Below are 144,179 nucleotides of genomic sequence, written 5' to 3'. Positions count from 1 at the left end.
GAACACAAGCAGGGGGAGTGGGAGAGGGAGAAGCAGGCTTCCCGCTGAGCAGGGAGCCCGACACAGGGCTTGATCCAGGACCCTGAGATCATGACCTGAGCTAAAGGCAGACGCTTAACGACTGAGCCACCCAGGTGCCCCTACCTATGATTTTCTTAATAACATTTCCTTAGCTTACTTTATTGTAAGAATACAGTACACAATACATATAACATATGAAATAATATGTGGATTGACTGTGTTATGTAAGGCTTTCAGTCAATAGTAAGCTATTAGTAAGTTGGTTTTTTTGTTTTGTTTTCATTAAAAACAAACAAACAAACAAAAAAACCCACCCAGTGTGGAGCCCAGCACAGGATTTGAACTCATGACCCTGAGATCAAGACCTGAGCTGAGATCAAGAGTCGGATATTCAACTGACTGAGCTACCCAGGTGCCCCATTATTAGTAAAGTTTTTAGTGAGTCAGCTTATACATGGAGTTTTGACTGTTCAGGGGTTGGTGCAACTGGCTGCCCCCACTCCCCCCCCCCGCCGTTCATTGGTTAACTGCATATAATTTTTATTCTTCCATCACTCCTTTCTAGTAAATACTGAAGAGTAATAGCATACAACCTTCAAAATAATGATTTGGAAACACAACTTTGTTTATAATGCACGTTTATTGAGTGGCTGAATGCATTGTCTTTAGCTTCTTTATTTTTCTTTATCAACAAAAGTTTATTAGTGACATTTAATCATATTCTAGGCAGAGTACTAGAGATAAAAAGATAAACCACAGTTCCTGTCACGGAGGAGTTGACAGTATGTATCAAGCTAATACAAAATAGCCACATAGCTTGCCAAGTAAAATAACAAAAGTGTGTATTTGTAAAGAGGCAGCACAGCAAAGAAAGGACCAACATGGATGTGAGAGATTGGAGAGGGTCTTGCAGAAGAGGAGGTCTTTCAGTTGGGTATTGAAGGAGGGGTATGAGTTCAACATGCAGATGGGAGGGGTGGGGCTGATGGAAAGGCACCTCTAGCAGAAGGAACAGTTTATATCACAGCAAAGAAGTGGAAGTTGGAAAACATTTAAAAGTCACTTTGGACTGGCCGGGGCATCTGCGGAAGCTGTGAACTGTGATGCTCACAAAAGGCAGGGACCCAGGCATAGAGGACTTTCCCCACCCTACATAGGAGTCTGCAGAAAAGGCAGAAACTCTGAAGGCTATTAACTGAAATCTGTATATTAGAAGAAATGGATATTGGATTTAAGAATGCTGACACTGGAGGGAAGTAGACTTATTAGGAGACTGTTCAGCGTTAAGGTAAAAATGATGAAAGCCTGAGGTGAGGCAGTCAACATGGGCAGGAGAAGACAAGATAGAAATAAAGATGTTTAAAAGAGAGAATTTAATAACTACTTGAGCCTTGGGAACTGCTGATGTTTAAAATGTGGGTGGAAGCAGATAATGAGAACAGGCATTTAGATAAGGCAGAAGAAACTGGCCAAGTAGCAAAAGTTGAACCAAGTAGAGGATGGCATTCCATAGTCCCTGAGTCTCAGTTTTGTACACAGGCAGAGCAATAACAAGTACTATTCATTCATTCATTCATTCACTCACTTGACACATACTTTTGGGTGTCTATTGTGTGTCAGGCTCTATCTAGGTGCTAAGGGTACAGGGATGAATAAGAAAGGTCACTCCTCACCTTCCTAGAACTTATAATCAAACAGAGGGGAGACAGATAATACAGAAGTAAACGCATAGATGAACAAGATAATTTGAAATACTTATAAATAATAAAAAGTTATGTGATGAGCGTGACTGAGGGGGTGACTATTATTTTTGACTAGGTGATCAGGGAAGGCCTTGCTGAGAATGATGATAAGGGCTCAGCCAAGAAAAGATCTGAGGCAGAGAGTTCCAGGCAAAGGATACAGCTAGAGCAAGACTCTGAAGGAGAGGTGAGCAAAGAGGAAAGAAGGAAGGCTGGCGAGGAAGTGGGTAGTGTGCTAAAGGGGGTGTGTAGAATGAGATGAGTTGGAGAAGAAGCTGAGGTTCCATCAAGTAAACCCTGTTGAACCCTGGTCCACAACTTGGACTTCATTCTAAGTGCAATGAGAAGCTGTTGAAAGATTTTAGATGTGAAAGTGACATGGCCTGATTTATGTTTCTAAAAGTTCACTCTGGCTGCTATGGACGAATGGATTATTGTGGAATCTGGGAGGCCATTTGAGCAGTAGATAAGAAATAATGGTGGCCTGGTCTTGGGGTTTGGCAGTACAGACAAATCAGATTGTGAATATATTTTAGAAATGGAGTTAATAGCATGTGCTGAAGGGTGATTTTGGTAGAGTACCACCAGGTGGATGATGATGCTCTTTCACTAAGATGGTGGAAGACTTGAGTGGGAGAGGTCAAGAGTTCTATTTTTTATCTGTTAAACTTGAGATGTTTATCAAGTAAGTAGCTGCATATATGAATTTGGAATTCAGGTGAAGATGTAAATTTGGGAGTCAGTAGATGTATTTAAAACCACAGGACAGATATTACTTTGGAAGGAGTGAGGCCACAAAAGAAATTAGAGCTCCAGGACTGAACCTGAGATAATTGGGTTTGAGCTGGGGAAAAGAATCCAACAAGGGAGACTGAGAAGGAGTTTTCTGTGACATAGGCAGAAAACCAGGATGGTGTGGTGTTGAAGCCGTGAGAATAAAGCTAACCACTGAGGGAGGAGTGATCACCTGGGAAAAATGCTGTGGAGATGTGGTACCAGATGAGGGCAGATTTAAACACCACTGGTGGGCGCCTGGGTGGCTCAGTTGGTTGAGTGACTGCCTTCAGCTCAGGTCATGATCCTGGAGTCCCGGGATCGAGTCCCGCGATCGAGTCCCGCATCGGGCTCCCTGCTCGGCAGGGAGTCTGCTTCTCCCTCTGACCCTCCCCCCTCTCATGCTCTCTCTCTCAAATACATAAATAAAATCTTAAAAAAAAAAAAACACCACTGGTGGCTTTGATCAAAGGCGATCCAGTGGAATGGACAGATGAGAAACTTGATTGGAGTGAATTGAGAGAAGGAAGGGTGGACACAGAGGTTGTGTCTTTCAAGACATTCTACGGTACAAGGAAAAAGAGAAAGAAATGTAATGTTGCTAATATTTACTGAGCACTATCCTGTGCTAGGCATTTCTCCGTATATTATTTATAATCTTCACAACAACTCTAGAAGGTAGGTATTTTAATTTTCATTGTTTACATAGTTACAGAAAAGATGAAAAGGATAAGAGATTTCCCTAAAGCCACATAATAGAGCTGGAATTCAAGCACAGGTCCATCTTGGAGCAAGTGCTCTCTTGTTCCATTCCTCCATATCACCCCCCAGAGTAGCAGATTACCCCATCAGTGTGATTTTCTAGAGCCTGAGAATTCCCTCTCCATTTCTGGCCAGAAATATTTTTCCTGAGGCTTAGAGTGTCCTTGAAATTTCACTAACAGGGATTAAAAAATCCATTCTTGGAAGTTTTTCAGATGTCTGTTATTAAAATGTCAATCACCAAGGGAAAGGTAACATCAAACAGTTTAATGTGGATTCCTAGTATTTTTTTTTTTAAAGATTTTATTTATTTTTTGAGAGAGAGAGAATGAGAGAGAGAGCACGAGAGGGAAGAGGGTCCGAGGGAGAAGCAGACTCCCTGCCGAGCAGGGAGCCCGATGCGGGCCTCGATCCCGGGACTCCAGGATCATGACCTGAGCCAAAGGCAGTCGCTCAACCAACTGAGCCACCCAGGCGCCTTGGATTCCTAGTATTTTAAGTGCCATCTATAAGCTCATGACATCCCAGTTTTTCTCTTTAAAAACTTTCCTGTGTTCATACTTCCACCTTGACATTTAAATGGCTTACAGGCATTTAATAATCAACATATCCCAAATGGTCCTCTTCACTTCCACAACCCCTCTTCCAATTTCCCAGTATGAGTAAGGAAACGGTGACAGCGTCCAGTCAGCTGTCTATTGCAGACACCTAGTAGTCATCTTCTACTTCTCTCTTTGCTTATCCCTCACACCACATCCATCAAGCTATGCTCGTTCTGCCTTTAAGAGAGACTTTACATCTGTCTGCCCTTCGCCATCTTCAGCATCTTACCTGCTACCCCAACTGAAGTGGATCCCTCTACTCCATCACCTCCCTGTCACTGTTGATTTTCTTCTGGCACTTAACCCATGTTATGATCATTTGGTTTAATATTTTTTATTTGTTTATTTTTTTATGTCTCCCTCTAGAATGTTAGTTCCATAAGGCAGGGACTTTATTTTGATTTACCCTTATATCACCAGTGTTTACCATGCTAAGCACAATGCTAGGTACATGGTAGATGCTCAACAAATATATTGGTACTTGAAAAAAGGAATAATGAATAGGTAATTTCCCTGTGGGTGACAGGGAACTCAAGGCAAAGAAACAGCCCCTGCCAACTGTGGCTGAAAAACAAACAAGACAGAATCCATGGTCATTAAAGTGAGGCTCTGCAGAGTTTTGGAGGCGCTGAGGTGACTGGGGCTGTCTCCCTTTCCTCCCCCTTCTCCGGGTTAGGTTGTCCGTTGCTATCCTGTGACGCGGCGGGAGAAAAACAACAGCTTACCGTTTGGTAGTTTACAAAGCACGTCAGCTGTGTTACTTAGGTCACCTGTGAGAGAGGGAATAGGTTTTACAGCTGGGGTGGTTGAAGGATAAGAGAATACGTTGTAGAGTTGGTAAGGGCTGAAGCCAGTAGTGGGCCTGCAGCCCTGACTCCAGGCCTACTTTGTATTCCACATGCCACACTTACAGTTTCTATCAAAAGGACATCACACCTAGTTTCGAAGTACAGCGATTGTGCAAGGTCAATGCCAAGTGATTTGCCCAAGTGTTAACCTTTCTGTTAAAAAGGAACATCTACTTTAGAATTGTTTTTTTTTAAGATTTTATTAATTTACTTGACAGAGAGAGAGAGAGCACAAGCAGGGGGAGCGGCAGGCAGAGGGAGAGGGAGAAGCAGGCTCCCCGCTGAGCAGGGAGCCCGGTGTGGGGGTCAATCCTAGGACCCTGGGATCATGACCTGAGCCAAAGGCAGATGCTTAACCATCTGAGCCACCCAGGTGTCCCCATCTACTTTAGAATTTTACCTAGACTTCATCTTGCTCATTTCTGAGAACCAGGAAAAACCCCTGAAAACTGTAATGATTTATCACTTACTGAGACTTTTACATATAATGATCTCACTCCTCCAAATGACCTGGGGAAATAGGTAGAACAGGTTCATTACCCTCATATTTGAGATAAGTTATCTGAGTCTTAGGAAGGAAAGGACTCAAGGTTACCTACTTATGGAACATTGATTAAAAGGTTCTTGCAGGAACCCTGCCTGTGTTTGATTCCTGGTCCAGCTATTTATTAGCTATGTAATCTTGGGCAAGTTCCGTAAGGCTCTGTGCCCAGTTTCCTCATTTATAAAATAGGGATAATAAGAACACGTACCTCATCAGGTTATTGTGAGAATCCTATGTGTTAATCCACGTAAAGCATTTTGTGTAATATTTGGCACAAGGTAAGTTCTCAATAAATGCTGGCTATTAAAAAGTGACTGAGCCAGCTCTGGGACCCAGCCTTCTGGCTCCGACTCTAGTGGTCTTCCTATCATTAAGTTAGACCCATTCTTAGAAAAGCAAGTTGAAATAACTTTCTTTTGAAATCCGCTTTTAGGGAGCATCTGAGGCCAAGGATGTCTTGTTTACGTTCTTACTTAACTCATAACTGGATTGCAGAGCCCAGATAAGAACTTAACATTGCTCCATCTTATGAAATCCCTGCATAGAATGTAGTTTTGGCAGAGAGTGTGCTGAAGATCACAGTATCAACATAAGAGTTACTCTTTTTCATTTTCATTTTTTTTTCCTCCGAAATTTCAGACCTGGAACAGATGTGGCCATGCCTTTTTGTTATTACACAGGCTTGGACTTATTATGTGTCTAAGGAGAAATCTTTCAACTTCAGATACTTAACCTGATATCAGAGGCTGCATTACTTACTACTTTTTCTGTCTTTTTAGGACTGTATCATAGAATAAAAGGCTTGTATATTAGATTATATGTATATTTTGGCAGCATTTTTTTAAAAAGGTTTTATTTATTTATTTGACAGAGAGAGACGCAGCGAGAGAGGGAACACAAGCAGGGGGAGTGGGAGAGGGAGAAGCAGGCTTCCCACGGAGCAGGGAGCCCGATGCAGGGCTCGATCCCAGGACCCTGAGGTCATGATCTGAGTCGAAGGCAGACGCTCAACGACTGAGCCACCCAGGCGCCCCGGCAGCATTGTTTGTAATGTGAAATGAGACAACAACCAAAAGAGCTTGAAATCAACCTTACTGCCCATGAAGAGGGGAATGATTAAATGAAATTTTAAACACCCAGTTTACAGAATATTAGGCAATGAAAAAGACTGAGTTACAAGCTGGAGGAATACCTGTGACATACTGCTTAGTGAAAATAAATCCCATCTCAGGGGCGCCTGGGTGGCTCAGTCAGTTAAGCATCTGCCTTCAGCTCAGGTCATGATCTCAGGGTCCTGGGATCCAGTGTCCTGGGATGGAGCCTCCTGTCGGAATCCCTGCTCAGCGGGGCGTCTGCTTCTCCCTCTCTTCTGTCTCTCTCTCTGCTTCTCCCTCTGCGTCTCCCCCTGCTTGTGCTTCCTCTCTCTCTGTTAAATAAATAAAATCTTAAAAAAAAAGAAAAAAAAGAGAAATCCCATCTCAGATTATGTTCATAGCATGATCCTATTTTTATTTAAAAACCCTAAAATCAATGTAAATATATATCTTTCTATGAGTATGAGAGGCATGAAAATAGGGTGAGAAAATCTCCTGGAACAGGGCTAGGACTGGGAGGGATTGTTAGCATCTGCAAGAATGCAAGCTTCTTCAAAGTTACATCTTGACCTTAATAGGCACTGAGGAAGCATACATTGTTTATGAAATAAAAAGTCTTAATAGGAACAGATTTTTAAAAGTGTTTTTCTTTAGCCGTGGCCAATTTTTACGTTCACTCTCCCAAAGCCCATTGATTTTGAGGAAACATTGATAAGATGTCTCGAGGCCCCCAACGGTGAAGCTGTTTGTCCTGGTTAGTAATCAAACCTCTGACCTTGATCTCAACAGCACAGAGCTTCAACCGAACTAGCAGTACCCCCTGTTTACAACACAATCATAGCAAACACAGAATCAGCTTGCAAGTCATACAAACATACGCGGATAAGAGGATCATATACCGCCTCAATTAACCATGATTGAATAATGTTAGCCTTTTAGTTCACAAAAATTATCATACATGGATTTCACTAGAGTGTGAAGCTGGAACTCTAAAATCTGAACCTCAGATATAATAAATGTAATTGCTTTTTTCCCACTGATTTACCAGTTTTCTTTAAAATGTGTGTTTGATGTCATTTAAGCCATATCTGCTATTGTCACAACCGCTTATAGGTTTCAGATTAGTGAAGTCTTTGAAATGTGACTCTGCTCAGCAGAAAGGAATCCGTAGCACTTGGCATAAAGATTATAATCTTTGGCCTTCCTGTGGCAAGATTTACAACTGTGACCTTAGGCTTTATTTCTTTTGGAGTGTAGTCACTTTAAGTTACCAGTGATGATTGCTTTGAGTTACTAGGTCAGTGTGAATTGCCTAATATAATGTCAGATTCGTGCTTCTCAAGGGCTGGGCAGTATTAGGGACACGAAACAAAGTGAATTTTAATGTCTGCAGAAGGCAGTGCTCTGATATATGAGCCACCCCAGTAACAATGAATTTCCATGGGCAAGAGATTTTAACACCAGCTCCTAACCTCTTCCATACTATCCATCCTTTAGTTCATGAAATATTAGGAGTTCACTTTTCATTAGGTGACATGGTCTGAGACTACGCAGTTAAAGAGACGAAAAGAATTAAAAGCTAGCTCTACCTCAGGGCCAACCTTTTCCTAGAATGTTAAAAAGAGGAAGTTGTATCAAGGATGATGGAAAGCTGAAAACAATGCCCTCCGATTCTATGAACTCATCGCTACCTAGAAGTTGAACTGAAGCCTTCCTCATGTTGCAGTTTCAAAATGAATATTTTGTTTGTTTAAAATTCAGATCTCTATCCTAATGGCAAGCAGTGAAAGCAGTTTGAGAGTCTGGTTCTAACTAGTCAGACGTTGACCAGTTTTCAACAGGGGGAGATCACATAGGATATCTAAAAGCGGACCTTTCTTTGGTACGCTGCATTTAAAAACATTGTGGACACTAGATGGCACTCTAGGGTTGCTTTTCTAGTACGTTCCTCCAGGTCCAACGTCCTTCAACATTAATTCCCTCCTTTAAAAAGAGCAAACATGCTATTTAAACAAAGGTCCCTGTAGTTGCTCTGTAGTTCTGTTTTTATATTTATAGTCATGTAATCAATATGTTGGAAGAGTAATTAATTTTTAACCTCAATCCATGGGGAGATCAAATGTTAGTGGAGTTAATGGATAGAACAGGCTTCATTATTCTAAAGTAACACTAATGATAAGGCAGAGAAGAAAGCAGAGGGTTGTAAACAGTTGTGCCATCGAACACAATCATAAAGCAACAGTGCAGTGTGATCACAGGATCCTGACTTGTTGCCCCTCTCCTTCAGCACAGCTGTAGTTTCTGCTTTCGTCCACTAGACTGAACTGAAATATTCTCCTAACTGGGCTTTTAAAAATATTTCCTCTTCCAATCAGTGCTGTTGGAGTTATTACTCCAAATAATCGTTCGGATTGTGTTGCCCCTCTGTTTTGGAAAGCTTGTTGTCATTCCCCATTTCCTAGCACGTTCAAGGCCTTTTGTGATTTGAGTCCTCTACAGTCCTGGAGCACGTACGTAGGCTCCTTAACTCTGGGAGCGCCAAGCAATTCTCTATCCATGCCATTTTTTGCAGTGCTACGTGCCTGACTGTATGCTATGTTTTTACAAGACAGGGAGCAACCTAGTGCAGCTTCCATATGGCACCACATCCAGCGGCATGGAAGGTTCTGGATGGGCTTATATGACCCCCGCTGAGGGACCGGAAGCCAAAAAGGATAAAGAACTCACTCTCTTTTATCCTGATTATATCTTCCCATCACCCAACCCCATCCTTGAATTTCTGACCCTACTAACCATGGTCGTGAGAGAGTAAGAAAGGTATTATGTTGTAGGCAGGGGAGACTTGCAGCTGATTGTTCACTCAGGCTCATTATCAGTAGACACATGACTGTTTCTTCCCCAGGTATTACATTCAAATTAACTTCTCTTGTTCCTTTACCATTCTTGTACTTTCCTGACTTGCTTGCTGACCTGACTCTGTCCAGTGATGTATTCTCTTCTGTCTATCTGTCTGGGCCAGCTCATGTGCATCTTCTTTCACAAAACCTTCTTCAACCGTCTTCTAGCATAATGAATCTCTGTATATGCTGAATTCCCAAATTGCCTAATTTATATGTTTATTATAATAACCCACCACAGTTAGGATTTTTGTCCTTATTTTTCTTCTTTTCTAATACACGTGTAAATTATGGAAAGATTTGTAAATCTCTGTATTACCTACATTGCCTAACCAAGTGCCTCATCAAATAATTTCAGTCCATAAATGTTGAATTTACTGAAATTAGATAGGGTAAAACTTAATCAAGGGACCCAGGATGGATAGCTGTGTCAGGGACAGCTCATATTTTTTGGATTAATCATTAAAAAAAGAAGATTCTTGGGTGCTTGGGTGGCTCAGTCAGTTAAGCATCCAACTCTTGATTTTGGCTCAGGTCATGATCTCACGGTCCTGGGATTGAGCTCCATGTCGGGCTCCATGCTCAACTGGGTGTCTGCTTGAGGATTCTCTCTCTCCTCCTGCCTCTGCCACTTCCCTGGCTCATGCTCTCTCTCTCTCTCTCTAAAATGAATAAATAAATCTTTTCTTTTTAAAAAGGAGATTCTTAAATGTTTTATTCCATAAAAAAACACTAGTTGGTAGTGGTCTTATAGATGCCCGGTAAAAGAGATTATTAGTTGCCTATCCACATCCATTCTCCCCTTCCTTAAAAGAACCCTGGTGTTCAGTTGGGCATATCGGGGCCAAAAGTAAGGGAATACACTTCCCAGTCACCCCTTGCATCTAGGGGTAGCTGTAAGTCTACATTCTGGCCAAATATAGTAGTGGAAGAGTTCTGCAGGCCTCTTAGAAAGGTTCTAAAAGGATGTTGACTCAGCCTTTCCTCCTCCTTTCTATAATTCAGGAAGCCGTCTGGACCACAAAGGTGACCATGAGGATAGAAGCCATTCAATGGGATAGCAGGCAGAAAGATGGGAGCCTTGGTCCCTGATGACATCTTGTAGCCTCTACACCAGCCCCAATTGCCTGTCTTCCAGCTTGTTTTGTGTAAAAGAAGGAAACTGTTATCATTTAAGCCATAGTTGTTTTGGGGTTTTCTGAGCCCAGTCCTGATACACACACTCTAGATTAACTGTGGATGATTACTTTTTTTGTTTTCAGGAACTTGCTTGAAGTATAATAACGATCATAGTAAAAGCAGGAGTTAACGTGTTCAAAGTGAGCAGGCAAATGCAGGAAGCACATTTTTCTAATTTAAAATGAAAGAAGAGAGCGCCTGGGTGGCTCAGTCGTTAAGCGTCTGCCTTCGGCTCAGGTCGTGATCCCAGGGTCCTGGGATCGAGCCCCACATCGGGCTCCCTGCTCAGCGGGAAGCCTGCTTCTCCCTTTCCTACTCTCTCTGCTTGTATTCCCTCTCTCGCTGTGTTTCTGTCAAATGAATAAATAAAATCTTTAAAAAAAATAAAATAAAATGAAAGAAGACAAGCTTGGATGTAATTTGTGTTGATTTAGTATTATAAACTTTAGAACAATTAGAATGACATGGAATTCTTCAGAAGGATAGAGGAGACCTGTCATTGGGATTACTGTTTGTGATGCACAATGACTGCTTAGTGTATGATCTTTGCCTGCTTCTTATATCACTTGGGACCTAGATAAGTTGAGGTAAAAGAAGTGTTAGGTTTTAATTCCTTTGGGTACACAGTGGCTGACTTCTTTTTAGAATCAGAGGTTGACTATATTTGGATGGTGGGAGTGGGTAAACAGGAAGAGGGTTAGAAAAAAATGGAAGAAATGAACAATTGTTAGGTAGCTTTAACCAGTTAGTAGCAAAGCATACATAATTTTATTTAATTTTTCTATGTGATAACTTTGTATTTTATGATGAATTAAGTAACTTCTCAGTCTTACCCCCCTGCCTTCTAGACATGTAGTGCCCTGTGGTTCCTTGTCCTCCTCTCTAGCTTCTTTCCCAAATGATCTCATCTGGTTCCGTGGCTTTATAGAACCAAATGTTGATGGTTTGGTTCCTCCAACCTTCAGACTTACATTTTCAAATAAATAAATAAATAAAATATTAAAAAAAAAAAGACTTACATTTTCAAATGGCATTTCCAGTTCTTTGTCTAGGAGGCATCATAAGTTGAAATGCCTGGGTGGCTCGGTTGGTTGAGCGACTGCCTTCGGCTCAGGTCATGATCCTGGAGTCCCGAGATCGAGTCCCGCATCGGGTTCCCTGCTGGGCAGGGAGTCTGCTTCTCCCTCTGACCCTACCCCCTCTCAGGTGCTCTCTCTCTCTCATTCTTGCTCTCTCAAATAAATAAATAAATAAAATATTAAAAAAAAAAAAAGACTTACATTTTCAAATGGCATTTCCAGTTCTTGGTCTAGGAGGCATCCATCGTAAGTTGAAATGTCTAAGGTAGAATTCTTGATCTGACCTGTGACTCCCAGCTTTCTCACCACAGGTGGCAACACCAGCCATCTATTTGCAGAAGCCAAAAATCTAAGAGTCTAAGAGTTGCCTTTTTTTTCCTCTTTCTTTCTTTCTTTCTTTTTTCTTTTTCTTTCTTTCTTTCGTGTTTTCTTTGATGTAGTGTTCCATGATACATTGTTTGTGGATAACACCCAGTGCTCCATGCAGAATGTGCCCTCTTAATACCCATCACCAGGCTAACCCATCCTCCCAGCCCCTCCCCTCTAGAACCCTCAGTTTGTTTCTCAGAGTCCATCGTCTCTCATGGTTCGTCTCCCCGTCCGATTTCCCACCCTTCATTTTCCCTTCCTAGTATCTTTTTTTTTTTTTTTTTTTAACACATAATGTCTTATTTGTTTCAGAGGTACAGGTCTGTGATTCATCAGTCTTACACAATTGTGTAAGAGTTGCCTTTGATTGTTTCCTTCCCTCCAAATCCACATACAGTTCTTCAGCATGTTTCATTCATTTTGTCTTCAATGCATCTCAAGTCTGTTCACCTATCTCTACCTCGACTGCCTCCATCCTACTTGGAGCCCCCCATGATATCATGCCAAATGTTATTGAATAGTTGCCTTGCTTCTCTTGCTTTGTTATAATCTATTTTCACTCAGCAGCTAGACTGATCTTTAAGAAACCCTGTTTAGGGGATGCCTGGGTGGCTCAGTCACTTAAGCGTCCGCCTTCGGCTCAGGTCATGGTCTCAGGGTCCTGGGATCGAGTCCCGCATCAGGCTCCCTGCTCAGTGGGAGCCTGCTTCTCCTTCTCCCTGCTGCTTGTGCTCTCTCTCTCTCAAATACATAAATAAAATCTTTAAAAATAAATAAATAAAAAACGCTGTTTAACATCGTTCCGTAGCTGTCTACTGCTGTTAGAATAGAAATCTAACTTGTTGTTGCTTACATTTTCAACTTTGCCTCATACTACTCTTCTCCTCCCAGCTCAACAGATTACTGCCCTGTAGGTCTGTTTCCTGGGCCTTCAACAGACCCTTTCCTGCCTCCAGAAACAGCCTTTGCCCCTGGTGTTCTCACTGCCTCCGGGCAACGCACCAGCCCTCCACACTGCTGGCTCTTTCTCATCTTCCAGTCTCAGCGCACGTTTTGCTTCTTAGAGAGGTCTTCCTGATCACCCTATACCAAATAGCCATTTTAATCCTTAGCTTTTCTCCTATTTATTCCTTTCACAGCACTTAAAACAATTTGAAAATAACGTTTGTGTGTCTATCTATACACTCATCCATTATCCATCTATCTTTTTTCCCTTCCTTCGTTCCTTTGTTCCTTCCTTCCTTCCTCCCTCCTCCCCTCCCTTTCTCTCTCTTTCTTTTTTTTTTTTTTAAAGATTTTATTTATTTATTTATTTGACAGAGAGAGAGACAGCAAGAGAGGGAACACAAGCAGGGGGAGTGGGAGAGGGAGAAGCAGGCTTCCCGCTGAGCAGGGAGCCCGATGCAGGGCTCGATCCCAGGACCCTGGGATCACGACCTGTGCCAAAGGCAGACGCTTAACAACTGAGCCACACAGGCGCCCCTCTCTCTCCTTTCTCTCTCTCTCTCTTTCTTTCTTTTTCTCTGCTTTGGAATAAATGTCCCATGGCGGCAACAGTCTTGTCTGGTATATTCCCTGCTGTGTTTTCCTTCCTTAGAACAGTGCCTATCATGTCAAAGGCTCTCAAAAATATTTTAAATTGAATAAATGAAAATCCAGATTTTTCCCCTGGTAAGTGGTGAGTCGTGGCAGAGCTGGGATGGGAACCTGGCCCTTTGTTGCTTCAAACCCTTATTCTTTCATTACAAGACCTCCTTACCAGTCAATCAGTCCTGAGTTTTTCTCTGCTATTAAAACAAGGGCTGTTTTAGCTAAGTAAGCTGAAGAATTACAATAATGATTTGGTTAATTTGTGTAAAATCTAACCGATTTTAGCTGAACTCCACAGATGCTTTAATCATACATTTTTATTTGAATTATTTAAATAATTATTCCAACTCTCACTTTTCTTTGCTATCATTTGTTATTCTTTCTATGTATGAAAAACCATTTCCTTTTAAAAATAATGTTGTCCATACCCTTCTGAACTAGTTAATTTTCTTTCCAACATTTTCTTTTGGGCTATGTAGATATGACCTAACAGTAACTGCAATAATGCTGTTGTTTCAAAGGGTAGAGACCTTTTTTTTTTTTATAAAAAAATTGAATGTAAAAAAAAAAGCCCCCCTCATACAGTGTGAGAATGCCTGTTTTTCTTGGTAATATTTCATTTCCTTAGCAAGACTATTTTCTTCTGCTTTCCATTGTCAGCAGACGAAAAAGATACAATTAAATCAAGGAAACCTGGCGGGGCCGATTTTGGAAAATAAAATGAATTCAGTTTCTGATTTAAACAAAGAGCAATTTATTATGTTGGAAAAACACTGCTCTGATGACATTCAAACTCAACTTGTTTCATGTTAGCTCAGGACACCACTTCAGATCTGCATTTTTGTTTATCTTTGAGAAGGGGCAGTGATTTCACCCCCAAACTTTGAACGCCAAAGAGGACGTGGCGTTGTTTAAGGGTCAGCTAGCAATGAGCACCCAGAACTCCTGTGCTGACGCCCAGGGCCAGATTCGTGGCCTTCTCAGGCCTGAGCCCATTGATTCTAAGTATGGATCTCTGCAAACAGCTCCAGCAATTATGCTGGAGTAAAGGAAGTGTTGGAGTTGGTTAGAGGAAATTGTATACATTAGATGAATTCTAAGGAGATTTTTGAAATAAAAAAAATATTTTGATGAATCTAACAACCATAATAATGCCTCTGTTTGTGTAAAACCTTATTATATTATTTAAGACTTACAGCTAGCCCTGTGAGTATAATTATCCTCATACTTTATAGGGAAGAACAGTACAACTTAAAAAGATTAAGTGACACTGAGGGTCACACAAGCAGTAAAGTCAGACTGGAGTAGGGCCCCATTGTTCCTAACATCCAGGCTAGTACTACTTAAAAGGATGAGGAAGAATAGCAACTGTTTTCATAACTCTTACTTTCATATATTTCTGGATTATGCCAAACTTTGGACCTGTTTGGGGGTAACTTTATTCTAGCATCTTCCACATTGAATCTTCCTGGGGAGCAAGGCAGGTTATAAATGATGATGATGATAATAATAATAATAAAGCCAAGCTCTCCAGAAATAATTACTGCCACTTATGGAGAGTTATGCATGCATTGTTTCATTCAGTCCTCATGCAGTGTTATGAGGAAGTCACCACTTGCATTTCCATGTTCTCAGTGTGGAGACTGAGGGTTAGAAAGGTTGAGCAACTTGTCCAAAATCACGTCTCTGGTAAGTGGTGGAAATGATTCAAACCTATGGTGTCTGATCCCAAAGTATGTCCACCCAGCCTCTATGCTATAGAGCTATCCAGAACGAGAGGAAGAGATGGGCCCGCCAGGTCACTAGGCACTGAATTATGGCTGGATTAAGTCAGTAATATGATGTCAGCTGATTCAGGTTTCCACATGTGGCTCCTTATGTAACGGACAAAATTAGGCTGGGTGTGCTCCTGCCAAAAGGACAGTTGGAGTGATGCAAAATAACTTGCTACAGTAAACAACCCATCTCTGTGGTGTATGTTTGCCGCACGTTAAGTATGGTTCCAGTCAGTTAAAAGTTGTCTGTCAGCTGAAATTCTGAAAATAATCCTTCACAGAATGCTGCATATCAGGAATGGGTGATTTATTTTTATTACCTAAGTTTAAAGCCCTTTATAATTTCCAAGCTGGTTTGGTTGGAATATTGCAAAAGAGAACTAGAATTTTAGAAAAGTATAATATTTTGCTGATTTTTTTTCTTTTTTAGTATATCAATTCTGCTTTGTTACATGGAAATAAGCAAATCTGTTCCTTTAATTTTTATATGAAAAGACATAATTTCAATCTTCTATTCAAATGAAAGTTGAAAAAATATTTAAAGAATATCAGTTTGAAGGGACACCAAATTATAAATCAGCTTGGGTGGAGGCAGTGGTCCGAATGGTTTGGTTTAGCCCTGTTTATACAGCTTATATCTAGAACTCAAGCAAGGTGGAAATTTCTGGGAGAATATACAAGAAAGAGTTAACATTGCTTACCTTTAGGAAGTGAGGATGGAGGGTGTGAGAGAGTGGTCAGAGGATATTTCCTGTCCACTTTATATCTTCTTGTTTAAAATTTTTTTTTCATGAGGATATATACTAAAAATAAAACAAAACAAGACATGACAACGTAAAGAATTGATGCAGGGAACATCTAGGAATGGGCACAGGTTTTCAAGCTGGAAACGATGTAATCAGATATATAGTTTTGGCAGCTGGTTTGGGATTAAAAGGAATCGTCAATATGGAGAGGGCAGAATCAGGAGGTCAGTTGTTAGAATAATCCTGGAATAAGATGTTGTGTAACGACTTTCTAAGCCAAGCGTTATCTGGAGACAATAATCTAAAGCCCACGTGGAGGATCCACTTCTTCATATCACAGTATTTAAAACAAAATGATTCAAAGCAATCAGAATTTTAAATTTGATATGCCTGCACTAGAGGGGATTACATTTTCATTAACAGGTTAATTCTCTGTCAGTAAAACAATCCATGAGTCAACATATCCCCAGAGTAAAAGTGGGAGACAGATGTATAAAAGAAAAAATGATAAAAGGATGGGTATTTTTTTCCTGAATTGCAAATAAATAAAAAAGTAAGAGTAGCACATGGTACATTTTTGTGTGTAGCTTTCTTTCTTTTTTTCCCTGTGAATCAACCAGTCTTGATGGTGGCAGCCCTGATTTTTTACTTCTGTCATTTTAAGCATTCATTTACTAAACAAACAGCATTTCATTAAGCAAGACCAATTCCTGAGAGCATTACCTGAGCCCATTAGCTGCCAGACAGTCATTAATTCCTGTGGCATGTCCTGGGATGAGATCATTATTATCATTATTATTTTTATCAATTAAGTTCATTTTCAGAAAAAATCCCTATGTAGTCTTAACACGATATTTTCTTTCTGAAATATGTTTTTTTTAGTATCTCTGTGATAGTGACTTCTTGCTTTCCCCACGTATTTTCACAGACCCTTCGGCTACCACCGAAGATAATTTAAATTCCCTATGTTTAATTCTCTTAGTCCAACAAAAAATTGGAAACAGCTTGCAAGAGTATCCTGATAGGATATTTGGGTTTCTCTGTAATTTTTCTTTGTTGGGACTTCTGAAATAGTATCTGCTGATCATGTGACTGAATTCAGACATAGATGGCAGGATTTCACAAAGGCTCTGAATTTAGCATTTCTTGTTTACAAGAACTGTTGCCCCTGATAAAGATGATGTTTGCTTAGTACAGTTCTACAGAAGGTAAGGCCCAGCCTGACGATAATGGAAAAAACAGATGTTACCCAGAATGTAGGGGCACACGTCAGTGATGGCTTCAACGGGCAGAGAGCAGTCTGTCTATTACCACTTCTAATACTTTAAGAATTAGAGACGGAAAGAAAACTCATAAGACAACTGTGAAAATTATAAACAACCAAGAAAGGTAAATGAAATATGGTTCTTAAAAATTCCAGGCTTTCCAATAAAAGTAGGAACTGATATTATAGGTCCCGTGGACCATAATGGGGAACACAAATGGCTTGGGGAGTCAGGGAAAAACAGTTCTGACATGTTTGGATGCCAAAGATTTTTAAAGTTGATCTCTTTTGGCCTGGTAAGATTTTATGCATTTTTGTCGTTCCAACCCAGAGGTCCAAGGATTAGTGGATGTTTTTGCCAGCCTGGAGTTCATGTGGTGAAAAGAATGTACGCATGTGACAGTGAAAAAGTGAATGCATAAAGACAAAGGGCTTCTTTTCAAGAAAAGGATAACAATTAATTACCATTGTAGTCTGGATCCAGAGCTTCAAGATAATGTTCAATTAGAGCTAGTTTACTTAAATTAAACATTCTGTGTATGCATCCTAAATATGTCCAGTCCCATTTCAGAATTGCTTCTTTAATGCTAACTAGTTTTCAGAATGCTTCGCCAGGTAGCATTTCACTGCCCAAGAGAATAGGATGTGAGCCCTATTCCAAATTAGTCTGTAAGGGGAATTATCTCTTCAGTAAAAAAATAAAACATAAAATAATAATAATAATAATAACAATAAAAGTATTAGGAGCCATTTGAATGTTTGAATGCTAATTTTATATGGGACTAATTAACTAATTCATGTTACTTTTTTTAAAACCTATTCTTTTTATTGGTAAGAAGGGAAACACATTTATCAGAATAGCTCAGAAGCACGCAATGGAAAAAAGGAATGCTGAATCCTTGTTTCCAGCATTTGTTAAATATTTATTTTCCTTGAAGCCAACACAGTACTAGTCACATGACAGGATAGTAAGTTCTATTAATGATGGGCTTTTCATTACCATAGATATGCTTTTGCAATTTTCCTAGATTTCTGCTCCTGGGTCACATGGTAAGTCGATAGTAGTTATAAACCTCTCAGCATTGTGATCAATACCTTAGGCTGACGTAATCTAGACCTCGGGTGTAATTTACAACAAAGGACAGTTTAGGCAAGCCTCTGTTTTATTACTTTCAATTCACCAACTGATATATTTCACTGGTTTATGACTGAACTTATTTCCAATTTTTGATAGATAGGGAATTGAGATAGTCTTGAAGAAAAACGTCAAGTACTAAAAGGAAAAACATTTTATGGAATTAAAAGCAATAAGCATTTCCTACTTTGGGGCATAATGTCTGTGTATCTATCTCCTGAAATTGTCTAAATCGTGTAGTTACCTGTGTATGTCTAGTCATCCAGATGGATTACAATATTAATGAAGTATTCCTTATCTTCCAAACACACATCATATAACTAAAACAATACTGTACTTAGACCACTTTTTCCTGAATCTGAATAATCATTAACCATCCATTCGAGCAAAACAAAGAACAGTAATAATCTCTAGACATGAATACTGAGAATTGTGACTCCTGTCATTGTGCCTTTGTGAAACTTTCCCGTAATTTAGACAGATTGGGTTTTTTCTTTTCATATCTGTTGTATATTCTAGGTTCAAAGAAGGAAATTAGTCATTAGAGATGTGATTAAAGAAATAGTAGGGAGTTTAAGGAAAGAAGAAGGGGTAGAGGTATTCTTCAGGTGTCCGGCACTAAGAGGAAAGGTGCCACCATTTTGTCACTGTCTTGTCAGCCTTCTCAGCAGCCCCCCCAACACTGCCCCATCAATACTCAAGGATAAGGTGAAATCACAGCTCTGCATCTATTGTGTAAAGCAGGTATGAGGTGGATGGGGAAAGGATTTGAATTTAAACATCTATAAGGTCTCTCTTCAGGCTTAATTTCCCTTTTCAATCAACCACAGGTTACCTGGGCTCTTAATTGTCCAAGATTGAAGATAATAATATCACTATTAATGAGCAACTATGGTGTACTAGGTACCTCTCCATACTTTTTTTTTAGTCTTCAGACAACTTCGTGAAGTAAGTAGGATTAGCCTATTTGAGAGAGGTTCAGTGTTTTGCCCAAGGTAAGTCAGAGTTTGATTTATTTGCCTAGGAGGCTTCACTTTGGAATGTTAAAACTGTGATTTCATACTATATGACAAAGCTATAGTAATCAAAACAGTATGGTATTGGATAAAAACACATATCAGTCAATGGAACAGAATAGAGGGCTCAGAAATAAACCCATGCATACATGGTCAATTAATTTACAACATAGGAGCCAAGAATATACAATGGGGGAAAGGACAATTTTTTCAATAAATTGTGTTGAGAAAACTGAACAGCCGCATGTAAGAGAAGGAAACTGACTACCATCTTACACCATACACAAAAATTAACTCAAAATGAATTAAGAACTTGAACATAAGATCTGAAGCCATAAAACCCCTAAAAGAAAACATAGGCAGTAAACTCTTTGATATAGGTCTTAGCAATGATTTTTTGAGTCTGTTGCCAAAAGCAATGGCAACAAAAGCAAAAATAAATAAGTGGGCCTACATCAAACTAAAAAGCTTCTGAACAGGGGTGCCTGCATGGCTCAGTTAGTTGAGCGTCTGGTTCTTGACTTCGGCTCAGGTCATGATCTCAGGGCCTTGAGATTGAGCCCCATGTTGGGCTCTGTGCTAAGCATGGAGCCTGCTTGGGATTCTCTCTCTCTCCCCCTCCACCCCTCCCCAGCTTGTGCATGCATGTGCACACACACTCTTTCTCTCTTTCATAAATAAATAAATAATAAATAAATAAATATAAATAAGTAAATACATAAATAAAAATAAATAAAAAGCTTCTGCACAGCAAAGGAAGCGTCAACAAAACGAAAAGGCAAGCTATGGAAAGGGAGAAAATATTTGCAAATCATGTATCTGATAAGGGGTTAATAATAAAGAATTCAACCATTCAACAGCAAAAAAAAAAAAAAAGATTAAAAAATGGGCAGAGAATCGGAGTAGACATTTTTCCAAAGACACATAGATGGCCAACAAGACACACGAAAAATGCTCAACATCGCTAATAATCAGGGAAACACCAACCAAAACCATAATGAGATAATCACCTTACACGTTAGAATGGCTATTAACAAAAAGACAAAAAATAACAAGTGTTGATAAGGATATGGAGAAAAGGGAACCCTTGTGTATTGTTGGTGGGAATGTAAATTAGAAAACAATATGGAGGTTCTTCAAAAAATTAAAAATAGAACTACTATTTGATTCAGTAACTTTACTTTTGGGTATTTATCCAAAAGGGAAAAAAAAACCCCGGTAACTCAAAAAAGATATATGCACGTTCATTGCAGTATTACACACAAAAGCCAAGATATGGAAACCACTTAAGTGCCCACTGATGGATGAATGGGTAAAGAAAATGTGGTTTAGATATACGATGGACTATTATTCAGCCACAAAAAAGCAAATCTTGCTATTTGCCACAACATGGATGGACCTTGAGGGTATTATGCTAAGTGAAGTAAGTCAGACAGAGGACAAATACCATATGATCTCACTTATATGTGGAATCTCAAAAAATAAAAAAATCTCACAAAAACAAAAGAACAAAAAAACCAAGCTCAAAGATTTGGAGAACAAATTCATGGTAGCCAGAGGTGAGAGAGAGGATTGGGACAAACGGGTGAAGGAGGTCCAAAGATACAAACTTCCACTTATAAACCATGATGCTTCTTCAAGACAGTTTACAGATCTAAGAAATGCAGTTAAAATATGCACTAGTTGTGTAATTTTGTCTCTTCCATTAAATTCCTTGGGGTGGGAGGGACTAGATTCTTAAATCTCCATTACCTAGTACATGTGCTTGACATTTATAGCTGCTAAACAAACATTAATTGAATTAAATGAAATACTAATCAGTTTCTTTTATATAATGCTAACTTGTTTCTTGAACCAAATTGGGTAGGTTAATAATGTAAGACGTCTGCAAATATTTGAGGTTCTTTTATAGGTTGTATATTCCTTCCCCATATTTCTTTAAGGATGCAATCTGCTATGTAGGTCAGAAAGAGCAAAAATATAATTGATGCCTACATTGTGAAGTGAAAAATCCTGTAATTAAAATTCAGACCATTGGGGTGGCTCAGTCAGTTGGGTGTCTGACTCTTGATTTCAGCTCAGGTCTTGATCTCAGGGTTATAAATTCAAGCCCTGCGTTGGGCTCTACACTGGGCATGGAGCCTACTTAAAAAAAAAATTTCAGAGCATCAAGCAAAATTTTATAAAGGAAGATCCTTTTATCGCTCTCTTCCTAGAAAGGTCCTCTCCTCCCCCATGTCATTGTTCACCAAATATCATGCAAGCTACATAGGTAATAACTGCATCTGTGGTGGTTTAAAGTGATTAAGGATAGGAAAACTTGGTTTCAGTTCAGCAGTTATTTCAGAATCTACTAAGTGCCAGATACTAGGGATATAAAGATGACAGGTTCTTGCCCTTTGGGGCATGGAGTCTGATTGAAGTTCTTAGAGAGGTGCATTTCTTAGCTGGGAGTTTGGCTGTGTATAAGGAATGAATTCTCTCTCATAAAGGATCAGCCCCCATTGTATTTTGTAGGCACCAGTTTCATTTTTGGGTCTTTTTTGAAATCGGATTGCTCCAAAGTGCCGCATGATTTTTCTTTTTAAGATTTTATTTATTTGACAGAGAGAGACACAGCGAGAGAGGGAACACAAGCAGGGGGAGTGGGAGAGGGAGAAGCAGGCTTCCCGCCGAGCAGAGAGCCCGATGCGGGCTCGATCCCAGGACCCTGGGATCATGACCTGAGCTGTAGGCAGACGCTTAATGACTGAGCCACCCAGGCGCCCCGCTGCATGATTTTTAAATGACTGAAATATCACCTCTGAATTCCCTTACCATTCCAAGAATATTCACAGAGATAACCTGAAGGTATGTTCTCTAGTAGCTGGGGGCTCCTGAATGTTGGTAACCTTTGTAGATAGAGTAGTTTTAAGGGGCTAAGAAGGCCTCTCTCCTCCAACACCCAACTAGATATCTCTCTGCCAATTATGGGTTTTCAGCTTTATTGTTATAGCTTGTGGTCCAAGGCTGCAGCTTGTTGGAGAAGAGCATCATGCTAAAAGGAGGAGACCGGCGCTCTAGCAGTTGAAAGAGAAATGTGGGTAATTTGGCAACTCGGGGCAAACCACTCTTAGAGAATTCCTGAGATTCAAGGATGCAAATTCCTTTAGCTGCCCAGGAATTAACTAAGGTTCTCATATATGGATGGTCTTGATGCAGCCAGATGGAATCAATCTTAGGCTTCCTCTGTCATTATGTAAATGGAATAGGTAATCAAGCATGACTAGCAATAACCAACTCTCAGTAACAAGCTGATACATTATTTTAATTGTATGATTTATCAAAACAACAACTATTAACATACAAAGTACCATTCAGCTCAACTGCAGGTATAGGCAGTGACAAGTATCTAATTCTTAGAGGAACCACTTACTGTCACAATCTGTCCAGACACATTAACCTAAGGACATGTTTATAAATAGCAAACATGATTTTCACATTGCAGCTTTCTCAAGCATATTATATACAGGTGTGTAGTCTTCTTGATGGGTTGTTTCCACAAGCTCTTTCTGTTGTTGATGCATTCATCTCTGGATATTAGTAGAGATATTTGTTTCTGCAGAGTTTTTTTGGTTACCCATTTGCAATATTTGTGCATTAGTATCACTCTTTAGTCTTCTGAAACAACATTTAAATTGGAATATGTCTCTACCATACAATTCCTTGTGTCTTCTGGTAAATTCCACTATTGTCAAAGAGTGTAGGTTGTAATCACTCTCTTGCAACATCAGCCCAGCTCTACTATTGGGCTTCAGTGTAACACACCCTCTTTATAGCTTTGCTGTGTTAACCCTTGGCTTCAAGTCCTGGTGATGTAATGAGGGTGGGGTTTACTGGCAATCAGTACATTTCCTTATCACTATTTACAGCCATTGAGAACTATGCTTTTACTAATCCAAGTCTGACATACCTTTTCTGAAATGTTCACAGTGCAGTATTTTTGTGGCCTAACAAAAGTTTTCTTATATCATTAAAAATAAACATTTTTATAAAAATATAATACTTTAAATGTTTACATTGACAAAAACAGAGTATCCTGTGCCACATGCACTATACAGTAGTAAGCACAAAATCCCACAGAACAAAACATTACAAAAGTCCTGCCCAGAACAACTGTTCATCCAGGTGAAGTGGCCAGAACTCTCAGTTGCTTTTATTTCCCTGTAAAATATGTTTTGCTTCCCACAAAGCATGTTCTAATGAAAAACTGGACTCCCAGAAAGTTTTATTACCTCCAATTATTTGTGGGGTGGGAAGCTGCCACCTGAGAAAGAGGCTAATATTTCCAGTCCATCGATCCTTTCTTTGCCCTACATGAGCCATGATAGGAACCAATGAACCTTTTAGTCAGATGTATTCTGCTTTAACAACATGCTGAGTTACCTTTAAAAACACTTATCCCAAATCACTTGTTTTATTTTCAGAGTCGTCATAAAAAAACAAAACAAAACAAAAAGACAAACCATCTAAATGTCCACAATCATTAGAATAGTATCATTCTCAGTTGATTTCTAAATGACAACTAATTATTTCATTGTGACTAAGCTATTTTATGAGAACCTTCTTAATGTCATCTATGTACAATATGTAAATATACCTATTAATTTATAAACACATTTCATGTCCTGCCATTTTGAAATGTTCACTGCATTGTCTATGGATTTTTCTCCATGAAAAGGAATGTGATACAAAAATTTAAAAGGGAATGTTTGCCTAATGGGCAAATGACAACATCAGTAATAAAAAACTTTAGTGACCATACAGCACATGGAAGTTCTTTGAACCATTTTAAGTCTAAATGAATGGCTTGGTACTGGGGCCACATCTGTCCAGGACTTTACCATTTCTTCTGAATTTTCTGTGATCAAGAAGTCCTCAAAATTCATTGCCTCCGTTCCTCATATGAAATCATGTAGGATCCTGATTTTTAAAAATTTCAACCTAGAATTCAGGTTTTGGCCTGAATGCACAGGAGCATCATCACAGCTGTGGGGTTGCTGTTGGTCACTGGCCTATGGGACAAAGCTTCTGGCTCTGATGCTCTGTCTGCTGAGAAATTCCTTAGAATCCAGTCATTTTAAATAGCAATATAAAGTCCTATAATAGTGCAATCTTGGCAAAAGCAAAAAATATCTGGTGCCCTTTCAATGGCCAGGCAGTGAAAAAAAAATTGAATAAAACGTAGCCTGTTGTTTGGAAAGTTCTTTGATGTTTCTCAGAAGGGGGCTGGTGAGTTATCCATCCGTCATGTGTCCCCCTCGCCATCAATGTTATCTTGTGATGACAACAGAGAAGGGTATGGAGCAACACATTTGACATTCACATAAGTAGCGTTCACATGGACGTAGTGCTCCCCAATGAAAGTAGAGAATATTGCTGATATCCTGGAGACCAGTTCAGAAAAAGATGGGCGCAGTTCAGCTTTAGGGTGCCAGCATTTGAGCATCACTTCATATCTATTTCAAAAAGGAAGAAATGCTATGAGAGACATTATGAAGGCAAGCATTTTGGTAAAAGTAAAGAATATAGGAATGACAGAAGATTCTGTTGAAATTCCTACTTACAAGGGATCTGGGCAGTATTCGGGTTGTAGGAGCCTTCTGCCTTGCAACAAGTAAACTGTTATATCAAAGGTGTTGACGTCAGGGTAAGGTGGTGCTCCTCTTGTCATCAGTTCCCAGAGGAGGACACCAAAGGACCACTAGGCAAACAATGGAAGGGAGAATCCAGGTGAGGACTGTGACCGTATGAACATGAAAGGTGATCAGTAGGTCTTGATAACTAAATTTGGCTTGGCATATTCAATACTAATGCTCACTGGGGCAAAAATTTCCTTAAAGGCAATTAATAAGCTATACATTTTATGATTACACCAGAATTGGATAAAGTTTAGATTATAAATAAATGTAAAGTTTTTAAAAAGAATATCTGAAGTCCACATGATGATTAAGATGTCATCTACAGTTAGTACAGTATGGTTTCCAGGTTCTTATAGGGTCAAAGCATCAACATGTTTCTATCCTTCCCTTTTCTAACAGTTTCACTACAATTTTATATTATTCATAAAAGAAGATAAAGGAAGCTTTCCAAGATTTAAATTTGTTAGATTTCTGAATGAATGTAAATACTCTTTAAGAAATGTAACCATAAACAAAAAACCCAAAGAAACAAAAAAGAAATGTAACCACATCTCTCTGTTAATGTTAAAAGGCAAACTCTAAGTTAGTGTAAGTAGAAATCCATATTAAAAATCAGAAGTGATAAAACTGCTAGGCAAGAAGGTTCTCCATTGAAAACTAATTTCAATAAAATAAATGTAATTTAAAAATGTTAAAGTACAAGATTGATATAAAACAGCTGTATCAGTACTTTGTAGGAATACTGTAGGGACACAGAGAGGTTAAGTGACCTGCTAGAAATTCCCCCAATAAATCTGAATTCACATGGGGATAAACACTTAAGAGTTCTTGACTCTCAGGTCTTTCTTGGTCTACTAAACTGCACTAAATATGCAATTTCTTGATTTAAAGCTACTTGGAACACACTAGGTCATACATATTATCTCCCCCTGGACGTGTGCCAAGGTGAGATGACACAAAGAGAGTAATTCGGCTTGTGTGGGTCACCGCTGGCCAAAGACCCTGGAAATCAGCTCTTCCTTAGCAACACATCTAGGCCACTCACAGACTAAGAAGCATATGGGGGTTGAAATGAGGCCCTAGAAAAAAGGAGGTTTGGAGGGAAAGGAGAACACAGACCAGATAGGCAGAGCAGGAAAATAGAACATTGAGAAGCAACTGCATCTTGTAGCGTTCAGCCAGGAGAATAAAGCATGTCTTTCTGTACACTGCCACAGTCCGGAAGAAACTAGGTAGATACTGTAGTTGCTGATACAAATCTCCGTTAATGGTGCTTTCATTTGCCCAAGTGCAAGAGCCCTTTACCTAGGCCACTGACTGCCTTGATCTAGAGAAAACACTCTTTCCTACGTGGGAACTAGATAACTTTGCAGTCCCCTGCAGCCTCTCAAAATTGAAGTTTCCAAAGACTGAAAATCTTGAGTCACTTCTGACAACTTCACTGTGTTAGCCTTTAAGTTCCAGAATTTGCATTAAAGTTTAAATCAATTTAACAAGTATCTACTGACACTTGGTGCACAAGTAGGCTACTGTCCAAGTTACTGGATGGGCCTAAGGTTGATTTAACAGGATTAAGAGTATTACACAACAAACTGTCACACAGAACAGTAAGACAGAATAACTAATATAGAGCAATAATGGAAAAGAGGTACAAATGCTGTGAAAAGTCAAAGAGATAATAGTGGGGTCCTGAGAAAGGCTTCCGGAAGAAAGCAACAGTAAAGTAGATTTGGAAGAATGGGGAGCATTTGTTTTCCAGGTACACAGAATGTGAGGGCAGGAAGAGTATTCTGGATGGAGGGAACGGGCCCAGCGGTGAGAGTCCTTGTGTGTGTTTTTGAACCATATAAGAACAATAGGTCACTCTGCTTGATGTATGGAGTAGATGAAGCAGAGAAGGGATAGATAGGGTTGAAACGAGACCATGCTGTGGGGGTTTTTGAGTGTTGAAAGTGGGTGAAGCTGAAATGGATGAGATCTGCAGTTGAGCTCGAGGAGATGCACCTGTAAACACTACTCTTTAGACAAACAGGAGAAGCCCATTCACATAAGAAGACCAGCTGGGGGGGCTGGTTTCTGAACAAGAACAGGTGAGGGGTGCTACTGCATCTTGGCAACATGGAGTCCAATGAAACTGAACTGTCAAACTAGGGTATATATATCCCAAAGAGTATATATCATACAATAAGCCAGGAACAGTCCTTTAAAAAAAGATTATTTTATTTAATTCTTATAACAACCCTGTAATGTAACTGATTTTGTAGATGCTTTAAGGATGAGGAGAACAAAGTTTTGAGAGGCTGATTACTTGTCTGTGATTTGGTCTCCTAACCCACAGCCTAGGCTATAGGTTGGTCTGGAGGCAAATTCACAGAAATGGGGGCAGAGCTGGGGAAATTTCTGAGGGATTATAGGACTTGGGCAATGGCTAGGGATCAGAGGAGGGTTGGAGGACTCAGGGGATAGAAGCGGTGAGAGGGAGGCAGCTTCCAGGGAAAGCACAGTACTGCCTACTTTCCAAACTCCCCAGAATGGACTGGGACTGACAAGGCGGTGGGGAGAGGGGCAGTGAAGGAGGAGAATGAGGCCGACCTAGAAGAGAGAGGCTGGGGGCGAGGGCAGGGAGTAGGAAGGAGAGAAAGAAGGAAGAGGAGGAGAAAGAGGAAAAGAGGAAGGGAGGGAGGAAGGGAAGAGAAGGGGGGAGAAAGGAAGAAAGGGAGAGGCAGGTGCACATGCCTGTGCATCAGGAATGATGGAAAGAGGTCAGTTTTAGTTTCTAGACAGGAGAGCTGTGCCATTCACGTTTAGTGTGTGCATGGTCCAGCCCTTCTGAATACCTGAGCACCAGCAGTGAGCTCATCTGAGGAATCTCTGCCTAACTTTATCAAAGGTGAAGATCAAGGCAGTTATTAGACATGAGAGACCATTAAAAGCCAGAAAAAGTGATAGAAAGTGACACAGCTAAGGCGAGTAAGGAATGGAAACAGCCAGCTTTGAGCACTCAAGAGTAGGTAAATTGAGGGGTGCCTGGGTGGCTTAGTCGGTTAAGCATCTGCCTTTGGCTCGGGTCATGATCCTGGGGTCCTGGGATCCAGCCCTGCGTAGGGCTCCCTGCTCAGCGGGGAGTCTGCTTCTCCTTCTCCCTCTGCCTGCCACTCTGCCTATCTGTGCTGTCAAATTAATAAATAAAATATTAAAAAAAGAGTAGGTAAATTGAGATACAATACAATTTGCAAAACACCCACAACTGATTAAAAAATGGATAAATTCATAAAATTTTATCAGCTGGTAAAATGATAAAATTTTCAATAAAATTGAAAACTTCTGCTCTTTAAAAGATACCAGTAAAAAAATGAAGAGGCAAGCCACAGACTAGAAAAATATATTTGCAAAAACATGTATCTGATAACCTGTGCCTGTAATCCAAAATATGTAAGGAACTCTTAACTCAATAATAAAGAAATAAACTAACCAGTAACAACAACAACAAAAATCTAAAACTTAAAAAAAAATGGCGAAAGGACTTGAGCACACACTTCGCTAAAGGAGACAGAAGGATGGCAAATAAGCACATGAAAAGATGCTTAACATTATTAGTCATTTGGGAAATATGAATTGAAAAGAAAATGAGACACCACTACAGCCTACTAGAATGGCTAAAACTCCCAAACCAACAATGCCAAGTGCTGGTGAGGATGCCGGACAGCTACAACTCTTACATATTACTCTTAGGAATATAAAATGATACAGGCACTGTGGAAAACAGTTGACAGTTTCTCATAAAGTTAAATATACACTTATCTTAAAACCCAGTAATCCTAATTCTGGATATCTACCCAACAGAAATAAACCTTTACACACAAAACCTTTCAGCAAATGTTTAGCAATTGTAACTGTATAAGCATTGCTTAAAACTGGAAAGAACCCAAATATCCTTCAAATTGGGGAAGGGATAAACAAAATGTGGAACATCTGTACAATGGAATACCACTCAGAAGTAAAAAGGAATGAATTACTCTGCTATGAAAAACAGTATAAAAATTAAAAATAGAAACTACCAAAAAAAACCACTACCATATGATCCAGCAATCCTACTTCTGGGTATATATTCAAAGGAAATGAAATCAGCATCTTGAGATATTTTCACATGCATGCTCATAGCTACATTATTCACCATGGCCGAGATATGGAGGCAACTCTAATGCCCATCAACAGATGAATAAAGAAAATGTGGTTTATACATATAATGGAATATTATTTAACCTTAAAAAAATCCTGTCATATGCTACAACATCAATGGATCTTTTTTTTTTTAAGATTTTATTTATTTGACAGACAGAGCACAAGCAGAGGGGGAGAGAGGGAGAAGCAGGCTCCCTGCTGAGCAAGGAGCCCGATGTGGGACTCGGTCCCAGGACCCTGGGATCATGACCCGGGCGTAAGGCAGCTGCTTAACCAACTGAGCCACCCAGGCGTCCCACAACATCAGTGGATCTTGAGGACATTATGCTAAGTGAAATAAGCCAGTCACAAAAAGACAAACACTACATGACTCCACTTAATATGAGGTATCTAAAGTAGTCGAGCTCTTAGAAACAGATAGGCTGTCAGGAGAGGGAAATGGGGAGTTATTCAATGGGTATCGAGTTTCAGTTTTGCAAGATGAAGTTGTACAGATTAGTTGCACAACAATATGTATCTTGTTAGTTAACACTATGGCACCATACACTTAAAAATAGTTGAGATGGTCAGTTTTCTCTTACGGGTTTTTTGCCACAATAAAAAAAAAAGGGAGAACATCTAGATACATTGATACTACTAATACAACATGGATAACTCTCAAATGCATTATGCTAAGTGAAAGGAGACAGACTCAAAGGCTATTTACTGTAGGACTCCATTTATATGACACCTAGAAAAGGTAAAACTGTAGAGACACGAAAGAGACCGGTGCTTTCTAGGTCCTAGGATAGGCTAGGGGTTGACTACAAAGGGCACAAGGAAATTTTCCTCGCTTATGGAACTGTTCTATATCCTAGTTGTGGTGGTCATACAACTGTATGCATTCTTCAAAACTTGACCAAGTGTACGTTAAAAAGGGTAGAGTTGGTATACTGCATAATGGTGATGCCGTTAACAGAAATAAAGAAGTGAGGAATTGACAGTTGGCGGGAAAGACCTGGACTTTGAACATGGTAACTTTGTGATGCTGATGAAAACAATCCAGGAAGGGAATGGTTGAAATTGTTGAGGGAGGTTGATACATAAAGACCTCCCTCCACACCCCACCGAAAAATATCCTGAGTGACAGTTGCATGTAGGATGTGAGAGAAGGAAGAGAAGCCATCAAAAACTAAAGAGAACATAACCCAGAAGCAAGAGGAAAACCAGATGCTACAGTGTCTCAGAAACCAAAGGAGGAGGACATTTTGAGAAGGAAGGGGTGGGTGTTGGACAATGGTAAGTGCTGATGCAGGGTGAAAGAGCCTGCTGGTTGAACAACTGAGAAGTCACTACTGACATTGATTGAAGCACGTGTACTAAGTGCTACACACTGTATAAGACTGGGTATGAGAAACTGCAAACAGAGTGACACTTCTATCTTGTTTGAATGGGCTTCAAGAGAATTTCGGATTTTAGCTGAACTCTATCTGGGTATTTGTGAGAAAGTGGACCTTTCTATAAGCAGGCAAGTGTTTGCTTGTAGGTAGGTCTCTACATACAAGCTTATCACATGCTTTTGGAAATGTGCCATGTCAACATTCAAAAGATTGTGCTCTCTTGGAAATTAAACTTAATGCAAATTTACCCATGCAGTCAATAACCATTTGCCAAAGCAGCACTGCCTATGGATTACACATGTTCACCCTTTATGTAGTACAATACAGCATCTTTCAATGAGAGGGAGAGAGACATAGCACTTCGTGTCTACGGAAGCTTACGTAAATTTCCAGTCAAGTATTGGAGTGACAGTTGCTGTCTGAGAAGTGTTGGCCTCTGTGCTGTGTGTCCGTGTGTGGAGGTAGTAACATGTGTGAGGGTTTGTCTAAAAGCTCAGAATCCCAACTCTTGTCTTGAACATTCAAGATTTCATCAGGTTCTTTTTTTTTGTTTTGTTTTAAAAGCTCTGCTGAGATATAATTAATTTATCATAAAACTTGCTATTTTTTAGTGTGAGTCAACGATGTTTAGTGTATTTATTTGTGCAGCGATTGTCACAATTCAGTATTTATTTATTTATTTTAAAGATTTTTATTTATTTGACAGAGAGAGACAGCGAGAGCAGGAACACAAGCAGGGGGAGTGGGAGAGGGAGAAGCAGGCTTCCTGCTGAGCAGGGAGCCCGATGTGGGGCTCGATCCCAGGACCCTGGGATCATGACCTAAGCCGAAGGTAGACGCCCAATGACTGAGCCACCCAGGTGCCTCTATTCAGTTTTTTTTTTTTAAGATTTTTTTTTTAAAGATTTTATTTATTTATTTGACAGAGAGAGAGAGCACAAGCAGGGGGAGCAGCAGGTGGAGGGAGAAGCAGGCTCCCCACTGAGCAGGGAGCCCAGTGCAGGACTCGATCCCAGGACGCTGGGCTCATGACCTGAGCTGAAGGCAGCTGTTTAACCGACTGAGCCACCCAGATGTCCTAAAAGATTTATTTATTTATTTTAGAGAGCGAGTGAGCAAGAGAGTGAGCGAGAGAGAGCGCAAATGCACGCGCACACACACAGCAGGGGGAGGAGTAGAGGGAGAAGGAGAGAATTTCAAGCAGGCTCCCCGCTGAGCATGGAGCCTGAGGTGGGGATGGATCTCATGACCCTGAGGTCATGACCTGAGCTAAAACCAAGAGTTGGCTGCTTAACTGACTGAGCCACCAAGGCAGCCCCACAATTCAGTTTTTAGATCAATTCTAATATCCCAGAAAGTTCTCCATGTCTGTTTTAATCTTTGCTCCTGCCCTCAGTCCCAGGCAACCACTGATCTATTTTTTTGTCTCTGTAGTTTTGCCTTCTTTCTAGAAATTTCATATAAATTGAATCATTCGATATACAGTCTTTCTGAGTCTGTCTTCTTTTGCTGGACCTAATATTTCTGAGGATTATCCATGTTGTAGCAGGCATTAGCAAGTAGTTCCCTTATAGTGCTGAATGGTATTATTCCATAGTATAGAAATGACATGTTTTGCTTATCCATTCACCAGTTGATGGACATTGGGATTGCTCCTGGTTTTTTTCCTATTATGAATAATACTGCTGTGAACATTCATGTACAAGTCTTTGTGTGGGCACATGCTTCCATGTACTTATTGCTAGCTATTCATATATCTCTTTGGTAAAAGGTCTATTCAAATAAAATTGAGTTATTTTGTCTTACTGAGTTGTAAGAGTTGGTCTGGTTCTTAATGGCAGACTAACAGTCTGGATGGAATGTATGCTCTTTGAGGACAGGTAAGTTCTCCCTACCTTATGCCTTCGCCTGCCACCATCACTAACATCTTCCCAGCCTACCTCTTCAGCACTCATTTCTTTCATCTCTTTCAGGATCAAAATCACAGGTATTACACTCTATCATGTACTATTACATCCTCTTATTAATCTTATCCACCCCAAAGTCCCATCCCTCCACCATGTCCTGTAACACATTTATTAAAAACAAACTCCCAGTCACTCTCAGCTTAGTCTTTAATGTCTCCCCGCCTTCCTCAGAAACTGAAACTCTGCTTTCACTCGAAGACCACAGTGTCTTTGAAACCTGCTGACTCACAAGGAGGAGGGCAGATGACTGCTTGCTTCCCAATGCCATACTCAGATCCCTGTCCCGTGATCTCTCAATAGCTGCCAACCCTCTTTTTTTTTTTTTTTTAAAGATTTTATTTATTTACTTGAGAGAGAGAGAGAATGAGAGGTAGAAAGCATGAAGGGAAGAGGGTCAGAGGGAGAAGCAGACCCCCCGCCGAGCAGGGAGCCCGATGTGGGACTCGATCCCGGGACTCCAGGATCATGACCTGAGCCGAAGGCAGTCGCTCAACCAACTGAGCCACCCAGGCGCCCAACCCTTTCTCTTTTGAAGTCTATGCCCTCCATTAATATTATTTTTTGCCTACCTTGTTTCCTGATGTCGCCAGTTTACATTTTTTCCCTTTTCAGTTGTTACCTTCAAGGACTGAAAATTCATGTTTCTCTACCTCTACACATCACAGTCCTCTTGACTTACTACGTGCAAATAGAGTAGGAGTACTCTCTATCCCATTCAACACCCAGGCTCCTCAGCCCACTCTAGACCCCCAAATCATTCAAATCACTCAGCTTTCAAGACTGTTTTTGTGTACTGAGTAGCAGTGGACCCTGATGACCATACCCCATTTCTTTCTGAACCTTTCTCTTCCTCTTGCTCTTATGACAGCCTCTTCTCCAAGGTCTCCTACCTCTCTGCTCTTCTCCCTCATTTCCTATGTGTAGGTTCTCCTGAGTAATTGTTTTTGGACTCTAAAAAAATCTGTTTCTACCCTTGACCTCTGCTATGGACTGAACTGCGGACCCTCTACCCCTATTCATATGTTGAAACTCTAATTCCCAGTGTGATGGTTTTAGGAGGTGGGGCCTCTGGGAGGTAATTAATTTAGATAAAGGTGGAGCCCCCCCTGATGGCATTGGTACCCTCATGAGAGGAGACACCTGGGAGCTTACTCTTGCTCTTTCTCCTGTATGAGGACACAGTGCACGCCAGGAAGAGAGCTCTCGCCGGAACCCAACCATGCTGGCACCCTGATCTCACACTTGAAGCCTCTAGAACTGTGAGAAATAAATGTCTATTGTTTAAGCCACCCAGTCTGTGGTATTTTGTTATGGCAGCCCGAGTTGAATAAAATAACTAACGAGGTTGTACAAGCTGCAGATCCACATTTCCAAATGCCCGGTGGACCTTTCTGCCTGGATGACTTACTCCCAAGTCAAACTCCGTATGTTCAAGCCTCAACTGGCATTTTTCCTCCTCAACCAGCTTTTACTCCTTTGCTTCATGTATGTGTTACTGCACTAGCATATAATTTTGCTCATCTTTGACTTTTATCAATTTCTTGTTAAATATTGTTATTACCTCTGAGATGCCTTTCCTTCCATCTCTTTTCTGTTCTACAGTTTCTGTATTATTTCAAGTTCTACCTCAAACTTCATCTTCCTGCATCTACTCCTCTCACAACAGAATAAAGAATATTCTCTCTTACAGAATAAAGACTGTAGTGTTATCTGATTACACTTTAATGTTTCCACATGGCCAGAGAAGAAATTCCAGACTCCCTAGTTAGCTTTCCAAGAACCTCTATGATCTAGGATGAATATATTTTTCCCAGTTTATCCTCAGAACTTCCCTGTGTGCCTTCTATTTTTGCCACATCATCCACTGCTTCCTGTTTCCTTAGAACTTTAAAGATGCATATACTTTCCTGCCCCTTGGCCTCACCTGGATTGGTATTTATTTCACTGCCCATTCTATCCTCCTTTAAGGCCTATACCAAGCACCACCTCCTCCCCCAGGTGGAAGGGAAGTGAGGAATCTGGCTGCTCAGGTGAGTGTCTCTCCCACCCTCAGGACTCAGTGCACTTTTGAAGCTTGTTTGATGAAAGGATGAACTTTGTAGATAAAGAAGGACACATTTCTAGATTTTTTTTTTTTTTAAGGAGGTTGCACGCCCAACATGAGGCTTGAACTCACCACCCGACCCTGAGATTAAGAGTCACATGCTCTACCGACTGAGCCAGCCAGGCACCAAGAAGGGCATGTTTCTAGCTGGACGCAGGGATAATGCCCTCACTGCTAGGCCTGTCTCAGGTATAGCTTTCAGATTTCTTGAGGGGGAATTCAGCTGCCCTTTTGCGATGAGTGGCTGGACTAATCCCAGTCTACTCTGTGTGACAGCTATTCATGGATATGCCTTCTCTTCTCTGCTGAGCCAAAGTTCCTGGAGGACAGAGTTCAGGCCTGGTTCAGCTCTGGGATTTCCTAAGGACCTAGGATGGTGCCCTGCTAGACAAATGTTTTTTTTTTTTTTAAAGATTTTATTTATTTATTCATGAGAGACAGACGGGGAGAGAGAGAGAAGCAGAGGGAGAAGCATGCGGGACTCGATCCCAGGACGCTGGGATCATGACCTGAGCCGAAGGCAGACGCTTAACCCCATCTGAGCCATCCAGGCGCCCTAGACAAATGTTTTTGATAAACGAATGAATTTATGAAAACTATGGGTTAGACAATCAAGGTCATTTACACTTACGAAGTAACTGAAATTAGTGGTGTTGAAGGTTTCCTTTTTTGAAAAAATAAAATAGACATAAAACTACTAAGAATGTTGGGTATGAAAGTAAAAGAGGAGAAGGTCAGGGATGATCAGGACATTACCACATCTGACTTGGTGGTAAACTTCTGAGTTTGCAGACTTTCTAAAGCCATCCACTTCACGGGCAGCTTGGCACCTGTTTTGTTGTGTACACTATAGTATTCTTTATCATACATGTCTCTGGCAAGACCAAAATCAGCAACCTTGACAGTGAATTTCTCATCCAGCCTACGGAAAGGACAAAAATTATTACTGGTGGCTGAAACAGAATAATTTACAGTGATGCTAAATATCTACAGGTCAGAACAAGGACTTCATATCTGAAATCCATAACTTCTGCAGAGTGGGCTTCATCTGGCCTCTACTGATTAACGCTAAATTACAATGGAATTCTTGAATAAAAAAGCTCGCCATTTATATTACAAATTCAACAGGTCAACGAAAGAGATCAATGAATGATGTGGCATAAGAAAACCCCTTTTGCGTTAATGGTAATAAGGTTGGTTCCCTTCCTAGCTTTCCTTTGTTGCTAAATCAAGTATGCCAACTGACTACCCCAAGCAATCACAGATCTCTGTTTGTTATTTTACTAGTAATGCTCAGCTGTGTGGGGGAGATATGATAGAGGACTGTTATTCTACCTTTTCTTTTTCAGATGGGCCAGGTTATTACATAAAACTCATATATTCCATCACTGAGGTAACAGAGAAATAGGATACCGAGTAAAGCCTCTAACAAAACCAGCAAGGCTCAACAAAAACCAATTTCCGCTATCTGAGGCCATCCATCCTTTGTTTAAGCTGGCTTTTATGTTGTTACATTGACCCAAACCAAGGTAGGAAATTAATAGCACAGCTCTCTCATTCACACATACCATAAGTCATGCATCAGTGCTATGTGAGGAAAGCAGTGAATCCATTACAAACTGTTGACTGTTGAATTATACAGCTCAGGCAGCCAGACACAAATAAAGCTCTTTGTATATTCATTCCCCAATACCATTTTTGGTAGGGCTTCTGCAGGCTGACTTCAAATCCAGTCTTAGGAAGTTGCAATATGCTGGTATTTGTGTTACCAGTCCTCTCCTTTCAACTGTGAAATGCTGAAGATCAAATTCTCCCTCCCAAACACTAATGCAGTGTGAAACCACAACATTGGGGGCTACTGGTGGGAAGGGAAAAGAAAAGCAAAAGCACACAACAGCTGTTTAAGACCCCCTCTGGAGAATTCCTTTTAAATTCTCCATCTGATAAAGCCTGAAAGCCCTGCCTACCTCCCCAGTGCTTACATATCGATTTAAAACTGTGACAGAAATAAAGGACTTTTGCATAAGAAGAGAACACATCCTCACTCGGCTTCAACAGTGGGAAACGGATTCCTCTTTGTCACTTAATTTCGACTGTGGGCACACAGATTCTTATACTTACATACAGTTTCTTGCAGCCAAGTCTCTGTGGACAAACTTTTTGCTTGCAAGATATTTCATGCCTTTGGCTACTTGAAGACCAAAGCCAATAAGATCTTTTACAGTTGGGTTCTGCAATCAAAGAGAATTGAAAATGCATTAAGCTAAGCATCTAATGATCTAGCTATGATCTCAGAATTCTGAAATGTTTATAAGAATTATCTTGTTTCAAACAGTAACTTGTCCCTTGTTGATGACAGCAATCATTTATTAGGTATTTATTATTTGCAAAGCACCAGGCTAGATGCCTTTGTGAATTTTGGCTAATCCTCATACACTTCTGTAGGGTGGATTCCATTTTCCAGATGGGGAAATTCAAGTGTTTTAAAATTATTCTGGTATGGTGGGGCCAACAGATGGAAGACCACTGCCATTGAAAAGATAGCTAGTTACAATTCCCAAGGGGAGGGGGCACGCCCACACATGGAAGCACCAGGGTTGGTCTAGGAGGCAGAGGGAGCAAGAGGAAAACATAGGAAAGAGCTTGTTTTGTGGTTTCTGAGGCAGGAGTAAGCAGATTTAGGATTGGCTAGTTTGAATAATATCAGCAGGTTCTGGGGTGTAGGGATTATCTGCAGTCGTCTAGTACCTGGCCCTGAAGTGATTACAGCAGGTGGATAGTGTCTCAGAGTGTGAGAGTTCTTTAAAGGAGGTGATTGGGGTATGGGCTCTGGATTGGTTGGTTTGCTTATGAAAGAAGGAAGTTAAATTGTTTAGTATCTCTGGGAATTTGCTAGCTCTGGGAAGGGCAGGCCCTCCAAGGTCATCAAGGAACCAGAAGTCAGAGCATTAGAAATAACATGGTTAACCTAAAATTTGTATGGAACCACAAAAGACTCCGAATAGCCACAGCAATTTTGAAAAAGAAAAGCAAAGCTGGAGGCATCATGATTCTGGACTTCAAGCTATATTACAAAACTGTAGTCATCAAGACAGTATGGTACTAGCACAAAAACAGACACATAGATCAATGGAACAGAATAGAAAACTCAGAAATGGACCCAGAGCTATATGGTCCAACCAATCTTCGACAAAGCAGGAAAGAATACCCAATGGAAGAAAGACAGTCTCTTCAACAAATGGTGTTGGGAAAACTGGACAGCCACATGCAGAAGAATGAAACTGGACCACTTTCTTATACCATACACAAAAATAAATTCAAAATGGACCTAAATGTGAGACAGGAAACCATCAAAATCCTAGAGGAGAATATAGGCAGCAACCTCTTTGACTTTGGCTGTAGCAACTTCTTACTGATACATATCTGGAGGCAAGGGAAACAAAAGCAAAAATGAACTACTGGGACTTCATCAAGATAAAGAGCTTCTGCAGAGCAAAGGAAACAATCAACAAAACTAAAAGGCAACCAATGGAATGGGAGAAGATATTTGCAAGTGACAAATTGGATAAAGGGCTAGTATCCAAAATCTATAAAGAACTTACCAAACTCAATATCCCAAAAAGAAATAATCCAGTTAAGAAATGGGCAGAAGACATGAATAGACATTTTTTCCAGAGAAGACATACAAATGGCTAACAGACATATGAAAACATGCTCAACATCACTCATCATCAGGGAAATACAAATCAAAACTACAATGAGATCCCACTTCACAGCTGTTGGAACAGCTAAAATTAACAATAGTGGAAACAGATATTGGTGAGGATGTGAAAAAAAGGGAACCCTCTTACACTGTTGGTGGGAATGCAAACTGGTGCAGCCACTCTGGAAAACAGTATGGAGGTTCCTCAAAAAGTTAAAAATAGAACTACCCTAGGACCCAGCAATTGCAATACTAGGTATTTATCCAAAAGATACAAAAATACAGATTTGAAGGGGTACATGCACCCTGATGTTTACAGCAGCATTCTCAACAATAGCCAAATTATGGAAAGAGCCCAAACATCCATTGACTGATGAATGGATAAAGAAGTGGTATATATATATATACAGTGGAGTATTACTCAGCCTCAAAAGAATGAAATCTTGCCATTTGCATTATGTGGATGGAGCTAGAGTATGTTATGCTAAGTGAACTAAGTCAGAGAAAGATAAATACCATATGATTTTACTCATATGAGGAATTTAAGAAACAAAACAGATGACATTAGGGCAAAAAGCTGAAGCTGATGAGAAGTGACATATGTGGCTATGTTGGGGAAAGTGTTCCAGGCAGATGGAACAGCAAATGCACAGGTCCTGAGTTAGGAGAGTGGGTGGTAAGTTTGAAGAATACTAAGGGACTCATTTGTAATTAATTCTTCAGTGTTTGCCTTCTAGAGTTAAAACTCCATGTGGGCTGATCCTCATTCTGCCTCTGTGCTTTGCTGTTTCTGGCACATGGTAGGGGCTCAAAGATGATTAAATATACATATCAGAGGGATGGTAGATCAAGGCAGCTTGCAGGACAGGTAAGTATCATTGCCCCTGGGAAACCTTTCTAGTACCACTACCTTCCCACCAGGATAGGGGATCTTGAGTACAAGTGAATTAAATCAAGCTCTATATATCTGAATGGTGCAAAATTTTACATGTGCTTCTTTAACTAAATGCTTTTAAAAAGGTTCAAAACAGGAACTTTTGTAAGTCTGTCTGGCTGGCAGTTAGTTTACCAGTTAGTAAGCTTGGTAATATACTTACATGAGTCTCATTTCTAATGAAATTTCGAAGATCTCCATGTTTCATGTATGGTAGGACCACTAGCGGAGACCCCTCACTTCGAAGGCAGATTCCCAAGAGCGAGAGAACGTTTGGATGACTAAAATCTTTCATGATGATTCCCTCGGTCAGAAACTGGGAAACTTCTCCTATGTCAGTGATTCCTGAGAAATCCAGCAGTAGAGACATTAACGTCATTATGGACCAATAAACACTTTGTCAAGTTCAGATTGGGGGAGTTTTGGAATGTAAAACCACACGGGTGAATCTTGTCCTGATATCCCATCCTCATAGTGTTTTTTTATAATACATTTGAGTAAATGATGTTACCCTGTAATGTGCCTTCAAGTCACCCGCAAACTCTAGCAGTTAGTTTGTTTCATACGGAAAAAGGAGAGGGAAGCAGGCCAGTCCATTTCTGCAGTGACTGTCTAGGGCAGGGGTTGGCAAACTTCTATAAAGGGCCAGACAGTAAATATTTTTTGGTTTTGTGGGCCATATGGCCTCTGTTGCAAATACTCAACTCTGCCAATGAGTGCGAAAGCAGCCACAGATAATTATCAATGGAACAATCATTGGGCCAGAGTTTTCTGATCCCTGGAAGAGGAGGGTTTGAAGACCAACTGTTGTCATATGGTATCTAAGTAGACTTTTCTGGTATAACAGTTTCTAATCATGTCCAGATAGACATCCTGAGGGCCTGACACTAGTCAGCATTGATGAAAGGTTAATGACCTTTAATTTATTAATCTGACTGGTATCAGTGTCGGTGATGATATTTTTTTTTTACAATGCAATACATTCTGACACCTGGAAGTCCTCATGTGGATGGAATAGAGATTATGTGAATGGAATAGAGATTAATGCGCACCAGGGACAGATAAGGATTTCTTGCTGTTAGGATTGTTCTGAGTGCAATGAGCAGTGGTGCCATCTTGTGAGGCAGATTTACTGACAGTCATTCTTAATCCTTCACTGTTTGTATTTAGGTTTCATATAAACTGTCCCTTTAATTACATTGTGGTCAGACTTCCAACAAAATCAACCATATAGAACACTGCTCAGCATGGGGACTTATGTTAAAAAGGTTGAAATACTCTGGCAATAACTTATCTTAGAAGAAAACCTTTCACTTGTGCATTAATAGCTTATTAATTCTGATAAAAATTTGTAATATAGTCGGTTAACACTTTTCAGGCTACTGCAAATTATAAGCAGAAATTTAGCAATATGGGTAGAAAAGGCAAGCACACTGACTTGGCGTGTGAAAACTGTCAGCAAAGGTGGCGCCAGGAAAACTCTAGTATGACAAGTACATTGGGTTGCACAAGATTTATGTCTTAATTATGGCTCCAGGTCGTTAATAATCTTAGTTAATATCTGAAAGCATCCCCTGTTTCTTAAACAGAATATACATTCCATTTAACCAAGATTGCCTCAATAACATCTAAAATTAAAAAAAAAATTCTAGCATTGAAAGGGGGTAAGTATCACTTGTTCAGGAAGTTCATTTATGTAGAATACCTTATTCCCCCCAAAAATGCAGATAAATGAGATATTGCCGTACTTATGATTTTTCAGTTCCTGCTGGCATATTTTTCTCCTGTTTGTCTTATTTCATTTTTAAGTCTTTTTAATGAAAGTTGCGGTAAAAAAAATAATTACAGTAATTTCTTTGGGTAAAATGAGTCATTACTACTGTATGTGCCAACATGCCTCCAATAGTTTCCATAAATGTCACTTGCAAAACAAATATTATAAAGCCAAACACAGTTAAATGACACTTTGTTCATCCAAGAACATCATTTCTCCAAATTCTTATTTATGAAGGCTCTGAGAAATAATTTCTGAGGGAATATTTCAATAAGAATTTAGACCAAGCAAATTTTCAGGATTAGATCCCTAACTCCAGGAGTAGCTGATTTTCCCACAAGGGAAAGTATAAATCAACATTTTATTATGAACTATTTATTAGTTAGTAAACCATGAAAGGGTACTCCATTGTTAAATAAAATATCACTTACGATTCAAGGATTTCACAGCACAGTGAATTTTCTTGTCATCATTGTCCAACAAAGTCCCATGGTATACACACCCAAAATGTCCTACATGAAAGGGAATTTGGTTAGTGCTACATTACTTTTAATTAGGCAATTATCACTTGCAAAGCCCTTCATGATTTTTATTTCCTTCTTTTTCCTACATGGCAAAAAAAATGCATTGTTTTTTATACTACTGATTAATAGTACCACCGTGTGTGTCTGTAAAATATGTAGATGTAAGGTATTTCACCCTGAGATATAAGCAATATGATTATTTAATACATGGTAAAAAAATTTAGGTGATGTAACTGTTATTAAAGGCTAATATAGCAAAATATTAAACCACAGTGGACACTGAACACAGGAGTAACATCTGCCTCATAAAATAAATTTATTATTTTTGGGGCGCCTGGGTGGCTCAGTTGGTTAAGCATCCGACTCTTGGTTGCAGCTCAGGTCGTAATCTCAGGGTCATAAGACTGAGCACTGCACTGGGCTCTGTGCTGACTGCAGAATTTAAGATTCTCTCTCTCCCTCTGCCCCTCCCCACTGTGCACACTCGCATGCTCTTTCTCTGAATTAAATAAGTATTTAAAAAAAAGAAATTTATTATTTTTAAGGATCAGATAGTATCTTTTAAATGTGAAAATAAGGTTTTACCACATGAAGAAATGCAATAAAAGAAGCTCCCTCTATTCCAGTAAACTAAACTGAAATAAAAATGTTACCATTAGAAATAAGATCAGCATTATAGAATAAGGATTTCCCCCATTAGTCACCGGTTAATACGTAATCCAGGTTGGCAGAAACTGAAAGCCAACTGGCCAAATGAAGCAAATTCATTCTGAGTCATTCCATCTAGTTCTCTTTGGCTTTAGCCACATCACTTTCCAATGGGAGCCTTTCATCCAGTGGCAGTAATTTTCCCCAGAGGTGCCAAACGTCTGATAGCTGTGTAAGTCACTCATTAATTAATTCATCCATCCAGCCAAGATTCCCTGAGTTCCTAGTATGTGAATACTAGGGATTAATTTACCCTTTGGTAATGTAAAGATGAATAAAATAAAACTTATGCTCTTGAGGGCTCATTTTCTACTGGGAAAAACATATAAATAAATAATACTTAGTATTTACAGAATCATTAATGGTTACTACTTCCTAGGGGAATAATTGCCATTTTAGCACCTTTACTGATGAAAATTAAAAATTCTAATTTTTACGATATATAGAATTAGGACATAATTGGTGAGTCCACATTCTCTAAAACTGGCGCAATTTCTGGGATTTATAGGCTAGTAATAGAACTATGTATTACTCTGATGTAAAACAGGCTTGTTAACAGTGCAGCTACTATTCGAGAAGGGGAACGTGCTAAGGATTAAGATCTGGAATCTGTTATAGAAGAATGTGTGGGTGCTGTCACAGGAAAATGGGAAAGCCTTGTTTTCATATAAGGCACATTGTCCCATCAGCTTCTTCTGCATCATGCTGGCAGATGCCTGCTACCTTTTGCAGCACATATAGAATAAAAGGGATCAGAAGCCATTCAGTATCAACGGCAAAAGCTTTTTAGAAAAAAAGAGAAAAAAAGAGAAGAGCGCAGTTCATTTCCTGTCTTCTGCTTGCTTTCTTTTCCTGCTAAATATTTCCTCAACACTGTGTATGCAAGCTGTTATTGCTGCTCTGGCTGGCTTATTACAAATATTCATCCTCTTTGTATAAAGAAATTGGAGTGCATTGTAGAGATGATATATGTTGCTTCAGATCAGGGGAATGCTATAAATTCCATCTTTTGATGCTGTCCAGCAGTGTACAAACTGCTATAAACCAGGACTTCATAGAGTTAGTCACTGTTCTCAGGGTAAAGAAAGACTAGAGGAAGATATGAGTAAAAATACTGGAACTTAATGATTTTCATAAAGAAGTAAACTGCACCTTCCAAGAAACTAGAGTTGCCATTATGAAAAAGATGAAGAAAGAATGTGATTTATTTTTCTTATGTTTAGGAGATTATCAAATTGCCTCCCTGCACAGGGGCAAGTCCCCATGGATATGATTTGTAGGGCCCTATTTCTGCAGAACAGAAATCAAGTGGCTTGTTATCACTGCTCTGTCAGTTGCTTTCACCATTGTCTAAGCTCCTAATCTGCAAAGGCAGAAGATAAAATGCTTACTGGAAAATTGTATTTAACAAAAAGCTGAGTGGAAATACTTACCTCTTCCTATGACTTCATTGAAATGCACAATTAGGCTACTCGGCCCAATCACTACGTGCTGGACTGCCTGGACCAGCTCTGGATTTAGAGCACTGAGGTCAATGTGGACAGTATTTTGCAATAATGGACTGGATATATCAGAGTCCCCACTAGTGAGCATGGGGGACAGGTCCGTCAGAGGATACTGTACTTGTCTGCATGATCCATTCTGAGATGAGTTAGGAAACTGGTCTGCAAGATAAAGCAAAATTATTAGAGAACAAAGCGAAACCTCATTTAGTGGAGACTACAACAGGGCAAGAAATTAAATTAATAATGAAGTCTGGATTTTATAATAAGGAATGGTAGTTTTGTTGTTGAATGAGGCTAGAAAGAGCCTTTACAAAGGAATTGGTTTAATAAAAATGATAATTTGGGAAAAGATACTGGCTTACATATACAAGAGTTGGAACAAAATGTGTATAAATTTTCTTTTAAATAAATTAAGCATTAACTTTGAAACCTTGTTTACTCTCATTTCCTTAGACATTTCTCTTTTCATATATAGCAAAAAGCCATGCTTGAGGTTTATTTTTTAATATACTATATTCTTAAGACTGGGAAGCAGCAAAAGTAGTTTGCTTTTGAGAGACTAGTGTTTATTAATGGAACTAATTTGTATTGCTCAACATCTATATGGATTCCTGGCCAAGGAAAAGTATAGTATAGTGAAACTAGAAATATATAATGGTTAAAATTTCAGAATTGAAGGCTTTTAACATTACTGGTAAATTCTCCCCTGTGTGGTGATGATGGCAGATATAATGGGATCCCCCCATTCAGAGAAGGCTAGAATTGGGTTAGTGTGCCATACCCACTGCTTAATTGAGGGCACTTGGAAAGGGATCAGCATTCCTTCTAAGTTGATCTTTACAACCAAAGCTCTATTAGAGCCTCAGGCAAGGTTTTCTGCTTCAAGGTAAAGCTTTTTCATAAGAAATTGTGGGGCTGAAGATAAATTTCTTAGTGAGAAACAGGGCAGAGAAGCCACCAGGTGCTTTGCCCTTTCCACTGGGAATCCAAACATATCAAGGACAGGGCATCATATCTGCAACTGATGAAGATGAACTAGGCAGGGTGTTGAAGTATATTAGTATATAACATGGGGAGAGGCAAGAGGGTTTGGGAGGGTCCCTGTTGGCATTAAAAGATAATAGAGCTTGTTTGTAAATGACTAGGAAAGTCAGAACTTGAGAGGGGGCATAAAAAAAGTTGATGGTACTCTGACTGTTCCTAACCCTGTTTAAGCATTCTTAGTATTTTCCATAGTGTACAGTTTGGTTAATATCAACTTGGCTAAAGCAGTAAACCTCAACAGTTGTTCCTCAAAAGGTTTGGGGGCCACTTATAGTTACAGTAACTAACTGGAGATAGGACAGATACATCCTTAAAGGAAGGATGCAGAACCTCAGGTGAGTACCTGGAATGTTGGATGGGCGAGGGAAGAAAGAAGCTTAGCTGGGTGCTGAGGTTCTTTCAATCCCAGAGTCAGGCTCTTCAAAACTTCCCCAGGGGAAAGAAATGCAAATAAGCCTCTCTGAGCTCATTTCCTTCACCTTCACTTTCCAAACCTTTGCATCTGGAGATCAGAGTTCTGAATTCTCAGGGTGCAGAGACTGAGAGAAATCCTTGGTGAGATACAGGGAAAAAAGTCCTCTCTCATAGAAATTCTACTGGCCCGTAGGCTAAGTTCAAACACGTGCAAACCCGAATTTAAACCAATGATGTGAGATTCTGTTGTAATGCCACAGAGAACTCTGGGTCTGCATGAGACTGATGGGGAGGCTGTCTCCACCAGACATAGAGAGGAATGCTGTGTAGCTGCCTCTTCATTAGATGCTGGCCGCGCATTCCCTCATTCTCATCTCTCATGACCTTCTTTTGTCTATTTTACTTTTCCGTGTCTTGAAAGTTCAGCTTCAATGTAGGAAAGATGATGAAACTCAAGCTTCTCAGGAATGTTGAAAGAGGTTTGTTCAGTAACAAGGTTGAAGGATTAAATGAGCTTTTTTAAAAAAAAAATACTTGTGAATTATAATGATCTCAGATTAGAGCTATTAAGTGTGAATATAAAATACTAATAGATATAAATTTCAAAGCTATAAACTGGGTTTGATTTGTTCATGTTGTTAAGGGCATGTATTTTCAAAGGCAACGCAGTCATGCGGGCAAAGACAATATTTATGTGTATCTCTTCAGAACTAATGTAAGCTTCAAAAACTGAGAGGCAGTGAGGGTTGAAAAAGTTAAAATATGAAGTGCCTCATTGCTCTTGTACTTGTTTTGATGAGCAATTTCTAGTTTTCCAGTATCCCCAACCACTTGTGACTCATTTTATTTGTCCAATGGTAAATATTCAACAGGGAAGTGCCTGTACTTGACTCACGTCCTGGAACTTCTAAAGATAAAGAAGCAGATACAATACAGACATTTTGCTTTTACCAGGAGACTTGAAATAAAACAATGTGAAATTCTCTGGTTAACCTGACCAGTATTAGGCCTAGTGTTTTGCAAAGCAGAGGGTGTTAACCACTCCTTTTTAAATGGCATAACTGAAGGTTTTTATTGGATAAGACTCAGAATGTATTTAAGTCCTGGAATGTTGGTGGGTAAAAGGCTGTGTACTGACAGCTCACTGAGAATCCTTTAAGGGGATACTAAAGGTATAATTTTAATGCTTGAGGATTCACAGGTTAAAAAAAAAGTATCAGTGCCCACTTATATTTAAATAAATATAAGTTTTGTATCTTAAATCTTCCTGGGTTGTTAAAGAGAGCTTCACAACTCCTTAGCATTGAACTCAGATGATAAAGATCTTACCTTTGCTCAAATGGATTTTAAAATTAACATTTTTGTGAGAAGAAAACTTAAAGACTCTAAAGATCTAATGTAATATGTACATGAGTCCATTTAAAAATAAGAGCCATATAATTCTGTGTCAAATTAAATACTTCTTTGGCCAAAGAAGATGCAAATACTTTTTTATTTTTATAAAAATATAAAGGCAAAACCAAATATAAACAACAATGCTACAACCCACTGAGGTATATGTATAGGTATTTCTTAGAATGATAAATTGAAATATACCTTCTGGAAAAGTAGCTCGGTAGTCTACAGATTCATTTGAAACCATTTCTGTAGTTGGGCTTACACTTCGGGCACTTACAAGCCTATCCAAATGAGGAGTGTGTACTCTTGCATCATAGCGAACTAATTCACTGCCCAGATCTTAAAACAGAGAGAGAGAAAGAGCTCGTTAAAGACTTGGCTATCATGGGTCCCAGTAGACCTTGACCCAGTAACCAGAACTCATGGGTTTGTGCATTGCATATAAGACAACACACATGAATCGATGGCATTTTTAAACTGTAATGACTGTATACTTCAGGTAACTTCTCAAAGCAAATAGTAACAACAAAAAAAATGCACCTTTAATTTGCTTTCTCCTTTTCAGCCACAGGAAAAGCCCGAGTAATAATAAGACTATTAATGATATTGAGATAACACCAACAATCAATCCTGTGAAATTCTGATCTGGCTGAACAATTACTTTTCCAAGGACGGTTGAAGAAACTGCTTGCTTCCACTAAAAATGACAAATACAGAAAAGTGAGAAGTTAGCCATGACAAATACAAAATATACTACACAGGTTGAATCACTCTCCTTAGACCCAAAGTACCAGCTGGTTATTAATGTCCTAGTCCTAGAAGTGGCATAATTGTCTCCAGAGCAACAAGATATTCCTCAATTCTGTTTCAGTGTTCAAATAATTAGGGGCTACTGATCCCTAAAGTACTTTTGGTTTGTACTTGTAACTAGGTATTAGGGATAAAAAGATAAATAAAAACCAGTTTTTGGTCTTGAGGAGCTAAATTATAGAAAGGGAGACAAACACATAAATAAGTGATAACACAGTATGAAATATACCTTAGAAATATGAATAATCAGTAAGAAACAGAGACCACAGGACATTCACTCTATCTTGAAGGATTAGGTAGGGGGCAGAGAAGACTTCCCATAAAAGGTAAATAATCACATGGAATAATAAAGTTGCAAAATATTTTTATTTCAGTTTTGAGACATAGAAGAAATCTTTTGAGGATCCTTCTGGCTTTAACATGGTATGATTTTTAGGATTTATGGTCCTTCTGAATTTTAAACTCTGATATCATGATTCAGCCTTAAATTTTATAGTATTTTTGTACTTTCCCATTTCATAACTCTCCCCCCTTCCATTTTAAAACTTTTTAGAAGACTTCAGGAATCCTTTAAAATTCACTCATTCTTGGATAAACAAAATGTGGTATATCTATATGATGGAATATTACTCAGCCTTAAAAAGTAATAAAGTTCTGACACATACTAGAACCTGTATGAACCATGAAAACATGCTAAGTAAAACAAGCCAGACACACAAGGACAAATATTGTATTATTCCACTTATATGAAATATTTAGAATAGGCAAATTCATAAAGACAGAAAATAGATTAGAGGTTACTCAGGGCTGGAGAAGAGGAGGGAATATGACAGTATGGCTTAATGGTTCCAGAGTTTCTCTTTGGGGTGATGAAAAAGTTTTGGAATTAGTGGTGATGGTTGCACAATACCATGAATATAATTAATGCCACTGAATTGTACACTAAAAAATAGTTAAAATGGCAAATTTTATTTGTATTTTGCCATAATTTAAAAAAATTAATAAGGTAATACACCCAAAACCACTGAGCTGTACACTTTAAATGTGTGAGTTGTATGGTGCAACATGAAAGAAGTTATTATACAATAGTTTAATTCCTATTTTACCCTGTTCATGCATTTGAGGTCACTGTGGAGAGTGGCAGTACCAGGAGGCTCTGGCCTCCTGGTACAAAGAGGTGGGGGGAGGGTTTGGGGTGTGCCCTTATCCCTCCTGAGAGTTACAATAAATTTTGTCAAAAGTGGGGCATGCTGGAGAGGGAGTGTGCCTAGGAAGGACTTTTGAGATCTACCCTCTAAAGCTTGGGAAGGAGACAGTGCAACAAAAACTCACTAATTCTAAAATAACAACTAAGAATCGAGGCTGAGCTGATGAGCCAAAGCCAACACACAAATGAGCTTTAATGATTTATTTTAAGCCTGCAAGTGACATAATTATACTGGCATCTTTATTTACATCATGAGAGAAATGCAGGAATCCCACCTCTATATTTAGCTCGTTGTTCAATTTCAGCAGGTCATTGGGGACCTTGCATAAAACGGCTTCAGAATCCGAGTATATAGTCTCACAGCTCTTATTTCCAACTTTTAACACTTCACCTTTAACTGCTTCAGGGTCAATATCATTTCCCTGAAAGAAAAAAAGAGGTTGTTAACACTTCACAGTTTTGCAGGAATGCTAACAATTGTGAAAGAACATAAATATATTGCAAACATAGGCCATGTTGTTTGCCAAGACATATGATTTTATGATACTCATTTGCATGGGAATTTGGATAGTTGCAAGAGAGCATGATCATTTGGGGGCACTAATTAGGATTCACAGCATATAGCTTTTTATGATTTTTTTTTAAGATTTTATTTATAAGTAATGTCCACACCCAATGTGGGGCTCAAACTTACAACCCTGAGATCAAGAGTTGCATGCTCTACAGACTGAGCCAGCCAGGTGCCCTTATAGCTTTTCTATCAAACTGGATTTTAGAGCCAAGGAGAGATTTTTGTTCCACACCCTTCCATCCAATGACCTCTTACCCACAATCACCTTATTAATGTCTTTAGGGGGTATCAATGGTTGGCAAAAGGGAAATAACTTAGAGATTCAGTTGTTGCACTAACACTGCCTCATGCAGTGACACTGAACCTTGGCTCTACTTTTAGAATCACATTAAGAGAGCTTTACAGAATACTGATGCCTGGGTCCTATCTCCAGAGATTCTGAACTAACTGATCTATGTTAATATATTCCTTTTGTGTTTGAGTTGGGCAGTTTCTTTTCATCCTTCCTGCACAGCTGAATCTTACACATAAATAAATTCATTTTTACAGAAATTCCTGTGAGATGTTATATGACCCTCATTATGATTTCAGGGCATGATTACATTATTTTGAACACTTAGTTACATGAGGATTTAAAAAAAAATTTGCAACTTGACATATTTAGTTAACTGAATTTAAAAAATATCAACATTTTGTTGAAGAAACCAATAATTAGCCTTGGGAAAGAAGTGAAAATGTAGGCACAACTTCTCATATCAAGACTTAATAAGTACAGGGGGCGCCTGGGTGGCTCAGTCCTTAAGTGTCTGCCTTCGGCTCAGGTCATGATCCCAGGGTCCTGGGATCGAGCTCCGCATCCTGGGATCAAGCCCCGCATCGGGCTCCCTGCTCCACGGGAAGCCTGCTTCTCCCTCTCCTACTCCCCTTGCTTGTGTTCCCTCTCTGTGTCTCTCTCTGTCAAATAAATAAATAAAATCTTAAAAAAAAAAGACTTAATGAGCACAGTTATTTATTAAAAGATAAAAGGATAATATATAAAAACATATTACTATTTTACTTATGGACGAAGAGCAGCCAGTAATAACTATAGTACCGCCACCACTTTGTTTTATGTGATCTTTAGTACTTGGCAAACCACTTTTAAATACATTGTCTTACATGGATTTCAATAGATTGGTAGGTCAGAAATCACTCTGGGGAAAGAAGGTAGAAGAAAATACTTCTTTCGAACATGAATCTGGAGTCTAAGAAAAAAATGGATAGAGACAAACCCTATCCTTCTATTTTCTAGATAGTTCTAGAGGCAGTATGTGTATGCCATTGAACCAGGTCAGCCACACAGGGCAATTCAATGTAAAAGCACATAAATCTAACAGGTCACTTTGGGGCTTCAAATGACAACTTGTTGGTTAGGTCTGAGGAAGGGTAAGGCACGCACTCACATATTGGAGGGAATTCAGGGAATGACAAAGAAAAGAGATTAAAGAGCTGCAGGGCTTGATTTATGAGGGAATGACTAAAATGTGTCTTGCTTGCTTAGAGGATAACGAAGGCTGGGGGAAGGGATGAACATACTGCATTTGCACTTCCAATACTCCTTTTAGGCACAGGTCTCCTTGGATAGTGCATAAAGGCTTCTCTAAAACAAAAACAGACCACTCAGCTAACACTGAACCCCTTTTCATTTGTGCCTAGTAGGGAACATACAATAAATGATGACATATAAGTAATTACTATCAGCTTTGTATGTGTAATTGTTTTAATAAAAGTCTACTATCCAAGATGTCACAAAAGGGATACTGGCCATCCACTATTATATGTAGAGGGGTCCAAGTCAGAAAAAAATAAAAATAGATATAGGGTGCTTTTTGTCATTTAAAATAAACATATCTTGGGATGCCTGGGTGGCTCACTCCATTAAGCATCCGCCTTCGGCTCAGGTCATGATCCCAGGGTTCTGGGATCAAGTCCCACATTGGGCTCCTTGCTCAGCAAGGAGCCTGCTTCTCCCTCTGCCGGCCACTCTCCCTGCTTGTGCTCGCTAGCTCTCTCTGACAAATAAATAAATAATCTTAAAAAAAGAATAAACACATCTTTATGGAGTTGTGGGAAAAATGCATGTGTTTAGAACTTTTTTTAATTTACTTTTTATTATTTAATATTAACTATTATTAAATAGAAGAACATAACAATTGGCTCAGTTCTTCAGTCATTAAAATGGTAATATACTCTTTTAAATAAAGCAGCACAGAAAAAACTTTCTGGTCTTTAATCCCCTGCACACATAGAGCAATTTAGAATTATAATTATCTCATTTTGTCTTGTAAAGACAGCTCCCTCCTCCCCCCTGGGTTGGTATTATTGTCATTCCAGCTTTACACATTCAGAACTAAGGTTCAAGAAGGGACTAGGTCAGGAAGCAAATCAAATTCCATTTGATCTACTGTGTGTTAGACACAATTCTAGTTACTGAGAAGATAAAGATGAACAGAGGTTTTTCTTTTCACTATACTATTAAAATAAATATATTTTCTTTTTTTTTAAAATATTTTATTTATTTATTTGACAGAGAGATACACAGAGAGAGGGGAACACAAGCAGGGGGAGTGGGAGAGGGGGGAGTGGGAGAGGGAGAAGCAGGCTTCCCATAGAGCAGGAAGCCCGATGCGGGGCTCAATCCCAGGATCCTGGGATCATGACCTAAGCCGAAGGCAGATGCTTAATGACTGAGCCACCCAGGTGCCCCTATAAATATATTTCTAAAGTGAAAACTTATTACTCCTAATGTGTTATGTTAGGATGTCCCTTATTCCTTTCATCTCCAACTCTGGCCAGGTGTGACACAGTGTTTCTATCTAGGATTCAGACCTGGGGACCCATGTCTGAGCTGGTTACAGAACATAGTGGATGGTGGCAGTAGGTAGAATTTCAAAAATAGCATTATATATAGAGGGAGGGATCTTACAAGATTTCATATATTCAGGTGGCCACAAGATTGAGTCTGGGAAAGCCAGCTAGAGCAGTGAGGTGCAAGTTGGTAGAGGACCCAGAGAGGCAACAGTCCAGGGAGGTTGGCAAGCAGAAAGTCAGCAAGCTGGTGGTGATAGGATCAGGAGGGGGAGATTTACACTTCCTCCAGAATATAGGAGCCCCTCAGTTTAGAGAGTAGGCAAAAGAACCCTCACAGAAGCCTTCAAAACTGAGTTCCACAGGATGTTAATAGGCATTTGCAGAAATTTCCTGGTCATTTGGGAAAAGCTGCGTGAACTAAAATTAAAATGGTTTCTTCACTGCCTAGGTGGGGCACCGTGAAACTGCTGATCTTCCTGTCCCCTTTTCCTGGTTCAGCTGACTTCTCCAGACTGGACCTCTCAAGCATCTCTATGACCATATACATCAATTTGCTCCAAAATAACATAAATTCCCAGGTCAGTGTCAGGCAGTCTTTGTTCCAGCATTACATATTGTACTTCTCTACTTTCCATAAAATATGCCCATGCACAGAGAGTCACGTAATAAGATAATTAGGGAAAAGATAGGGTTTCTTTACAAATATATAAAAATCAATTCTGTTTAAAGAGTTTAGAGCTCTCTCATCTAAAGAACTGTATAGATATCTATATTCCATATGATAGAAAAGTTTCTCTATTATGAAAGGTATTTTGGTATACATTAAATGAAAGTTGATATGAAAAGCATTGTAATCTACTGTAAAGATGAAATTTGGAATCAAGAGACTTGAGTGTGAGATCTAGTTCTGCTATTTGCTCCCTAGGTAGCCCAAGACAAATCACCTAAGCTTTCTAAACCTATGTTTACTTATCTGTAAGTGGGGATAATCATTACTGGACCTCTAAACTGCACAGGTCTGAGTCTGAAATGAAATAATATATATCAAAGTACTATGTTAACTAATCTTCCACAAAAATGTGAGCTGCTGTTGACATAAACATGGTGCCCTGGTGTGTACTCCAAAGGAGATGTCTATTTTTGATGACCACTATCCACAATTGGTCCTGACTAACTTGGAACCTTGGCCATAAACTACCTCCCCCATCAATGGGATTTCTGGTTCATTCTGAGGAATGATTGATCCTTGGTCTCTCTTACATTCTCTTGATCAGAACTTGGCTGAACCTCTTGGTCATGGTATACTGCTGACTGAGGCAATTCTCACAACTAGGGCTGGAGACTATCACAATCTCTTTTTATTTTATTTTTATTTTAAAGATTTTATTTATTTGACAGAGAGAGAGAGAGAGACACAGTGAGAGAGGGAACACAAGCAGGGGGAGTGGGAGAGGGAGAAGCAGGCTTCCCGCAGAGCAGGGAGCCTGATGCAGGGCTTGATGTGGGGCTTGATCCCACGACCTGAGCTCATGGTCCTCATGACCTGAGCTGAAGGCAGATGCTCAACGACTGAGCCACCGAGGTGCCCCTCACAATCTCTTTTTAGCCAGGGAATTCCTGTATGCATGGCTGCTTGAGGACCATGAACTCCTCCTGGCAATAAGGAACAACTCTCTAAACACGTAATTCTCTCCATAGCTTTCACTGATGGAATACAAACCTACTTCACACTCATGTTTTGAACCGTAATTGGACAAGCACAACATGAAATAAACTGGCATCCTTTCTTTTGATAAAAACAGTCCACTGCATGTCTGGAAGAGGCCTTTTCTTTTTTTTCTTTTCTCATGCTTTGCTTTCCTTTGTTTCTGTCCCAAGAGAGGCAGAGGTTTTCATGTGATCCACTTTAGAAACCGATAAAGGGTTAAAGAGCTGTCCCACAATCTTTCCTTACACCTTAGATTTCCTCTTATATATAAAGCAAATGGACTATGGGAGATTGAATGATGATACCAAAATAATCCCTCTAAATCATCCCTATTCTCCCCAAACTGCCACTCTGTGAGATGACAGATGTTATACCCTTGTTAGAGAAAAGAGTCATTTTGTATGAAGAGAAAAAAAGAAAATGTTTTGTGTCTATTTCCAGAGACCCCTTGGGCCATGTTGGGAACAGCATCGAAAGGCTAAGGATGATGTCAAATCATGTTTTTCTAGGTCCAACAATTTTGTAGGACATTGAATAATGGGTATTTAATTTACAGAAAAAGTTTTCTCTTCTATATAAGACTGTGCTTGGAAGAGTAGATAAAGAACCATTTATTTCTAATCCTTCCATCAGAGATAGAGGAACAGAAAAATAGTTTGGGCATAAAAATATTTGCAAATATACCTTTGTTTTCATCAAGAAAAACCAAATGGAATCTTTCAAATGGCAAACACAGTAATTGTTGAAAGCAAAAGGTCACACTAGATTAGTTTTATTGAAAAAAAAAAGAAGTGATAAAAGCTCTTTCTCCTTTTCTAAAACTAATTAAAGAAGCAGATGAAAGAACTTTGCTGTGGTAAACATGCTGTTCACTGAAGCAGGCTCCCATTTAATTTCATGCTGGGCTTGCTTAATTATTGTACAAAACACAATTCGAGGTTAGTAAACTTATATGAGTATGAACGTGTGCATGAATTTGGCTGTAGATAAAATCTTGTTGAAAAAGCAAAAAAACTTCAGTAGAAATGTATTGTTACTTAGATGGAGATGATCTACAGGAACTTATATCTAAACAAGGACTATCCTATTACTTTGTATTTGTTCATATTGGCATCCAGGCTATCTTTCAGAGGAAAAATTCTGAATGTCTAAAACAACAATGGTGAAGGGTAAGTATTTTGCTGTTTCTAGTGACTGGGGCTACCGATAAAGTCTTGGTCATTTTGCCATTTTATTACCACTTGAGGTAAAGATGACTGAAGTGACATAAGAGAGTTGTATTCTAGTCCTTGTTTTGCCACTGTTCCATCACTTGTCAAACCACTTAACCTCTCTGCTTTTTATAGTGTTCTTTGTTTGCAACAGGCTGGGTTAGAAAAGATAATTTGTTATTCTCCAGTTGAATTACATTTAGAGGCTGCTATATTCCTATAGTAGAGGAAATCCAGCTCCATTTAGAAATCAGCTTAGAGATGACCATACTCAGATACAAAATTCCAAGTATTTCATGGAAGTACAAAACTACAACTGATGCATTTACTTTCATGGTTCTTACCTTTTATCTTATAATGAGCACATTTAGGTGTCCAGGGAAATGTATAACAGCAGCAAGATAATGCATTACAGGCAGCCTATTTAATAGATTGTGTCCCACATTTGCTACTTATTAATACACACACAGAAAGAATTTTTAAACGCTTCATTAAAAAGCAGTCCATGATTATACTTAACTTTTTGTCTTATGCCAAAAAGATTTGTTTTTTGGAGCTTAGATATTTGCTGATGTAGTATAAGATAATGACCCAGTACAACAATTCTATTCATACAGCTATGAAGTCAATTAAGTTCAAGTTGATGATTTCAGAGAGCATTTTTAAGCATTTCTTACCTTAATTTCCAGTACATTTTCATTGCCTATTGAGATCATCACTGGCTTTTCAAAAGGCTTAAACACGGGATTATGTACATAAATGAGATCAAAGTATTTGGAATGGATCCCATCTAACATGAAAAAGGCTTTGGTTTTCAGAGGGAGGTGCAGATTCAGCTGTTGCAGTGAAGGAGTTGTACAGCAGATTATCTCTGAGCTAGAGCGATGTTGACATGCCTATAGTAAGACACAGTTATCCACTTTAGACAGAAGATAGCTTGACAACATCAATAGCAACTTCCACAGTTCACTGTTTTAGACAATTAAAAATATATAATTTTTGAAAAAAATCTGCATTTAATTTACTGTTGTTGAAGAACACATTTCTGGTAACATGATAGATGCAAAATCATCCAAACAACACAATCTTTAAAGGAACACGGAGCTTCACTGGCCTGGAATAAGCTATACTGATCGAACTGAAGCTGGCTGTCCCTCCATCACTTTTATTTTCCTTAAGATGACAGGACAGTCAGCTGGAGGGACTGCCTCTTTGTTTATGAAATACCAATGGCAGAATGAGAGCTGGACTTTGTGTGGTTAGAAGTCCTTGATTCACATCATACCTTTAAAGTAAGTTGTGAGAATCCAAGCAAAGCCCTTAATAGGAGACTCTGTCCTCAATCCTGAATTAAGATTAAAATGTTATTCACAATGTGTGATACTGCATGGTAAGTGCTTTGCCAACTACCGAGCACCAGACTGATGACATTATAAGTAGCTATGTAGTCAGGTCATCTTATTAGTGTGTTTCAAGCTATCAATTTTTGAGTGCCAGGTTCTGTGCAAAATACTTTATAGGTTGGTCTCATTTCATCCTCACAACAGTCCTAAGAGATAGGTGCTGTGATTTTACCCACATTTTACAGATGAAGAAACTAAGCCTTTTGAGCTAATGTCATTAGACCAGGTCACACAGCTCTGAATGGCAGAGTAGGGAACATAAATCCTAGGCCATTGGCTTGAATTCACTGCCTTAACTCCCATACTCTATGGCTTCTTGCTCACTCTATACTCTATATCGGTAGATCTTTTCTTACGCTATTTTACAAAGGCTCTGCTATTATTATTTCATGTGCTTTTATCTCTCATTTCAAATCTTCCCCTTTGGAATTCTGATTTATGGAAGTTTGGAAAATGTGGTTTCCTCTTGATTGTGCTTAGACTAAACCAGCAACACAAAGTGGCACATTTGAGGTTAAATGGTTGCATTTTTTTCCCCCAAGGAAAAGACAAACAAGCAACAACATCCTTAGATTTCCTTTTCTTTGACAAGTAGAGTTGGAGATAAAACAATTACTTATGCCCACAATAGAAAAAGGACTCAGGATATACATAAAAAGCACAAGCAAAATTGGGTATTTGATATTTTCTTCTAAAAATAATTTAAAAACATTATCCTACATTTTAAAATGCATGTTGTAAGCAGATAAAGAAAAGAGATACACAGGTATAATATAAATAAGATATTAGTTTTATATCAAATTCATATTATAATCCCAAAAGCTATTTATTATCATCTTGAAAAATGGAAATGAACAGTTTTACTGCGAGTACAATAATTCTTTATTAACAATAAGAAATTTGAAAACTAGGGGCGCCTGGGAGGCTCAGTCATTAAGCGTCTGCCTTCGGCTCAGGTCATGATCCCAGGGTCCTGGGATCAAGCCCCGCATCGGGCTCCCTGCTCAGCGTGAAGCCTGCTTCTCCCTCTCCCACTCCCCCTGCTTGTGTTCCCTCTCTCGCTCTGTCTCTCTCTGTCAAACAAATAAAATCTTTAAAAAAAAAAAGAAATTTGAAAACTATACAATAAACTGCTGGCTTATGGGCCATAATGTGTGTTAACTAATATTAATTTTGTTAAGATGGCATATTTTTATTATTTTTTTAGTATTTTTATTTTAAAAGATTAGAGTTTGCTGGACTTAAAAGTTATCATGGCTGGAACAGTATATCTAAATCAGACCTGGCCAAGAATTTTTATTTGTTAAATAATAAATGGGTTCAATTAATCATGGTCAGCTTTAAATTCTATAAGCACCAAGTAACGTGGAAGGAACACACATTTCTTTATGAGGTAGTTCTCACAAACAATAGTCAAATAGAATTCTTCATTCTTGCCCAATTCTAATGATGCATACTTCTATTGTGATAATAAGTTTGTGGTAAAACAAGAGTTTACATTTCCAGATATGTAGAAATAAGATTTTTATCTTCTACCATTGTTTGAATCTTCCTTCGGTTATGGAACTCTTATGTCTCACATCTAGGAGGTTTTTAAATAAATGTTTGATTGCAAATGAATGAATAAAGCCAAAAGGCGTCTACATGTCATTATAATGCTGGTGAGAGAGAAGGAAATTTAGCTATTAATTTTAAAACCTAGGCTCAGCGGGAATTAGATAAACTAGTAATTCCTCAGATTTCTAAAGAGTCACATGCCAACACCAAAAAGGGTATTCTTATTTGGTTAATGAAAAATCGTTCTGTTTGGCTGTGGAGAAGTGATGCTCTTTAAATTAATAGCAGTGGTATTCTAACTTTATTTGTGGCCATGTGCGGGGATTGGTTTTAAAGCTCTCTACTTCATACGGTGACTCCCTGGAGTACAATCTCTCAGGAATATGATAAAAATCTAATAATACTCTTTAGAGGTGATGCAATGTGGCTGATTGAGAAGGTCAGGAAAAATCTCATTGGAGATGACCTTATTGTTTGGTGATTTGGCTTGACATTTTTAGCCCCAAATTGGTTTTTGTAATTAAAGAACACTGTGGCCTTAGTCTTCAAGAAATATTGGATGGAGAATCTAAAAGAAGTGCTGTAATTCAATCTGTCACCTGCCCAATCAAGACCCTGCTTCAGAGGGGGGGGCACTTAGAACTTTCATTTTTAGTTGAGTGCACAAGTCCAACTAGATTATGGTATTTTATATTAGAGAAAAACATCAACAAAAATATGAAATCCTTGTAAATAACTCCAACCTTCCTAAAGTCTAAGCTAAAACTGTCATTTCAATGTAATCTATATAAACAGTTAGATCAATCACTTTTAAGGAGGTCTTCATTTAATTTTGATTGACTTTGCAAATAAAAGAAGGGAAGGTGGAGAAACACCAAACATACACTCCAGGACATCAGTCTTCTAATGCTCTTTCTCATTACTTGATAACATGCTAACAAAGGGACAAGAAGAACAGTAACAACACCGTTCTTACACCGGGATGTAAGAACGTATGTGTGCCTGCCACTTAGAAAGACAAGGATGCTGTTGCAAGATTAGAGCAAAAGGGCAATGTTCTTTGGTGCATTAAAAAAAGGGAGAGAGGAATTCTATGGACTGAATGTTTGTGCCCCTCCCTAAATCACATGTTGTAACCCTAATCCTCAGCATGATGGTGGGAGATGGGGCCTTGGGAAGGTAATTAGGTTATGAGAGTGGAGTTCTTATGAAGGAGTTAGTGCCCTTAGAAGAAGAGATTCAAGGGGCGCCTGGGTGGCTCAGTCGGTTAAGCATCTGACTTTGGCTCAGCTCATCATCTCAGGGTCCTGGGATCGAGCCTCTGTTGGGCTTCCCACGTAGCAGGGATTGCCCTCCCCCTCTGCCCCTCCTTTTTCCTCCTTCTCCTCTCCCTGCTCATGCTCAGGCGCTCTCTCTCTCGCTCTCAAATGAATAAGTAAATAAATCTTTAACAAAAAAATAAGAGACACAAGAGAGCTTGCTTCCTCTTTCTCTTTCTGCCATGTGAGGATACAATGAGGGAAGGTGGTCTTCTGAAAACCAGAAACAGTACCCTCGCCAGACACCTGGATCTGCCGGCACCTTGATCTTACACTTCCCAGCCTTCAGAACTGCGAGAAATAAACATTTGTTGTTTAAGCCACCCAGTCCATGGTATTTTGTTATAGGATCCTGAACTAAGACAGGAATGATGTAGTTTCTATCTGTACCGACTATCTTTAAAAACACTGCCTCAAGTTGGTAATCATCTTTTGTGTCTAGCATTTTGTGTGTGTGTGTGTGTGTGTGTGCATTTTATAATGTTAGCCTGAGGCAAGATAATTTTAGTTATTGTATAAAATATACTATTTGATCTGTGCTGCAAAATTAAAAGCAAACCCCAAATGTCCTATGTACCCTGAAAGCCAGTGGTAAAGGCAGAGATGCAGAGTCTTAAGTACAACCATCTCTCAAAGGACTTACCACTGTAAAGTTCCTTCTCGCTTCCTGTACATTTATGACCATCCTCAGGACACTAACTGAATGCAGGTTTTTCCCAACAGCTGTTATTGTGCTCCCACCACTGGCAAAATAAAATAGAAAAACAGCAATATGGAGAGGTCCTTTTTCTACCAAGTATTTTAAGAAAGAACTTAAATTACATCACATGTAGTGACTGCAATTTATAGTCAAAGCCAAAGTCAAATGGAAGTTCAGTGGTAACTCTTCTTTGGAAACAACTTATTGAACTTGAAAATATGTTTTAAAATTCCTATTTTATAAGTTGAAGAAATGTATTTTTCTTTTTACTCACAAAAGAAGAAATATTTTTTTCTCTTTTAAAAAATAAATCCAAGTAAAATGAACTTAACTACTGTTAGAATTAATGGAAACAAGGCAGACTGAACTGGGCCCAATGAAATACTGATTCAAAGGGAGTCTGGTATAGGGAAAAGCTGTGTCTAAAGCAGGCAGAGCAAAAATACACTGAAGAATGGAGGGGAAAAAAGGTAATTCCACTTTTGGCCACTAAAGTTAGTACAGACTTAACGTGTACATAATGTAAGTGCATAAATACTACGGTGCCACATTAAACTGTTGCACCGAAATCCATTTACGGTGGCTCAGTCGTTAAGCGTCTGCCTTCGGCTCAGGTCATGATCCCAGGGTCCTGGGATCGAGCCCTGCATCGGGCTCCCTGCTCAGTGGGGAGCCTGCTTCTCCCTCTCCCACTCCCCTGCTTGGGTTCCCTCTCTCGCTGTGTCTCTCCCTGTAAAATAAATAAATAAAATCTTTAAAAAAAAAAAAGAAATCCATTTAAAATGTAACAGAGTAGGATAAAATGTTTCTTGGCATGAACCTAGCAATGATAAAGTCAAATTGTACTCAGAACCAGAATGTAGTTTTCACTCCTGAATTAGAAAGGCGGCCTTTAAAAGAAATGCAACAGCATTAAAGCTAGAGATAAAACTGCAATTCCTCTTGACTATTTGACAGACAAAGCATTCTTATGTTCATTATTTTCTTATACCCATCAGAAGCTTTTACTTACCTAATAAAAGATTTGGTTGGATGAATTGCATAGACAATGGGGTCTTCCTGGTAACTGAAGCTGTTCATCTCTCGGTTGGCTAAGTCAATTTTCAATTTAATAGGAAACTCAGTTGGAGTGGTTTGAGCTGGGGTATAACATTCAAGAATACTATCTGACACACTGAATAAAAAAATTAAGAAAATTGACCTTAGCTATTAGATACACATATTTTAGAATTATATGCATAAATCAAAAGTATATCACTCAGTGGCTCCTAAATGAGAATTTCCAGATGTGTTTAGAAAAAAGCGCTTTCTAATGTAGCCTATTTACATTTGACTGGATCCCAAACTTAGTCTTGTTGTAGACAAGCCATCTATGACTTCAAAACTTTTGGGATTTTAAGCAATTTTTAAAGTATCTTTTTGGTACTTGATTAAACTGAGCTCTTTCACCTCTAAGAATTAGAAACTTAACTTCCCTTAGACCCAATCTTCCCCATGTTTCTCACATCCTCAAGGTGATTTAGCCTAATAGTAAATCTTGATGGAAATGTTTAATTTATTGTCAATTACCGGATCTCACAGCTCACAGCATAGCCAGGATACTAGATGTAACATTAGAGAAGGTAGATGGGAAGATGAAACTTAAAAAGTGGAATTAGTAAACATAAGGGAAGGGTAGAAACATCAGCAAAAGGGTAGGTGGATACAGGAAGTTTTGTCAGGAAGGGAGTAAATAATATACGTCGTGATTTTCCTCCACACACACACACAAAGAACAATCGTTTCTCGATTTGTTAGATATAGATACTAATCCTACTTGACTGATGCAACAAAAAATAAATTTACAACACCTTTTTAAAGTACATGTTTTTCCACCAATTGAAATGTGTCTAGAATTCCCACTGTTTAGATACTTTCCAGTTAAAGTAAGCAAGGTGCCACCAGTCTTAGGACCATAACTTGGAGAAATACTTGTTATTATAGGATCCTGAATAGGAAATAAAAACAAAACAAAACAAAGTAACTTGTTAATTTTATGACTCTAAATAGATTAAGTAACAAATAGCCTAGTTCTTGAGAACAGTTCTTAGACTTACCACATAGGAAAATGTATTATATTGTGCTGTCCCTCGACCATTTGCAATAATTATGGATATATTGAAATGCTCATTCACTGCAGGACCAACTGTGCATTTCAGCCTGAAAAAAACCCAAAGTTTAATATGTTGCAAATCCAAAGGCATTTTCTGGTTTGGCTGTTTTATGTGAAGGAATATTAACTGTAAATTTTGAGCTAGCTACTCTGAATAGCAAGCAGAGTTTTGTGGTAAGCATTAGGGCTAAAAATCATATATGTCCATTTCTATACTATTACACTTCACATAGACAACACAGGAACTGTTAAACCTCATCAATATTGACCTCACTAATTGAAAAATTCATAATAATCTAAGTCTAAACCTCTAAAATTGTTAGCATAATGTTTGGCATACATAAGATAAAGAAATATTTCAACACCATATGAAACAATGGGCTAATTATAAATAAACCAAATCTCTTCATTAAAATATGTCAACAGGTACATTTCTGTGGTTACATGTGTCATGTGTTTATTAAATTACCTTAAAAATAGTGAAATTGTGACAGACTTTCCATAGAATTATTTTTGAATTAATAATCTTACAGTCCTGAAAAAGTATAAAGGTGATTTGTTTTGTTAAGCAACTTTTTAAAGAAGAGAATGAATTATGTTTTACTTTTACAGGCTTTAATATACAAAGCAATGAATAAGAACTTACAAGGGAGATTTCTAGAAAGAATTTGTTTTCCCATTAGCCTAAATAAGTACAACATTAATTGATGTTTTGGTCTCAGTAAATGAGTACATTTATACCTCTGTGTGATCCTGGAAGGAATTCTACAAGGTATAAAATAACCACTTGATAGAAGAGGTTCAACCATAAAACTTGAAATGTTTGGTTGTTATTACTACATGATAACAACATTTCTGGATTCTTCGTTCATTATGGGATTTACATTTGATAGAAGGTGCATGGAGAAAATGGTGGAACAAGCACACATCTTGGATCAGGAGAGTTGAGTCTGAAGGCCTGTTAAGCTCTTACTCTCTGGATTGCCTCTGCTAAACTACGCTCCACCTTTTTTTTTTTTTTTTAAGATTTATTTATTTATTTGTCATAGCAAGAGCATAAGCAGGGGGAGGGAGGTAGGTAGGTAGAGGGAGAAGGAGGCTCCCTGAAAGCAAGGAGCCCGATGTGGAACTCGATCCCAGGACCCTGGGATCATGACCTGAGCTGAAGGCAATGCTCAGCTGACTGAGCTACCCAGGCGTCCCTCTACACTCCACCTTTCTGAACTTCAGACACCCTCTTCGTAAAATCAGTATAGTATTGTTATCTCCTGAGATGAATGACTAAATGAGATACACTCCTTACATTATAATACCAATAAATATCAGCTGAATATAAATTTAAGTGCATCAAAAGAAAGAAAGAAAGAAAGAAAGAAAGAAAGAAAGAAAGAAAGAAAAAGAAAGAAACAAGGCTCAAAAATGTGACTGAGCTGCTTTACTACATTTCTGAGGTTTAGAAAGTGAATTTAGAAGAGAGTGTCTTTGTTGAGCTGTTTACTGATTTTTATAGAAAAAGCCATTGGAGACTCTATATTTGAACACTTTAAAGATGGAGCAAGTCCAACCAGTGCTGTTCTTTCAAATCTACCCAAAAATTTCTGAAGAAATGTTACAAAAATTGTTGAAAAACTCCCAGATGTTGGATTCTTCTTTTCTTTAACTAGGTAATGTCACCTTTTCCCTTTTTTAATCCTGATAAGTAAATAGGATTAAAAACAAAACAGTTCCACAAGGGATGTTAGAGGGCCAAGACTCTAATTCAAGACATGGACTTTTGGGACAGTCTTTACAAGCATTCATTCTAAAACACAACCGTTTTCCAACCATACCCCAGAAAAACATTTAAAGATCCTTACATATTTGTTGTGCTCTCACTCAAGGTCAAGGTGCAGCTCTCATTTCCAAGGAGAACTCTGGTTTTCTTTAAATCAAATTTATTATTCCTCCTGAACCCGAAGTCCCAGCCACATACAGTCAGCACTGTCCCTCCTTCCAAGGGTGCGCTAGTTGGGAAAACCTACAAGGACAACCGAGAACTTAAAAAAAAAAACAACCTCAAGACATTATTTTTTGTTTGCAAAACAAACACAATATGTATCCTCACTCTGGAATTTTTCTGTTCTGCCACTGTCTTAAAAAATGGAATTTTCACTGCAGGAAAAAGCGTCAAAATTTCACAGAAGGTGGAACAAATATTAAAACTATCTAAGATGTGCTGATGAAATAAGTTGTTTTCAGGAGATCCAGAGATGGGACAGAGAGCAGATTCAGCCTGGGTGGAAATGAGGGGCCTTCTAGGGCGACTCTGAAGTGAATTCATCTGGTAATCTTCTAGGGTGGAGTAGACAGTTTGTGTCCAGACTTTCACATTCTTGTAACTCTCATTATAACTCTTTCATGGGCCTCCAGATCAAACTCTGATCAAAAATCTTTCATGGGCCCTTGAAGTCAAGCATCAATATGTGCCTTGTTCTATGTATGAGCTGGGTGTTTGCTATAGCCTTGTGCTATGGTATTCCCCACCTAGAGAAGAAAGAAAGTCACACAGTAAAAATACCTTTTGGTATCCAGTGTTGCATTCAGCAGCTATCATAATACCAAACACATAGAAGGTATTCAACATATATCTACCATTCACTCATTCATTCATCATTCGTTATGAATCATCTACTATTTATTAGTAGATTAGTTAGTACCAAGCACTAACAAAGGAATAAATGAATCTATTTCTTTATACTTGTTAATTCATATTTATTACTGATTTGGGGTTTTTCTTTTTTTCTTTAAATATGGTCAACATTTGATATATACCAGCTGGTTAGCTGACACACCCAGCTTTTAAAAAATGATGTAATTTTAAATAAATACATAATTTTTATTAGAAATAGATATTACAAAAACTAGAAAGAGCCCCAAATGTGATCTGTATCGTAGCAATGTTTCTAATTATCTCTCTTGGCATTATTTTACATCTCATTTCTAGGGCTGATTTTTTTCTCCCCCATGTTCAGTGTTAAATAAATAGGTTCATTTTTCTATTGCAAGCTTACTTTTGGTGTGTTGAAAGTAAAATGTGAGTTCATTAATAAAATGTTGGCACCTGTGACTTAAGATAGCAGTAGGTGCTTATGAAGTCTACAAGACAACTGTTCTTAGGCTAAAACTATTAAAACAAAACAAATTTCCAAGTTAAAAATAAGCTTCTCCTCAGCAGCTCTGTCACAATTGAGAAAGGAAATGCTCTTTTGGGGGGGGGGGCATATTGTAAATTGTGCTGTAAAGTACAATGGTGGGAAAACATAGCACCACCATAGAGACAACTCAAAAACCAGTAAAGGCGTTTGCTAAAGGCCAGTTAGTAAAAGTCTAAAAGTGATTCTATTACAGTTTAGAAGGGCTTTTAGCAAAATTCACATTTGCAAACATTCCCCCATACATCCCAAGTAAACAATCGCAAACCAAAGTCTTAACTTACCCTTGCTACCAAATCCTTTTTTAAAGTCTTAGCTTAATGCTTTTATGATAGCTATTTTATCCATAAAATCCATTACACACTTGTGCCGTCCATGAAGACTTACCTTGTCCATGTCTAGGCAAATGAGAACTGCTTGAGAAAAAAATACCTGTTTATTTTTATGTTAGAAATCCAGTAGGAGAGGGCAAGTCATCTAACCCTCCCAGACTCTCTCCAGCCTGAGGCAGCCACACAGCTGCCTTTCCCTTGTTTCCCTTGTTTCAGAAGACAGCTGCCTAAGGCTGATGTTGGCCTGATCCTGCCGCCTAGGTCCCTCCCTTTCTATGTAAAAATTGAAGTCTGTCACTCTAATACATCATCACTTTCTACATATGGCAAATGGATTGGGTGATGATTTGAGAAAACACACAGAGTTGTTCAGTTGGTGTGCTGGCAACAGAAATGGAGATTATAAAACCTTTACTAGTCGGTTGGTCAAGATTCAAAAGTTCAGCTCAACTCAGCTTTCCTCCCTGGGCTGAGATACTAGAGCAGGGCATTGGAACATTTCCCTCTTAGCTTATGGGGTAATGTTCACTCTTCCAGGGGAAAGGGAAGGAAGTGGTTTTGGACAACACATCCTCGGATAGAACCAACAATGAGCTGGCAAACTCTGAGTTATCCTGAAGGGCAGGGAAACTCTGTGGGAAGGAAATCAGTGTCCGGCATAAAGCCACAGAAGCTAGGTCTCCCACCTGTCTGGACATGGGAGAAACAGCCACCAAACAACTAGCACCCTTTCACAGGTGAAAATGATTTAAACGATCACATTTTCAAAACCCACCAAGATAATACATGAGAGTGCTAAAACAACAATACGCCCCCCCTCCCCGCCCTGGAAAATTAGAATTTGCCTCTTCAGTAGTTAAAAAGTCACAAATATATTGGTGGTAGCCTGAGTGACACCCTCCCCCCCCCGCCCCTGCCCCATAAGATATCACTGTTGCTTCTTATCTGAGTCTTCCAATCAATTAATAAACCATTTTATTGTCTCACTGGGACTGAATTCAATCCTACAAGATATGACAATTTTATCTTAATAAATTCAGAATGCTTTGGAAAGTGCTCTTCCTTTTCTGAAGCATTTCTCATTGCTCTTTAAGTATGAGATCAGATAACATGTTTGAAACAAAATAATGGGCTTGCAATCCTGAAATCTCTCTTATGTGGAATTGCAAGGAATTTCAGCCACTGAACATCATGTACCTTGAAAAGCAGGTTAACTCACATTAACTGGAAAGTGAAACTATATGCTAGTTGGGTTTTGTGCCTACAGTGTTTAAGACAGATAAGAAATGAATAATCTGTCTTATTTTTTGCAGCAAGAATGCTAAATGTCATGGTCTAGTGCAGCATGAAATCTTCCTAACAACTATGAACCGAAAGGGATTTATGGACTCAGCTGCACTACTTTCCTCCTAACCATATAGCCCAAGCCTCACTGACTTGTGCACGATGCAATGCAACCTTTTAAGATCACCAACTACAGAAAGTTGGAGTTAGGGAAGGTGAGAGCAGAGGAAGAGAGATTCTCTGGTTCCAGAAAAACCTAAAATATTTAGTCATTAAAAAAAAACATTTTAATATGGTTTTCATGAGTAATAGAAGGAAGTACATTGGTCAAATTAAATGCTCCATCTGTATAGGCTCTCAATCTGCTCTCTATTTAAAACACCAGTTTGGCTGTTTTTGAAATGAAATTGTTGTGATTCAATTGCATGTATACACACATACATACACATACCCCACATATACTCTCCCCATATCTCTTTCATGGAATTGCTGAGTTCAGATTTCTAGTGTCTCAAATTGCCAAGGCTGTGTTTAAAAAAGTTGCACGTGGTTTTAAAAATATACTGAACCAAAAAAAAGGGTGCATAATACCACAGCATAGATTTAAGTTTGTTTTTTTACTATCTTCTAGTTTATTCCCTGGCTGATCAAACTAAGTCTTAATAACTGTGTTTCACCTAACAGAAAATGATTTGGTTTAAAATCCAGTCACCCTGCACAAATCTTGCCTCAAACCGTAACTAAGTGAAAACAGCCATGCGCTTGGGTGGGGGCGGTTCTTGTTCTGACTTGCATACTTTGTTTACTTGGGCTTGAACCAGGTGACCGAGACCTTTAACTTGAGTCTTTCACAAGAATCATTTACTAAAGTCCAACTGTTCTATATGTGAGCAGGGAAAATGCATACTGGGTCCTCACCAGGGAATTATTTTCAAGCAAACATGTATTTGGATTGAGACATTTAAAAAAATTGCCATGGAGATTTTCATAGAACCAAATATCTGCTTAACCAAAAATAAGGCAGCAGAGAGTTGGAGAGCGTGGCTATAACGCCATGACTGAGCTCATTGCTAGAAGCTAAGTTCTCTAATAGGAGGAGGCACTTTTCTCTCGTTCAGACCACATTTCCTTAGTGTCTAGAAGAGCGCTGCTATATGGTATGCAGTCAGTAAATATTTTTGGAATGAATTAAAGAATGAAATGGCTCACAGAGTATAGATGTTAGTATTAGTCATCAGTTGGACCTGTACTGTTCTTCCAGAAACTTTGAGAGAAGGCACGTACCCATCCGTGGGTGTTCATCGTCCACTTGCCTCCTACACTGGCCTGGGAAGTAACCTCTAGTCTTATGTGTGATGAGACAAAGTCACCACCTATACACCAGACAGGAAGAAATCTTCTGTTCTTTCTGCCCCATCATGGCTGACATCCCTAGCTTGCATGGTTCAGCTTAAGAGTCTGGGTTATGCCCTGAGCAGATCTCTGTGCATGGTGGAGGCTCATGTCTGGGCACCTGGTTGATTAAGTTGGTGGTGAGGAATCACTGAGTCAGACGGGTCAGGAGGGAAAAGGACCCAGGGTGAGGAAATGGGGAGCAATGCTGCTCACCAGCCACCACTCTTTTATGAACAAAGCACCAAGGGAGAGCAACTTGCTCAAGGAGAGAACTCGTTGGTGAGTGTAAAGCACATATTTCAGGTACAGGACTCGGGGTGATGCGCCCAAACGCCACCCTGAAGGAAAACCCTGGAGAAGGATGGTACTTTGGCTAATGTCTCACAGCTAAATGAATACATTGAATTTAGAATTTTTTCATTAATGGGATTATGTTTACCAAAAACACACGTGACAGCTGACAGATTCCTACCTCATAGATTGTAGGCAGACAGATCTCCTGAGTCCATGTTCCGGTGGGGCATTCCTCTAACTGCACACATTTATTGTGGCACCAGCCGCACTGCACAAAGGGAGGGGCGGACAGACACTGACTGCAGGACTGGAAATGTTCACAGCCTAAGCCATTCAGTGGGATCTTGGTGATCTGTGAAGAAAAGTGATGGAGAGAGCTTCCAGAGGGGTTTTTTTGTTTGTTTGTCCAGTGAAAACTAAATACACCAAAGATACATGTGAATGTAATTGTACAGAGTCTACCAGAGATAGCACCTATGTGTGAAAATTATGTAATAATGATTAAGTGATTTAAACAAAAAAGCCAAATGCCTTCCTTTCCTCTACTGTTGGTGCATATGTGATAAACATTACCATCACTGTCCAGGGAACACAAGGACTGTCATACAGCATTAGAGGTTTTCTTTAGTAGGGACATTTTGCTCTGTCTGAGACGATTTTAAAATAACATGAGAGTATAATTTAAGCTGCTGGAAAACACACTTGAACCCCTGGGAAATTCTAAGTAAGTTTACATATCATTTGGCATCAAGATGCACCTCCTTCTCTCAGAGAAGAGGGATTACCGGCTGGTGTCAGATTCCAATGTACATTTCAGGGCTTATCTGCCCATACTAGAGTTCTGCCCTTAGGTCCGTAATTCTCATTCTGCGTGTTTGTTTTTCTCATTGAGAAATAAAGGACAAAAGAAGTACACATAATGAAGAAGACCTCCCTTTGGTCCAGTCTTCCTGAATAAAAATTTAACTCGTTTCAGAAAATCTCTGGAATACTCAAGAAAAAAATCTGAGAGAGGAGAGGTGAATCCAGGACCAAGAGAGAAGTTAAAAAGGACCATATGATACATACTGTAAAAATCCACTCAGGAAAAACCTCCCCGTGGGAACAGGGCTTACCTTCTTCCCCGTGACAACCAGCGTGTAGCCATTTTGGTTTAATGGGTGCTCCACAATTGCTTCTGGAGACACAGGGTGGGAATCCAGGCGAAAATTCACATGAGGGGTTGACGATCCTGATCGAGAAACCACAACCTGAGAGACAAAACACAAATGAACTTAGTCCAACGAGCTCAGTTTAAATACAAGTGGAAAATGCGGATGATAATGCTAATAACAGATTAGGAGAGCTCATGGGTATTTGAAAAGGCCCAATTGTTTATCTCACTGTAAATCAATATACCATCTCCTAATCTCCTGTCTTGAAGGCAGTTCCTCTGAACCCCCAAGGCAGACTTTCGCATATGATCTTTTAATGGTGTATAGGGAAGGAGATCTTTTGGTCAATCAGCCAGCACATGCAGACAAATCCTCACAATTGTATTGGGAACTGGAGGAGCCAAAACTCTCCCCAGAACTGAAGAACTCACTTATGCTACAAGGATTTCAGATTATTTTTTTTAATTTATTCTCCCGCCCTGCCCCACTGGGCAGCTTTCCTTGACGTCATGGACTAGAGAGTGGACAGGGAGTCTGGAGGACCTGGATCCAGTTCCAGCTTTCTACTCTTAAGCCATATTTATAGATCTCCTGAGGTCAAAATAGGCCTTCAGGTACTTTAAAATAACGTGCTGTCGTTTTTATAAACCATTGTCCAATCAGATGTTATTTCTTGGATTATAAAGTTCTGCTCCTTGACCTGGTTTTATAATAAGGTCTGATGGCTTTAACAATGCCTTGGAAATGAGGTTTGATGACTTTTGTCATTCTTGCTTTCAGGTATTTCTAATTTGGGATGTTTCTCAGCTATATAATTTCCATCTTCTCTACTGCTAGAACCCACTAATAATGAAGTCCAGGGATAAAATCAGAATGACTGGGGTGCCTCAGTGGCTCAGCTGGTTAAGCATCTGCCTTTAGCTCAGGTCATGATCTCAGGGTCCAGGGATCAAGCCCTGCTCAGTGAGGTGCCTGCTTCTCCCTCTCCCTCTGTCTCTACCCCTCTCAAGTAAATAAATAAATCTTTTAAAAAATATTTGAAAAAGTCAGAATGACTATTAGAGATGAACACTAAGACTTTAGGAGAGTTTGGGAGTGTTCAGAAAGACTTTTATTCTTAAATAGGCCATAGATTTGTATCTATATGAGGTGCAGGAGGCTGAGGGCAGCCCTAGGCTTGAAACTGCCTTTGTGAAATTGTCCAACATCCCAAATACCCTTTTATGTTTCATTGAATGTGTGCTTATTTGCCATAGGTGTGAAATCATGGGACAAACATGGGGATCTGTGAGATTATGATTAGTTAATAACCATTCCCTCTACCTCAGCTTTTTCATCTGTAAAATGGGAATGAAAATTATAGGTGTAATTAAATGCTTAGTACTCTAACAAACTCACAACATAAAAATATTTTGGGGAACTAGTTGTAAATTTTTTCTTCAGCACAAGGAGTCAAGTAGCTTGAAAAAATTTAGGAAGATTCCCAAAGTCTCTAATTTGCTCCCAGACAGTGGGTTGTTGATAGAGAAACTAACTAAATTCACATACATCCATAAAAGCTAAATATCATGACATTTTGTTCTAACACTTGTTCTATCCCAAACACTCAGCACTTTCAAAACATCTCCATTAAGCAGAGTGGCTATATTTGCACAGAAGTTAAATGATGGATCAAAGGTCATTTTGTCAGGATGAGAAAGGATGGAAACTGTTGTTATTCCTAAATGTAGCGCCAAATAGTTATCTGTGACTTTTGTAGCCAAAGTAGAAAGAAGTTCAATTACCAGTCCTACCTCCCCTGCTGGGTGCGGGTTACAAGCAGAACATCAGGATATCAGACTTTTAACACCTCTATCCCAAATTACCCAGATGTCATATATCCAATTTTTCAATTTTGACTCATTTCAGGTGCTCACCACTTGTTTTTCCTATCCGCCCACCCCCATTTTTTTTTCATATTTCCCTAATTGTTGCCAATCACTTCCAACTACAAAGATGAAAACAAAAATCTCCTTCTCTCACACACAGGTCAAAACCAAAATCAAACCCCAGCCTCTCTTAATAACTGGACTCTGTTCTATGCCTCATTCTGTGCTTTCCACTTCACTGAAGATTATTCATCTCTCTGAACCTTCCTATGAATATTTGCATTTTCCCTCTCTCATATCTTCCAATCTATTCAGACCTGCTACATAACAAGATACGAGATCTCCTATCTTTTTGCTCTAATATCATTTTCCCATATTTATAAATAAGCAATCCCTTCCTAATTACTAGATCATCAACTTTGACTTCATCAAATATCTGAAGCCCATTCAAATGTTCATTTCCCAGAAAGGATTAACCTTTGTCTCTCTTTTCATAAAGAAGCTCTTTGCCTCTCTGGAACTTGGGTAGATTGATTTAATGTATTCCCTGTTCAGACTTTTTGTCTGGAGAGCACTATATATATATATGGGGACTGGGCCAGTCATTGTGCTAAAAGCTTTAAATGGTTTTTTTGTTTACTTCTCACAATAATCCTACAAGGTAGGTACTATTATTTTTCCATAAAGAAAATGCAACAGAGAATTTTAGCTAGAAAGTACAACAGTCAGGTTTCCAAGGAGCTTTATCTAATGCCAGAATCCGATTTGCTTGACTTCTTCTTAAACACTCAACTGCTACACTCTTGGGGCACCAGAGTAAATACCAATAAAAAGCTTCAACTCTGAGCTCTCAAGAGCCACTCATGAGTCAAAGCATTAAAACAAATTTCACAATATATTTGCCTTGCCAAATACTCCTTGTTTCAGTAATCTTGGCCGCACAAGTTAAGTGTGCCTAAGGAGAAAGACTCCACATCTAAATAGTTTTTGATGACACAGAGGAAATGTTACTAGTAGAGTCAGCGAGTTCTACTTTTGATCACAGAGCTAGGATGAGTGCAGTTTCATGTAGAAAATGGGATGAACCAGAGAAGACAGGAAGGCTGTAGGGAAAAGTGAGATACCTGGGGTTTTAAGCAGAGGCCAAAGCACAGATGAAAATACCTTTCTGTTGATCATTAGCCCTTTCTCTGCAGGGATACCTACTGCTATAAAATGCCAAGAATGCTTTTCTATCATTAATTCCCCACTTTATCTTATTGCTAGAATTCCAAATAATGGAGTAACCACTTTAACCCTCAAAATACCCCTGTAGCAATGTTTTTTAAGAAATTAGAAGTTTCTTTTTGTTGTCATGGAGATATTTCTAAGGACAGAACTGAATCTAGCATTTAAATTTAATTCTTAGGATAATTAGTATGAAATAGAAGACTGACAATTATCTTTGACTGTGTTGACAACTAATCTTTAATGTTTAGGTCTCAAAAAAAAAAAAAAAACCAACCAAAAAACCCTTTTTCTTTAATGCTCCTGAAAATATAAGACTAATATGTTTGGGTGTGAGGGAATAGAGGGGAATACAAATGTACTTGATTGTTGTGGCTATGATCTCAAATTATCTGGGAGAGGACATGAGGAAGAAATATATGTACAAATAAAATAAAACCTTTGTGGCTAGGCTCTAAAATCCATAAACCTAAACAAATTAATTTTGTGTGATATATCTTCAAATACATAAAGGCTAGATTCCCTCACCCCACAGAGATTTATTTTATTTTTATTTTTTATAGATTTTATTTATTTATTTGTCAGAGAGAGAGTGAGAGAGTGTACAAATAGGGGGAGCTGAAGGCAGAGGAAGAAACAGGCTCCCTGCTGAGCAAGGAGCCCGATGTGGGGACTCGATCCCAGGACCCTTGGGATCATGACCTGAGCTGAAGGCAGATGCTTAACCGACTGAGCCACCCAGGTGTCCCAAGATTTATTTTTGGTTAAACTGTTTTAAAATTTAATTTTCCTTAAGAATGATGAATACAGTTTAACATGAGATATTTGTATGTGGCTTTCTCTCCATTTTTTTTTTTTTTTGGTTTGTTTTTTTAAGTAGGCTCTACGCCCAGCATGGAGTCCAACATGGGGCCTGAATTCACGACCCTGGGATCAAGACCCAAGCCAAAATCAAGGGTCAGACATTTAACCAACTGAGCCACCCAGGGTGCCCCACTCTCCATTTTTTTAAAGTGCACAATTCAGTGGTTTTGGTATAGTCACAGATTTGTGCAACCATCACTACAACCATTTTGGAACATTGTCATTATCTCAAACAGAAACTCAGTACCCTTTAGCCACCACCTTCTCCATCTCCTCGTGCCCTCCTGTCCCTTGCAACCACTAATCTACATTCTGTCTTTATAGAGTTTCCTATTCCAGACATTTTATATGAATGAAATCCTACAATATGTGGTCTTTTGTGACTGGCCTCTTTCATTTAGCATAATGTTTTCAAGGTTCATCATGCTGGAACATGTATCAGTACTTTATTCCTTTTTATTGCTGAATAATGTTCCATTATATGGACATACCATATTTTATTTATCCATTCATCAGTTGATGGACATTTGGGTTATTTCCACTATTGTGGATACTGCTACTATGAACGTTCACATATAACTTTTTGTGAGAACATATATATTTTCATTTCTTGGGTATATATCTAGGAGTAGAATTGTTGGATCTTATGGTAACTGTATATTTAACCTTTTGAGGAACTGCCATACCATTTTCCATAGGTGTGCACAATTCTACATTCCCACCAACAATGTGTGAGGGTTTTAATTTCTCCACAACTTCACTGACATTGTTATTTCCCGTTTTCTTGATTATAGCCAACCCACTGTGTGTGAAGGGGTACTTCATTGTGATTTTGCTTTGTATTTCTTTGCCAAATATTTTCTTAAATTAAGGAAAAGGCAAGCTTACTTCTGGAGGTTCACAGTCTCCATCCATTCCTCCTGCCTGAGACTGAGTATCTGAGTATCACCTACTTAGCCTCCCAACCAGGGTTCTGAATATCCCCTTATAGTCAGACTGGGCTTTTATAAAACAAAGTCCTAGAGAGGTTGGAGGTGGGGAAGGGAAAAAAGATGGAACAAAAGTGGATTTTTACTAGGAGAATCCGTCAGAGTGGGAGTAGATTCCCTGGGCCCAATTGCTTTTTTGAAACCTACTGTTTTTGGCAGCAAATATACTAAAATTGAAGATCAAATAAATTTTCCTTTTGTAAGAACAGAACATATGCAGTTCTATTTCAAGGCAAATAGAACCGAGTGGAACCTTTGATATCATTTAGACTGACTTCTAGTTTAAAAATTAAGAAAAATAGAGGATTTCTGTTAAGGAAATTTGTAATGAAAGATGATGCAAATCACTGGAGTTTGAAACTCAATGAGAAAAAAATGTGAATTGAAAGAAAAGAAATGTGAGAGAAGGAGATGACACCATTAATAAATAGACCTGGTTATAACTGGGTGTGACCTTATGGATCTTGGGAGTGGGTCTGCTTTCCCTATAGTTCCCAATACAGAGACGGGCACATAGTAAGTCCTAAAGGCATATCTATTGCCTAAATATATGAATAGCCTGAAATAAGAAGCTCACTTAAGTCTTGATGAAGGGATAAGGTTTTTAAATGTTTCAGATATTTAGATAACCTGTAAGAGTTTGATCTTCACTTTCAAGATATGACTTCTAATGCTTCTTGCTTCTTGCCTATTGCAATAGACTGAATGTGTCCACCTAAAATTCATATGTTGAAATCTTAACCCCCAATGTGAAGGGCCTTTGGGAGTCAATTAGGTCATAAGGGTAGAGTCCTCATGAATGAAATCGTGCCCTTATAAAAGGGACCCCAGAGAGCTTTAGTTCCCTCTTCCCATCACGTGAGGACTTAGCAAGAACAGCCATCTACCAATCAGCTATCAGAGTCTCACCAGAAACCAGATCTGCTGGTTATCTTGATCTTGAACTTCCTACCTTCCTGAAGTGTGAGAAATAAATGTCTGCTGTTTAAGCCTCCCAGTCTATGGGAATTTGTTATAGTAGCCTGAATGGTTCAGACACCTGCTTTAGGTTTACTGTCCCCCTCGGTATGTGAGAGAAATTGGTGTTCGTGTAGAAAGAAATCAGATATGAAGAGTGGAGCTATTTATTTCAATCAGGGTAAATATCTAGTTTTCTGAAATGGAAAAAAAAAATGAGAAGAAACAGAAATTGCTGATTGGTGCTAACAGCTCAAGAAATAAAAGTGGTAAGACAAAGTACCAGGTGGCAAAAGTTGAATTAAATGAAGCTTTGCTCTGTTCTCTCCTTTGTTCTTTTTGGTAAATGGGCATGAGTGCTTCTATACCAACCTGATATTACAAAGGCCAGGTATACACAAAAACCAAAACAATTTTCCTTATTGCTGCAATACTGATGTGCATGTGTGTTTTAACTTTTTGAAATGATTGTGAGTCGAAATGAGTCAAAACCAGATTGAGACCTTTGTAAAAAAATATCAAGCATCTAAAATCCAAATAAACTAGTAAATTAAAAAAATTTAAATATCAATATTTTCAAATCAATACTCCAAATACAATAATTGTAGGATCTGCCAATTTATACACAGAGTATATCTGTTTTTGAATTTTAAAAGTGACAAAAGTTAAAAAAAAACTACTGATACATATACTTCATGTTTTTAAAATGTCTCTCTACTCTTTCAAAAAAGCACCCAAACAAGAAATCCCAGTTATTCCCTATTACCAACAAAACAAACAAAAGCTTAGCATTTTCCCATGGTTTCAAATATTTATGATGTTTTAATTTTCTATGCATATAATAGTGTATAAGATATATGTATTTCAAAAGCATGCATGAATTCATTTTAGGAGACTACATGGACTGGGGTTGATTTTTAGTTATAGATAGAGCTCTGAAATTATTATTTATAATGGTTTCTTTCTCAAACAAAACAAGTCTCAGAATTAATGAATATATTTTCTTCTATTTTTAAAACACTTTTTAAAAGATTTATTTATTTTAGAGAGAGAGTGCGGCGAGAGTGCGGCAAGAGTGCATGCATGAACATGAGCAGGGAGAGGGAAAGAATCTCAAGCAGACTCCCTGCTGAGTGTGGAACCCAACATGGGGCTCAATTATAGGACCCTGAGATCATGACCTGAGCCCAAATCAAGAGTCCGACACTTAACTGACTGAGCCACCCAGGTGCCCCAGATTTTCTTCCAAAGGAATATACCAAATTCACCATTCTTTAGGGATGTAACTAAATCAATGATGTACACATAAAAAAAGAAAGGCAGATGATATTTTTATCTGAGGATTTTATAAAGGAGAACAGTAAATTAGCAATCCCTAAAGAGAAATGTTTAAGTTCAAGCTTTGCCTGGGTCTCTGCTGGATGCTCACAGCATTGATGAATTGATAATCTGTGTCTACATTCTCTAAAATAGCAGTAATCCCAAAGGTAATGTATGCCACAGGCTTCCAACACAAAGATCTAACATACCATGATGGTGGCACCGGAACTGAAAGAATTTGAAGACAGGAGGTCAATAGATGAATTGATTCTTCTTACTGGAAGTAATTATCCTCAGGTTCACTGACTACTAACATAATCCTTTACGTAATGGTTGTAAGTAATGATCACAAGCAAAGGATACATTTTTAGGTGATCCCTATGTCCTTAACTTTCTTGCTTATGATCCAACTAGTCCAGTCAGGAGGCACAAGAGAACAGGGGTGATGAGTTGTAACAGCATCAAGGAATTGGGAAGATGGGAAAGGGGGTGGGAGAAGAGCAAGGATGATGTCAAAGAACCAAGTGACAGCTGTGACAGTGCCCCGGCAGTGGGCACTGTACGCAGACAAGGTAGCTGCCCAATGAGTGTTTGTGGAGCTGAACTTTGAAACAAGTCTTGAAAGTGCCTCCCCACCCCCAACCCACCCGATACACTCACTCTTCCTGGCCTGACAGTCATGCACAAATATTTTAATAGCAATGCCTTGCATCTACAGATTAAAGGCCTTATAAGAGAGCTGTAAAAAAAAAAAAAAAAAAAAAATATATATATATATATATATGTATCAAGCACTGTTTTTGCAAGTTGATTAGATGAGGAGCTCAGAAGGGGAGACGTGGGCAATCCCTGTGATTAGTCCTGTGATCTTCATGAGTAACCGTCTTCCCTCTCCCACGTAGCCCTGCACACAGCACTAATGTTCCCGAGCCTTGTTCTTTTCAACATCCCCTCCCCCTCTAAAATTTGTAAGAAGCCCTGTTCTCACTGTTTACTTTCACTATCTTGAATAGGACTTATCATATTATTTTACTTCAAAGATCCCAAGAGGGTGATCACACAAATAAAAACTGGTTTTGAAATCTGTATCTATGTTGATAAACTCTAATACATGTACACGTCAGTATATTTAGACGGAGTGGCACCTGTATAAGTTACACATATTTAAATGTTAGGAACATGTCAAACATGTCTTCTCTGCCATACATATAATATTGTTAGCTAAACAATATAATTCTTTCTAACCAAATAACCACTGTGAAATACCTGATTCCCTTTACACCCGACAGCTGGGGCTGAAGCTTGTATTCCCAGCCAGAGCTGGACATAAGCACAATAGGAAAGGCAGAAACAGCTGCAAACTCTTGAGAGAAAACATTTGCAAAGCAACTTTGACTTTAGGCTTCAGGGTAGGAAGGAAGTAAAAAATCATTTTTCTGTTCCTTTTCATGTATTGCAGCTGTCTTTGGAAAAAAATTATGTCCATTCCAGTTTATAACAGAAACTCCACAGTATTATTAAAACAGGAGTTGCAGGAACTTAGGCCTGGCCACAGATTTAGCACTTCACAGCAGTCAAAACATTTATAGAACTTGCTAGTACTGCTTGGCGAGCTTCAGCTAGAAGGTCTTTGCTGCACGCCTGACTCCTCCCCCAACATTATTTGCTGTAAACAAACTGGATTTCAGTGATGTTGACTGTTTGATCCTTCAAGTGCCTTGGGTTTATTTACATAAAATTTAAGGGAATGGAATTCTCTTGGACAAGTGTCAGAGAAATGGATCCTATGTGGGTCTCAAAAGCCCTTTGTCTGTATGTCTCTGTCTTTTGCTGTCTTGATATCAGGTACATGTTTTTATGTCCCATACTAAAATTTCAGGGGCGCCTGGGTGGCTCAGTGGTTAAGTGCCTTCAGCTCAGTTATGATCCTGGGGTCCTGGGATCAAGTCCCACATTAGGCTCCCTGCTTGGCAGGCAGTCTGTTCCTCCCTCTCCCTCTGCCCCTCCCCCGGCTTGTGCTCTCTCTCTCTCACTCACTCTCTCTCAAATAAGTAAATAAAATCTTTTTTTTTTAAATAAAATTTTAGGGCGCCTGGGTGGCTCAGTTGGTTAAGCGACTGCCTTCGGCTCGGGTCATGATCCTGGAGTCCCTGGATTGAGTCCCGCATCAGGCTTCCTGCTCGGCGGGGGGTCTGCTTCTCCCTCTGACCCTCCCCCCATCTCATGTGCTTTCTCTCTCATTCTCTCTCTCTCTCAAATAAATAAATAAAATCTTTAAAAAAAAAATAAAAATAAAATTTTAGTTCCTCAAAGGCAGGTTCTGTGTCACTGCTTCCTTTGCTTTACTTATTTGCCTAGTAGAGCAAGGTTAGTAAGTTCCCAATATATATCTGATGAATTAAGAACCATGTGGTTTAAAAAAAATCAGTGATATCAGCTCTTCACATAAAATAAGTATCTACTTATTTTCATCTTTAATGTTTTGGATGCACAGATAATGGGCATAATATAGCTTCTTTTATGTAAATGCTGGGAGACAAGAATAAAACACTTGTCACAGCGTTTCTGTTACAATGAGACTGATGCACGACATATCACTTAGGTGGTGGAATCTGTCACACAGCAGAATTTACTCAGGTATTAGAGCAATCTATCTAAAAATGGCATTTTATTACAACTTTAGAATCTGGAAATAGGCCAGGAACCTTTTGATGTAAAAGCATGTAAGACCCAAAGTGACTATAGAAAGCTTATTAATATGAAACGGGATGGATGAGGTAATAAACAATTTAGAAAAAAAGGAAAGCAAAAGTAAAGATGAAAAGTCAACATAGTGAACACATTAAGAATTCAACAGATGCCAGATTCTCTCATGCTCCTTCAAATTTTTTGGAATTCTATAGAATAGTATCAATGTCAATTAAAAACACATATTTAAAATAACACTACATATTTTACAAGGATAATAGATACGACCATATTTCAAATACTTCAGAGTGCTCATGTGTGTAGGCAGGGACTGGGCATCCAGTTTTCAGATTTTAAGGAGTTAAGGACAGAATGAAATGGTTTGAGGTGGGTAAATAAGAACACTGGGCTGGGAGAGAGGGAGGAGTGGGGAGAAAGTGTAATAATTTGAAGCAATGGGAGGAGGGGAGACCAAGTGTGGAAGCATTTAGATAACAGGATCTGTAGATTAGTTTTGAGCTTGGAAGGTTTTATTTACATGTTTTATGATTTGAAAAAAATCCCTCCATGCCCAACTATTTAAAGAAAAACATGATTTAAAATATGGCAATGACCAATATCCATACACTATAAAGACAGTGGTAATTTTAAAAAATATATTTTATAAAAGAATACAGATGGGCAAGTCAGAGGAAAACATCATTGTCCTCAACTGGTTTACTAGAAGTGACTGTCTGACTAGGACGTTAATTAGATCTGATGATTATGAAATAAGAATTAGAAGAAATTTCTAGTATTTGTAGAAAGTCAGCATTTCCATAGATGCCATGGTCATTGTGCATTAATCAAGAACCTACTGATGAACTCATGTTGAAAGCACTACCCAGTAACTATTAAAGCTGTCAAAGAGATTCAACACAAGAGCATTTTAATTTCTGGAAAGTGCTAATTCTTGTATCTAGGAAACACGATAACTGCGTCTGAAATGTGAATTTTTATTGTATGGAAATATGTTGCTATCTATTAAAAGCATTTCTTAATAAAATCTGGATTTTTTTCTCCCGAGTGTTTGAACTTCTTTGTGTCTGACCACATCATTTTGCAGAATCAGGAGAGCTGGAGTTACAATGGGATCTTGATGATAACGTCCTTTCCTAACTCCTGCCAATATTTCTCAATGATGTGAATGTTTCTTCTCATGGAGACCACAAGGTTCACACAATAGCCCTCCTTTGATCCATAGCTTCCCCTGAAATAGGAAAACATCGCCTGGAAGTGCTTCAATTGTTTCATTTTATTCCAATCATGTGAGAGAAATCATGAATGGAAAACAACAACAACAACAAACAAAATCCCAAACCATTCTGGGCAAGAAAATTAAAGCAACCACATTTAAACTGAAAGTTTCCAGAATTTAACAAAAACAGGCCATACGCTTCATAAAGAATGGACCAGGCTTCATTGTTTTGCTTTCAGTCTGTCTCTAGCTTTTACTGTGGTTTTCGCTTTATATTTGCAAATACCTTACTATAAAAACAAAACAAAACAAAAAACTAATTGCACCAAACCAGGTAAAACAGACAGAGCCACTCTTAGAAAGCATTTACCTGCATGAAGCGACCCTCTGACGTCCCAAGATTAGCAATGGTGAGGTCTCCTTTAATGAAGGTAGATATAGATGTTAAGAGGACTTGGTTGAATTGGCCCATGAATAAGTCAACACGCTGCAAAGCTGTAGTAAACTCTGTTCGATATTCATCACTGCGCACTTCACAGCCTGATGAATTTCTCAAAAGTGTCTGAAATAAAATATGGTCATAGAATGAATGTGAGTCCAGACGCGAACAGGCTGGTAAAAAAAACTTCTCGGGGTGTCTTTTCAGAACTCAGAGGAGAATGGAAAGGCTAACCATACAAAGAAACAGAGAGCCCCAGACAGGCAGAGATTATTCTAGTGACCTACATGGCTCTAGTACTGCTAGGTGCTCCACATGTATCTAGATGTTAGCTGGGGTAAACCTTCCTACCGCAGTTTGCGCTTTGGTTGAATATGTGCATACATAAAAATGGAACTCGGTGGTGCTGGTAAAGGAAAAACAAAACTATAAATGTCTCAGCCCTGGGCAAAAAGGTAATGCTTCTAGCAGGCAAGTCCAGTAAGATGGATTTCAACTGGAATAATAATAAATGTTAGAGTCATACATAATACATTAGATATTTGAAAATGTCTGTGCAGTGTGCAGTGAGGCGGTAGAGGGTGGTAGCTGATAGACAATTCACAGGGAGGCAGCAGAGCACAGATCCCAGACTCAAGTTCCTGCATCAAATCCTAGTCTCTCGTGCTTATTTACCTTACATAGTCCCCATAATCTCTATGTGTTTGTGAAATTCAGGTTATCCATTTCACAAGTAAAATCGAGAGAATTGTAGAGATGTGCCTACCTTGCAGAGCTGCTGTAAAGGTTAAATGAGCTAATTTATAGAAATCTCTTACCATAGAACTCAGCACCTAGGTAATACCACTGAAGTATTTGTCATCATTATGGTGAAAGGCTCAAAAAAACGTAAAAGCTGGGCACCAAATGCCACAGTTACCCACTTACAAAAAAGGCAATTACCACTCAATCAGGTATTTATCTTATAGATTCAGCTTCAGATTTTTTTAAAAATATTGTTCAGTAATATATGTCAGTTAAGCGCTGTGGATCCGTCCCTTCACCTTGACATCTCAGTGTCCTGGTTTTCCTTCTACTTCTCAGATTGCAACATTTAGTCCTCGTGCAGGACCATCTGTGCCTGGCTATCAGTGTCAGGGTTTCTTAAGGCTCCATCCTAGGGCTGCTCCTCTCCTCACTCTTCACACTTTCCCTAGGCAACCTTAGTCTGTCTTGTGATGTCTATTACTATTTAGTTGACACACACATTTGTACCTCCACCCTACCCTCTCCTGTGAGCTGACTGTGCATATATCAAATTGCCTGTAAAAAACACACTCAGATGTCTCCAAGACCTCAGGCTCAGCGTGACCAAAGCAGAAACCACAGTCTCCCCCCCATGCCTGAGCTGATGATACAACACACCCCAGTGAATGGCTCTACCATTTCTCTAGATGCACAGGTCATAAATCTAGGTGCCATCCCTGATACCTCCCCATGTACAGTCCATCACCAATTTTCATCAATTGCACTTTCTAAATATCTCCTGGATCCATCCAGTTTTCTCTGTCTCCATACTTTGACCCTCATCCAACCCACCCCTTCCCCCTTCCTGAACTACTACAATGGTTTCCAAGTAAGACCTGCCATATCTGATCTCATCCATTCTCTACACTGCAGACAGATTTTTTTCTAAAACACAAATCTCATCATGTCACTCTGTTTAAAACACTTAATGTCTTCCTATTGCTCTCAGGATAAAAGACAAAGATTTTTAACATGATCTGGTGAGCTCTGCGTCATCTGGATCCTATTGAACTTTCCAAATTCATCCTCATTGTGCTCTCCTTTGCACTCCAGTGAGCTGGTCTTCTCTCAGTTCTCCAAATATGCCACGTGTGTCCTCCCATTACAGGGCCTCTGCACATGTTCCTGGAGTGATCCTTCCACCTTCATTCACCTATTGACTGCTATGTCTCCTTCAGATCATAGTGTGTCGTCATTTCCTGAGGAAGCCTATTCTGATCTCAATATTTAGGTCAAATGCTTCTATTATCGACTGTCATAATACATTTTACCTATGTGTCATAGCACTCATAGCTGCAGCTACTATTTGCTTATGGATTACATGATTGATGCCCCTGCCATCAGAGACCATACTTGTTTACTGCTCTGTTGTTAGTAGTAGGTGAAATATCACCCATAGATCTTTAATAAATATTAACTGAGTGAATGAATAAGTAAGTGAATCAATTATGAGTAGATGGGGGATGAGTGTGGAGATATAAACTAATATTACTAAAGCTAGGGGCGCCTGGGTGGCTCAGTTGTTCAGCGTCTACCTTCAGTTCAGTTCATGATCCCGGGGTCCTGGGATCGAGCCCTGCATCGAGCCCCGCATCGGGCTCCCTGCTCAGCGGGAAGCCTGCTTCTCCCTCTCCTTCTCTCCCTGCTTGTGTTCCCTGTCTCGCTATGTCTCTCTCTGTCAAATAAATAAAATCTTAAAAAAAATAAATATTACTAAAGCTGTTTTTTTCTTTTTCCAGGAATAGGTGTAGTTAAGAGTTTATAAGAAACAAATAGAGTGCTTAGCTTCCGACTGTACTTATAAGACATCTGGGAACTGGTAAATTTGGGGGAGATAAGAGGGGGCAGGGGGACATAATAAGGAACTGTCTTCTAACTTGGAAGAAAAAGAGAAAAAGTTTATTTTTACATATTTTTGTATGTAGTTTCAAGTTAAGGAAAATGATTTGAAGATTAGGAATTCTATTATCATCCTATTGTATTTATAATAATCAGAAAGCTGTCATAGAATATTTCAGACTTAGTGTTGAACAACAAAGTGAAATAGAAAATTTACTTATCTTTATGTAAAACAGCCTTACTCCTTAATGTCAAAATTCTGTCACATGGAATACAGAGTTCTTACATCTATTGACTTTTATGATAAAAAATAATCTAAAATGCTGTTTTATATAGCAACAAATATTTCCTCATTATAAGTGGCAATAAATTAACAAACAAAGAGTCTCAGAGATGCTAAACCTGACTCTTGTAATTAATGAAATGTTCTGGTTCTAGACATTTATTTTGATATATTAATGAGTGCTATTTCACTATTTAATTAGAAGCTTTTCTTCACTGAAGTACTATGGATTGCTCTGAGGAGTAGCAGATAACTAAAACATACCAGCAATTCAATAGTAACCGATTAATTGGTAATTAAGTTTCCATTGGTGATCAATCATCCATTTTGCAGAGATAGCCACAATCACGGAAGCTGCTTAAAGGAGCAAAGACCAGTTTTAAATCAAAGATCATCTCAAGTATTCCATTTCAGAGGTGACTGCTCTTCAGGGTCAGCATTGTGGTTGTTTTGTTCCTTTTCTTGCTTGTTTTTACTTTTTTCTATATCTAGATGGCATTTTGGGAACTTAAAGCCTCAAATTTGACCTTGCAGAGATATGATGGATTCAATGGGACATAAAAACAATTTGCTGCATGTGGAGTAGTCATAGATCGTAAATTAGAAGCAGCTTTCTATCAACAAGAGGTCAGAAATGGTCTCATTCATCTTCTATCATCCTGCCCTGAAATGTGCTTAACACACAGTAGGCATTTAATAACAGCTTCCTTAAAAATTACTCTATCTACAAGGTACCCATCTGCCTACCCAGCTTGCTTCCTTGTCTGTTTTGCTGAACTAGGCTGGCAGGAGAATGGAGGTGAGATGGATCTCCAAGTGCCTGCAAACCTGCAAGAACTCCTGGATCTTTTTTAAATGGAGAGAAGGTAACAACCAAACTTCAGCCAGTATGTGCCTTCACATGTAAGGCATAAATGAAGAACTCTGTACCAAATCAATTAATATTTATGTATATTCATGCATATTTACAGTTTCAGACTTCTCCCTTAGGAAAGTGTAAGGTCTCTAAATGGTACCTCCTCAAGGATTGATTGGATTATATCTCTATTTCTCCCCAAAACAAATTCCTAAGTTTAAAATCATTGCACAATGCTGGAATAGGATCTACAGAACGCCTTCATCTTGAAAAGTTGTGCAATTTCGAGCTCAAAAAACAAACGTCATGTCAGGTCCAAGTGACATTCAAATTTTATAAGCCAGGGGATCCCAACCTTATTCTTCTTCATTTTCTCCGTAGCTGGAGCTCTGCAGGAGAGGGGTGGGGGCAATAGCTTCTAGTAGAAAGTACCATTCTAGTATTCAGTGCAGGAGAGAGGACTACTCCTTGTCTCTTCCTGCTGAGAATCTTGATAAACTCAGTGATTGGGGTCAGGGTGGCAGGAACTAGCTTACAGAGCTCCATGTTGTCTTTGAGCTTGAATAGTGTAATTTTAACCATCAGGGAGCCTTGGTTTAAGCTCTTGGCATTGCAGAGGTACAGCACTGTGTAAATATGACTAAATCTGAGCCTGATTTAGTATGTCCCTTAAAGATAATGAGCAAATATGTTTGATGCTCATTTGTGCAGGGAAGATGGGGTGGCTTCTCACCACTTTACACACAGTTCCCCGGTGCGGCGTTTGGAATGGGGTTGGGTCCAGATGGAAGAGCAACTACAGACCTGCTGCCAGGGGTCTCCTTGCCACTTGTGCTTCCCTCAAAGCCAGGAGGGCTTGTGCTTTGAGGTAAAACTGCACATAGCTGGTGGAGGGCAGTTCTCTGGTAAAATAGCTGCTTTGGGGCACCAAGGAAGGGTCTGCAAAGAAGGTTTCACCCCAGCACTAGTTGGGGAGTCAGACTTACACTCTCTTTTTGGTAACAAAAGGAGGAAGAAGGAAGAAAGGAAGGGAGGGAGGAAATCAATTTTTATCCTGCATCTACACTGTGCCAGGCACAGAGTTAGGCATTTTCACATGCAAGCAGACTCACAGCCCTGTAGGGTTTTCAGTTTTCAGGAGCAAGAGACTCAGAGCAGCTAAGGGTGCAGCCACAGTGGCTGATTCACACTGGAACTGGCATCAGAACTGGAATACTCATTACAATTTGGTTCCATCTGATTCTCAAGCTCATGAATTTCTTCTGCTACTGTTTACTATTCTGGGCAAAGCTCCAGGAATTGCACAATTACAATAATGGAAAGGGCCTTAGGGACCATCTTACCCCAGCCCCTCATTTTAAGTATGAGAAACTGAAAGTCAGGGAAATTTTAACTCTCAGAGAGTTGGAATCAGTCAACAAAAGTTACCAATTAGCATGTTAAAAACCCTACAACTCTTCAAAGTAGGAAATATAGATTCACCCACCCCTGATTCCTTTTCTGAGAGAAAAGCTGGAATTAATCACTGTTTTCTGGATAACAGTATAAAGATGACCACTAGCATTCTGGGCTGTTCTAATCAGCTTGGCTTTCAAATCTTCCTCTCTGTTGCCTACTTTGGTTTGTGAACATGACCATGTTTCTATCCAGGTAATTCTAAGATGTCAGTCATCACCAACTCCTCTCTCTTGAGCATTTCCCACATCCAACTAGTTAGTTGCTCAGTCCCTCTGAAATCTGGGTAGTGTCCTCCAGCCACGCCTGCACCCCTGCCCCAGGCTAGGTGTTTCCTCACTGGCCTGCCTGTCTCCCATCTCATCTGCCTTGAAGCAGTTACGAGCTGTCACTCTCTCCTTCAAAACCTTTAGTTGCTTCCCAAAGGCCTGTAGGAAAAGCTCAAATTCCTTACTATGACATCCAAACCTGCCTCAGTTTGTTTTTAAGTCTTTTTTCCATTAAGGTGAAAGATCAAGTGACCATCTAGGACACCGAATGAATCTGAGTGGCTATCCTGACACGGGACCCTTCCCAATCCTGGATTTGTGCATTTGCTTTGGCAGCTGATGCCCCTAGCTCCGGCTGCTCAGTGACACCCACTCCTCGGTCATGTAAACCTGAAGCCTGGCTCTGTTCTAAAGTCTCTCCTTACAAGGTCTGTTGAAGGACAGAAGTAATATGTTTTATTGGGTTGGGAGAGGGGAGATCGTGACAAAGAATAAGGTGGGTGGTATAAGGGTACAGGGAGATACCATATAGCTTGAGATATTTGAGTCAGGAGGGAAAAAGAAATAAGAAAAAAATTCACTCTATACAATATATTGTTCAGGCATATACACATGTATAGTGCAACTAAAGGCAAGGAAAAGACAAACAATTCACAATCATTGTTTACCCACTTTTCTGGGAGGGAGAGGGATATGACTGGGATGGGACATACAGGGGACTTGGAGGCTTTGGTAATATTCTCCTTTTTCAGCCTCACAGTAGAGGACTCAGCATTTGTTTTATTGCTCATAAACACACGCACACACCACATACACGCACACACCACATACACGCACACAGATTACATGATTCTTTTGTATATATGAATATATTATAACAAAAATAAATTTTAAAAGAAAACTGAACAAATGGGAAGTGAAAAAGTGGAAAGAGCCTGTTAAGAACTCTCCCCACCCCAATTTCTTGACATCCTAAGCAGGTCTGAAACATTCTCATGGCTTTTCTTAGCTCACAGGAGCTCACAGTAATAATGTTAAATATCATCTGCATAGTGGGTTATGCTTTTCCATGTACATTATCCCATCTGATCCTCTAAATAAGCCTGTGAATTGGATTTGTTATGATCATCGTATTTCTACAGATGAAGAAACTAAAGTTCAAAGAGTTGTCAGTAAATATCTGAGCTTGAATCCTAGTTGTTGATTTCAAATCCTATGTTCCTTATACTGTATTATACTCCTTACTTACAGGCTCCTACAGTATTTCTGAAACAAACCCACATTCCAGGGATGGTCTAAGGACATGGTGGAACCTGCTGTACAGGACTGGTTCTACTCAGCTGGGATTTGATGAGTCACATGACCTTGGGCAAATTGCTTGATCTCTCTGGATCTGAGTTTTATTTTACTTATATAACAAACATTTGTCTAGAGTGTTCACAATGTGGCAGACACTGTTCTAAGCACTTTACAAATATTAATTCACTGAATCTTCATACGAGTGCAAGGAGGAAACTGAGGCACTCTGTGGTCACATGACCACTAGCAGCAGTAGCAGGGCAAGGACTAAACCTAGGTTACATAGAACCAGGGTCTTCACCCCCCTCCCACCCCCCACCCAGGCTTGACTGTAAAGGAGTGAATTGACCTCAAAGTTCTCTTTCTGCTCTGCCATGCGGTGGGTCTGTGGATGGCTTTCCAGTGCTTCCCCTGGGCTTGGAATTACCAAACTGCCTTCAGCCTGCTGCTGGAACAAATGAATGCTCAGGATGTTTAAGATGCCGTGAGTAAACAGTCACTGTCCCCCCACCACTTCAGGCTACTCCAAAAGAGCCTAAACAGATTCTCGATATACATGCCTATTCTTTAAGAAGTTCTGGAAAGCATTTAATTGTTCAAGGTTTATCCTCTTCTAAAATAATTCTGTGGGGGCCCCAGGGTGGCTCAATTGGTTAAGCATCAGACTCTTGATTTCTGTGCAGGTTGTGATCTCAGGGTTGTGAGATAAAGCCCTGCCTGGAGCTCTGCACTCAGCGGGGAGTCTGCTTAAGATTCTCCTCTCCCATCTTGCATGTGCGTGGTCTCCCCCTCTCTAAGAAAAAAAAATGATAATAATAGTAATTATACGAAGTCCTCTCTGAGAATCAATGGTAAACACCCTGTTCTGCTTTTTAAAAAGCTTGTTACAAACTTGCTTCCTTAACTCAAGGGCTTATATACTGTCATAGGGCTAAATAATAGGAACTACTCTACAATTTGTAAGCCTTGAAACAATAATTTAGTCTTTCTTTACTTTTTCATGAGTACTTGCCAGATTTTTTTTTTTACCTCAGACATATACTTTTTTTTATAAAAAGAAAATTGAAGTGCTATATACCTCAATGTATTTGATTCAAACTGTTTTCCCTAATTAACATTATGATGCATGCAGTGAATATGTAATTACACTTAATTCAATATAATTAAGGATGTGATATATTTAAAATAGTGATTCCTTTAATTGATCTATAGGACAGATTTAGCTCATCTATAGATAATTTAAATAGGTCTTGCAAATAGATTTTTAAAAATGTACCATTTTGTAAAATCTTTGCCAGTTACTCATACCTTTTTCCTTCTTGCCCATGACTAAATTAACAGGAGCATTTTAATATAAACTTTATTCGTAATCACCCTTTCTACAAATTCTATTGACACATAATGGTTTTCTGGGGGATACAGATTTCAAAATAGATGTCCCTCTTTGCCTAGAACTTTTTATATAGCTGGCTAAAAATTCAACTGCTTTAATTTCAGGAATTCCACATAACCTACTCCCCTAAATTTCATTCATGTGCTCTCTTCTGTTTATTTAGTGAGACTGGGAGAGGTGCTGTAGAACTCACTGCAGGCAGGGGCACAGAGTTTTGAACATCAGTGTCTGGTTATGTTTCTTTCAGATATGTTTAACTTCTATCAGTCTGTACTCAGATGTCTAAGATGTCAACACTGAAGCCTGATTCTCTGTAAAATGCAGAAGAGTCAGCTCTCTGACAGAGCAGGCCCTTCTCTTTGGGGTCCTTACTGCAAGGCCAGACTGTTACGCTGGTGTGGTCGAATGCTAAGAATGTGACTATGTTGTTTTGTGCTCCAAAGACAACTCTACTTGGTGTTGTGCTCAGCTATCGTTTAAAAGAAAGATGCTTTTTCAATACTTCTGCTGTCACTGGCTCCCCTTGATGAAGTAATCCTGCCTCATGACTTCAATAGCCATGGAGTTCATTACAATCCAAGACCTCAAGCAAGGGAACAAAGCTGGGGAGCAGTTAAAGAAGAGCTGATCTGTCTCCAGGATGGGAGGAAGGGTATCATCTCTGGCCCTGATCAATTCAGACGGCCCTGAACATAATACAACCAGGCATCTGGCCAACCGGCTGCTGGCTCCACACTAGTGATTCATGAGGTGATGGATGCTGCCTCGTGGGGATGACCTAACTTCATACACCCAGCGGCATTCTCTCTTCTGAGGACCAGCCCTGTATCTGCAACTGCCTTTAGGCCAAGTTTGAATGTGCCATCGATGCCATTCAAACTCATTGCTTTTCTTTCCAAACTAATTCCCTTTTCTAGCTTCCTATTTCTGTATGGCATCAATAGTGACCCTCTCCCTTTAGGTCTCAGCCATCTTTGACTTTTCCTTTTCTTTTATTGTTTATATCCACCTATTGATTCTTATAAATGTTTCTATCAAGTTAAAGGAAATCAGATACTTGGCCTTCTACAAATTAATTTCCTTGATTCCAGAATCTCCTTGTTCAAGTCCACTTCTGTAACTTTTTAGTGTAAGTTCCCCAAACACCTTCTTAGTTGCATCTAGAGGTAACAATCCCAGCCTAGAGGAGAAGAGCATGGGCTCTGGAGCGGCTCTGCCCTTATTGGCTATGCAAACTTAGAGAGGATACTTAGATCTCCAAGCCTCACTTCTTCACTTGTAAAATGGGAAAATGCACATCTATCTAATAGAATTGTTTTGAGGTTTAAATAAAATGAATCCAGTGTCAGAGGCAGACACACAAAATAGCTAACTTTGTCCTGCAAAGGACAAAGAACATCACTGTAAGATACATTCCAAAAACATTGGTACAGGTGGTAAATGCTGTAAGATTAGGAAAACAGATCAGTGTGGGCTTAAAAAGCTAGAGAAGGCTCATGGCAGAGGCCAAAGTTGACACAGGTCTTGACAGAAATTGGATTAGTGAAGAGGGAAATACTTGGAGCAGGATGTATTTTATGCATATGTGTGTATGGATTTATATACACATGTGTACAAATGCATTTATATAAATGAAATAAAAATATATCCACCTTCTTCTCAAGGTCTTTGGGGCTCAAAAGACTCAGAATTCTATAATGATAGTGGTTCTGGAATTCTACGTGTTAAGATGTTTGCTTCTTTATCATCATTTCCTAAGGTGAATCAGATCTGAAACAGACCAAGTCCATGTGGTTTGGCTTTAGCAGCTTCATACCTCACCTCAGTCAGAGCCAGGAGTGACAGAGTGATTCATAAAGAAAGTTGCTCCAAGTGAAGCAAATTTTAATGCTTAGTGTATAGAATTTTTCTGCTTTCTTCAATTTAGTTAATAGAAAACAAATTTTAATGTACTTAACTCACTGAATTGTGAGAGCTACTCAAAAGACAGAGCACCAGTTACCGTGCACTAAGTAATACAACAGAAGCAATTCTTTCTTTAGGGTATAAGAGCCATGGTCTGTTTATGTGCTGAACAGTGTCACGCTCAATAGAAACCAGGCTGATGAATGTCTTAGTGGAGAGCCAGGAGAGATGAAAGATAGATGAAACCAGAGTTCTTCAAGTGGGCCCCAGTGTACTGGTTAAACCCATGACCGTACCCCGGCCTGCCTGCCATGCCTGTCATCACCTCTTGTCTCTCCTTTCCTCCTTACCATTTGCAGTGAGACTCTTAACTCATCTTCTTTCCTTGTTCCTGACCAGAACTGTGTATCAGAAACCTCAGTCTGGGGGCAACCCTCCTCATTGACCAAAGTCCCCAAGGCCCTTACCAAACTCTCTTCTATTCTTACTGCATCTACGTCAAGTCCAAGCTCATGCTCTGTCCCAAGAATGTATTTAGGACCAATGAAATGATGTCATTGTGGAGTGTAATCCTGTGGCACAGTAAGGGTGGTATTGAAAAAGACCTTCACTCTTGACTTCTTTTCCTTAACTCACACATTATTTTCAACTTGAAATCATGGACTGGTGGTTCGTAGTGAAAACAATCTATGGATTCAAAGAGTAACTTCATGGAGGGCGCCTCTACTGGTACCACTGCTTGGGCAATGTCCACCAGAAGGTGTGGCCTAAAGTGCTTCATCCAGACAATATCACCTACTCAGAGGGGAAGCTCTGCTGAAAGGTTCAAGAAAGACTTAAGGAGCAGAAAAGTTCCTCTACCTTTCTCCTTTTAATTGCTTTAATTATGTTTTCCCAATTTGGATTAAGTACGAAGCTCTGAAATTCCTGTCTCTTCACCCTACCTATCTTCATCTTTTCTTTTCCTCTCATTTTTCTCCTTCTTTGTTTTTTGATCCATCTTCATTCCAAACTAGTGGATGATGGAGTGTGTGTGTGTGTGTGTGTGTGTGTGTGTGTGTGTGTGTGTGTGTGTGTGTGTGTGTGTGTAAGGAAGGGGATGAAACATCCCAGAATTTCTTCAATGCTAATTTAACTTTTGGAAACTCCCCAATTCCATAAATTTGGGGGGAGAGAATGAAAAACTGTTTTATCTAAAAATTATTTTTATGAATCAGCATTTTTATTACATTATTTGAAATATAAGGCTTTGTCATAATTATGTGTCCATTTGATAAAACAGATATTCTATTCAAGATACTTTGTTAGGTCCTAGGATATGGAGATTGAAAAGTCACAGTCCATATTTTCAAGGGGCTAATGAGGAAACCAGTGAACACATTACCACAGAGTGTGGTAAAAGATATGGTAGAAATAAAGGGTGCTACTGGAGTACTCAAGAAAGGCAGCTTATCCAGAATGGAGGGTTAGGGGAAAACTAGAGAAGATTTCCTGGGGCAGGAAATGCCTGAGTAGAATTGTAAAGAATGGGGAAGTGTTAACCTGACAAAATGAGTGTTAAAGGGAATATGAGGCAGATGAAATAATATATGTTAAGGCAGGGTTGTGAGAGATATTGATGGATGCTGGGAACTAAAAGAATGATAGGTTGACATATAACTGATAAACTCACAGGTTGAGTCACATTGCACTTAATATCTAAAATATACAAGGAACTCATGCAACTCAATAGCAAAAAAAAGAAAAAAAATTAAAAAATGGGCAAAGAAAGTGAATAGACATTTCTCTAAAGAAAATATACAGATAGCCAACAGGAACATGAAAAGGTGCTTAACATCACTAATTAGGGAAATGCAAATCAAAACCACTATGAGATTTCACCTCACACCTGTCAGAATGCTATTATCAAAAAGACAAGAGAGAACAAATGCGGGTGAGGATGTTAAGGGAATCCTTGTACAGTATTGGTGGGAAGGTAAACTAGTACAGCCGGTAAACAGCATGGAGGTTCCTCAAGAAATTAAAAATAGAACTACCATATGATCCAGCAATCCCACTTCTGGGTATTTATCCAAAGGGAAAAAAGAGAAACAAACCATTATCAGTAAGAGATATCTGTACTTCCATGTCAATTGCAGCACTATTCGCAATAGCCAAGATATAAAAACAACCTAGTTATCTATCAGTGGATGACGGATCAAGGAGATGAGGTGTATATGTCTATTCAGACTTAAAAAAATAAAAAAAAAGGTATCCTGTCATTTGCCACAATATGGATGAACCCTGAGGGCATTATGTTAAGTGAAATAAACCAGACAGAGAAAGACAAATACTGCATGTTGTCACTTTTATGTGGAATTAAAAAAAAAAATGTTGTGCTCATAGAAAGAGATCGTAGAAAACTGGTTGCCAGGGGCTGGGGCAGTGGGGGGTGGGGTGGGAGTGGGCAGTAGAAACAGGGAGACATTGGTAAAAGGGTACAAACTTTCAGCTAAAAAAGTATGAGGATCTAATGTATAACATGGTGACCACAGTTGAATACACTATATTATATAAATGAAATTTGCAAAGGGAGTTTAGAATGATAGGCTGAGGGTAAGGTGGCACTGGTGTGCTTGAGCTATCTTGTACTGCTTACAGAGCCAACTGTGACTATTTCTCCCTAATTCTTGTTCAGTGACTAACTTGGTAGCTTGAAATTGGCTTGGTGGGGGTGTTTACACCACGGAAATTGGCAAGCACTACAGATCAGGGGCTCCTACTCCCCCTTCTCTGAGAATTAGACATTTGCCAGCACACTGGTGGGTTTGAAGACCAGGGAATAGCCAAGGCCAAGGTAGGAAACTTCTTGAATACATACTAAAGAGTGTGGATTTTACTCTCAAACCATTGGGGAGCACTCAAATTATTTTAAGGAACACAATAACATAAATGGGTTTGCTTTCAAAAAAGATTACTTATTCCAGCCGCAGTCTGGAGACAAATAGATTGGCTGGGGATGAGGATGGAGCCAGGGAGATTTACTTCATCTTACTGGCATCATTTTCAACGTACTAATAAAAGAAAATCTATCTGGAATGATAACATACAATTTTCTGTTTCTCCTTTGTGTATCTGAAGAAGGAGAGAAGCAGCAAAGATTTTGAAGCTTCATATTTACGATAAATGAGACTAGGTTTTATTCTGAAGAAGGAATAGAAGAAGCGGTCTGAATTAGATTGTGCTAATGGAAAAGGCTGAAATAGGCGGAAAGATTCTTTGGAAATACAAACTTCCTTGATTAAATAGGTGTTGTTAGTTGCACCCAAACCAGCAGCTAGAGAAGGTGCTTAGAAAGTCTTAAATAAGGCTGGTACACAGAATGAGAATGTCAACTTGGGTTAATGAATGAGAGAGGTTGTGTAAACTATTATTTAATCCCAGTTGAGGGTTTCCTGAGCCACTAGGGAACTGGGCTGAGGTTGATAGATGAAAATAAGGTTAGAAGGAAATAGAGCATTAAACAAACAATAGTTCAGTTTAACTTGTAATTTAGCCAGAGTTCAGAGTATAAAATAAAAGCCTTGCTAGCAGCAAGAAATAGAAAATGAAGCAATGATATCATTATTAAAGTAATTGTCCAACCATTCACTGGAACAGAGATTTTATTATATTTCTACAGTGAAAATATAAAATTTGACTATTTCTTAGCTGGTTTGTGAATTCCCAGCATATAGAGTATTAAATAAAGCAGTGGGAGTTATAACAGCTGGTTCTAAGGGCCTAGAGAATGTAGAAAAAGCTTTACTATTTAAAGCTCACAGAAATGCTGAATTAATATTTACTTATGAAAATTTAGATGTTTACTTTTCAAATATTTCATAATCCCTCTTTTTTTATGAGTTTGTCTCCATTCAATTGGATTGTTATCATGAGGGTCATAAGATACTCAATATCATATAGTTTATACCATAACTACCCTGGATTCTGAAAAATACGGATTTATTTTTTTTTAAAAAGAGCTTTCTTATTAGGTGTGGCAAAGTCCTGGTGTTTATTTTTTTGTGATCTGTAACTGTGCCACAAATGGTGAATTTCAAATTTTCAATAGTGCCACCATGCCACATACTCAGAATCACAAAAAGTATTGTTTGCCTAAAAATCTGAAATTAGTGCTTATGTTTTCTTAGCATTTGATTCTAAAAAAGTATCTAGATAGAAACATCATCACAACTTACCATAATATATATATATTTTCAAGCAGGCACATATTTTAGTCTTCTCTGCACATGTCGAAAACCTGACCTTACAATGTTAATACTATTGTTAAACAACTGCTTACATATTATTCATTATTTTGCAAATACTGACTACTATTCTTTTATTTATTTATTTATTTATTTGACAGAGCGCAAGTAGGCAGAGCAGTAGATAGAGGGAGAGGGAGAAGCAGGCTCCCCACTGAGCAGGGAGCTGGATGCAGGGCTCGATCCCAGGACCCTGGGATCATGACCTGAGCCGAAGGCAGAGGCTTAACCAACTGAGCCACCCAGGCTCCCCTTCTGACTACTATTCTTAATATTGGGCCAGTAACAGAATTGATCTTGTGTTTTTTCTGCCCAATTCTATTTGGAATCAATACCTTTGTTATGACCCTTCAAAAATCAGAGTGTTTAGTTGAGAATAAGGAACACTGCCCATTTTTTTCCGTATCAGCTCTAGATAAACCCAACATAGTTGGTATTTTCAAATTAGAGATATTTCTCAATTACTCTTACTAATACATTTACTGGTTCTTGTTTACCATGATATTGGAGCCACAAATAAGTTTACATTAATGAATTATCAGATATATAATAATGAATCATCAGATATATTCTATTATAAATTCCTCATATTTATTTATTTAATTCAGTTCCTTAAGTACCAGGATCACCTAATTTGACCTTAGATTCGCCTGTTACTGCACTTCCAAACATTTTCACAGTCTTGGACCTTCTCATATTGTGGATATATGAAGAAAAATAATCTCACCTTCCTATTATCTTTCCTAAGGTTTTGTATAACCTCCCCACGCCTCCAACCCCAGACACACACTGTACTCTTATAAACAATCTCTTACATTTAGGATTCTGGTTACTTTACTGGAAATAAATAGTCCTTTGCTATAATTATAGCCTTCAGGAAGGGGCAAGCGAATGACCTCTCTGACTTGCAGGCACAGGAACGAGCCCTGAGGATTAAATGCCTCCTATTCCCTCATCTTTTCCCATGGTAGACTCCACTTCTTTTTTGACCAAACAAAAGTGAACAAAGTGAGCAAGAAAAAGGTGAGTATTTCTTTCAATTCCTCACATGTACTTTGTGCACTTGCATTTCAAATCTTCATGGTTTGTGGGGATGGCAAAAACAGTGCCTTTTACGACCCACTCATAAAAATACACTTGTAGATTTTATCAAGGGCCTTTATCCAAACACTGCAGCAATTTAGATGGTCTCTATTTACTATGTAAATATAGAGGTTTCTTTTGGAGGACAACATTTTTTGTCAAATAAAATCAACCCTATTATCTGTGGTCTGCAAGGCATACACTTCGGTACAAAGAAGCAGGACAAACTGCCTGCCCGCTAAGACTTTAAACTTATTTAGATGTTTGCATGATTAAGTATATATAAATGAACATGATTAAAATGAAAGAGAAAGGCAAAATATCTGCAGCTAGGGATGCATTAGAACAACATAAAGGCAGCATTAACTAGAGGGCATGCCCCTGTACCTTCTTTCTTCAGTAGGCACCCATGACATCCTCGTGAGTCCCGGGAGCACTTGCCTCTCCCTTAGCCCTCTAGGCCACATGATTCACATGAGAAGGAAATAGTCTAAAATGAAGACAGCTGTGCAGAGGACGGTATATAGATGCAGAAAGAGAATATGATTTGGGCCCACCTCAGCATCACATTCCCTTGAATTCCATCAACTTTTATAATTTTGATAGTGTCAAAGGAGCTTATTTTGTGTGTTCCTGGAATTATGATTCACTTTGTCACAGGACTTACTGGTAACAGGACAATCCCTTCCATCCCCAGGAAATGCAGGTTCTTCTGATGCATAGGTTCCTAGTGTTGGCCACAGGAGAAAGGTGAGGGGGATAAGAAAGAAACAACTTGGACAGATACAAGACATCTCTGTGTAAAAGCTGATTAAAGTGATAGGCTAGGAGAGGCAGTAAGTGCTACCTACATTATGTGCTTAGCTTCTAGAAATCTACACATTATCTTCCTCATACTGAGAATTACTTAATGAAAAGTAACTTAATTCACTTAGAAATCAAAGAAAAGGCAAACTTTGAATACGTAAACAACTTTTTAAAAAACATAATGTTAAAAAAATTGAAATCTCCAGGACAGTTCTACCTCTTGTGATATGTTTTTCTAAGTGTAAAATAATATGCACTCATGTCCAGAATCCACTTTAAAAAAGCTGGCTAAATGCAGCACCATGTAGTTAAGTCCTAAAGTTTATTAAACAGGTAATAACTATTAGTTTATTAAATACTGGCTATGTAGTTGGCCATGTACATATGGACATGGCTTTTTCTAAAATTTTGGGCTTTATGTAAAAGTTAACTTTTAGCCTTATGTAAAAGTTAGCTGTCATCTCCTCGGGGTGGCCTTTTGTGACTATGCTATCAAATTAACATATTCCTCCTTATTTGCATTCACAGATGTTCCTTTCCCTTATACTATATTTCATAAACTATTATGATGTCTTTATTGGTGTGACTGAGTTTTTATTGTCATCTCTTCCCCTAGTGTGTTTGCTTCATAAAAACAAAAACCATGCCTATGTCATTCACCACTGTAATACCTGAAAGGTTAGGCACTCCTAGCCAAGAAATCTATGGAATTTCTTGTTGAATCTTGGTTGTATGAATAAATCCTTTCCTCTGTCTTTTGCTGAAAACAATGATCACAACTTTTTGGTCATTTTATGCACTAAATAAAATGATTAGGCTTCCAGAACTTGGCTTAAACTAATAAGATGAAAGAACAAGCGTGTAATGTAATTAGCTTAAAATAAATGGAAAATATTGCACGTTTTATTGTCAAGATAATTTTTAGGATATTCGTTTTTGCTATTGACTACCACTGCATTAGTGCTTGTATCTGCTTAGTGCATTAGCACTAAATACTATTGATTCACTCAGCTCACAGACCAATTTAATCTTTGCATTTGTCCCATTTGCTGAGCACCACCTCACCTATAGTTCAGTTAGTAGAGTGGCTGCTAGATGCAAGTGTTAATCAGATTTTAAATTTAAAATGTCATTAGAAAATTTAATATCATACAAATTTACACTTTTCTGGTATATGGTCATAAATTCTAGCAAATCATGAATAATCCATATATTTTGAGATGACAACTCAGCAAACTTAATTTTCATAAAATCAGCTTTAGAAAAGAGTGCTTTACAGATCAAAACTGACCTTAATTCACCCCTTTTACCTAGAGCATGATTTGAAATGTCACCTACCATTTTAATGTCCTCTGATTGATGAACATTTTGGTGATTTACCCAAATAAGACAACTGAGGTCAGACTGCAGTCTGAATCCACAATTTTTATTTTTTGTTTTATAGTTAAGGCATTTCCCCTTTTTGTGAGCATGAAGAATGGTGAAAATAGCCTTTATTTTATATCAGCATGCATTTATAAGACATTTTTATGTCTTCTTGTTGAAAAACTAGAGAATATTTTTGAAATACAGAAGGCAGACACACTTCACCTGCTCTAAGTTAGCCTAGGTCTAGGGTGAAGTGCAGTAAACCTCTTCCCCAAGGCTTTAAGATAGGAAGTGTTGAGCAGTGTTGACTGCTCAGCAAGTAATTCATATGCAAATGAACCAGCACGGAACATTTTAGTTAGAAAAAATACATAATAAGCAGACTGGAATGTATCCAGGATCTTAGAATCACTTACCACATTCACTATTATTAAAAACAAAACAAAACAAAACAAACAACAGCAACAACAAAACACCAAGGGAGTTTTAATAACTTCAAGAGTAGCTGAGCCCTTGGTTTCATTCCCGATAAATGAGCCCTTTTACAGCCCTCCCTTGGCGGCTGGAGATGTGACTTACAGCACATATCTGGGTACTGAGTCATTCTGGACTCCGTGTGCCCACTGACTCGGTATTTGTGCCAATCCATGAATAAGCAACAGCAGAAATTCCTCGTGGGTATTCTATCCAAATTCTAACAGATCCTCCTTTTTCTTATTAGAGGAGATAAGAATGCAGGATGGGATAACCATTGATAAGACAGAAGTCTGAAGTAAGGGTGTAACACCCAAAACCTGATACATTATTCTGAATAAAAAAATCCATTACTACTCAAGGAGGTTAATAGTCTTATCAAAATGCAGGATCCCATGTGCTTTCATTTGTTTCTAATCATGTAGTAGTATGACAATGAAAATATCATGTGTTAGAGCTGTCTTCAAAGTTCTGTTAACACCAGCTTTTCAAAAACCAACTTAAAAACATTTTTTTTTGCACGAACTCCTTATTGTTTGCTACATTAATTTTACCAAGTGAATCTCCATGTAGAAACCAACTACTTAAATGAGGAATTCTTAATCTCAGGAAACAAACTGAGGGTTGCTGGAGTGGTGAGGGGTGGGAGGGATGGGGTGGCTGGGTGATGGACATTGGGGAGAGTATGTGCTATGGTGAGCGCTGTGAATTGTGGAAGACTGTTGAATCACAGATCTGTACCTCTGAAACAAATAATACATGTTAAAAAAAAAAAGAAGATAGCAGGAGGAGAAGAATGAAGGGGGGGAAATCGGAGGGGGAGACGAACCATGAGAGACTATGGACTCTGAGAAACAAACTGAGGGTTCTAGAGGGGAGGGAGGTGGGAAGATGGGTTAGCCTGGTGATGGGTATTAAAGAGGGCACGTTCTGCATGGAGCACTGGGTGTTATACACAAACAATGAATCATGGAACACTACATCAAAAACTAATGATGTAATGTATGGTGATTAACATAACAATAAAAAATAAAAAAAGAAACCAACTATTTAAAATAAAATACAGATCATACCACTTGCTTCAAAAGACATTAAGAAGAATGAAGAATTAATTTAAAATGCATTCATCACATCATGAATCAGTGTAATCCACAGGTAAAGCCTACCTATATTTTTGGTGACAGTTTTAGCATTAACTGTATTTCTTTGCTGTTAGCTTACAAAAATGTCATGCCTTTAATTCTTTCCTGGGTGGACCTGTGAATAAGCTACCAAATGGTTTAAAGGTTAGCAGGAGGAAGACAGAGTAAAAGACACTAGTGGCTCATTTTGTAACACATTTTCAATACCCTCTGGGTGTGCCCAGCTATCTCAGAAGGCGTTACAAAATTCTGGAAAGAAAATAATTTTAAATTCTTATTTATTTATTATTTATTATGTTATGTTAATCACCATACATGACATCATTAGTTTTTGATGTAGTGTTCCATGATTCACTGTTTGCGTATAACAACACCCAGTGCTCCATTGATATGAGGAATTCTTAATCTCAGGAAACAAACTGAGGGTTGCTGGAGTGGTGGGGGGTGGGAGGGATGGGGTGGCTGGGTGATAAACCTTAAATTCTTTTTAATAAAATAATGCAGTATGCTAATTTTCATGGGTCGGTAGCATGTAATTCAAATAAGTAAGTTAGGGGTCAGAGACTCCCTGCGCCTGGGTGAGAATAAAGAAGAGTTTACAGCAAGGGAGGGATTAAGTGTCAAATTAACAAATTTCTACTTAGATTTTTTTTAAAAAAGTATATTGAATCCTTATACCTCGAGGGTTTTTTTCTTGTAAGATTTTGCTTTGGTAGCTATTATATTTGGCATAAGGCCAAGGTATCTAGTGTTTAGAATGAAGAATCCTCAATAACATTTTTCCTATAGGATAACATTCTCTTGTTTCGGAGCATGGGAAGTAAAAAAACCCTGAAGTCAGACTTCACATTTTTCATCCCTAATACAAAAATACTCTCTTGAGAGTGCTAGATTGTTTAAATAAGACATGCCAAACCAGTATAATTACATGGATGTTATTTGTAACACTGACTCCACATTCCCTGTTCAAATGGTGCGGTGTGTGGGAGATTAGAGATATATGGCCTATAAAGAGTTATAAATCTTTGTTTATATTATTAAATATTACGAGACATGCCCTGAGGATGACAGATCAATAATGGTCCTTGTGGTTTCCTGATGGAAGGCTGCAATTATTTTCTTCCATTACAACTTAAATGTAACCCAATTTTACTCATCTATCATCTTTATAATAGTAATAAAGAAACATCACTGTGTGTTTATTTTTCTGCCTATTCCTATTATTCCTTGTTTGCATCTTGTTTTGATTTTGTTTTCATTCAGAATTGTTCTAATCACTTTGCTTTTTTCCTCTGATGGCTCTGAGTGGTGACCCTTTAACTTTGGCACTCCTTGAAACGGAGATGGAAAATTACTACTTTAAGTTTCCTTTATTTTGGGAAGTGGTTGGCTACTCTTTGAATTTGAGTATAAATGATATCTAAAAACAAGGAAGCTTGGTACAAACAACCTGTGAGGTTGACTTTTTCTAAAACTGCATTATCTGTAATTTCTTGAATGCACAGTATAATTTAAGTTACAGAGGCACAATATCTTACAATGTTATGGGTAGTTAGAATGAAGGTTGGGGAAAGAACACCTTATACCTTCTGGCTTGACTAGGGTACAATTCTGTTTCAATTATCTTTCTCTCCAGCCCAAACCACCATCACTCCCCACCTCTCTCTCTCTCTTTTATTTTTTATTTTTTGAACTATTAAGTTTTAAGAAGGATTTACACAAATGAAGTATTATGGAGGTGGGTCACTCATAAGAGGTAGGGAGGTAAGTGAAAGACCTTCATGAGCAGTAGAATCAGAGTGTGCCCCTTCCAGAAAATTCAATAATTTAAATTTGTCTTTCTTCACATAAGTATTCCTTACAATAATAGTTGCTGTTTATTATGTGCCAAGGATTAAGTTAGGTTCTTTTGTAAACATTATTGCACTTGTTCTCCCAATGGCCCTGCATGGAGGGAAAATGCATTCAGAAAGTTTAAATAATGCTCTTGTGACCAGACAGGTATAAAATGTGTATACATCTGAACCCAGATCTCTTTGACTTCAGTCTTGTTCCTTTAGGCCATGCTGTCTCCCAAAGAGCTAAATTTATGATCATCTTATTGTGCTAGGAACTTTATATATATTATCCCCAAATTTTACAAAACCCTATGAAGTAGGTTTTGTTCTGTGCGTGTTACAAATGAGGAGACTGAGGCTCTAAAGGAGTCAAGTCATGCAGCAGAAATCACACAGCTGGTATGTAATGAGCTGCAACTTGCATCTAGGTGCGCCTGGCACCAAACTGCATGTTTCTCCCCTTCAACTGATCAATCATTTGTCATTAAGATGTTGGTGAAAATATTTTTTTACTACAACTCTACTTTTTTTTAAAATTCTTTCAAATGCTTACATATAGAGCAAAACTTTGATATTGGAATTGCAAGAAAAAGTGTAACGTATTAATTGTATTTTCTGGTTAGATGAGAGATATTTCAAGAACCCTTTTCCAAATTTCAACTCTGATTGAAAATCTCTCCAAAATGTATTAATCCACTTCTCTTAGTAAGTATAATTTAGGGTATAGGACCTTTACAGTTTAGGGATTAAAAAGTTTTTTAGTCAATATTGATCTCATTTGTAGGAAATTGGGTGAAGGTGTACTGATTCTATTTTTTTCCTAGAATAATTGTCATGTTAGTAAATACCTTATATGTATGATACTGTTGGAGAGTCCCATCAATGTGCTTAAAATGAACTGAATTTTAAAACTGTATATCTCCAAAGAGAAAGTGAGGGATATTTTTCTTCCCAAATTTGGGGATTTACAAAGTCTCCATATTATGGGATAGTTTCTCAACTATTTTATTTTGAATAGTAATGTGCTGTTTAGGGAATATGCATTAGACTAAAACAACTTTAATTAAATACCAGTTTAGGATGTTTACAGAAGTCAAATGATGAATGAGTAAAAAAAGGTGGTAAAGATATTTAAGACTAAAGATTTAGTAATTATTTGTGGGTATGTAATCTCATAATTCTAAGTGTTAGAAATCACTGTAAACATATCCTTTAGGAATCACTTTCAAAAGCAACACAGAAAATGGTTATATTGTGAAGATCAAGATTTTATTTTTATTGAACTGATACAATCAACTCTAATATTACACGAATGGGTATTGCGGCTTAGGATAATTTTCCAGAAACAACATCAAAAGCAGAATCAAAGAGTTCTGAAACACAAGTAACTTAGATATGAAGAAGATGTGCTCTGGAAACTATCAAATGACTCAAAAGAGATCATTTAATGTCATCAATATAAGAAGCAGTATATGAAGAGTCTGCATAGACGTGTTTCATAAAATGTGAGAGTGGGAAACGCAACCAAATATGTGATCTGAAATAAGCAAATCAGGCCTACATACTGGCTTGACCCCTAGAATTTAAAAGACGCTCTTTCTTGGTACTCTCTCTGTCTGATCCTGTGACAGAAACCCTCTTTGTACATGGCAGAAGCTCAGACAGGGCCAGAAAACCCCTGCCATGGCTTTGTTTACACACTGGGGCCAGGCAGAAGCCTCAGCAGAAAGTTACTGCTGTAGCTTTCTTTCTCTACAGAGCACACAACAGTCTCTCCATAAAGATCTGATGGATTAGAGATATTAATAACAAAACTACAATATATGTGTTTATTCACCAAACTTTATGCCAAAACAAAAGCTCAGTTCCAAGAAATTGTTAAAAGTGTCACCTGATATCTTGCCAAGTAAAGTTGCCAAGACAAAATGGAGTCGTCTTATTGCTTAGTCTTTCTAAACAGGTTTGATTTTGTAAATCATTCTGTTTTGTGTGAGTAATGGCTCTCTCGGTGCCTTCATTTCAAGATGAAGCTAGGAAATGATTGTATGCTGATGACTGGAACAATGTGAGGTCTTTTTGTGGACTGGTATATGAAAACTGAGAATGTGGGTAGTCTCATTCTCAGAAGAATTTTGATCTTTAGTAACCAGAGAAGATAAACAGGCAAATAAGTAGAAGAGGTTTGAAGGTATTTGTCTTTATGGAATTTGGCCAGTGCAAAAGTTGGCTTCCCTTGTAAGAAGACTATGTTGGCAAGCTCCATCTTGTTTTCCACAGGAATTTTTGCGATGGGAATGATAATGACTTCAGGTGCAGTTGGTGCATTTTGGGCATTTTTTCCTGGGTGATAAAACTGACCTGAATTTCACTGGATAATTCTGCCTGACTTTTTGTTTTCCTTGGAACACTAAAAGAGTGAAAGGGGTAGAAAAGTTCAAATGTATTTGACAATTTCTAGAATTGATAAGTACTTTTACATCAGAGGGTGGAAATGTACAAAATAAAATAATGAAATAGGATATCAATATACCCTCATAAGGTAAAGTCTCTTTTTAATTTTTAATAGAACATGATTTAAATAGCAAAGTCATGTGCTTTAGAAGCCCTGGAGGAACTCCTAACAGAATCTTTTTAAACTCGTGTTTCTGATGCAATTATTGGATAAAAAAAAGTGTTTTCTCTGGAATGCTATTAATGTTACATTTTCCCCCTAATTCCAGGTTTTGAAAGTCCTTTTGTTTCCTTTCATTCTTTTGTATTTTCTAGTGAAGAAAAGGGGCAGCCTCACAAGGAATTCTGTTGCTTCTTACAGAGTTTGCAACATGTATGACATGAGTGCAGGGAGAAATAAGTCTTAGTTGGGATTTATGCAAGTACATTATTTTTTATTCCTAAACTTTGGAGGGGGAAGGAGGGAAGTTATGTCTTTTTTTTTTTTTTTTAAAGATTTTATTTATTTATTGAGAGAGAGAGAATGAGAGATAGAGAGCACGAGAGGGAAGAGGGTCAGAGGGAGAAGCAGACTCCCTGCTGAGCAGGGATCCCGATGCGGGACTTGATCCCGGGACTCCAGGATCATGACCTGAGCCGAAGGCAGTCGCTTAACCAACTGAGCCACCCAGGCGCCCGGAAGATCTTTTTTTTTTTTTTTTTAAGATTATTTATTTATTTATTTATTTGAGAGAGAGAGAGAGAGAGAGAGAGAGAGAGAAAGAGTGAGAGAGCCCAAGAGGGGGTAGGGTCAGAGGGAGAAGCAGACTCCCTGCCCAGCAGGGAGCCGGATGCGGGACTTGATCCCGGGACTCCGGGATTATGACCTGAGCCGAAGGCAGTCACTTAACCAACTGAGCCACCCAGGCACCTAGAAGTTATGTCTTTAGTTCACTAAAACATGAATTCACTTTCTCAGAAGTATTTTTCTAGCTTTATAAAAAGTTATTTGGTGGGGTGCCTGGGTGGCTCAGTTGGTTAAGCATCCGACCCTTTTGATTTAAGCTCAGGTCATTATCTCAGGGTCATGAGACTGAGCCTCGTGTGGGCCTCCGCACTCAGAGGGGAGTCTGCTTGAGATTCTCTCTCTTCCTCTCCCTCTTCCCCTGCCCCTGCTCACATGAGTTCTCTCTCTCTTTCTCAAATAAATACATAAATAAAATCTTAAAAAAGTGTTATTTGGAGCTTCCATTTGGGGAAGTATCACAGATATTTCAGCAAAAGTGAACCAAAGGTTTCTGAATTCATATGTTCTTGGTACCTTTCAGCAAATTATATACTTTCTTTCATCAAGGATATGTTTAATGTCCTTCTGCTTACAATAACAGCCTTTATTACTGAGACTGAAAATTCCTAAAGTAGCGAGATGTGGTTTTCCAAAGTCAAACCATCTGGTTTGTTCATTGTTCATCCAATTATGACCACTAGTGGTTGTTATGTTAGGAGATATAGCCAGGTTCACATGCTCGAATGTGGGTCCAAACCAAGGGAGCCCAAGGCCACAATGTACTCCTGATTTGGTACTCTTCCTCTAGCACCAAGTGATCTGATGGCTAGTAGGATAAATCCTCTGGGTATAGCTGGTAGCTTTTACTATATCTAAAAGCAACAAAGAATGTCCCTAACATCTCCTGTGAAAATACCATCTCATGTAGGTATAAACAAGTATTGATCAAAATATTTGTATTTATAAATATCAAATACCAACCAGGTAAAAAGTACCTAACTAGAAGGTGGTAGACACATGTCTATTCAAGTAGAAAGTCCATGCAAGTTCCAAAGGAAGGGTTTGGGAACAAAAGTTTCCTCTCTAGTTTTCTAAGTTATTCAGAGAAGTGTATTAGCTCATTTAAAAATATTTTATTTACCAACATTTTATTTACCAACATTTATTTACCAACATTACCAAGAGATTTTTTTGTTTGTTTTTAATTTTCTTTATATAATGCCCAGAATATAAACGATTGATTTGTTTATCAGTGAATGAATGGGGCCTCATAAGGAAAAAGTCTTCAAAAGCCACAAATTAACTTGAGCTTCTCATTCTAAATGCTGTAAAGACTGCACTGGGATCTCAATAATTGTGTTTTATAGGAACTGCTGTTACATTAAGCTTTGTGTAAATCTGACCAGAACTATTTAAGCTTATATGAGAAATAAGTTTAATAATCTGAAGTGTTGACAAACATGTAAACCCAAACTGTAAAATACTTTTTCTTTTAGAACCACATTAACTTTTCCTCCAGCTATGATTTTATATTTAAATGAAGATTCAATATCTAAAGTTTCTTGGAAAGAATATACAAATACTTTGGATAAAGATCATTTACCAAGCACCAAAAAGCCCTTAATGTTCTTTTTCTAGACTGCTACTTATTCTGACTTATACCTCATAATTTATAAGGGGGAAATGTATATGACTTACCCTATTAAAGCAGTGTTCGTGGTTGGGTCCATAAAAATGTTGAAGACATCTCACATTGTTTTTGTTGACGATCTTGTTGAAGAATTCATTGACATATTTGATAGGGAATGCACAGACAGCAGAGCGATTCATTGGTTCAGCAGAATCTGGCTTGCTTTGTGCAAACACTCCATAGAGAATGTCATCATTCAGGTTAGCACCTATTTGCTTAGCAAGGTGGGCCCCAGGCTTACTGACATATGCAGCTTGGAGAATATTAAAAACTTCCTCCCTGGTGGATCTCTTTCTTCTTTTTTCCGTGAGAATACACTCCAGAGGCATTTCCATGTAGGAATGCAATCCAGAGTCTACAGAACAGAACCTGATTATTCTTGTGTGAAAAGTCTGAGCATCTAGAGTTTCTCGTTGGACTGTCAAAAAGTAAATAAAATGATTGCTTTCAAAGGCTTGGACATATTTAATAGGGTAGGAATCTCTGAACTCAGGTAGAACATCAATATAAGACTGGTCTGTCAAAAACTTGAAACCATCTTGCGTTTCCTTTAGCCTTCTCACTGATATCGAATGCAATGAATGATCTGGATGGTACGAGGAATTTATGGTATTGCCCACGAAGAAGTTGATGAACCGATCCTTTTCAGATATCAGGACTTTGGTTCCCAGGGCACTCACCACACAGTCAGGGCACTGGCCAGGCTCTTCGTCTGCCTGTGGGGAGTACATGCAATGAACTTCCGACTGTATGTCAGCAGTATTGCTGGGTGGAAGGACATGTCGCTGGCAGGTCCCTCTGTGGACACTGCCACAGCTAATGAGTTGGTCATCATAGTATGTGTCAATAAGTAGAGCCATGTTGATGTTATCTTCCCAAATGCCACCTGATAAATTGGCTTTGTTGCTGCAGTCCTGACATGGGAAACAATCTGGGTGTTCCAGCACGGGCCCAGTCTTGTACTCAGCAACCTTCTGAAGATCTTTGTCATTTAAAACATAAATATAGTTAACTGCGCCAAGGTAAATATGATGCTTGTGTAAAACAACATTCTGGATGGATGTTTCTGCAGTGAAGTTGGGAAGCTGATACTTCATGTTCACATTCATCTCAGACTTTACTAGTGCCTCTTTGCACTCCCCATAGCTCTTCTGCACCAAGGTAAATAGAAGCACAAGGATGCCAGGTGCAAACACAGCAGGGGCCTTCATGGTGAGAAGCTTATCTGCCAAAACACGTTCAAGGCGAGACCAGTTTAGTTGTCATTAGAAACAAGAAACTGAAAGAACCATACCAGTCAAACTATTAGAAACAAATCTTCCTAACTGGAATTTTTACATCAAGTAAAAACAAAAAACTCTAGCTGATTTCACATAAAGATGCATTGTGCAGATGGACATGACTCTACATAGTTTAATTTTGGAACTCAAGCCATGAACGAGTAATTTTAGAGAACCATTATGAGATGCAAACAACGTTCTGTATTAAAGACAATACAGCAACTAAGTTAGACTCATTTAGCAATGAAGTCAGAAACAGCAAATTTCTTTTCTAACCCCTTGCTGTTTTTTAATGTGGTTTAATATCTGCGGTAATGACTAGGTTGATATTTAAACTTTCTTAGTTAGTCAAGTAAAGGAACTGCGGTTCAGATTCATTTATTCTAGAAATCACAGCAGGCATTGTTTCCTTGGGAGCATGTAGAATTACTAGGCTAAATTTAGCTTCCTTTTGGAAGAAAACAATCATAAATTCTAGAAGCAATATGATCACATGCTGTTTATAGGATTTTGTGTGCAGAGGAAAAGGTATGGTTATAATTTGGCTATAGTTGATCTATTGTTTTGGATAGACAAATGCTTAACTTAATGTAAGATGACTGGAAACATAAAAAGAGCAATCTGAAAATATATAATATAAAATATAATGTTCAGGATTAAAGTCCTAGAATTATTTCTTAGGGAAAAACAACATATTGTTCATTAGCAAGCCAAAAGCTATTTAGTAAAGAAAACACATTATTTTAACATTCCATTGTATGCACATGGACAATATTTCTAACTAGTTATCATGAGTGCATTTGTTTTTCAGTTTCAAAAAACTTAAGGTACATGAGTTACAAACACTGTTAGTCTGTTAGTTCTACTTATAAAAGTTGTAGGCAGGGTGGTAGGTTAAAAAAGGAGAGGCCTTAGAAGGAATAGAAACCAAACGGCTATTACTTTTTTCCCTCCTTTTTTAGTGCATAATTCTGACAGGACAAAAGGAACCTTTAAAAAGTTACGAGGCATTATAACCATGCCAAAGACTAACCCGAGGTCTACAAAATCACAGCAGAATTCACGAACAACTAATATGTACACAACTCTGTGCTTGCACTATGGAAATGGGGTGTGGTACTTACCTTTCAGTGAACCTACACTGTGGTTGAGAGACAAAGCACATATGGAAATAACTATGGTACACAGCATTATAATACCCTGCATAGCACAAACCAAGAGCTAAAAGCATCAAGAGAGGGAGACATGGCTTATACTTAGAATTACTATGATAATAAGAAATAGGGACAAGTCTACTATGTTGTGAGGTCCAGGAATGAAGGACAATGTCTGTTTGGCTCATCACTCTTTCCCAAATATCTGATACAGAGCCTAGAACACAGTAGGTGTTAAATAAGTATATGTTGAATAAATAAGTGAATAAAAATTCAGGCAATAAGTTCAAAGTTACAGAAAAGGTAAGTGTAGTAGCCAGAATTTGAATCCAAATCTTTCTGACTCCAAAATCAAAGATAATTTTATTCTACCAAATTGATAGGAATTGCAGACATTATTTAAGAGGTAAAAGAACAGTCAAGGATTTTGAGCTGGAGAATCATATAATCAAGGTTTTCCTTTAAAGACTGATCTGGAGGCAAGGTGGCTGAGAGCAGGGTTTAGAACCTGGCAACAGGAAGACCAGGTGATAGGGTATTATTATATCCATAACCTTATTATCTATAAGGGCCAGAGTCAAGATGGTGTTCCCAAGAATAGAAAGGAAGGGATCAATGAAAGAATATTTGAATAAATATTGAATAAACAAAGATTTGACACCTAAATTGGTGGAGTACAAAAGAGAAGGCAAAGATGACTAGCAGTTATCTGGGAAAAGGGGGAATGATTTATAAAACTTGGGTAGTCAATAGGAGGAAATTGGGCTAAAGACTGACAAATATGATAAGTTGGTTTTAAACATGTTGAGTTTCATGTGTTATTGGGAAATGGGTGAAAACGTTCTACTATAGGGATGACTAGTAGGTTTTATATTGTTCATCAGGAAGCAGATGCCTGTAATAAGTGAGGAATAAGGATTCTAAGAAGACAGAGCATTTATGCCAAGCAACAGAGGCAAATGACAAGAAGGATTCTGAGGAGAAGTCTGCCCTTACTAGGAAAGTGGCGTGATCAGTCTTAGGTGAGACAATATTTGTCTGGGGTGAGAGAGTGGCAAGTGGAAGTATGAGTGCCATGTCTGTACTTGAAGGAATGACAATGTAGAACTCAGTCTTGGTAGAGTAATAGGGACTCGAGTTGGATTAGGAATAAACTTCGCATGTTATCTACACAGAGATAATGGTTAAAATTAAGAGTAAGTTCATGGAGGGACAAGGTGAAGGAAGAAAAAAGGTTGAATGAAGGAAATCTTGGAATTACTCACATTGGAGAAACAAATGAAGGAGTCAAGGGAGGTAATTTCAGTGAGGTGCCAAGACAACCAATGTTGTACTGTGTCACAGAAGCCAGGTGAGGGGCTTGAGAAGGAGGACATGGGCCACATGGAAGCTCTTTGCTGACTTTCAAGAGAGTAATCTCAGTAGATTCAGTAGTTGTATCGAATACTAAATTGCAAGAGAATGTGTGGTAAGGAAGTAGAATGTTTGTCAAAGGAAGGGCAAGCAAATCAGGGTCAAGAAGAGTTTATTCTTTTTTCTTTTTTCAAAAGTTTACTCTTTTTTTAAAAAAATATTTTATTTATTTTTTTTATCAGAAAGAGAGAGAGAGCACAAGCAGGGGGAGCAACAGGCAGAGGGAGAAGCACGCTCCCTGCTGAGCAAGGAGCCCAATGTGGGACTCGATCCCAGGACCCTGGGATCAGGACCTGAGCCAAGGGCAGAGGCTTAACCAGCTAAGCTACCTGGGCATCCCTCAAAAGTTTATTCTTAAATTGTAGGAAAGACATGTGCTTATTTGTAGATATTTCTCCCACTAACATTTATTGGGTATCTACTAAGGGCCAGGCATGGTGGTAGGTTCTGGGAATACAGAGATATGGTGCCTTTCTCTAGGAAGTCAGAGTCACTCGATGGAGGATTGACAGACAGTTATGAGAATGCATAAAAAGGGCAGCCAACCACATTGGAAATGATGCTAGAGCTGAGTCTTGAAGGAGGAGGAGGATGAAGGGAAATTCCTTCACAGCAGTTTGTAAAAAGATATAGACGCAGGCACAGCAGTTTGTAAAAAAAGTTATAGAGGCAGGAGAGAATATATGGCATGGTCAGAAGAACTGCAAGTAGTTGAGCCCAGAGAAGTGGGGAAACCAAGGAAAGCAAATGGGAGAGATAAAACTTGTTGGAGCAGTATCCCAAAAGAGTAAAAAGAGGCATTTTCAAGAGCCTAGAACATAAGAAAGATCACTTTCTGAGACAGCAGGTGAGGATAAGTAAGATGATGTACAGAGACACTGGACTTTTGGGCATATGGTCTCAATATTTTAAAAACAAATTAGGGTATATGAACATCACTGAAAGTAATAGTTACAGAAGAGGTACTAGGATCTTCAGAGTAGAGAAAGAGGTTTAGAATAGCTACAACAAGCCATGCAAAAAGAGGTCAGCAAGAAATGAAAAGAAGGATTGCTTAATAGGTCTGAGGGCTCCTTTAAGATAAAGCACAATGTGTTGTGACTTTCTCTTCACATACAAAGTGTTTCACTGGACCAGAGGGCAAAGCAAAGTGTGTCATTAAGGTGAAGAATTGGAAGAGGTATAAGCCATGTAATAATAAAAATAACAGTAACATGTACTGAATGCTTAACATGTATGTGCCAGGCATTCTGCCAAACCCTCTGATTTACTCTTTATAAACACCTTTTGAAGTACAAAGTATTATTATTCTCTTCTTCTAGCCCCACATCAGGCATCAGGCTCTCTGCTCGGTGGAGAACCTGCTTCTCCCTCTGCCTCTCACCCCGCTCATGCTTACTCTCTCCATCTCTCTCTTTCTCTCCAATAAATAAACAAACAAACAAAAAAATTTTGGCCATGGTGGGGGGAATGACAAGGAGTAGAAGAAAAGAAGGGTTTAAAACAAGCTGTACTATTAGAGGACAAAAACAAATTCCAAATAAACTGCATATATGTATCTAAAACTTCTAGAATATATTATGGGGAAAAATTAAATGAACTTCTATGATATTAGTGTGTCTTCTAAAATTTGGAACATTAGCCTACTACAAAATTTGTCACTGTATTTTCTTTAGGAAAAGTAATACAGGAGGAAAATAAATGAACCATTACTGCCCAAAGAAAAAAAAGCATTACAACCAATTTGCATCTTAGTTGATACCCATTTATGCAATGTAGAGGGTGAATGACTTTTTTTCTTTTAGGCTTTTTGAAGGAGCCTTTAAAATGATCTTTTTTTTTTTTCTTAAATCTGAGCTATTCTGTTTTAAAAATAAGGTTCATATCTTAGAGTTGGTACTAATTCTCAGTTAACTAAGGTACAGTACTAATTCTCAGTTAACTAAGAATCCAAGAAAATGCCCAAATATACTAATGGGCTTTTTTGTTATCTCACTTGATGAGGTGGCAAGTCATAAGAAAACCAGGAGGGAAAGAGGATATTTTTTCTGTTTAAGGAAAAAACACTGCAGAATACCCTTGGAGTTTAACCCAGTCTCCCTCATCTTCTTTACATTCTCTTGATAGCAAACAGTGATGGCACTTTTCAAACTGAGAAATCAAAGAAAGGTTAATTTTTTTAAATTAAAGCCAAAAAAAAAAAATAGGACTAGAGCCCATTGTCAACAACAGGATTTTTAATTAAAAAATACAGGTTTCTGTTTAATCCTCAGATAATGAGAAAATGTAAACACCCTATTTCCTTGATCATTTCAATTAATTAAGTCTCCTCCCCATTAACAAAGATGTGTATTGGTCAGACTAGATCTTCTCCAGGAAATATCTGTCTTTCATAAGGAAAGGAGGGAAACCTTTTGGAAGTATTTGCTGCTGAGCGATATAGCCTGATGACACTGCTGGTTAAATAAGGGACAGCAAAGTGTTCAAGTGCACAGGCTCTGGAGACAGCCTGGAAGGTTTAAAACCATTTGCTGTCTGTGTGCCCCTTGGGCAAATAACTTCTCTGAGCCTCCATTTTCTCATCTGAGATATGGGAATGATTATAACACCTACCTCACTTGTTGTGATGGTTACTCTGATGGCTCAATGAGTTAAGGCATGTAAGTCACATAAGAGCAGTGCTTGACATGTAGTAGGTCAATAAATGTTCTTTATTATTATTGTTTGTTCATATACTCAAATATTTTTTGAGCATCTACTATGTTCCAGATAGTGTGTAGGGTGCTGATGACACAAAAATGAATAAAATGCTTTACAACTGTCCATGAGATCTCAGACTAGTAGGGAAGACAGACAAATAGACCACAGTTTAAACTCAATGTGGAAAGTCTATGGGAGTCTTTGAAGGGGAGCTTAACCAGGCTAGGGGAGTCAGGCAGGCACCAATCAGTTATGACCCCTTTCTCATAAGGTACTCACACCCTGAGGTGTAGCATGGGGGAGAACTTGAGTTTTAGTTGTGGCTGTGCAGCTGAATAGTTGTATGACCCAAAGCCAGTCACCCAACTTATTTGGCCTCAGCTGCTTTCTTATTTGTAAAATGATAGTGTTGATCTAGTCATGTGCTGGAGCCCTATGGCTCATGACGGCCTATTGTGTGCATCTTTCCAATGTGAGTTCAGTGACCTTACCTTGGAAGCTTGAAATAGGCCATGGCTGGAGTATTTACATCACAGAAACTGGCAAACATTACAAATCAGGACTTTTTTTTCCTCCCCTGAAAGGATGATGATTAAATATTTACAAGCACACTCCTAGGCTGAACTAATGACTTCCAAAGTTATTTTCTAACTATAATAATTTTCAACTCTGAGATTGTTTTTCTACAGTTACATTTTATTTCAATGCCATTGTGTTGGCATATATTGCTTTTTCTATCTATATAATCTGCCAGATCGGGATGTGTGAGCAATTTTAATATTTATATTGGTAGTAACTCCAGAAATACTTTCACTTTTCATATATTTTTGTCTTGATACAATTATTCCTGTGATATGCCTGGATCAGGCTTTCAATATAGAATGTCTTTTTTACTGTTTCTGTTTTTTCTTTCTTTCTGAAATAGTGCTGGCCATGTAGCCAGCTTTGTGCTCCTTACTAAAAGGAACACGTAAAGATGATTCAAACAGATTGACTAATTCATTCTCTTAAAATGTTGTACACATAGCAGGTGAAACTGAATCATCCATAAAACATTTCTTTATTTCTTTTCAGTTGATAGTTGGGATAATCTCACTGGCAAAACATTTCCTGGGAGTAATTATCTGAATGGCACTTTGGCCATCAAACGATTGGTATTTAGGAGTATTTCCTTTAAAGAGGATTGTTCTGTTAGCTCGGAAGATCAGCTCAGCCTAAACTTAAGACCAGCTACTCCTCCACTCTGTCTGCCATCTATCTGCCATTAGTTTTTTTTTACTAAACTAGCTTACATGGATTTTTCATTCCCCAGAAATACATTTAATTCCCTAAGAATTTATTGAGTAGCCACCTCTGCCTATCACCCCTACTACTGTTGTTATTATTGTTCTCATCAATAAAAACCTATCACAAAGCAGTTGTGTGTTATATTCAAGCACTGATTCCTCAGGAAAAAACACCACAGGTGTAATGGGATATATTTGTAAGAGAGACTTTCTAGAGTTTGACAGGGGTAACTTTGCTTTCTTTAGGAACTGATTTTCTTAGAAATCATAATACTTTACAATTATATAGATAGCACTACATAGTATAGAAAGTACTGTCAGTTATATCCTCACCTTTAATCTGCATAGTTATCTTATAAGGTGAGCATTATTCCCTTTCAGATGATGAAACTGAGATTCAAAGAAGATAAAATATTATCTAAAATGTACTAAATGTGCAATATAGTTCTTGTGAGTGTATTTCTAATGCTTTTAAAAAAATGTATCATGCTCACTTGAGCTGTTTTAAATTATTTGCATTTCCTAAAAATGATTTTTATTCAAAAGGTGTAATATTTTAGTAAACATTTGTTTTAACCTACCTACTTTATTTTTATTTTTTTTAAAGATTTTTAAATTATTTTATTTTATTTATTTATTTGACAGAGAGAGACACAGCAAGAGAGGGAACACAAGCAGGGGGAGTGGGAGAGGGAGAAGCAGGCTTCCCGTGGAGCAGGGAGCCCGATGCGGGGCTCGATCCCAGGACCCCGGGATCACGACCCGAGCCGAAGGCAGACGCCCAATGACTGAGCCACCCACGTGCCCTGTAACCTACCTAACTACTTTAACTCTCGCTGTCTCTACTACTGGCAACTCTTTTGAAAACTCTCCCTCCTCTCTAATGGGGCTGTCATCATATGGCTTACCTCCCTTACCACAAGGTGAGCTTGCAAACCAAGCTGCCCTTTCAGTGAACTTTTCTTTTGATGCAGAGCTTAGTCGGGATAAGCATGTGACCAAATCAAGACCAGAGTCTTTTTGAGATTTAATATAAATACTGGGAAAGGACCTCTCTCTTTGAAAGATGACAAGTACTAAAGATGATGTTAATTTAGATTGTCTGATGCCCAACTTTGCCAGTATGTTGAGAAAGCCTCCCTGAACACAAAACTGACCAAAGGGCAGGAGAACCTAGACACAGAGAAAGGGAGGCTCTCCATGTTGCTGTTTGAACATCTGTACCCACCATGTCTTAAGCTAATAGGAACCAGTAAAATCTTTCCTCCTTCCTTTCTCTCTTTTTTTTTTTCATCAGCAGTTTCATTGTGATTCTTTTATTCCTTGCTCCTGAAAAAGTCCTGACCAAATAATGTCCATCTGGAGATACTACAAATCTGTGAGTTCAAACACAAGGTCAAGTGAATAAAAGCAATTTTAAGTAAAATATTCAAGTAATTAGAACAAAGAGCAAAGATGGTTCCCTTATTTACTTGAATAATTACTTTAAATATTTCATTTTGCATTTGGAAATACATCTATTAGTTAAAATTTCTGAGGTGGTATACTAGTTTTTTCCTGCCATATAATTTCAATTTTTTTTTACAATAGTTACATAACATAATCTCAAGACAGAAATAATGTATCTAAGTGAAGAGGCAAGATATAAAAAGTGGAAAAAATTTCAATCCTGCTTTTAAGTATATAAAACGGATTTATGATGATGGAGAATGGCTGAGGCCCCATATTAAGGAAATTGCAGCCATAAAAAACAGTCATAGTTAAATCTCCAGGAGGACTTGCCAGAGTGAAATCCTAAGAAAAATTCTTAGCCTTCTCTACACTTACATTATTTCTATTAACTGTATAAGTAGGACCAGAAAAGCAAAGTTAAGGAAAGAAGATTCTAAAAGGAGATTCCTGATGACAATTATAATACTGTATTTATAAATATTCACTGTTTATAAAGAATCATATTATCTCACACAATATTTAATCAAATATTTGTGAGCATCCATTGCATATCATGCACTTATCTAGATACTGAGAGTTCCTACTCTCAGAAAAGCATGTAGTCTGTGGATTTGAAGACAGAAAGATAAATGTTAAAAATCTGAGGGTTTAACTTAAATTGAAAAGTGAATGGATCTCCTGGGCTGTCGAGAAAGCAAATTTTAAAACACGCTTCGTTGAACATTTGATTCTTATGCCTAAAGATTTAATAGTGTTATGATCATTAAAAAAGTCTAAACTGACTTTAGAAAGATAAAACAATATGCCACATCAAAAATCCCATCTAATGTAGCCAGATACTACATTGACAATAATTAATTTTCTTTTCTTTCTTTCTTTCTTTCTTTTTTTTTGGAGAGAGAGAGAGAGAGAGAGAGAGAGAGAGAGAGAGAGAGAGAGAGAGAGGAGGGAGGGGCAGAGGGAAAGGAAGAAAGAGAATCCCGAGTAGGCTCCATGCCCAGTGCAGAGCCGGACATGGGGCACAATCCCACAACCTTGAGATCATGACCTGAGCTGAAATCAAGAGCTGGACACTTAACCAACTGAGCAACCCAGGTGCCCCTACTTTGACAATGATTTCTAATAGTAAGTTGGGAGGACAGAAGAAATCTTGAGGATTTTTCAGCCATCCAACTGCTCTTTCATATGACCTCATTTAAATGATCTAAATACTCATAAGCCAGTCCTATGTCTAATATTTACAGACAAGTTTGCTTGATAACATTCTTCCCAATAGCTTATAAAACCTTCTAGAGAAGAGGTGAGGTGTAGTGGAGAGAGTACTGGGCTTTGTTATCAGATGCACTTTGATGTGATATGAATCTGGGCTTAACCATTTACATATCTTATGACTAAAGTGTCATAACGTGTCAGTTTCCTTACCTAAAACATGGGGATAATGGTATACGTCTTGTGGGTTGCCCATGAGGGTTAGGGATAAATCATGAGACACTGGCATTCAATCATGCACAGAATACACTGGCATTCAATAAATATAGCTACCATGCTTATCCTAAGCTGTGTTTTAGCCAGTTTTTGCATGCCTTCGTCAAAAATGAGGAACTTGGCACAGTCTGCTGGTGAGCCCACTCCAAATACTTGGTGACTGTTTCATCACCATAATCCTCTCAGTTTAAATATTGTTATTTCTTATTTTCCCACCCTTTGGCCATTTGTGGTTTTCCTCTAAACCTGTCTCAAGTTCCTGAAGTCCTTAAGTTGTCCTCTAAGGCAAAGGCCATGGTAAGGGCCTTCCACGCTAGGGAAGAACAACAAAAAAGGAACCATTACTTTACCACTTTAAAGAAGAGCAAACCCACACCCCCACTTAAGTTTAGCAAATAAAGATATAGGATTCCCAGTTGAATCTGAATCTCAGATAATGACCAATTTTTTTAGTATAAATATGTCCCATGAATATATTTTATGTGACAATCCTAGTTGCAAGCAAATGAAGAAAAATAAGGGAACAATTACCCTTTTTACTAACAGAATTCAGATTGAAAAGATTTTGGCCATATTTATCTATTGGTGTAGAGCAATATTTTTAAGGTTTTTGTAGCACATGTTGCAAAACTGCATATGATTATTTTTGTGTTGTTGCAGTGTGTCTAAAACATGCTGTTTTCAAAGTGATTACCAAAGTAAACTGTTTCTAACAGGTGATTTTAAATATCATGTGAAGGTGTAACTATGTGAAAGGGAGTAAAAATTCTTTTTTTTTTTTTTAATTAAAAATCAAGGAAAAGATTTGTGTGCTTGTGGAGAAAAGTTACACTGTGTATGGCAGCCTGTCACTGACATGAAATTTCTAAAAAAACAGTATCCTTAGATTGTAGGCTTTATTTATAATAAACGAGCTTATTAAAAATTCACATATGGGGTGCCTGGGTGGCTCCGTCGTTAAGTGTCTGCCTTCAGCTCAGGTCATGATCCCAGGGTCCTGGGATCGAGTCCCAAGTCGGGCTCCCTGCTCCGCGGGAAGCCTGCTTCTCCCTCTTGCACTCCCCCTGCTTGTGTTCCTGCTCTTGCTATCTCTTTCTCTGTCAAATACCTTAAATAAAACCTTAAGTAAATAAAACCTTAAAAAAAAATTCACGTATAGGTGGCTATAGAAAAGAAGTTAAACTAAACATGGTGCAAGAATAATTTTCATGTATTATAATTAATTAATGTTTTAGGGGCTCCTTTAAACACTGATGCTTGATTATTATACAAATGTTATTTCTTTGAAAGAGACCTAAATAGTGCTTTTATTCAGATTCTTATCCACTATTGCATCCCTTCTTCTTCCAAAAATCATTTTAAAAGTTGAAAATGATTGTATTGTAGCATCAGAAAAAGCCAACTGTGCATTTTCTAGTTGAAACGTATGACTGAGACCATTGTCTGACTCTGATCTGGTAAGAATAAAGATAAAAAGAACAGAATTTCCTTATATTCTCAAGATTATCCTTCATACATTCGTAATCTGTTAGTAAACATCTCTGTCCTTTTAAGAATTGCTGAAAGTATCAAGTTCTGGGAAAGAAGAATAAATGGACATTTGTTTTAACGTACATATTGTAAAAAGTCCTGTTGAGAAAATACGTTGAACTGTCAGAGTCCTGAATGATTGGACAGGCTTTTGTCCCATTAATAAGTTGTAGGTCAGACAAGAATGTTTCATTGCCCTTGAATATGTGAACACTGAACTTTCACTGTTAAGAAAGTGCTAAGATGCTTGAAATCCTATAAAAGTAGTTAAAAATAATTTTCAGCCTAATGGATAAGTGTAATTTTATAGTCCAGATTGTGCAGAAGTGCTACCAGGTTTTCTTCAATTAATCTAGGAACAGTGAATAACATGAAACTACAAATCATGTATGAGAAACATCATCCTAAGTATGTAAGTTAAAATAAGCTCAGCAACTTTTTCCAGTCATATTCAAACACAGGGTTGGAATAGGATAAACCTGACTGAACAGTCAGAATGTGAAGCATTGAAGGGAGACAAGTTAGAGAGGAAGCTGGTACATTACTCATTAATGAATCAGACATTTCCCTCCCTCAGTGTTTGAAAATGTCCTCAGCACAAGGCATGGTAAATTCCAAATTGGGGGGAGCTGTGCTCAGAATTGGGACTATATAACTGATCAATCTCTCTGGTGTTATGTAAAGCAGAAATCAAATACTTGTGGGAAATGGTGGTGGTGAGTGGACCCCATTTGTGTCCTGGTAGCTGTCATGTAAAGACAAACCAGTATCCAGGGAAAGAGAGAGAAGGGTAGAGGGACAGGGGTGCTAAAGGCCAAGCCCTAACCCCCAAATAGGAGTTAAATCCATGTGAGGTGGGCATTACCCTATAACTCTATTTTCACTTAGTTCTTAGGGTAGGTCTGAGAACCTCCTTGGAAATCAGAGTTAGCAAGTAGATTCTCTGCCAGAGGAATGAACTAGGGAGTTTCTCAAGGTAAATTTTGTCAGTATGTAACATTTTCTTTTTCAGGAAAAGTAGAAAAAACTTTTAGAAATCATAAAAAAACTGTGAATGGAAGGAATAGCCAAACCTAGTCATATTTTACATAGACGTGGATCCCTTGGGTAAACATAATGCAATTCTAACAGTTGGGAGAAAAAAATAAAAACATATCACTATGTTGAGATCAATATATAATCAGAGAATAAAAGAACGAAACAAAACTTTCTATAAAAAATATTTTCAAAGGGATAGAGAAGGCCAAGGAAAAGCTATACTTGTTAAAAAAAAAACACACACAAAAAAACAGAACAGTACAGGGGCACCTGGGTGGCTCAGTTGGTAAAGCGTCTGCTTTCAGCTCAGGTTATGATCTTAGGGTCCTGGGATCCGCTCAGCGGGGAGCCTGCTTTTCCCTCTCTCTCTGCCCCTCCCCGCTCACTCACTCTCTCAAATCAAGAAAATCTTAAAAAAATAGAAGAGTACAAAAAAATAAGTACATAAGTACAAAATCCAATTTCTAAAACTCAGTAAACACTTTGGATCCTTGAAAAATCAATAAACCAAAAGGTTAGGACAACTTAAAGACAACTGCGCTCAGGACCATATTTATATAACTGATCAATTCAAGGAAAATTAATCCAAGGCAGTTGTGTGTGTGTATGTAGGGGGTATGTGTGTTTGAGGGAGAGAGAAACAGAAAGAGAACCGACAGAGCAAGACATTAAAAAAAACAAAAACTTTTCAACCATATCGGTGTTGCTTACTGACTGGCAGTCCTAGCCTCCCGCCCCACTGTGCTACGAAGTGCTATAAAGATAGGTACACATTGCTGAAGGAACAGAGAAAGAAGAACAACTAATCGTGGCAGAGAGAGGCAGGGCCAAGGAGTATGTTAGCGTGGAGGTATTACTTGAGCCAGGTTTTGCAGGTTAAGTTGGAGTTGCTTAGGCATAGTAAAAGCAGGGGACAGACAAGACACACAACTAGGCACCTCAGGGAGAATGTGCAGGCTCTCTAGGAAGCTGTAACTGGCGTAGAGACTATGTGGGTTGGGCTGGGTATGGATGAAACTGGAAGATTAGGCTGGGGCCACATCATAGAAAGCCTTATACATCCCGTTGAGGGATCTATAGTTTATCTGTAGTGAAGTCACTGGGAGGTTTTAAGCAGAAGATGGGAACGAGCATAGTACTTTTAACTATGTATTAGAAAATTTGGTGACAGTGTGGTGAATGGACTGAAGTGGAAAGAAGCTAGAGGCCAGAAGACTGACAGAAGGTCACTGCAGCTGTCCAGGCAATAGAAGATGAAGATTAACAAGAGTGAAGATCTATATCTTCAACTTTATTTCCAGAGAGTCCAGAAATCCATCTCTCAAGCATCAATTTTGTATGTCCAACAGCTACGTAAGACTAAATCTGACAAATATCAATTGAGGTCTTAATATATGGGAGGTGCTTGGGGATGAGAGTACATCAGTAAACAAAATGAACACTCCTGCTCTTGTGGAACTTACTTTCTAGCAGTTAGATCCAGACAACAAATTATACATGTGGTGTGTTACATGTTGATGAGTGTTACTGGCAAAAAGAGAGAGAGAGAGAAAGCAGGGTTAGAGGATCAGGAGCACATAGAAGGAAGGTGGTGGGAGAGGTCTGTGGCTTTGAAACATTGGGAAGCTGGCTTTTAAGGAAAGAGTTGAAGGAGGAGAGGACTTAGCCTTCTGAGACATGAAAGATTTCTTTTTTTTCTTGCAGAGGCAAGACGGACCTAACTGAAAGCATGCCCGGTGCGTCTGAGGCACAGCAAAGGGCCAATAAGCCTGGACCCTGGTCCAGGAGATGAGATAAGATCAGAGAGGACAAAGAATTAGTCCATATAGGGCCTTGTAGGTCACTGTGAGACTTGGGGTTTTACTGGAGTGAAATGAGGAGCTGTTGGAGGGTGTTGAGCATGGGAGTGAATATATTTGAATGGAATCACCTTGACTGTATGTGGAAGAAGACTGGTGGTGGCAGGGGAATGGGATAGGGTAAAAATGGAGAAGTGAGATCTGTTAGGAGGCTGCTGCAGTAGTCCAGGTGAATGATGGCGGTGGTATGGGCTAGAGAAGATGAAGTGATAAGAGGTAGTTGAATTCTGGTTATATTTGAGACAGAGCTATGAGGATTTGCTAATGGATTTGGAGATGAGGTGTGTGAGAAAAAAGCAGTCATGAATACTCCAAATATTTTGGCTTTTGTAACAGAGAAAATGATTTTGCCAGTTACTGACATAGAGAAGCTGGTCGGTAGAGCAAGTTTGGCAGGAATGTGTGATGATCAGGGCAGGTAGTTCTGTTCATCATGCTTGAGATACTTTTTAGGCATCCAATGGGAGATGTTGAATATGCAGTTATCCAACTGAGTCCTTGATTTAAGGAGAAAGGTCTGCACTAGAAATTTAAATTGGGAAGTTGTCTGCACATTGATGGTATGAAAAGCCATGAAATATGATGAGACCACCAAGGAAAGGAGAATGCAGAGGAGGCCTGCGTGCTGGGGCACACCAAAGCTGGGAAGAAGGCAAATGAGACAAACAGTCGGATGTCCTTCTGACACCTCATTTACTCCCATGAAAACTTGTTCTACCACTCCATATCCCATCTCAATGCCTAATATTTCTCACTTTTCCAGGACATCGTTCTTGACTCCTACCTATAGGTGTTTTAAATATGTCCATCTGCTTCCATTCCCACTGCCACCCATAGTTGAGGGCAGTGTCACTTCTTGCCTGGATTAGGTCAACAGCTTCCTACCTGGTATTCCGACTCCATTCTTGCTCCTGATCATCCATTCCCCAATGTACCAAAGATATGTTTCTAAAATGACAATGTGATTATGTCACTTTGCTTTTTAAAAATAGTTCAACTCCTTAGCACAGCTTAAAAGTCATTCATGATTTGGCCTCTGCCTAACTCTCTCCAGCCTTGCCTCTTGCCATCGCCCCCCTAGAAATCTAGACTCTAGCTACCTTGCCCTTCTTCAGGTTGCTGAAGCAAGCCATGTGCTCTCCTGCTCTGGGTCTCAGCACACATGGGTCCCTTTATGGAATACTCTTGTCCTCACCTTCACCTGGTTAACTTATTCTCTCCTCAAGTCTTATCATAGGTGACACTTCTTTCAGGAAGCCTTCTCTGATACCTCTCTCACCCTCTAGGAATGGATTAGAAACTGTTCCACATGCTCACATATCAAACTTGCCTTCTCTTTAATTAGACTTTATGTTGTGTTGTAATTTACTTATCTGTATCTCCCACTAGACTGAAAGATCCATTTTTAGCCCTTAGCATAGTGCCATCACATAGCACTTGGCAAGGATTTGAAGAATGGATAATGAAATGAATTAATAAAGAATGACCCTGAACAAAGACTCCAGCAGTATGGATATGATAGGGAAAAAAGACTAGCTTGGAAAGATATTAAAGAGAAAAAATTTATGTGACAATGATCCAACATGGATTTTGATCATAGAGGAGGACTAAGAAGTCAGGGATGTCTAAAAAATGTCTACCTTGGGTGTCATAAACAAAGGTAAAGTAAACAGGTAGAGAAAGGTTTTGGGGCAAAAAAAGTTCAGTTAATAACTCTGAGGTATCTGTTGGTCATTCAAGTGGAAGGGTCCATAAGGTAGTTAACAACATGGGCATGGTGCTCTAGAGCAGAGGGAGTTAGACACAGCAGTTGTGAACCACTGGCCCATCAGCATAGTTGAAGTCATGGAGGTAAGTGAGATCACTTATGGGCATGTTCAGTATGTAGAAAGAAGGAATTTGAACTTTAGTTATAAAGTTCAAATCTAAAATTTAAATGTAAAAAGGAAAGTTTGGTATTTCAGAAGCAAGAAATTTCAAAAAGAAGGACCAATATGTATGGTGTCAAATCTTACAGAGGGGTCAAGTGGGATAAAAACAAAATTGTCCATCGGATTTGGCAACGAGGAGGTTGCTGGTTATTAGAGTGAAGGCATCTTCTTGGTAGTTGGGAACAGACTGCTTGAGCGTAATGAATTAAAGAATGAATGAGAGTAGAGACAATGAGTAAGAAATTATTTTCAAGAATTCTAAATTTATTTAAAGGGTAAGGCAGAAGCAGGAGTGAATACTTAAGGTAATTGTATCAGAATATTTGCATATGTGCTTTTTTGCTTGAAGCAGCATTGAGTAAGGACTGAATGAAAAAAAGTGAGGGAGATTTTAAAAGATGGGAGGGATTGGCAGAGAGGGAAAAATGGAGCAAGGTGTTCCAAGATGTCGGGGAAGAATGGAATCAAGACCATAGGCTGAAGAGACTATTTTATCATTTGAGACAAAAAGGAGGGAGGTAAAAACAGGTGACATGGAAACTATCTGGGCTTCTGTTTATTCTCTAAACTATAAAGGGAGATATTATATGGAGAATAAAGGAAGTCGAAGAGATTTCAATAGCTTAAGAAAATGGTGAAAGTTTGGAATCATTGTGGGAATGAGGAAAATGGGAAATGACCAAAACAAAAGTTTGCTTGAGGTGATACTCATCCCAATACACAATGCTGATTCCAATGGAGTGTCCAAGCAGTCAGCAAGGTAGATTTGGGTCCATAATCATGAGCTTGGTAGTGAATTCCTTGTAATGCTTATATAACTCATCAGATCTATGGGCCTTTATTAAAGGGCAATGCCAACATTTGATTATTTTTATTTCAAAACAAATTTTACTGAAATCTGCAAGGAATAATTTCAGGGAAAAGAAAAACATACTGAAATAGTTACTCTGCTCTCTTTTCAATAAAACCAACAATCTGAAGATGTTAAAGAAATGAATCAGATATAATGATCATCTAACTCTGAAAATTAAAACCCACTTAGGAATTGTGAGGGAGGCTTGATCCTAAATACCAGTCTAGTTATTCATTCAGAATCTTTAATAACATTTGGAAAGTAATTAATCAACTTACGACATAGACTCAAGGGCTGTCACCTTTCGTTGTTAATGAAACTGGGGTTTTATTTGCACTCTTCTGGTGATTTAAAGAACAATCTTTTTTGTAAGCTCTTTGAAGAGCAGAAGTATGTTTAAAATCATTGATTTCTGATGTATAAATTTCAAAAAACAATCCAAGTATGTGTTAGTAAAACTGAAAATTTAGAAGTATCTTAATTTTGACATGACAGAAAGTGAATTTCTGAAAAATCTAAAATGTGTATTCATTTCTATTAGTAACACACTTTTTTTCTGTCAACAAACTTTACTTTGGCTGCTTCTTTATATAATTCAACAGAACTTAAAATATATATTGTACTATTTTATACTTAATAAAAAAACCCAGCTAGGGTATTAATATTTTAAGCCCAAAGGTTTGTGCAGGCCCTAAATGATTTTATTTGCTTGCTGTCTTTATCTTAACTAGACAGTGGTCAGACCATGAGCAAACCTTGGACAGTGTAGCAGGAGCTGAAGGGATTCTGCCTGAATGTGAGGCCACAGTCAGGTAACAGCTGCCCATCTAAGACTCTCAGAGGAGCAAAAAGACAGAAAGTGAAGACAGAGCCTTCAAGCTTTCCTCAAGTTCAGACCACTGTCTGAGTTTGTGTTTAGAACATAAATGTAATTACTACACATATTCCAGCATGAACTCTGTATAATCAAAGCACAAAGAAATAGTCTCAAGAAAATACCTGAAAGAATATATATATATATATAGATAGATAGATAGATAGATAGATAGATAGATAGATAGATATACATACACATATAGCCACAGCAGATGGTATTCCAATGGAGAATAGTTATGGATATAGTTTTCAGGGCTGTAACTTTTGATCCCAACAATAATTGATGCATTATAATGAGCTGATGTACTAGAAGAAATTTCTAGTTAAGAATATGGTGTAAAAAATTTGTAGGGGCACCTGGGTGGCTCAGATGGTTAAGCATCTGCCTTTGGCTCAGGTCATGATCCCCAGGTCCTGGGATTGAGTCCCATGTTGAGCCCCATGTCTGGCCCCTAGCTCAGTGGGGAGTCTGCTCCTCCCTCTCCTCTGCCTCTCCCCCTGCTTGTACTCTCTCTCTAAGGAATAAATAAAATCTTTTAAAAAAATTTGTAAGTTTTCTTGGTTTTTCTTTTAATACTATGAATTCTTCTAAGAATATAGAATTTCATTTGCAGTGTTTGTGAGTAGGTAATAGAATGCTTAGAGTATGCCTTAGAGTACCCTTTTCTGTGCATAGCTTTCAATCAGAATAAAAGTTCCTTCTGCTTCCTGCTATATAATGCTGCTATTCTTATTGGTATCTGAGGGTAGAACAAACTAAGAGGCCTGATCTAGGACTGGGCAGATGATAGCCTTGCTTCTCCCAGAATCAAACCACGTGACGAAGTTTACACTTTGTTTACCTATCACATGCTCCACCATTTTCCTGTGAGTGTCCCTTGATTCCCCACTCAGTTTTGACCGGCCTTTTTCCTATTTGGAAGGCAGCAGCCTGATTCCTAATTGTGACACTCTCTTCACTACCTGCAATGCACCCAAGCCCATGACCCTTCCATGTATCTACCCACCTCTCCCCTCCTGTAACCTCACTGATCTAACACCACGTTAAAACTTCTAAGTCTTCTCCTTCGTTATCTATTTTCTCTATTTGTGGCATGAGAGTTATCACAAAAACCTTCTTAAATTGAACTACAGTTTTTCAAATGTATAAATACATAGGTATTTGGCTGCTTATTTATCAAATTATAAGAACTTATAATTAGAGCTTTAAAAATCATCTAAATTTGAATATGCACATATTGATATATGATTATTACTGACGATTTGATCAACTATCGACAAAGAAATTAAGCATGTCAAAACTATATAAATAAGTTATTTCTTATACAGTGCTATCATAATTAAATTTCAAAACAAATTTAATGATGGTATATGTATTTAGTAGACCCTCAGGCTCACCTAAAAGAACCTCTATTTAAAGACTATAATAACACGATTTTCCTTTTTCTCCCCACCAAGATATAAGAAATCACCAAATTCTGTCACCCTAATGTCATATAGAAACAACACCTTTTTGATCAGGAAAGGTTTTCTGAGGACAAAATGTGGGGAGTAGTTAGAAATACACAACAAAGTATCAAGAAAGATCTCAATGCCCACGTTTCATTACAATGCCTTCTTCTAAATACTACTTTCTTTCTTTTAGAGAGAAGTTGCTGTCTCCATAGACGTCAGTACTTTAATCATGTGCATTTCAACAGAACTTAAAGCTACATATTTGTGCTGAGTCCATATGGGAAGTCTAGTCACCAGAAAATACACACTCATAAACAGGAAGTCTAACTACAGTAAGAAGGTGTTTTTCTCCACACAATAGAGTTCAAAGATGTGTCACCTATGTAATCTGGAGCAAAATCCAATGCCCCCATTATTGTTGAGTATCCCTCTCTTTCCTCCTACATTATAGCAACTTATGATTATAGCATTACGTTTTCTAAGCCTGTTTGAACTTGCTTGTAGATACAAACGACCTGCCCTTTTCTGTGCATAGCTTTCAATCAGTAAGCATGTCAAGGTGGGAGGAAGAATGGCAGGAACAGTAAGAGGGAAAAAAAATCAATTTTCAGAAAGCATATGGTAACAACTGAATATTTAATCTAATTAGCCTAGAAATGCCTTCCTATTTTCAGCACTCTTTGTAAGGCAGTTGCTTCATGGTACAGAATGAATTTCAATAAATGTCATATATTTAGTTTGATGGCTTATTTTTAAAATTTGTCGAACCAGGTCACTGACTCAGAACAGATTCATTCTGAGACATGACAGATGGATACTGCTATTGAATAGAAAGACTGACATTAGCTGGAAGGTTCTGGGGAGAAGAAAAAGTCACTCATTTAACATTCAACAAAACATTTACTGAGTACCTACTGTGTGTTAGGATAAAATGATAAATATTTGGCGTTTATCTTTTTTTTATAATAGAAAAAGGAGTGGTGACAAAATAATTTCCTTGGGGTAAGTGAGGATTACAACTAAATACTACTTGGTCTTTAAAAGTACTTACATTTTTCACATTGCATCAGAAAACTGCATTAGCACTCATTCAAATATCCATTCTGTTATGGTTGTGAGATTTTAGACCTAATTCAGATTTTTGAAGATGCTGTTTACTGACCCTTAGCAAAAACCAACTTCCTATTCTGGAACAAAAAGGCCTTACATGGCTTCAAAGATTTTTTAGACATCAAAGAGCTTAGAGAGACATACAGTTTATGGGTAATGATTCAGGATTTAGTGAATCAAAAACACATGGATTAAATTTCCTTTAAAAGACCCCTACGTTTAAATTTTAAGAGCTAAAATGTTGGTCTAAACACACACTGGTCTCAAGAAAAGCCAAAACTTATTTTTAAAGATAGTTTGAATTGTCTTGTGGACCCAAAACTTGGCTGGATTTTCCTTTCTCACATGATTAGACTTCAAAGGAGACAACCTGCCTTCTGTTAAACAAATTTACCCCACTTCTTTCTTTGTCTTGTGAAGACTACATTACAGAGGACCCTTCAACAACATGGTTGGAACGGCATGGGTCCACCTATACAGTACAGCACTGTAAATGCATTTTCTCTTCCTTATGATTTTCTTAACATTTTTTCACTTTATTGTAAGAATACAGTCTATAATACATGTAACATAATATGCATTAACTGCCTGTTTGTTATTGGTAAGATTTCCAGTCAACAGTAGGCTACTAGTAGTTAAGTTTTGGGGGAGTCAAAAGTTATATGCAGATTTTTGACTGGGCAGGGGGTCAGTGCCCCTAGACCCCATGTTGTTCAAGGGTCAACTGTATTTCAAAGGTCTCCAGCTTTGAATGTTCTTCTTGATATTTTCAATAAAATATTAAAAATTCAAAACATCCCATGATCTTATGGAACAATGGCAGTACCTTTCAGTTCCTTCAAGTCAATTCTTTTTTCTTACATACAACTTCAAAACTGGACTGGGATTTTAGATCCAACTATTGGGGAACATGGGATCACTTCAAAACAGGAAAAAGCCACTGATATTAATAGGTGCATTGTTTCATGGTATATTATTACATATGCATTTAAAATAGTAGGAAGAAATACAGTACATAATTTTCCGTTCTAACACAGTGGCCTTCCGAAAGGCCACTAGCCTGGGCATTTCACTGAGTTTTTAGGATTAAAGGAAACAAGTTAGTGCACAACCTGTGAGCTTTCATTCCTTTGGAAAAATAGTTTGCCATACTGATCTGATGGCTTCTAAAGGGCACTTGAAACCAGTGCTGTACACGTTTTGAATTTCAATGGTACAGAAATAACAACTAGTGAAGTTCAGGCAGATCTAAAACAAACAAAACAAAACAAAACAAAAGCACCAGTATTCCAGAGGGAGTTCATCCTGAATGAGAACTTGGAAATGAAATCTATGCATAAAGTTATGATGAACTGAGGTTTCAGAAAGTGATTGTTTCACATTAAGAATGAAAAAAGTAGATTGCCCTTTAGTTCGCAAATATACATAGCTTGATAGAAAGTATACTGGTTGATGAGTTTAGAAAAACAAGTATGTCCCAATGGGTGATGAATTATATAATATTTTTTTTAATTGCTAAGCTAATTTTCTAGAGGGAGGAAAAATCTGAGAACTCTAGAAGATAAAATACGTGGCAGAAGTGGCTCTGGGACTCTTTGGCCATGCATGCTGCTGAATTTAACAACACCTGAAGGTGACACAGGGGACCAATTGGCAGGTATAGTCATGGCTAAGGATTGTAAACAGGACCACCAGAAGCCAAATCTGGCACACAGGTTTTTGTCTATCCTGCAGTTTTAAAGATGTCTGAGTCAACATTTTAAAGCGGAGAGGTTTCTAGCTTCTGAAAATTTGATAAGACACTACCACAGGGGCCCATGCCACATACTGTGCTTCATGGCAACTCTGATGATGCCAAATGCTGGCTGCCTCCCGTTAGGTGGGGCTTTTTCTTTTTTAATTTAATTTTATTATGTTATGTTAGTCACCATACATCATTAGTTTTTGATGTAGTGATCCACGATTCATTGTTTTCGTATAACACCCAGTGCTTCATGCAGTATGCTGCCCTCTTTAATACCCATCACTGGGCTAACCCATCCCCCCACCTCCCTCCCCTCCAAAACCCTCAGTTTGTTTCTCAGAGTCCATAGTCTCTCACGGTTCATCTCTCCCTGCAATTCCCCCGCTTCATATTTCCCTTCCTTCTCCTAGTGTCCTCCATGCTATTCCTTATGTTCCACAGATAAGTAAAACCATATGATAATTGACTTTCTCTGCTTGACTTATTTCACTTAGCATAATCTCCTCCATTCCCATCCATGTTGATGTTAAAGTTGGGTATTCATCCTTTCTGATGGCTGAGTAATATTCCATTGTATATATGGACCACATCTTCTTTATCCATTCATCTGTTGAAGGGCATTTCAGCTCTTTCCACAGTTTGGCTATTGCGGACATTGCTGCTATGAACATTGGGGTGCATATGGCCCTTCTTTTCACTACATCTCTGTCTTTGGGGTAAATACCCAGTAGCGCAATTGCTGGGTCATAGGGTAGCTCTATTTTTAATTTTTTGAGGCACCTCCACACTGTTTTCCAAAGTGGCTGTACCAACTTGCATTCCCATCAACAGTGTAAGAGAATTCAGGTGGGGCTTTTTCTAAGCAGGCCATTGGTCCTTAGTGAAATGGTTGGTTTCATTCATTTAGGTTACCTGTTGCAAATCTTTTTTTTCCTTAATAATCTCTGTGGTCCATGCAGGGCTCAAACTCACAACCCTGAGATTGAGTCACATGTTCTACTGACTGAGCCAGCCAGACACCCCCTCTTTTTCCCCCGTTTACAAATCTTGATACAGGACATAGGCAGGGCATAAAGGGGCAGGAAGAAAAGAGGAAGAAAATCCAGCACAGTGGTTTGACATTGGAAAGGGAAAAGAAAGGAGAGAGAGAAGAAATAAAGAAGTGCACAGTAAACACAGGCTGCATATACAGACAACAACTTTGCTGTCTCCAGATTCTTACTATGGAAGGAATCGGAGACAAAGGCTATGGGTATTACTCTCAATGAATCCTTTTGGGCCAGCTCACAGTGTAGAAAATAAGAAGGAGAACTGAATGGAGCAATAACCTTGATCAAGGATGGCATGTGGACATGGGACCAGGTGAATGCAGGAAAATACCATGGTTTTGCTTCTTCCATATACCATAAACCAAGGGATGTGCGTCACTCCTTCATTGTCACCTCTGAGACTGCAGTAAACTATGGCAGGCACTGTCCAGGAACTTCCCATAAAAAATCAGGGACTCCAAGTAGAGCTGTTCAGGCTGTGCATTGCACAATTCCAGAGACAACAAAATAAGAATGGCTCTCCAGAGGGTACAAAGTAGAAGCCCTGCTCCAGATATCCATACAGCTCATTCTCTTATGTCCTTCAGGTTCTAGTTCAAATGCCACTTTAAAAGTGAAGCCTTCTCTGACTCTACTACTGAATTTTTCAATTACCACTCCACCCTCTCTTATCCTTGACAGTCCTCACTTTGCTTCCTTGCAGCTCTTACCACCACTCACAAAGACACCTTTTTATTTATGTATTTTATTTATTGTTTGCCCTCCTCAATACAGAACAGAGCATCATAATGTTAGAGATATTAGTCTGTTTTATTCTCTACTGCTTCGCCAGAGTCTAGAATTATGGCTGGTAGGTGCTCAATAAATTGAGCTGAATGACTCCTGAATGACTAAATCCTCAGTCATATTCTTAAGAGTATAGGAACCTGGCTTTCTCTAGAACTTGTGATTCTCTGACCACATTTCATAACTGTCCTGATCATATTCATAAAAATAGTTTGTTGTATTAGAAGAAATACATTTTCTTTCTTTTTTTAAAAAAAAGATCTTTATTCATTTTATTTGAGAGAGAGAGGGAGAGCGCGCATGAGCACAAGTTGGGGGAGGAGCAGAGGGAAAGGGAGAAGCAGACTCCCCGTTGAGCAGGGAGCCTGACGTGGGGCTTGATCCCAGGACTCCAGGATTATGACCTGAACCGAAGGTAGATGGTTAACCAACTGAGCCACCCAGGTGCCCCAGAAGAAATACATTTTCTTTTTAAAGATTTTATTTATTCATCTGAGACACAGAGGTACAGAGAGAGAGAGCAAGTGAGCATGAGCAGGGGGAGAGACAGAGGGAGAGGAAGAAGCAGGCTCCCCGCTGAGCCAGAAGCCTGATGTGGAGCTCTATCCCAGGACCCTGGGATCATGACTCGAGCCGAAGGCAGACGCTCAACCATCTGAGCCACCCAGGCACCCCAGAAGAAATACATTTTCAAATTCTATGGATCATTATATAATTTATATGACCCACAGGCTTTTTTTTTTTTTAAAGATTTTATTTATTTTTAAGTAATCTCTATACCCAATGTGGGGCTGGAACTTACAAACCCAAAATCAAAAGTCGCATGCTCTACCCACGAAGCCTGCCGAGAGCCTCTATATGGTCCATAGGCTCTTAACATGAATTCTATGGGCCCTATAGCTACACAACTTATTACAGAAATTAAAAACAACATGCATAACCTGCATAAATGTACTTGGGCAAATTTACACAATCATAGAAGAAATATGTATACCTGGATATGCAATTAGTTAACTTTTTTTTCCCACTGAGCTCACACCTCCTGCTACAAATGCCACACGTGTGATTTTTCTCTCAATTACATTTTACAGCTTATAAAAACACTTTTTTCATTTTGTCCCTTGAAAAACAAAGGATCTGTAGTAAGATTTTATTGGATGTTTTTATTGAAACAAATCCCAAGGGGAATATACTAAACTGTTAAACACAGCTGAAGAGATATCTGAGAATGGGCTTTCTGATAGTAGGATAGATTACAAAATTACTCACAGCTCTTAATCTGATAACAGGAGCAGAATGCCTCACACATTTGAATGAAGGCTTTTTCTGGTATGCTTTACTACAAAAAGAGAAAGAACAAAAAAGAGAACTGGAGAAACAGAAGGTTAGAAAAACTCTAGAGACGAGAAATGTTACATTCATCATTATCACTAACCTAAGTATCCCAAACTATGCTTCAGCAGAAAATGCTTCAAATAGTTAACCTTTATTGATGGCTGGGCAGAGGTGCTGTCTAGATAGCATGGAGGCTAGGCTCAAACACAGTTCCTTACCTATAGGCAGGAAAGGTTACAATATTGATATCAGCCTTATCTATTTTGTAAGGCTGTTGTAGTAGCAGAAAGAGGATACGCTCAGAAACAGCCTGAAAATTTTAAGAGGTCTTTAAGTTCCGATCTTTAGATTAAAAAAAAAAATTCTATTATTTAAATGGGATGATTTCTAATGTCCTTTTCATGTTATGTCCCCTTAATAATTATGGATCTTGGTTCTATTTTATATGTGTTATTTATCTGAAGATCTAGATTGTAAACCCTTTTCAAGGGCAGAGATTTCATTTCTCCCTTTTTAAAAAATATTTCTCTAGTACCAAACACATATGATGCTCAACATAAAGTTCTTGGCTATTTTTGGTGAGGCAAATGCGAGCCTGGCAGCAACTCAGTGCCAGTTAAGAAAAGAGAATCAAAGTGATCCTGAATTGACATTAGTATATTTATCATTCATTACTAAGAGGTTACTATTTCTTTTGCATTGAGCAAAGCCCATGATAAAACTGCCCTGAGGGCTCTATGTCAAAGACACCAGTTTCAACATAACATACCAGCGAGGTAAAGGAGGTTAATTTCCTGGTACTTGAGTTTCTTCATATTTTCTTCCCTTAAGGCAGCACAGTTAGGAAATTTGGTATCCCATTAACAAGCACAGTGGCCCAAGGAAAATATTAGGGATGATGGGGAAAAGAAAGCATAGCTGGCTCTGGTGAGCCTAATGACAGTGAAGAAGAAACCATGAAATTAGAGTGGAAAAATGGGGGCACAGAAGGGTTTGGAAGCAACTCTGACCCAACCAACGGGAAGGGATGAGGAGGAAGGGGCAGAAAGATGAGAAGTGCTCTGAATCTGTACGTGTATGGAGCCCTTCACTGTTCATGGGTGTGTCACCATAGGCACTGGTGTAGTCACCTAGAGAAAGTTGTGTGTCTTTAAAGAATAGCCCTTTTGAGTTATCCACTTTATTTTGAGATGACACATTTGAGAAAAAGTTTATTTGAGGCTATTATATAGATTTGTAAAAGGAAAATCAGACTGTGATTTTGAATTATTTTTTTTAACCAACTAAGAAAATCGACTTGAAATGTATTTCTTAGTTTAACTCACCTTAAGACAAATTTTTAAAATGTTGAGATTACAATGGGACATATGCTTGTACAGTCTTAAGGAATTTATAAGTGTATTTCTCCTGCTTAGAAAAGTGTCATTTTCTTTTTATTGTAGTTTTAAAAGTCACGAAAATATTATCAGCTTTCATATTGACTTGGTGTAGTTAATCTTGTATATCTTTATCATTCAGATAAACCTCACCCATTAATTCTGAAGGCATGGAGTGCACATCTAATGTTAACCCTTACTGTGATGTATTAAGAACAAAGCAATCTTTGAAAGCATAGTACTCAGTAGATCATCTTCTATATGCTATGAAGTCTATCATGTTAAAATCAAAATATATTTAGGTTAATAATTATAGGCTTATGCACAGTCAAGTTTGAAACCTGAACAGGTTTTCTAAAACAGGAGCATATTTTACAGGCACTCACACACATTTTTGGTACTACAAAAATTTCTTAGGAGTAATGTGTTACTGGTGTTATTCAGCTGTTCAAAAAGAATGAACATTGACTCTATCACAGACTTGCAGTGTATGATTGGAACCAAAGCACCTCACTTCTGTTCTATTATGGAAGTTTCCATGCTAAAACAAAGCCCAATAAGCTGAAAAATGGAAAGGAAAGCTATGTACATGTAAATAATCTAAGCGCCACTTAACAGTTTACATAAAAACACAATTTATGTCCCAGTAGCACAGAGAAACATGATGTATAACATTTTCAGATCATCTTCATGCAGAAAAAATGCATTAGTCAGCTATAATAGTTTAGCTATAAAGGAAAACGTTTTTCTGGATCCATTTGCATGGCAATGTCCATGTGTCTGGCTGATGAAAACGACAGAAAAAACCTCCACCCAACTCTACAAAATGTGAACAGTGTTCTTAAAATTCAGGAGAGGTTTCATACAGTCTATATTCTCTCTAATGTCAGTTTTTACAACCTCTCATATTCAATGACCATCTTAACTTGGTGATTATAGTATCCTGATTATTTTGCCTAAGAGAGTTGACAATATTTCATTCTGCCCCAGAGCTCCTCTGAACGTAAAACTGTGATAGGGTAAAATATACTGGGCAACTATTCATGCATGGGCCACTGGAAATCTCTCCAAAGGCCAAATTAGTAAATGGCTCTTTTAAAACATTAAAGGTGTGAAATGGAAAACCATACTTTAGAGTAAATCCTGTATTGGCAATAGTCGGTGAAAATACTTTCATTGGTGTTTAAATTATTGGGTCAATACCAGTACTAGCTAGACTGCCCGACCTCTGGTTATAATCTAGTTCACCTAATAAGATAGATGTCCTCCACGCAGCCCCAGCAAAGAGATAAGGTAAGATTGAAAATGATGGATCACAAGCCCTGTGTATTTGCCAGAAATGTAGAATTCAGACCTTCACGAAAACACCTGCCCCTTCGAAAGATCCTCACGTATTATAGATAAAGCAGGGTTGGGAACAAGGAAACCCACTTGGCTAGAATCTTCCCTGCCGCATCACCCTGTTCCAGGGTGGCCAAATTCCTTTTCGAAGGGCTGAGTCAGATCACAGCCTTGAAACTTGCCCAGCCATAACAGTCATACATCACCCCCTACTCCAACGCCCCTCTCTCTCCTGAGTCATACAGGTGGCCGTCAGAAGCAAACCCCTACGACGAAAAGCCCCACTCTAGTTTACACCTCTCCCCGGCCACATCCCTTCAGTTTCTGAAGCCCTTAACTCGCCCACCCTCCCTGGTCTTGCCCTCTGGAACAGCTCTCAGGTCTCTCAGGGGAACAAAGAGCAGAACGCTGGGGCCGAAGGGTGGGGTGCGGGGTCCGAAGCGAGCTGTAGCTTTACCTTGCGGTGTCCGAGAACCGCGGAGAAGTCAGTCGCGCAGAGACCACCCGCGTGCTCCGCGCCTCGCCGCCGCAAGTCAGCTGTCGCCCCGCATCTGGCTTGCGCCCTCCGCTGGGTTCCGCATCTGGTCACAAAGCGCTCGTGGCGCTCCGAACTGCGAGAGCGTCCGGGTCACCTGCGGCGGGGCCGAGCCGAGTGCCGGGTCCGTCAGCCGACCGCTCCCTCCGCCCCTTCTCACCCGCGCGCTACCCGGCGGGTGACTCAGCCGGGCATCGGCGCGCGCGGCCCGCGGCCGCCCCGGGCGCGTCCAGGCGGGAAGCACGGCCGGGCGACCCGACCGAGGCGCTCGCCCGCCTGCCCGCCCTAGCACGTGTCCGTCTGTCTCGCGCGGGGTTGTCCGCCTCGCCCGCCGGTCCTAGGACCGCTGAGGTGGGGACTGGCACCACCCAGAGGGGGAAATCGGCCCCCGCCCTTCCTGCCGCCCGCGCGCCGCGCCAGTCCCCGCGGGGGTCGCGTTTCCTCCCGCCCCTCCCCCGCCCCGGCCAAGGTGAAACTTTCTAGGTGGAGGAGAAGTTTTCTCGTCCTGTCTGCGCGCTCTCAACTCCCCCAGCCCGGGCAGTTTGAAGTGAGCACAGCTGGGGATAAGCGAGACCGAGTCTCCCCCTCCTGGTGCTCGCGCGGCGAGCGTCAGCAGGCGCGCAGAACGCCAGGGGCGCCCACTCCGCGCCCACTGCGCGCCCACTCCGCGCACCCCCGCGCGCTGCCGGCGGGAAAATCGCGACGCCCAGTTCCCAGTCTCTCCCACGGCTGCGTTAGCCGCTGGGCGCCGAGCGGGCTAGAGAGAGTTGGACACCCCAGAGACAAGGAATTCATTGTCAGAGACGGAGGTAGGAGTGGATGGAGAATTGTCCCAATGATTTCATTATGCAACGATTATCCCCTACTATAATAACTCAGTTTTCTGGAAGGAAGAACAACACAGGAGGTTAGCCCTGAGGAAACTTCAGCTTCTTTCACCTTTTTTTTTTTTTTAATAGCAGGAAACAGGCTGATTAAATAACTAGGCAAACAGCAAAGAACAAGCAAAACAGAACAAAAGTTTAATTCTTGAATGTTGAAATCCTATGATTAAAAATAAAAGGTTGTGGGAGCCTAGTGAATTGTATTGGGATTGTGTTATATTTTTATACTTCACATGTCTATCAAAATTGACATTAACTTTCGAGAGAAAATAAACCCTCAAAGGTAACAGAATCTAAGGAACAGAATTGCCTGTTAGGTCTTAGCATTCTCCTTTCTGACTTGCATAAGGGCTTGTCAGACAATGGTGTCTGTTATTGAGTCATGTGACAAAACAACACTTACTGTGCAGGTTCAGGAATTATTTACTACAGAATGAAAATAGAAAAGTATAATAAGAATAGTTGTCCTTTTCCTGAGAGCTTACTATGTGCCAGGCAGTTTCTCAGGGACTACACAGAGCAATTTCAGTCCTCAAAAGTAATTACATCCCGATTCCCCAGTTTTATGGGAAAGGAACTTTCTTATTACATAATACTAGAGCTCTGCATTGAACTATTTTGCAGATGAGGAACGTGAGTGCCTAAGAGTTCCTAAGAGGATCACACAGCTGGTTGGTAAAAGAGGTGAGGTTGGAACCCAGCTCTCAAATCCCAGTCAGGTGTTCTTCATACCATGCCAAAAGGCCGAAGCCTAGCAAGGCTAAATAAACAACGCAGCCCTCCTGAAAGTTTCCTGATATCACATGGCATAATTTAACAATGGCTATGGTTATTGGTTATCTAACCATATTGGTTACATGGTTATTAAATGCTGATTTATAGGTTGAACAGCACTGGTCCTATTTATGGACGATCAGTTATAAATTTGGGGTTCAGTACCAACTTCCAGTTAAAGGTGAATAAACTAATGAATTCACAGATACGCACACATTCACACACACAATTAACCATAGTTGTTCAAAGGAATGACTAGAGTGCTGTTTCTGTTTCCTGGTTTCCATAGCAATATGTTAACTGGATATTTAGATTGCATTATATAGTTGCCTTAACAGGTTTTCTGAGTTTGTGTGCCATGATAAAAACATAAAAGAAAAAAACTTACATTTAAAGTAGTAGAAAGACCCAGAAAGCCAGTACAAACTGGAAAGTAGTTTATAAATCCAAATAATCTATTACGTACTTTCAGCACTGAAGTTTCTAGTTTCTGACAAATTTCAATCCAATTTTGAAACTGTATTAAAAATTGTCATTTTGATTTATTAACCATGAGTAAAGAGATAACATTTTATAAAAATAACATAACTAGGAATAGCATAATAAAAGTATCTGAGTGTGTGAATATCAAATAATGAGTTTTTACATACTCTACAGATAGGTTTGATCAGGGAAAGGGTGAGACATCATTTCACATACTTGGAAATGGATAGAGGCAGACACTTTAAAAAGGCCATAGGAATTCTACAGTTTAGTTTTGGTTTTGTGGCCAACTTTAATTGTTACTGTTTAACTTTCCTTGGGTCATGGCATGGGTGACACACTGTATGATGAAGTTCTTTTGGTATTTTCCTAACCAAACTAAACGATGGCCCACACTGTTGGCTGGCTTAGCCAGCACCTGTTGTCAACCAGATAGTCCTTTGCCTGCCTCCACTCTTGTGGCTAGAGAAGAGAAATACTTGCTTTCCCAGACTCCTTTGCAGCCAGACATGGTCCCGTGATGTCATTCTGGCAACAAAGTTAAGCTAAAGTCTGTTGGAGACTTCTGGGAAACAGTTTAGTTTCCTGATTAAAGAGATCTAATAAGCTGGTACCACACCTTCCTACTTCCTGCTTTCTTGATTTCGTATATAATGCCCAGCAGAGAGCTAGCCATCTTGTGACCATGAGGAGAGAAGTTGGATCTGACATTGCTGAGGTACAGCACCAATGCCAGTAGACTCCTGCTTCCAGATGTCTTATTTTGTGGAAAAATACTTGTTCCAGACACTGTTGGCCAGGATTTCTGTTACCTGCAGCCCAAAGCATTCAAAACTGATATACCCCTCAAATGGGGAGCAAGACATCTCCAAGACTGAGTTTAGAATAGTGGTTAAGAGTGTGGTTTTAGGGGGTGCCTGGTTGGCTCAGTTGGTAGAGCATGTGACTCTTGAGCTCAAGAGTCATGAGTTCAAGTGGAGCCTACTTAAATAATAGGAAAGAAAGAAAAAAAAAGGTGTGGATTTTAGAACCAGACAGCTGGGATTTCAATTCCAGTTCTGCTGCTTGCTAGCTGTGTAACTATGGGCTGGTGGCTTAAACTGTGCCTTATCTGCAAAATGAGGATAATAATAGGGTTACTGTGAGGATGAAATGAGCTATAAGTAAAGTACGTGGAACAGTGTCTGGTGAAATGTAAGTGCTCAAAAGGCATGAGTTATTCTTACCACATATTTGTGGATAACACAGTACTAAGCTATAAGCAGAACCCCATCCCTTAACCCTGAGATAGGCCTGTTGGTAACCACGGTCAAGACAGAGGAAGGGGGTGGTGTCCTGCTCTAAATATGTCACATCCTTTCTGCTCTCCCTTTAAAATGTTAAAATTTGGATCTTAAAAGGTACTTTTTAAGTTTATTCACTGGTACTATGAAACAAAAATGAAAGAGATCTTCTTAGAACAGGGGCTTCATGCTGGCAAACTGTGGAGGGCAGGAATCCCAAACATACAACAGGCCCACAGAATATTTTGTCATAATTTGAAGTGTGGTGGACAGAACATATGTTCCGCAGTTTGCCATCATCTTACCATCTTCTCTTGTAATGCATCCAGCCTACCTCTGATCTTGATGTCACTTTCTCCTGTAGGCATTAGGATCTGTGACTCCTGGTTTAGAGTATTAATTCTTGGATTCACTCTCTCTGCTCTCCCTCCGTCCCCAGCCCCATTGCCCCTATTATTGTGCCTATGGAAAATGTCTCCACAAAAGGACAAAAAATTCAGGTGACAGTTCTTCAACTCATTTTTGTGGGCAAATACAATTTGGGGATGTAGGAGTCCTCTTACCTTTTTAGAGATACCTCTAAATACTCATTACAATAGAATGTACAATAGAATTTTGAATATTCTGAAAACTCACATGGAAAACCACAACAGAACAAAACAAAAATAAAAACATGATTTTTTCTTCTTAACATCTTCAGTAACAATCTTCTGTAAAATTAATAATAGGGAACACACTTTGGGAAACCTTGCCTTAAAGAAAGGAAAACCAGATATGAAGGGTTAGAACAGGGCACTTTCAATATTAACTGCTTTTGTGTTAATTTGGTCATTTGTTTGTGGCTGGGCTCTCTAAAAATAAAACATGTGATGTTAAGTTATCTAAGAATATGACTAAGCATATTCAATATTGAGGACAAGTACATGACTGTGAGGCTCTTGAAGCTATAAGTAGCATGATTTCACTCAGAAGCCTATGAAACTGGACGCAGAAAAACAAAAAAAAAATTGCCATCTCCAACAGGGTGCTGCAGTTTCATTAGTGATTTGGCTCATTTTCACATCCAGCTTATTGCTCCTCTCTCCTAAAATCAGGCAAAGTCATAATGTATTTAGCTCTCCTTTGTTAAATATCTACCATGTATCATCAGTCATCTGTTTGAGTTCTACTTATGTTCTCATAACAAAACTCCAGGATAGGAATCATCCTTCTCAGATTACATCCAGGGAAATGAGGCTCAGAGAGATCAAGTAACTTATCCAGGGTCATACCACGACCTAAGTCTATCTCTTTGCAGAACACTTGCACTTCCCATTGCAACTATTATAAATTGTTCCTGGTCCTCTGGTGAATGATGTAGTCATTTAACATTGAACAGCAGAACTTAAAGCTTCTTATTTTCCTTTCTTCTTTGTACACAAAATCAGGGGCAACTTGAGGCATAGCCACCCCTCTGTTTGCTTGACCCTTAAGGACGGGATATTGCCATGCAGAAGAAAGGTGCTGGTACCACCTATGTTGTCCATCTATAAAGCACTGCACAAGCTGGGTGAGGCAAGGAAATTGCCTGAGGCAGTCAGGGTGGCCTAGGGTCTGGGCTGTAGGTACAGGACTGAGACTACCTGAGTGTGAAAAGGAGCTGTAATGCTCTTTCCCCAATGTCTGTTTTCACAAGTCTTCAGCCTTCCTTTGGGGACATCGCGAATGTGAGAGAGAAGGGGAAGCAGCAGATGATAGAGAGTCAGGAGTTTTAAAAGGTATTTTGGAGAGTCATTGTCTTCTCCGAAGATGAAAAGTAAAGCCAAAGACTTTTAGAAAGTCCCAGAATGCTCTTAAAATTCTTTCTGCTATCAATACTTTCCTCCTTGAAGTTTTGTTAATTTTTCTTTCCTTTTTCCCTTTTCTTTTACCTTATGGTAAATTGGTGGTGGGCAAAAAGGAATTTTGGTAAAGAAAATGGGGAAAATCTTTCATTTTTATATAGCATAGTATAGCATTATTTCTTAACTAGCTTTTCCATTTCCTCTCAATTTAAACTGTTTGGCACTAATAGAAATGGATTAGCCCTGCTTGGGAAATAATGCACTAAAAAAATAAACACTTTTCCTTCATTGATCAGCATTTCTTTATGGATAGCCCTTTAGAAATGCGTATGTGAGTATATGTGTTTGTGCAATTACTACAATTCTAGATTTTACCACTAGATGATTGCTTTGGCACTGTGCATCAGTTTAACCCCTGTGCATCAGTTTCTTCAGCTATAAAAACAGTCCAAAATCTAATGAAATGATTTAAAAAATTAAGTATTAAACAAAATCTTACTGGAACTAGTCCATCTGAAGCAAATATACCAAACAATTTACTAGTTGTATTGTACACGAAGGGACATTAAATTAAAAAGAAAGTACTCCAGTGTGTGGTTCTTGGTTCTTATTAACTATTGTCTTGTATTATATCCAAATATGATAAAATTCTTTTTTCTATTTCAATGATTTGTTGATTTAATAATCAACTTAAGGATGGTATATTTGGTGAGTCCAAAAGTAAATTAGGCACTTTAGAAATGGCTACAAAATTTAACGGTTTAAGAGGGAATATATAGGTCCCAGCTGCATTGAAAAATGATAGAATGAATGGTTTGATTAGAATCACTGTAATTATTACAGGTAACTAATGTATTCTGAGATATAAAAAGATGGTTCCAACACTTTTGTGTTGGCCAGATTTCAACGTTTTGTCTAACAACTTTAGTGTTTAAACATAATTACTATTGATATATGTACACAGAAGAAATGGCAGTAACTCTGGATTAACCTTGGTTTGCCAATGAACAGTTTAAAAAACTAAGATGGCTGACAAATTGTGACCAGTCAAAGGTCATGTTCAGAAAGTCAGTGGTGATGCAAAATGCTTTGGACTTCCAGTTTGTTGATCTACTATAAACATTCCTGCCTTTACTTACTTTGAAAAAATCCAACCAAACTGTCCCCAAGAGGCAATTGCAAACTAACCTCTGACAGAACTGTCAGAGCCAATAAAATCATCTGCAAACTTTATGCTTATGTTGAAGGAACTCTCAAGGAGTGTGTAACCCGAATTAGAAAAGACATCTTTTTAGAGCTTTCCCTGAAGTGACTGGGCCATCTGTTTTGGCCCAGGCTCCCCATGTTAGAGCTGTTATCAAGTACTGCTGGCTCTCCCATTGCTACTGTTAACAAATGGATTTGTCACCCCAAAGTTAAGAAAAACCAGATGTTTCCTTTGTTGTTCTATGTTCCTATGGCAGGTCAAGACCATGTTTAAACAGCACCAGTGAAATTGAGATTTAGAAATTGAGATCTTATTAATCTGGTCAATGAGGTCATATGATTTAGGGCCGTTTCAAGATTTAGACTGAATTTCAATATTTGGCCATCTACATTTATTGAATTACCTCCAAATTAATCAGTTCTTTATAAATATAAACCTATATTTTATGGGAATTATAATTTGTATGGAAGCAGTTATAAATATGGAATAAAATATTTAAACATGTCAGGTCTTATAATCCATCAATTAATTTCTTAACCAAATGTTTATTGAGCCCCTACCTTGTGCCAGGGAAGTGTTAGTGTCTGAGGCTACACAGATGAATGAGAGGTAGTCTACCATTGAGGAATTCATAGTCCAGCATGAAAAACCAGCATGTAAATCAGC

The 144,179-nt window shown here is 38.7% G+C and overlaps 1 protein-coding gene across 2 annotated transcripts; it reads right to left on the bottom strand.

Moving 5' to 3' along the window:
* Nucleotides 1-22,717: 22,717 nt before the first annotated feature.
* On the bottom strand, nucleotides 22,718-137,434 carry MET (MET proto-oncogene, receptor tyrosine kinase). 2 transcript variants are annotated; one of them, XM_027573895.2, is made up of 22 exons: nucleotides 136,982-137,434; nucleotides 133,742-133,811; nucleotides 107,480-108,696; nucleotides 81,413-81,604; nucleotides 69,854-69,988; nucleotides 68,917-69,090; nucleotides 64,099-64,259; nucleotides 62,187-62,289; nucleotides 61,941-62,077; nucleotides 61,103-61,264; nucleotides 60,034-60,133; nucleotides 55,789-56,007; nucleotides 49,047-49,193; nucleotides 47,295-47,451; nucleotides 46,953-47,093; nucleotides 43,827-44,057; nucleotides 41,593-41,673; nucleotides 39,551-39,732; nucleotides 36,872-36,981; nucleotides 35,507-35,672; nucleotides 25,044-25,180; nucleotides 22,718-24,935 (listed from the first exon to the last, which is right to left on the bottom strand). In XM_027573895.2, exons 2-22 carry the CDS (start codon nucleotides 133,779-133,781, stop codon nucleotides 24,725-24,727), a joined length of 4,203 nt encoding a protein of 1,400 aa, XP_027429696.1. In that variant the 5' UTR covers nucleotides 133,782-133,811; nucleotides 136,982-137,434; the 3' UTR covers nucleotides 22,718-24,724. The 2 variants fall into 2 exon arrangements, with proteins under 2 accessions (XP_027429696.1, XP_027429697.1); XM_027573896.2 differs by lacking the exon at nucleotides 133,742-133,811 and having other exon boundaries at nucleotides 136,982-137,433.
* Nucleotides 137,435-144,179: the final 6,745 nt, after the last annotated feature.

Source organism: Zalophus californianus, chromosome 12, assembly GCF_009762305.2.
Source record: "Zalophus californianus isolate mZalCal1 chromosome 12, mZalCal1.pri.v2, whole genome shotgun sequence".
Classification (NCBI taxonomy): domain Eukaryota; kingdom Metazoa; phylum Chordata; class Mammalia; order Carnivora; family Otariidae; genus Zalophus; species Zalophus californianus.
This window is presented reverse-complemented; position numbering and strand designations above follow the sequence as displayed.

Excerpts from the sequence above, each read along its gene's own strand:
- MET (XM_027573895.2), bottom strand. The coding sequence starts at position 133,781 with ATGTGTGAGGCATTCTGCTCCTGTTATCAGATTAAGAGCT. Across the intron at positions 41,674-43,826 it reads CAATGAAGTCATAGGAAGAG|GACATTTTGGGTGTGTATAC; the intron begins GTAAGTATTTCC and ends CCTTTCATGTAG. Across the intron at positions 35,673-36,871 it reads TTGGCTGCAAGAAACTGTAT|GCTGGATGAGAAATTCACTG; the intron begins GTAAGTATAAGA and ends TCCTTTCCGTAG.